Genomic DNA, 144,179 nt, shown 5'->3' on the forward strand with positions numbered 1-144,179 from the left:
AGGTCTTTCTCATGCACATCTGAGATGTTCATAGAAAGAAACCCTGCAATTCCGTTTTCTTGAGTAATCTTGCTGCTTGGCTTTACAGTGAGGATTCTGTTTTCTATTGGAATTGAATTCTTTTGGGATGATAACATTTCACTTGAAAGAACATCCTATTAAATAATTCTAACTGCCAACCTAAAAGTGATCTGCTAATTTAAATTCTGTATATACCTTTTGCTAATGGGCTAAAACAACACAAACGCCAAAGGTCATATATACTCCAAGCAATATGGTAGCAAAGCAAAGCAATGCCTGAGTCCAGCACTGGGGCTGGTTTTGCTGCTCTCTGGTCCCCCTTTTGGATTCATGGCAACCTTAGAATGGAATGCATATCACTAACAACTACTTTTTGAGAGAAATTAAAAAGACTCTTAACATTCTATTGTAACTCTATTCTGGCTCTTCATGCGGGGCATCCAAAAGGCAATTACAAAAGTTCATTCTGATTGGAAGTCAAAGGCACTGACCATTTATTTACCCATCCGCGCTCAAGGTAGTGTGACGAGACAAGTGTGAGAAAACAGATGAGTTAAATGCTCATATTCTTTATAATAGATCATGACACCCCGTTCGTGGAAATTCCATTTCCCGTTTGTCCTTTGAACATTTATAACCATGGGAAACCTCAGTCTGGACTCTGAGTAGACAGCCAAAGCAGGGTTGACCCAGGAAATGTCAAGTATTGAATATCTAGGACATAGAAGTTGATTGTATGCAGTGTTGGGGGAAGCGGGTGAGCATGCCTCTGCCTTTGTTTCTATCGTGTTCCTTGTTACAATGATGCTCTCTGCTGCCCCCACACCGCACCAGAACGGAATGAAGGCTACACTCTGATTCAAAACCAGAGCTGGGCTTGAGTCCGTTCTGCACACCACACCACGGGTTTCAGAAGGATGGAGCAGAGCACCTGAGCATCCTGCCTCATCCTGCTCTCTCTCTGCAGAATCGTTGCTGTTAGAATCACTTGAGGTTGTGATTGCTGCTTCTGGTTCCTATACACACCACACCATCTACTGCTCTCAGTTCACATCCTCGCAGAGCACACAAGTGCTGGCCACTGAGACATTTCCCAGACTTGGGATACAAGTTGTGAATACCTAAGGACATGCTTGAACCAAATAAGAAAAGTGAATGCGGAGTAAAACGCACTGTTAATGAATATTATCTAGCGCTGTGTTTCAATGTCAAGTTACTTGCTTGGCCGATTTTTCATCATAACTCCTTAACTCCTTAAAGCAGAGTCTAACCCGGGAAAGATAGCGGGTTTGACGAAAAGAATGCTAACTCATGTGTGAAATACAAGTTCATTACACTGTGTGTACCCATAAGTCCCAATCTGATCTGGTTTGCTCTGTGCATCTGTCAGCTTATTTACAATGTATGAGTGTGTCCAGTGCTATTTTGTGGCCTGACTGGTCCACACTGTCACGAATGAAGGATGACTTCGGTACGAGCTCATTTGTCACTCCACGTTCTGTGGCGAAAAGTGTTTTGTTGCTGTGATTGTTGGAAAAACATGACGGGACAAGTGTGCGGCTCAGATAATGTTCCCTGTAAGTTCCAGAACCATCTGCGATGTGTGTCATAGCCAAACTAGTCCTGGAGCGCATGGACAATTCTGTATCCCAATCCTTAAACAATAAAATGGTAGTTGTGACTCATTTGTGCTTCGGTGTGGTCTGTTCTTGAGCTCGGGCCGGTCGTCAACTCCCTCTCATCTGTAAGCTTCACCTTCTACTCAGTTTCTGAAATATAATAAGTGCACAACAAGCATCTATGCAAGTTGCTGGGAAAGGACTAGGGATACTTAAATCCTTATGATTCATCAAAGGGAAAATAGGCCATTTGGATTCTCTATAGCAAGGAATATTTTTACCTCGCACCGGGCTGAGTGCTTAATGGTACTCTTGTCATTTCTAATCGTTCTCTTTTGGGGGAAATCCTATTGGCAAAATAAAGGAACTACTTCAGGTCAAACTGTCACTGGTATTTTTTTTTTTTTTTTAATTTGGCCATTGGTCGGGGAAAGGGGACCAAATAATATATTGTCCAAGCCAGGACAACTTTGTCAGTGAGAAAGAGCACTTTGTGGTGTAAATAGATGTAAACCAGACTGGGCAAGTTGGGTTTGAGCGGCCACATATGACCTGGAATTCTGGTTACATGCAGATTCCTGAGCTCTGCCTCGGCTCTACTGATCCGATTCTCTGGGGTGGAGGCCTAGGCATCTGTATTTTAACAAATGCCTTAGGGGTTCCCACACACCCACCCCTGGGTGTCTTCTTAAAATTTGAGAGCCACATAACTATCTTGTGTATTTATCACTAAAAAATCCCCCAAAATTTGTGTGGCTGGTGTGGCTCAGTTGGTTGAGTGTTGACCCATGAACTGAAAGGTCCGAAGGTTCCATTCCCCGTCAGGGCACATGGCTGGCTTGTGAGCTCAGTCTCCAGTAGGGGGTCTGTAGGAGGCAGCCAATCAATGTGTCTCTCCCTCTCCCTCTCTCTGAAATCAATAAAAATTTTTAAATTTTTTTGAGCAAATTTGAGGCAAGAAATGGGTTTATATGGTTCTTGGGGGTGTGAATGTCAGGAAGTCAACATGTTTGCCTTGCTTCTGCTACCAGCTAGCTGTTAACTGTGCCTTAGTTTCTTCATCGATAAAATGAGGGAGTTGACCACGTGGTTTCAAGGTTCTTTCCAGATCTGATGTTCTTAAGGCACTTTCTCTCTGGAGTGTGCCTGCACCTTTCCATTCCCCTCGCCCTCCCCCCAGGCACAGTGCCTTTGCCTTTCTCTCTCCTAAACTCCAAGGGCCCTTCTTTTGCTTCTGGAATTTATTTACTGAGCCCACACAGCCCAGCTGGTTTACCTTTTCTACTTATATGACTTTCTAAAGAAACTCTCTTATAATTGAAAAAAATAAAACCTATAATGGAAAGCAACTACTAAACTGCTTTCATGTTGGGATATGAGAATACAAAACCAGTAACTCTGAAAAGTGAAACTGCTTTAGCCCTGGCCAGTGGTTAGTGGGTTGGCCCACATCCCAAAGGATCAGGGTTCAATTCCTGGTCAAGGGCACATACCTGGGTGGCTAGTTCAATCCCTGGTGCCGGTCGGGGTGTGTGGGGGAGACAACCAATATGTGTGTGTCTCATCCATGTTTCTCTCTCTCTCTCTCTCTCTCTCTCTCTCTCTCTCTCTCTCTCTCTCTCTCTCTCTCTCTCTCATTTTCTTCTCCCACCCCTTCCCACCTCTCTCTCTCTCACCCCCCCCCTTTCATTCTCTCCAACAATTAATGGGAAAAATGTCCTTGAGTGAGAATTAACTAAAAAAAAAGTGACACTGGTTTTAGTTAGAATTTTAAAATTATCCATCTGCAACCCAAAGTCAGTGCTGTGCTAAAAAAGCATTCACAACTGGGCAGCAGCGTTCTTGTAGCAGCTACTCCTGCCCTGTTTTGAAATTCATAAAGTACAGCTTAGAATCACAAACGGACCCTCCAACTCAAGAGCCTATGGTTCCTCGAAGCTGCCACAAAACATTGTACTTTAGTGGACATTTTTACTTCCACATCCTTCACTTCTAATTTTTTTTAAATATATATATATATATTTTATTGATTTTGTACAGAGAGGAAGGGAGAGAGTTAGAAACATCGATGAGAGAGAGTCACCGATCAGCTGCCCCTTGCACACCCCCTACTGGGGATGTGCCCGCAACCAAGGTACATGCCCTTGACCGGAATCGAACCCGGGTCCCTTCAGTCCCCAAGTCGCCGCTCTATCCATTGAGCCAAACCCGTCTCGGCCACTTCTAATTCTTGCCAATGTCTTAACAAAGGTGTGTCTACAAGTGATTATCTGATGACACTGTCAGCTGTCTGCCTCGTCATTCCACAAAGATGTGCTCTTTGATCGCAAGAGTGATCACGAGGCAGCTTGTAGGAGATGTTGCCCCTAGCAAGGGTTTCTATAGATCATTGTCCACCACTAGAACTCTGATGAAGAGGATGTTGTCTGTGCTACACAATATGGTCGTTACCAGCCACCTGAACAGTTAAAAATGTGGCTAGTTCAACTGAGGACCTGATTTTCAATTTAATGTGTTTTTAAATTTTTTAAAGAGATTTTCTAGAGGGAGAACATCAATGATGAGAGAGAACCATTGATCTCCTGCCTCCTACACACCCCACACCGGGGACTGAGCCCACAACCTGGTCATGTGCCTTAACCAGAAATTGAACCACAACCTCCTGGTTCATAGGTCGACACTCAACCACTGAATCACACTGACCGGGCAATTTAGTGTATTGATTTACATTTAAATAGCCACCTGTGGCTAACGGTTGCCATATTGGGGAGTGAGGCTATACACAGCTATTACATACTGTTGAAGCTTTTTACATTAACATTGGGCATCCATTTTCACCAGTCACAGCTGGGTACTTAACAGTACCCTTGTCATTTCTAGATTTTATTCTTCAGTGACTACGTTTGCCCTCTGCCCATTGATAACACATCAACAATAGTCTCTTTTGGAATAAAATAATGAAATTATATTTAGACCCTTTTCTGCCATCGCTGCAGGGCATATCAATTCTTACCTTTGCTGGAAAAGGCATTGATCATCAACCTTTTTTAATCCAGTTCTCTCAGAGGCACACTTTGTTCTGTGAGTTGAAATATTAACTACTGCCCAGAGGGTCTCAATCCAGCCACGCTGGAATCTCCCAGGCCAGGGCTCCATTTCAGATTCCTTCCATCAGACTGTCTCTGTGAAGCCTTTGAGAGTTCCCTAGCCAGTGTTGCTCAGTGGGTTGGCCCACATCCCAAAGGATCAGGGTTCAATTCCTGGTCAAGGGCACATACCTGGGTTGCTAGGAGCCATAACCGGTTTGGCTCAGTGGATAGCGCATCGGCCTGAGGACTCAAGGGTCCCAGGTTCGATTCTGGTCAAGGGCATGTACCTTGGTTGCGGGCACATCCTCAGTACGAGGTGTACTGGAGGCAGCTGATCGATGTTTCTAACTCCCTATCCTCTCTTCCTTTCTGTAAAAAGAATGAATTATATATATATATATATATATATATATATATATATATATATATATATATATATTTTTTTTTTTTTTTTTTTTTTTTAAGAGTTCCCTAGGAGCATCTAACGTGTGACAGGATTGAAAACCACTGATCAAGTCCAAACCTAGGAGCCAGCTGGAGAATAGCTAGAATGCTGGCAGCAGGAAACGCTGTAGTCTTGGCACAGAGCAGACCTGCGATCCCTGCCCCCTTATTGATGTTCTGTTTATCAGCTCATTGGAAAGCACTTAAAAGTGAGAAGAGGCCTTGTCGATGTGGATTTGGGACAACCAAGGAGTGCAAGAAACTCTAAGCTAAGCTGATGCTGCTTGTGTCGTTTGCTGGCATTTCCGCCCAAACAGAATCCGCTAGTCCTCAGACAAAATAAGCATGCTAATGCTCTCAGCAATGGTGATGGATACAGCTTTCCACAGCTCCTTGGTAACCACTAAATAGTGTAATTATTTCTATACTATTTGTTAAAGATGTTAAAGATGATTGTTGTCAGCTTAGCAATCATTGGAACAGAACTTCCTCTATGGAAACTGCTCTCTTCCTGGGCCTTCAATTGGTAACAAAACGGCAGTTAGTGCGGGCAAATACTGCCCCGTGATTCAGGTGGGAGAGGCCCTTCGGACCCCCTACAATCAAAGAACCTAGGATGAGACATGGAGTGACCATCTCGTCCATAAAACAGCTCTGTCCAAATGGGAGAGTTTCAGCTATTGCAGGCAAAGCCCCACACCCGTTTAGAAGGCCGTAAAGGAGAGTGTGTGCTGATGCCTCAGGACTTCCGTAGCTCCCCCAGGGCCTTATATATTCAGAGGCCTGGCTAAGGGGTGGCATTGTCAGTCCTCCAGTCAGCATTCTCAGTGAGTTGTTTCTAATAGAAAATCTACTTTTAAAAATATGCTTTTCTGCCCTACCTGGTTTGGCTCAGTGGATGGAGCATCAGCCTGCGGACTCAAGGGTCCCAGGTTTGATTCCAGGCAAGGGCATGTACCTTGGTTGGGGGCACATCCCCAGTAGATGGTGTGCAAGAGGCAACTGATTGATGTTTCTCTCTCATCGATGTTTCTAACTATCCCTCTCCCTTCCTCTCTGTAAAAAAGATCAATAAGATATACTTTACAAAAAAAAGACTCGAGAAACATTCGGGCAGATTCATCACAATGTAGGAACACTTCAATGGAAAACATGAATCTCTGTGTCTGTCAGGACCTGGGAAAAGGCTCAAGGGGTTATGACCAGTGTCTTCAGTCATCACATGGCACACAGAGAAATGCGCCCCCCCCCCCAAGATGTCCCTGTCCTAATCCTCACTCAGAACCTGGGGATGTGTTGTATTACATGGCAAGAAGGAATTAGTGTTGCTGATGAACTTAAAATAGGGATATGTACCTGAGTTATCCAGGTGGGCCCAATATAATCACAGGGGCCCTTTAAGGAGAGGAGAGAGGCAGAAGTGCCACAGTGATGTGAGGTGAGAAATACTGTTCTGGCCATTGCTGGTTCTGAAAATGGAAGGGGCCATGAGCCAAGAACTGCAGGCGGCTTCTAGAAGCTGGAAAATGCAAGAAAAAGAAGCTGGAAAACGCAAAAAAAAAAAAAAAAATCCCCTAGAGCTGTTGTCAGCAAACTGCAGCTCCCGAGCCACATGCGGCTCTTTGGCCCCTTGAGTGCGGCTCTTCCACAAAATACCACGGCCTGGGCGAGTCTATTTTGAAGAAGTGGTGTTAGAAGAAGTTTAAGTTTAGAAAATGTGGCTCTCAAAAGAAATTTCAATCGTTGTACTGTTGATATTTGGCTCTGGTGACTAATGAGTTTGCCGACCACTGGCCTGGAACCTTCACATAGGAATGCAGCCCTGCCAACACCTTCATTTTAGCCCAGTCAAGGGCCAATTTGGACTTCCGGCCTGCAGAACTTTGAAATAGTAAATCTGTATTGTTTAAGCCACTAAATTCATTACAGCAATAAGAAACTAATACACACCTATTGAACATCTGTCATCTATCCTTAATCCCTGCTAAAGAAACAAGTAGAAAAAGAAAAAAGAAAAAAACACACCTCAGTTGTGTTAATGTTGATTTGTGGTTAGGCTAGTACGTGATACGTGGTATCTTGCCAGCATCTGTCCAGTGGAACACAATTCCAGACAAGAAAGACTGGTTACATCCTCAAGTTACCGAATGAGTCAGGTCCTGCCACATGCACAGCAGATAGCAGGTTTTCTTTGAACGTGGAAATTTTACAGCGACAAGTTCATAACCAGTTAAAAGGGTCCCTGTGGAAAGGGTTAAGTAACCCTATTCTTTCAGGTATGGATTCATTCATTCTTTGAAAATGCAATGTTACCTATCAAATATTGTAGGTCTAAATTAGGGGTGTCGAACTCAATCAGAGAAGGGGCCAAAGTCTAAAATCCAGCCTAAATCGCGGGCCGAATGGTTTACTGAACAGTCATAAACTGTCATTGTGATGGAAACGCAGCGGAGTGCAGTGATGACAGCGCGGTGCGGGCCACATTGCAAGGCCTGGCGGGACGGATTTGGCCCGCGGGCCTTGTGTTTAACACATGTGGTCTAAATGGTGCTTTTCATAATAGGGTACAGCAATCGTGCCAACCAATTCCTTTCCCCACCGCCAAGGAAGATAATGAAGGTAAGGAGATTAAACATTGCTTGGAGGAAACAATACAAGCCAGCCCTCATTTGGTCCACGCGGCTGATAGTCAGCTAATGTGGTGGGTTTTCTAGAATATAAATGATGGCAGTTCACACGGGCCTAAAGTACAGATCCATTAGTGCCTACAGATATTGATGCCTTTAATAACATTTTTCAATTTTACTGGTCATTTCTTGGCTTTTACTTGATGGTTTCTTTTTTTAAATTTATTTTTTAATTTTTAAAAATATATTTTATTGATTTTTTTTTTTTTTTACAGAGATGAAGGTAGAGGGATAGAGAGTTAAACATCAATGAGAGAGAAACATCGATCAGCTGCCTCCTGCACACCCAGTACTGGGGATGTGCCCGCAACCAAGGTACATGCCCTTGGCCAGAATCGAACCTGCGACTCTTCAGTCCGCAGGCCTACACTCTATCCACTGAGCCAAGCCGGTTAGGGCTTGATGGTTTCTTAAAGAATTTGATCACAAGATATATATACTTTGTTGCTTATGAACTGTCACACTTGGTTTGAAAAGCATCTCAAAAGAGTTTTTTTTTTTTTTTTTTTAAATCAAATAGCTCCTGTTGAATATCTAGAGAAGTTTAAACATTCAACTTCAATAGCCAATGGGGACTCTGCGTGTAAACATTTCCGATAGTGTACCCTTTTATCTCGGGTGTTGTATTTATTAACAAAGGCTATTTCTCTTTGGGGCAAATGTCAGACTTCTCAAACCTGCGCTTTGTAATGCCTTACAATGGATTGTTTTGCCCTGAAAACATCTCTGAAGTATCATAAAAGTTAAGAACAAACCTGACTCTGTGACTCTAAATACAGCTTGTCAAGTATGTTTTTGATCTGTGCGGCAGAACCAAGTAATATGGTCTGTGAATAACAGGTGTCTTCTTAAATGGACTCCTTTGCTGACTACAGGCCTTATTGCTTCTAAAGCAGGGGTGGGGAACCTTTTCCCCCCCCCTCCTTTTTTCTGCCAAGGGCCATTGGGATATTTATAACATCATTCTCGGGCCATACAAAATTATCAACTTAAAAATGAGCCTGCTATATTCGATCAAACATGTCACTCATTAACTCACCCCTAATGCCTTGGCATGGCCAGACCAAACGATTTCGCGGGCCTTATACTGCCAGCGGGCCGGACGTTCCCCACCCCTGCCCCAGAGTCTGAGTTAACATTAGAACTGTTGTTACTCCAAAGAGCTAGACCTCAGCAGATGGAGTTAATTCAGCTAGTGGAAGGCCTGAGCGCAATTCTCAGAACATGGGCGGTGTGTGGGGGGTGATCTGCCTTAATTGTTGACATTTGGGATCCTGATTTAGTGCCTTCACCCCCCATCTTTCAGCTTCCAGCTGATCACATGAGCTTCCCCCCGCCCCCCCAGCTGGAAAAGTGGTTGAAATGGCCACGCCCCCACGTTTCCGGGCAGGTAAAAAGCAGTCATCCCATCAGGTGGAAGGAAGGTGGGTGGAGCCTGAGATTCTGGATCATGGGAGGCCTGAAACCGGATGTTAGCAGTTCGGAAGGCCTCAGGCAACCTCTCCAGCATCCGACTTTGCGACAGGTAAGCACCGTCTCGGGGTCACCCTGTGGCCCCCTCATAGCTGGAGAAGCCGCGGGCCAATGCAGGCTGCCTCCTCAACGTAGAGACCTTCTCAGGCAAAGGCGGCTTCAGAAACCACCCCCTCCAACTCCTCATCCTACAAAAGCGGGCACAGGTCAGAGGAGTGAAGTGGTTTGGCCAAGGTCACCAAGCAAGTTGGCAGGGGAGCCCCCAAGTCAAAGTCCCAACCTGGGGGCCCCCCATGACTGGCCTCCAGGGGGGTCGGTCCATAACTAGCGTTGAAGTCAGGTGCGGGCCCTCTGGCACCTCCCCCACTCTGCCCAGCGCGGAGGCCTGGCCTCCAGTGTGGGGACACAGCTGGGCAGAGCTGGGACAGCTGCGACGCCTGGATTTTTGTTTGAGAAACCAGCACAAAGGCAATTCCGTATCCCTTTATTTAGAAACAGGTGAGAAATGCTGTGTTCCGTCTGGGAGCGGGAGCGGGTTGGGAGCGGGAGCAAGAGGGGAGAGGGTTGGAGTGGGTTGAGGGCTGATTCCAGTGGTTTGCATGATTCAGCACCAGAGCAGATGCTTGGGCATAAGGTCGGCCTTGAACCCACGTAGTCATCGTCATCTTGTCTAATATATACATCGTCTCGGGTATGTATGCTCCTTATGGCTTTGTCCGGAATGCGTCGCAGTGACACAAACACAGATCTCGTCTCCAGAGGAGAACGTGCAAGTGCTTGATGAGCTTATGGCCAAGCGGGGGCCCCAGGCACAGGAGTGCCTCTGCTCTGTCGGGGCTCAGGCTGCCTCCCCATCTTGTGTCTTTCCCTGGGGTTCGGCTGGGTGTGGAAAGGAGGCCCGAAGATGGAGCAAAAGCAAATTCGAGCTCTTTCTGGCCCTCCCTGCAGGGCTGGGTGGGCTGCCAGGAACTACGGCCTAAGGCGTGAAGCGAGATTGCAAGCCTGCAGCTGGGTCTCTTGCCCACCCAGCAGGCCAGAAGGTAGCACTTCAGTCTGGGGGTCACTCCTCTTGAGGTTGATTCCCTTTCCCTTCGTAAGGCCCTGGGACCTGGGAGCTGGCTTTCCGCAAACGGCCGTTCGCTGTGACCCCCAACATGACAGGCCCCTGTGTGTTTAGCTGGTGGAAGGGTGGACGTCTGATTTCAGGGTTCCCAGCAAGAGGGGGTAATGGCTAATGGAGAAGTCCTGACATGGTGGGGCAAGGGGATTGGGGACCACACCCCCCATGGGTACCCGCTGACTTTGGGTGTCCATGAAAGAAAGCCTACTTTCTCCACCTGTTGGGGGGAGGGGCGTGTGTAACACTTGACAGTGAGTGGAGAGCAACGATTACTCTCTCATCCTTACCCCCTTCCTGGAACCTGGCCCCTCCCACAACCCCAAGTGGTGTCCTCAGTCTGCAGCATCCTTCCCTTTGCAGAGCAAAAGAATCCTTCCTTGCTTTTGGTCATTTGTGCTGACCTCCCCCAGCTTGCTTTGTGCCTCCCTCACTGCAGCCTCCGCTCAGCGTTGGCCATTGCTGGTGACTGGCTGGCCCTTCTCGTCCTGGGAAGTGGGGAGAGGCTGAGAGAAACTGATGGCCGCAAAGCATCAAATGTCAGATTTCCTAAGCCCCCATCCCCCCTCCCTTCTCAGTAGTCTTGTCACCTTTGGAGGTGGTGTTAGCGGTCAGGAGAGGGACAGTAGTTGAGATTTAGAACCCGTTTAGGGGTTTTGGCCCATCTCTGGAATATCTCCAGCATGGGGCATTTCCCGTCATTGGCAGCTAGGATGGCACTGAATCTGAGTCACATGAGTGGCACCTGTCAGTAGGGGATGTGAGGCCTGCAGACTTCAAATCGGCCTGATACATCAGCCCCACACTGTGCTCCAGAGCAGGATTCGGGTATAAAGTGGGTTTCTCTGCCCTGGGCTCTCTCCTGTCACCTCTTTCCCTTCCCTTGTTTCTCACCAGTTATCTCGCCTAGTTGGTCTTCTCTTCCCGGCTGAGTGTCGCCCAACTGCAGCAGTAGGCACACGTGCCCGGTTTGCCCTGAGTGCGTGGCTGAAGAGAGAGACCCACTGGATCTCCAGGCCTTGACTGCAAAATGGAAATGTCTTCCCCGGAGCCATGTTCCTGACAGCACTCTCTCTGTCCCACAGGCGTGCGAGACAGAGCTCTTGGGGGAAATGCTAAGAACAAGGAGGTTTCAAGCCAGCTTAGCTTCATGGCGAGCAGGGAGGTAGTTCAACCCCAATGGCAGAGATTCCCGCCTTCCTTCCCCGGTGGCCCCACTTGTCACCCCGAAGGCCAGTCCCCAGGGCCTCTGAAGAGGGGTGTTTCTGGCGCCACATGCTGGGCTCTGCCTGCAAGTTGCCGGTTCAGGCCTGTCTCTGGCTTTACTGGCACAGCCAGGCAATGCCTCTTCTGCCCCAGCATGCGCATCTACACCCAGACTCTGCCTGCTCACTTCCTCCCTGTGTGCGGGGACAGTGACTTCAAATAGCTCAGCAGGAATGCTTAGGGTGGCCATCCCGTTTGGCAAACCTAGGGCCAGGGGTAAGCGCGATACTCCCTAGACCACTGAGATACTCCCTAGACCACTGAGATGCTCCCTAGACCACTGAGATGCTGGGGTCAGAACTCAGGTTCCCACAATGCTCTGCGAAACTCCTGCAGAGCCTCCCTTCACTCCAAACTGTCTGATGGGAGGCCATGAGAACCACATACGAATTTCCTGGCTGGTCCCAGGCACGTCTACAGGAATCCAGGATGAACTTTTGCCAAAGCGGACCCACAGAGTCCTGGAGACCAAGGGTTTGTGAGAGGGAGAGCAGGAGAGGTGTCTTTTGCGGGTTGTATGTGGTCGGCACCCTGGATGGCATGTTAGAGAACAGACGCGTGCACGTAGCACCCCCTGTTGGTATCCTATGTAGTTTGGTTCATGGAACTGTTACTTGAGGTCTATGAAACTGGGAACTGGTCAGAACTGGGGGCAAGCCATTCCAGGAGAGTTACCATCTACTAACCCTGGGGCCAAGGTGGGGCGGCCCCACTGGCCAGGATGGTGTTCTTTATTGCGTTTCCCGCAGCTGAAGGGAATGGGGAAACACAATGAAGTCCAAGCAATGGTGGAAGAGCACCACCCGGAGCACAGGAGGCCTTCTATGGCGCTCTCCTTGTCAAGACAGTCCCTTGAATTAAGAAATCAAGGCTCACGGTATGTGGCCTTTTATAGATCTGGCCTAGAGCAAGCCTTGGGGCGTGCACTCCGTTTCTGGGCCTGGAAAGAACGGATGCATTGCAACGCTGGGCCTCAGTGGCTGCACTGAGAAGGCTGGCATTTGCCTTGGACACAACGGTCTGTACTGGGGACGGGTGAACTCTGGCAGAGCTTGGGTGGCAGGGGGCAACGTGCAGGGCCCTTAGGAACCGGAAGTAGCGGGTTGAGGGAACAGCCGCTTCCACACATGGTGTACTTGGTGGGGGTAGGCGTCAAGACCAAAGCAGGGCGCACCCTGCTGGGTGCGAGTCTCCCGGGGTGCTCTGCACCTTTCCCTTAGCAAGGTGAAAGGACAGTGATTCTACATGATGCTAATGAAGTTTATAGGTTGTCCAACTGGAAACCTCCATGCAGGAGGTTGGACTGAGTGGAGACTCAAGTCTCAACACCTCCCCGGGTCTCCCTGCTAAGCTGCAGCTCCTGAGCCTCTCACCCTTTAAACACTCACCACCCAGGCATCCCGTGTCCCTGCCCCCCTCCCCAGCCCGCGTGGTGTGGCTCCTCGTCTGCCAGCCGCCTTTACTTCTCATCCTCATCCCCCTCGCTCAGGCTGCTGATGGAGGCTGAGGCAGCTTTGGGTGAGGAGGGAGGTGAGGTTTTGACCGGGAGCCACGAGAAGGTGGGCGACGGGGAGCGGGATGGGGACCGGCTCCTGGTGGGGCTGTTCACGGGGCTCTGCTTTGGGGACAGGGCCTGCAGCATCCGGCTACTTCTCTCCTGGAACATCTGCTTCTGGAGAAGAACGAGAGAGAAAGCCGTCAGTTAGTCACCCGAGATCGCAGCGGAACTACAAGGAAAGGCAAGGAGAGCCCCCCCAACATCTGCACCCCCACATGGACTTGTACTCCAGCCCGTGTTGGCCAAGACACTCTCTGGGGAGGAGCTGCGTGAAATTCAAGGCCAGGGAGCTGCTGACACCTAAGGGCACCGTCACTGCTGGTCCCCGGCACTCTCTCCCGCGTGCCCTCTCCTCCATCTACAAAAGCTGAGTGAGTGTTATTCGCCAGGCGAACAGCAATGTCCTGGATCTCGGAAAGGTAGCAGGAAAGAAAACCAAAACCCCAGTCCTCGTGGCTATAAGGAGGCATCACGCACACAAAATCAACGTAAGATGAAGGATGTCAGATGGAATCATAGTGTGAGAAAAAGAAATGGACAAGGAAGGAAATAAAAAAAAAAAAAGGGATGTGAGCATTGGGACAAGGGGGGTGCAATTGCATATAGGGTGCTCAGGGAATGCCCCCCCTCCCCGGAGAAAGTGTTATTTGAGCAAAGACCTGAAAGAGATGAGGGAGGAGGCCACATTCAGGGAAATTAGAAGGAAGTGCAGTCCAGACAGAGAATCCGAGAAGGGAGGATATACACTGAGTGGCCAGATTATTGTAATCTCTGAACGCATAATAATCTGGCCATTCAATGTATATGATCCTATCTAATAAAAGAGAAACATACAAATGGACTATACCTTCACTATGCCCACAAGCCATGCCCACCAGCCAATCAGGAGCTAATATGCAAATTAACCCAACCAAGATTGTGGTTAATTTGCATATCCAGGCAGAGAGCGAAGACTAAAGACAGCATAGAAGGAAGCCAAGTGCTGCAGAAGGGATCAAAGCTGCAGAGAAGCAAGCAGGGCAGTGGAGACTGGAGGGAAGAAGATGGAGGCGGCAGAGAAGGGAGGGAAGCAGGCAGGGTGGCAGAGACCACCACAGGAAGCCCTATTGCAGGAATCTTCCTGCAACAGGCCTCTAGTATATAATAAAAGGCTAATATGCAAAATATCCCGTTGACCAGGAGTTCAACCAGCAGGCAGGCCGGCCAACCACCCATGTCCCCTCCCCATGGCCAGGCTGGCCGGACCCCACCCATGCACAAATTCGTGCACTGGGCCTCTAATATATACATACATGTACACACACACACACATACACACACACACTCTGAGTGGCCAGATTATTATGCATTCAAAGATCATAATAATCTGGCCACTCTGTGTAGTTCACCTTCAAAGGGGAACAAGGAGGCCATGGCGGCTGGAGTGCAGTCACGTGGCTGAGGAGGGGCATGGAAAGAAGGGCATGAGGGCGAGGTCACCAGAAAAGTCAAGGCAAACTATGCTATGCCGGGTCTTGGTGGCCATGTGAGAATTTCAGCCTTTACTCCGAGGAAAAGAGAAACCTCTGGAGAGTGCCTTTACCTCTAGAGTTCTGAGCAAAGGATTAACAAACTGCCCAGCCTGAATGCATGTGTGTGTGTGTGTGTGTGTGCGTGTGTGTGTTCATGACTAGAGCACCAAGAGGTGAATGGATTTCCCCTCCAGAAAAGCCCCCGGAAGGTTTTAATCCAGGGAGGGGTATGATAAGATTGGTGTTTTAGAAATATCTTTGGGTGTGAGCATAAAAGGAAGGAAAGAAACTATACAGGAAAGGAATTAATGTTTGGCTCTAGTAAACTTCAAAAAAGCCACCATGAAATAGATAAAAAGCAAAAGAAAAAACTGGAAAATGTTTGCACCATTTAACTACAAATTACAGATCTTAGTACATAAACAAAGCTTAAACATCAAAAAAGGAAAAGAAGGTAAAAACCTTCATAGAAAAACGAGCATACGGCATATATAGGCAATTCACAGAAGACTTAAAAATGTTCGGCATCACTAGTAAACAAGCAAATGCAAAATGACTGAAGCGAGATTTCTCTTTATATATCAGACTTAAAGATGTTTTAAACCTCCCAACTTCAGACAGTTGTTTCCCAGATATAGTTGACAGATGGCTTCAGGCTTCAGAAGCTTAAGGCATACAGTTCTATGTTGTGGCATGTTTGGAGTTAGCATGCTCTGACTTCTCATCATGTTCTTATGTGTATAATAGTTTCTACAAGTTTTTCTCTTGTATTTACCATGAGGCTTACATAGAATATCTTAACATTATAGCATCCTGTTTCGCACTGATGACTTAGTGAAATTCCTAAACTCTATGCTTTCACTTATCCCCCTCACATTTTAGGTTATTGATGTTACCGTTACCATATTTTTATTGTGTAAACAATAGCAGGTTATTGCATTTCTGGTTATTTTTACTACATTTGTTTTCTTTTAAATTCGAGTTGTGAGTGATGCATCATCACTATCATATTACAGAACCTAAATTTGATTAAATATTTATTGTAACCAGTGAGCTTTATTCTACTTTCTCTTGGTTGTTTTTTATTGGAGGAGGGGGGTTGAGGGGGGGTGAGAGAGATAGAGGGGAGGATTCAGGGTTGTAATTTAAAATTGTTTACATTTTGTTTTTATCTATGGAGATCTCAAAAACTGTGGCTGCTCAACCTGTGTGGCTCAGTGACTGAGCATCAACTTATGAACCAGTAGATCATAGTTCGATTCCCAGTCAGGACACATGCCTGGGTTGTGGGCTCCATCTCCAGTGAGGGGTGTGCAGGAGGCAGCTGATCAATGATTCTCTCTCATCATTGATGTTTCTATCTCTCTCTCCCTCCCTCTCTGAAGTTAATACACACACACACACACACACACACACACACACACACACACACACACTGAGTGGCCAGATTATGATGATATCTGAACTCATAATAATCTGGCCACTCAGTGTATATCCTATATCAGTGGTTGGCAAAATGCGGCTCGTGAGCCACATGCAGCTCTTTGGCCCCTTGAGTGTGGCTCTTCCACAAAATACCTCAGCCTGACCGAGTCTATTTTGAAGAAGTGGCATTAGAAGAAGTTTAAAAAATGTGGCTCTCAAAAGAAATTTCAATTGTTGTACTGTTGATATTTGGCTCTGTTGACTAGTGAGTTTGCCAACCACTGTCCTATATAATAAAAGGCTAATATGCAAATTGTTCCCTCGACCAGGAGTTTGACCAGCAGGCAGGCGGCCAATTGCCCATGTCCCCTCCCCCTGGCCAGTTGGCCGTACCCCACCCATGCACGAATTCATGCACTGGGCCTCTAATATATACTAGAGGCCTGGTGCATGAGAATTCATGCACTGAGGGAGGCGGTCCCTCAGCCTCGCCAGCCCCCTCTCATAGTCCAGGAGCCTTCAGGGGTGGGAGGTGACCCAGTGATCAGGGGAAGGTGACGCCCCCATCATAGCTCTGCTGCTGCCATGGCCCTGGATGTTGGCTGGCCCTGGTTAGCTGAGCTTAGGGTGGCCCTCAGCAGTTGGGCAGCCAACATCCAAGATTTGCCTGTGTCTCAGGCTGGCCCTGGGTGGCTGAGGGGCTGAGGGGACTGGGGACTCCAGAGGCAGGCACACGGAGTGGCTGGATCTGCTTGAGCGCCACCATCTTTGAGGACATGGCAGTCAATTAGCATATTCCCTCCTTATTGGCTGTCGGCACTGCCATCTTTTGTGAGGGTGTGGCAGTCAATTAGCATATTCCCTCTTTATTAGATAGGATATACACACTGAGTGGCCAGATTATTATGCGTTCAGAGGTCATAATAATCTGGACACTCAGTGTATATTTTAAAGACTGTGGCTGAGGTTTATAGCTTTAAGTTTGTCATCTGGGCTTATATGATATTTCCTAACTAATAGTCACTAGTGACACACCTGAGAAACTCAGGCCAAACAAAAACTAGCCTAGAGATTTGGATGACATTGCAGCCATCCAACTCATTGATAAATCCTTAAAGCTTTAACCCTTCCCTTTTCCACCCCCCCCCCCCCCCCCCCGTTTGCAATGCCCTCTTCTTAAGAGAAGGATGGTGGAATTACTTTGCCTTGGAGATAATGGTATAAAGATGTACCTTCTCATATGAGTAATGCTGATTTATCTCTATCCCTAGTCACTTGCTAGCAGTCTGCATCTCATTACTATTGCAGTAGTTCTGCCTCCCAAGAATAACCCTCTAAGGAGGAGGGTATGTATACCAGTGAATCTAATACCAGGCATTCATTCTTATTTTTATCATCATATAATAGTTAAGTCATCCTTGAGTGTACTGTATATACTCCCTCTTCCCCTCTGGCAACCATTAGCTTGTTCTTTTAATTTAATTTTAATTTTTTTTAATTGATTTCAGAGAAGAAGGGAGAGAAAGAAACATCAATGATGAGAGAGATTGGCTGCCTCCTGCATGCCCCCTACTGGGTATCATGCCCACAACCTGAGCATGTGCCCTGACCGGGAATTGAACTGTGACCTTCTGGTTCATAGGCTGACAACCACTGAGCGACACCAGCCGGGCAAGTTGTTCTTTATGGGTCGGTTTCTGTTTTATTGTTTTTAGATTCCACATATAAGTGAGATCATACAGTATTTCTCTCTCTCTCTAACTTATTTCACTTAGCAAATGTGGCAGCAGGACAGGCCCTAGGGCCTGCATGGTTTTTGTGTGGGAACCTGAATCAGGCAAGACTGCACTTAATTCCATGACTGGTTGGGGCCACTGGTTTTGTTGTGTAGAGAGGGAGGGACGTGGGCTGTACGCTCTGTTGAGGTGCCACTGTAGGCAGGGCTGCTGGATAGGCTATGCAGCTTCCTATGTGTCTCATTAGGTTCCCCGCTTGGGCAGGCTGAAGGCTGTGTTCAGAAATGGGCAGAACCAAAACCGGTTTGGCTCAGTGGATAGAGCGTCAGCCCGTGGACTGAAAGGTCCCAGGTTCGATTCCAGTCAAAGGCATGTACCTTGGATGCGGGCACAACCCCAGTAGGGGGTGTGCAAGAGGCAGCTGATCGATGAGTCTCTCATGGATGTTTCTAACTCTCTATCCCTCTCTCTTCCTCTCTGTAAAAAGTCAGTATATATTTTTTAAAAGAGTTATTCATAGTAGCAAAAATCCTGAAATAACTTAAATGACCCAACAACAAAAAAAGTGATAAAAAATCTTCAAAAGATTCATTTAAAAAAAAAAATGGGCATGCCCTGGCTGGTTTGGCTCCGTGGATAGAGCATCAGCCTGCGGACTGAAGGGTCCCAGGTTCGATTCTGGTCAAGGGCACCTGCCTGGGTTGCAGGCTTGCTCCCCATTGGGGAAAATGCAGGAGGCAGCCAATCAATGATTCTCTCATCATTGATGTTTCTATCTCTCTTTCCCTTTCCCTTCCTCTCTGAAATCAATAAAGATGTATTTTTTTTAAAAAATGGGCAGAACTCTGAGTCCGTTTCCCTGCCTGCGCACAGTGAGAGCCAGCTCCAAAGCCAGAACAGTTCTATCTGGTGGACTCTGGTCCAGGGTTGCTGGGCTACACAGCTTTCTAGGTGTTATGGCCCGACTCTGATCAGGCCGGGCCAGGGATGGACTCAGTTCTCTTGCCTGGAAGAGGCAGGCCGGGCTCCAGGGTCATAAAAACCTTTGAGTATCCAAATCGGAGCACCCTTCACCCTGCTGAGGTGCTGTTCACACTACACTCTGATTTGGCTCTGCAGATGAGCAAATACCCTGGCTTCGACTAGAACTTGGGTGCTATAGGCAGGACCTTGGTCTGCCAAGGTCAGAGTGCTGATTGTTTCAAACTCTCCCCCTTCTCTGTAAAATGAGATTCCCTGTGGGCAGAGCAACAGATCCCCCTGTGGGGTGAGACTGGAGTGGTGGCTCCCAAGGAGTGACTACAGCGATGGGGGAGCTAGATGTTCGCCCTGAGCTCTCTTTTCCCACTGAAGGAACCATAGGCTCTTGGTATGGTGCTGCGCCAGCCTGGGGGAGGGGCAATTGGTTAGCACACAGCCTCTCCTCCACTCCTTCTAATGTGATCTGTCTGGGTCTCTGGTACAGGGGATGCGTCAGCCAGACGCATGTGATCTAGGCTCCTGCCAGGGTGTCTTGCCCACAAATAGTTGTTAGTTCTTCTTGTTGGGGTGTGGGGAGCAAAATCAAGAACGACCTATGTTGTCATCTTGGCGATGTCACTGTCCTAAGATTTTTTTTTATTAATATATTTTATTGATTTTTTACAGGGGAAGGGAGATGGGACAGTTAGAAACATCAATGTAAGAGAAACATCGATCAGCTGCCTCCTGCACACTCCCCACTAGGGATGTGCCCGCAACCCAGGTACATGCCCTTGACCGGAATCGAACCTGGGACCCTTCAGTCCGCAGGCAGATGCTTTATCCACTGAGCCAAACCAGTTCTGGCTATCCTAAGATTTTTAAAAATTTGTAATGGCCAGTGTTGGTGAGAGTTTAGTAACCAGACTGCATTCACGTTACTGCTAGTGGAAGGGTAGAATAGAACCTTTGTGAGGGGTAATTTCGAAATAGGTGCAAATACTTTTTTCTTAAAGAGATCATCAGAGATGTAAGTAAAGTTTGTTGTATAGATGGATATTCAGAGCAGTGTCATAACAGACAAAACTGAAAACGCCCTAAATGGATGAGAGAAATCTTGCACAACTGAGAGGATATACTAAGCAGCTGATGCATATCAAGTCCTTAAAGAATATTTAATGACGTGAGAAAATGTTCATGAGCTGTTACAAAGTAAAATGGATTTTGCAACATGATCTGCATGATCCCAATTTTGTAAAAGGTTAGATATAGGGGGGGAGGAGGTGGCAAGAGTAAGTTTGTAGATGTTCATATGGAAAATCTTATATAATAAAAGGCTAATATGCAAATCGACCAAATAACAGAACGACTGGTTGCAATGATGCACACTGACCACCAGGGGGCAGACGCTCAATGCAGGAGTTGCCCCCAGGTGGTCAGTGTGCTCCCATGGGGGAAGTGCTGCTCAGAGAAGCTGGGCTCATGGCTGGTGAGCACAGCGGCAGTGGTGGGAGTCTCTCCCTCCTCTGTGGCAGCACTAGGGATGTCCAACTGCTGGCTTAGGCCCGCTCCGCATGGGAGCTGTCAGTTGGATCCCCTGAGGGCTCCCGGATTGTGAGAGGGTGCAGGTCCGGCTGAGGGACCCTCCCCCAGAGTGCACAAATTTCATGCACCAGGCGTCTAGTATAATATAATAATAATAATAATAATAATAATAATAATAATAATATATAATATAATATAATATAATAATAAATAGTAATATAAGAATAAACTATGCTTTCTATGCCCACAACTATAAACCTACTTTTGCATCTCATTACCATTAATATTTTTGTGCTCTTGCCCCAATATTTTCCCCATCTACATGCACTACACCCCATACATCTAATAGATTGGAAAAAGATTGGGGCAACACCCTGAAAATATTAATGGTAACAACTCTGGGGGGTGAGAGACTGCGGGTAACTTTCATCTCTTTTTTTAATTTATTCTCAATTGGTACATTTATTTAAAAAATATAGCCTAATGGTCCCGTTTTTAAATGTTGCTCCTAATCATAAGGAGCTCTTCAACAAATATTTCCAGACAGAAGCAAAAAGGTCACTAGAAATGGCCAACAGGACAGGACCACTGTAGACGAAATTCCCGTATAGATCATTAAAACTTGCTAGAAAAAGGAGTTTGACATTCTTTACAATTATACCAACATTCGTGGTGGCTGAATGTCATAGGCATTTCAGTCTCCTTTTATTATTTTCGAATAGTTCTGTAATGAACATATATTTTATCATCATAACAAAGCAATAACTGTATGCAGAGAGAGAGAGAAGACCGAGGCAAGATTAGGCTGAAGGGCATTGCTATCCTGACATAAGTGAGAAAATGTTAAGACCTCAGATACATCTTCAATTCCCCCATCACTGATTTCCCTTTTATAAGCTCTAGCCCATTACTTTTTATTTTTTATATATTTTTATTGATTTCAGAGAGGAAGGGAAAAGGAGAGATAGAAGCATTACTGATGAGAGTCATTAATTGGCTGCCTCCTGCACGCCCCCTACTGGGGATCAAGCCTACAACCCAGGCATGTGCCCTGATCAGAATCGAACCTGGGACCTTTCAGTCCACAGGCTGATGCTCTATCCACTGAGCCAAACCAGCTAGGGCTAGCCCATTACTTTTTACAATCTCAAATCTCCTCTAGCAGATAGAATAGAGATGCTTACTGATCGCTAAGATCCTTTCCAGATGTAAAATTCCACACTTCTACAAATACACCAATTATTCACCTTCCATTAAAGGTACTGCTAACTCTGCCGAAAGACCCAACTCCTCTCAAAATTAAACAAAACAAAACAAAAATGCTATAGATGTAGCCCATTTATAAGACAAAAATCAAATGCCAAAAGGAGAGGGTGGCTTATTATTAACAACATTTAAAAAAAAATCCTTGAACTTCTAGCATGCACTTTAAAATAGTATTTTTATTACTGTAATCTTTCTTGTATTTTTAGTGGCAGTCATTAGCCCTCCCGCTGTTGATGGACTATCAGCATTTCCATTAGAAGCCCACATTCTAAGGAATCTACGACTTGTCTATTACGGTTTGACTTACCGTATTTTTCGGACCATAAGACGCACTTTTTTCCCCCCAGAAGTGGGGGGAAAAAGTCCCTGCGTCTTATGGTCCAAATATAGCCTACACATATACTTTAAAAAAAAAAGTTTTTTTACTTGCCCGGCTCTGTGTGGTCTCTGTGTGCTTGCCCGGCTCTAAAATGGTTCTAAATGCTGCTGTTTACTTTACAGGGTTGATTACATGTGTTTATGACTGTGATGTTGGGTTTTAATGCACATAAAATATTTTAGGACACTATTTGTTTCAGAATCTTTTTTTCTTCATTTCCCTTCTCTAAAAACTGGTGCGTCTTATGGTCCGGTGCGTCTTATGGTCCGAAAAATACAGTAAGTTCATAACTGAGAATATTCTGCCTAAGGGGATGAAATCACTTGAATCCTTAATGATAAACAATGGCGTCGCACTTCATAAGATGTGATATCCTTGCAAAATAACTCTGGGTCTCCATTCGCAAGCTCTCTGATCTGTTACTGGTGCGTTTTGAAGGGCGGTTCCCTTACAAAGAAGCTGCATTGAATCAGATCAGGAGACAGTTTGTAATGAGCTTCCTGGGAAGAAAAGCACTTTAGAAATATAACCAATAATGAAGACCTGGCGTGGTATTTTCAAAGAGAAAGGGTGTTTTAATTCAGTCGTTTGCTGTATCAAGAGGTTTCCATTTATCAAGATTTCTCCCGAGAAAATAATCCCATTTATAGTCCTGTCCATATGAAAGTATTTCTCCCCTCCTACAAAGTGTTCCCTTTTAAGAAGTTCTTAACATCCACTGAGGCAGTAAATGTCATCACAAATGTCTTGAAAGACTTCAGTATTTCAGATAGAGTCCGACATAGGTGCCCAAAAAGAAACAAACAAAAAAATCCTAGTTTTCCTCTCTGGTTTGAACCTCTGAGAAACAACAGAACTCAAGGAGTTTCAGTTGTGGCCAAATCAATAAATGACTAAGGTTTATAGCACATGTGTCAAACACAAGGCCCGCGGGCCAAATCCGTCCCGCCAGGCCTTGCAATGTGGCCCGCACCGCGCTGTCATCACTGCACTCCGCTGCGTTTCCATCACAATGACAGTTTATGACTGTTCAGTAAACCATTCGGCCCGAGATTTAGGCTGGATTTTAGATTTTGGCCCCTTCTCTGATTGAGTTCGACACCCCTAGTTTATAGTGTCTGATACCTGCCTGCTAGGCACTATTAAAGGTATATATATATATATATATATATATATATATATATATACACACACACACACACACACACACACACACACACAAAGACACACACAGACACACACACACACACACACACACACACACACACACCGTATTTTTCGGCATATAAGACGACCCCCTAATTTTACAGTTAAAACATAGGTTTAGGCCTATATTTGCTGTATAAGACTACCCCCCACTTCAAAGAAAAGACTTACTTTGCCGTCAAGATCTGCAGGTAATTTTTGTGCAATTTTGGTCTTTGCCCCCGATTTTCGGTTGACTTTTTTTCGTTTCAAAAGTCATCTTATATGCCGGAAAATACGGTATATAAAAATTTATTTCTGCCCAGCCTGTGTTGCTCAGTGGTTGAGCATTGACTTGTGAACCAGGAAGTCATGGTTCGATTCCCAGTCAGGGCACATGCCCTGGTTTCCGGCTGGATCCCCCGTGTGGGGCGTGCAGGAGGCAGCCAATCAGCGATACTCTCTCATCATTGATGTTTCTCTCTACCTCTCTCTTCCTCTCTGAAATCAATAACAATATGTTTAGAAAATAATTTCATCCTCCCAACACCCCTGGTAGGTGACTGACAGGCAAAGGAACTTACCCAAGGCTACCCAGCCAAGAAGTGAGCCCCTTGTCATGATCAATGCTCTGTAGTTAGCCACTTAATAAGAAGCTTTCCATGATTATTCATGTTTTACTTAAGCATTTGTTGGAAGACAGTTTTTAAACCCCCTGCCAAAAAGACTCAAGTGGGATATCCAATTCAAATCCACAAACTAAATTTTCTATTTATTTTCTCAAGATAAAAACAGTCTTAAAAATTAGCAGTGCCACCTTAACTAGTTTGGCTCAGTGGATAGAGCGTTGGTCTGAGGACTGAAGGGTCCCAGGTTTGATTCCAGTCAAAGGCATGTACCTTGGTTGTGGGCACATCCCCAGTAGGAGGTGTGTAGGAGGCAGCTGATCAGTGTTTCTCTCTATCCCTTTCCCTTCCTCTCTGTAAAAAAAAAAAAAAAAAAAAAAAAAAAAAAAAAAAAAAAAAAAAAAAAAATCAATAAAATATACTTTAAAAAAATTAGCAGTGCCATTAAAATGCCTATTATAAAAATACTAGAGGCCTGGTGCACGAAATTAGTGCATGGAGGGTATCCCTCAACCCAGCCTGCACCCTCTCCAATCTGGGACCCCTCGAGGGATGTCCAACTGCCCATTTAGGCCCGATTCCGGTAGGATCGGGCCTAAACAGGCAGTCGGACATCCCTCTCACAATCCCGGACTGCTAGATCCCAACTGCTCACCTGCCTACCTTCCTTCCTGATTGCCCCTAACTGCTGCTGCCTGCCAGCCTGATCACCCCCTAACCACTCCCCTACCAGCCTGATTGATGCCTAACTGCTCCCCTGACAGCCTGATCACTCCTAACTGCCCTCCTCTGCTGGCTTGGTCACCCCTAACTGCCCTCTCCTGTAAGCTTGATCTCCCCCAATTGTCCTCCCTTGCAGACCTAGTCCCCCTACCAATTGCTCTCCCCTCCTGGCCTGATCACCCAAAACTGCCCTCCCTTGCAGGCCTGGTCCCTTCCAACTGCCCTCCCCTGCTGGCCTGATCGCCCACAACTGCCTCCCTTGCAGGCCTGGTCCCTCCCAACTGCCCTCCCCTGGTGGCCATCTCGTGGCAGCCATCTTGTGTGTTGGAGTGCTGGTCAATTTGCATATTACTCTTTTATTAGATAGGATTAAAAAACAAGTACTGCCGAAACCGGTTTGGCTCAGTGGTAGAGCATCGGTCTGCGGACTGAAAGGTCCCGGGTTTGATTCTGGTCAAGGGCATGTACCTTGGTTGCGGGCACATCCCCAGTAGGGGGTGTGCAGGAGGCAGCTGGTCGATGTTTCTCTCTCATCGACGTTTCTAGCTCTCTATCTCTCTCCCTTCCTCTCTGTAAAGAATCAATAAAATTATTTATTTTATTTTTTATTTTTTAAAAAAATATATTTTATTGATTTTGTACAGAGAGGAAGGGAGAGAGATAGTTAGAAACATCGATGAGAGAGAGTCATCGATCAGCTGCCTCTTGCACACCCCTTACTGGGGATATGCCCACAACCAAGGTACATGCCCTTGACCGGAATCGAACCTGGGACCCATCAGTCCCCAAGCCAACGCTCTATCCATTGAGCCAAACCGGTTCCAGCCAATAAAATATATTTTAAAACAAACAAACAAGTACTAGTGAAGGTACAGGGAAATTAGAACCCTGTGTATTATGGTGAGAATGTAAAATGTAGCCATCATGGAAACTAACATGGCAGTTCCTAAAAAACACACAAAACAAAACAAAAACAACACAAAAACCTAGAATTACCATATTGTATAGCAATTCCACTTTTGGGTACAAACCCAAAATAATTGAAAGCAGGGACTTAAGTAGATATTTGTATATCCATGTATATATCAGTACTATTCACAGTAACCCAAAGGTCTACCAATAAATGAAGGGATAAACAAAATGTGGTAGATACAAATAATATCTCATTATAGTAGTATATGTATAGACACACACATGATGGGATTTTTTGTTTGTTTGTTTTACTAGCATGGTATACTTTCATGATATAAGTTGAAAAGAAACACTTTGTTTATTACAAAGTATTATGGAAGGTATTCCTGACATGAAAAGTCTGAAATTTGATCATTCATTCTTTCAACAAATATTTCCTGATAGCACACTATGTATGGTTCAGGCATTAATCTAAGCCTTAAGGATACAGGAGTAAACAATAGAGAAAAAGGTCTATGTTCACATTTTTTTTTTAATTGAAAAATAATTGACATTTTAGTTTCGGGTGTATAACTTGATTCAATACTTGTATATATTGTGAAATGATCACCACAACAAGACTAGTTAACATCCATCACCACACATAGTTACACAATTTTGTGATGAGAACTTTTACCATCTACTCTCTTAGCAACTTTTAAGTATGAAATACAGTAATATATATAGTCACCATGCTGTACATTGCACCCCAAGGCTTATCTATACTAATAAAAGAGTAATATGCTAATTAGACCAGGAGACCTTCCAGACAAAGCCATGGTGGCAGGGCCAAGGCAGAGGTGGTTAGGGGTGATCATGGCAGCAGGGGAGAGCATTTGGGAGCAATCAGGTCATCAGGGGAGAGCAATTAGAGGGATCAGACTAGCAGGGTAGGGCAGCTGGGGGGCGATCAGGCTGGCAGGGAGGGGCAGTTGGGGGTGATCAGGTTGGCAGGGGAGGGCAGTTGGGGCAATCAGGCTGGCAGGTAAAGGCAGTTAGGGGCAGTCAGGCAGGCAGAGTGGCTAGGGGAAAGCAAGTAGGCAGACAAGCAGTTAGGAGCCAGTGACCCTGGATTGTGAGAGAGATGTTCAATTGTGGGAACAGGCCAAAACCAGCAACTGGATATCCCCCAAGGAGTCCCAGATTAGAGAGAATGCAGGCTGGACTGAGGACTCCCCTCACACATATACTGTGCATGAATTTTGTGCACTGGGCCTCTAGTTTATTTTATAAGTGGTAATTTGTGCCTTTTGATTCCCTTCACTCATTTTACCCACCCTTCCACTCCCTGAACCTAGCAACCACCAATGGACCTCCAGTAGATAAATCTGTATTTTTTCTAAAACACATCAGTCTTTTTTTTTTTTTTTTTTTTTTTTTTAAGGTAATCTCATATGTCAGATGGCAAAGACCTGTTTGGTTGGCCTACTGATTAAATTGGGGCAGAGGGAGTTTGTGGTCCAGAATGAACTAAAAATTAGCACTTAAGGTCATTGTCTCCTGGTGCTCCCAGGAAAGGGTCTACATTCACATGGTAAGATAGAATAGACCCACTTTCACTTCAAACCGGAAATGATTCTCTGTGTACAGTCAATGAAGGAATATACCCTGTTTCCCCGAAAAGAAGACAGTGTCTTATATTAATTTTTTCTCCCAAAGTTGCGCTAGGTCTTATTTTCAGGGGATGTCTTATCTTTCCATGTGTTAGGTCTTATTTTCGGAGGATGTCTTATTTTCGGGGAAACACGGTAGTGGCAGATCATTCCAAAAAGTACATGTGTTTAAAAAACAGCACATGTTGTTTAAGTAGAATGTGTCTGCTCTGGATTCAGATACTTCAAACAAAAAAAACTTTCACTAGGAAGGCCCTATCCCAAAACCTAACTGTGAAAGCTGATTCAGCCTACCTCAGTCCTGGCCCCTTGCCAGTTAGTACCTCGGAAGTGAATGGTGTCACCTCCCCCATGGCACAAAGCTTCAAAATTTAACTTCTTTAAAGCCCCTCCCTTGATAGTATCTTTCAAAGAGTCACCCCCTTCCAAGAGAGGTAATACCAAATCTCTGTTGGGAAGGCTTTGCTTTGGCACTCTGCTTGGGTTACAGGCTGTCTTTTGAGTATGTCAGGAGGTTACAAGAATCAAGCACATACAGTCATGTATCACTTAATGGCAAGGATGCATTCTGAGAAATGGCATAGGCAGTTTCATCATTGTGTAGGAGTCATAGAGTGCACTTACACCAACCTAGATGGTGTGGCCTACTACACCTAGGTCCTATGGGATAGCCCAGGGGTGGAGAACCTTTTTTCTGCCAAGGGCCATTTGGATATTTATAACATCATTTGTGGGCCATACAAATTATCAACTTAAAAATGAGCCTGCTCTATTTGGTCAAATTTTTCATTAACTCACCCCTCATGCCTTGGCAGGGCCAGGCCAAATGATTTCTCAAGCCTTATACAGCCCACGGGCTGGACATTCCCTACCCTGGTATAGCCTATTGCTCCTAGGCTACAGGCCTGTAGAGCACGTTATAAAGAAACACCAGAGTAAATTGAGTTCAAGAGGAAATAATGTAATCAAGAGACCCAGTAGATATGAGATGTATGAAGCTGCTGTTGACATAACACAGCATATGTCTATAGCAAATTTTATAAATAGAACAACTATCAACTACTGACAAAAGTATAGTATAACAAATATATAAACCAGTAACATAGTCCTCTATTACCATTGTCAAGTATGATGCACTGTACTTAATTGTATGTGCTATGCTTTTAAGGGACTGGTAGCATTATATTAATAGTTTGTTTATACTAACATTGCCACAAACTCATGAGTAATGTGTTATACTACAACTAGAGGCCTGGTGCACGAATTCATGTATGGGTAGGGTCCCTCAGCCTGGCCAGTGATGGGGCCATCTTGCCCAGTCCCAATGGGGGCCGATCAGGACCTGCCAGCCCGGGGGAGGGACTGTGAGAAGTTGGCTGGCCACGGGAGGTTGGCTGTGAGAGCACACAGACCACCAGGGGGACAGCCCCTGCATTGAGCGTCTGCCCCCTTGTGGTCAGTGCATGCCATAGTGACCAGTCATTCGGTCATCTGGTCACTTAGGCTTTTATATATATAGACTAGAGGCCTGGTGCACGAATTCGTGCATGGGTGGGATCCCTCAGCCTGGCTGGTGATAGGGCCCGATTGGGTCATCTTGCCTAGTCCTGATCGGGGCCATCAGGGCTGGCCAGCTGGGGGGAGGAACCCCAATCAGGGAGGGACTGCCAGAGGTTGGCTGTGGGAATGCACTGACCACCAGGAGGCAGCTCCTGTATTGAGCATCTGCCCCCTGGTGGTGAGTGCGTATCAGAGCAACCCATTAACCCTTGTTCAGTTGCTTAGACTTTTATATATATAGATGGCTATGACATTACTAGGTGATAGGAATTTTTCAGTTCCATTATAATCTTATCTATCATATATGTGGTCCATCTTTGACTGAAAAATCTTTATGTGGTGCATGACTATACTTAAATAAATAGGGTGGTAGGTGATGAGATTGAAGAATGATATCTTGGGCCGAAACCGATTTGGCTCAGTGGATAGAGCGTTGGCCTGTGGACTGAAAGGTCCCAGGTTCAATTCCGGTTAAGGGAATGTACCTGGTTGTGGGCATATCCCCAGTAGGGGGTGTGCAGGAGGCAGCTGATCGATGTTTCTCTCTCATTGATGTTTCTAACTCTCTATCTCTCTCCCCTCCTCTCTGTAAAAAATCAATAAAATAAATTTAAAATAGCCGAAACCGGTTAGGCTCAGTGGTAGAGTGTCGGTCTGCGGACTGAAAGGTCCCGGGTTCGATTCCGGTCAAGGGCATGTACATTAGTTGCGGGCACATCCCCAGTAGGGGGAGTGCAAGAGGCAGCTAGTCGATGTTTCTCTCTCATCGACGTTTCTAGCTCTCTATCTCTCTCCCTTTCTCTCTGTAAAAAATCAATAAAATATATATTTAAAAAAAATAAAATAAAATAAATTTAAAATAAAGAGGGGGGATTGATAAGATATGTACACATATAATACCTTAATTAAAAAAATGAAAAAAAAATGTTATCTTGAGCTCTGATAATCCACTAATGAGACTGAATAAATGGGAATAGTCTATTCTAGTGATTGAGAAACCGATTGCCTGTTCAAATCCTCAAATGCATCTGCCAAGATGGCCCCACCACCTCCTGGTGTATTCATATCCTTGTGTATTGTCCTCTCCAAATATACCAGGATTAGTCTGTGAGGGCCAATCAAACCAGGTCTGCCTGCAAAATTGATCCATCAAAGATCAAGTTGTAACCAAGCTTTGTATCCAGACCTATACCTATTTGTATATATTGATCATATAGATCAACATAGATCGATGTAGATATGCAAGATTGTAGCCATGGCATATCTTTTGCAAATGCCGGAAGGTTCTATGAATTTTGTAACTTAAATCCTTCTATTTTCTGCCTTTTCAAGTTTGGGTTATTTGTATCAGTACTGTATTTTCAGATAATGCAGGTCCTCTATTTTAAGAAATGAGTTCCAGTCCCAAATTCACAAATAAAGAATTATTATTGTAATAGCATATTCATGAAAAGCAAATTACTTATCTTGGCGTTTAACATCCTCGTAACTATTCCTGTACTTTTAATGTCAACAGAAAAAAAAGTAATGTCTAAGTCTGGCTGATACAGTAAATTAATGTTAATAACAGTTTTGACACTAATAGCAAGTTTCAAAAAGGAAAACCTCCAGTCTCTAAGCTGGGTTTCATTTCTTCAAAATCACCTCAGCTTGCTGTCACCTGACCCCCCCACCCCCACCCCAGAACAATTCCCGCTACTATTCACCTTCATGGGGAGCCTGAAACGACTAGAATCTACACAGTTTCTATGAAATGATATCCCTTCCCTGCCTTTGCTCACTCCACATGGAGAAAACACCCACCCCCTTGAGTTGCAACACCAGAGCTTCTCAGTAGACACATTTCTGAATCCCTATGAGCACAGGAATACCTACATGGTTTCATTTACCCACCACTAGCTATTTCTTCAGAATTTGAAGATTAGTTGTGAAAAAGTGAACCATTAAGTTACACACTAGGTACCGTGTTTCCCCGAAAATAAGACATCCTCCGAAAATAAGACCTACTTACAGGTTTCCTTCTGAGTGAAACATAAGGCATCCCCCGAAAATAAGGCCCCCTAGGCTCTGTCTCAGAATGAAAATTAATTTCACAAGAAATGCACCAGGAAGTTCAGGAATTGGATTGTTATGATGATGTTCCATAAGATGATGACATGATTGTCATTGAATAAATGAGTAAATTCTTGATACTGTAGGATTCACAGTTTGTCTGGTTTGTGTTGACAACTACCGTACTACCGTACCGTATACAGGTAATAAGTTTCCTTTATTTTCATTTAATAATAAATGTGTACCGTATTCTTCTTCATGGAAAAATAAGACATCCCCTGAAAATAAGACCTAGCGCATCTTTGGGAGCAAACATTAATATAAGACACTGTCTTATTTTCGGGGAAACAGGTAAATAGGGAACTTCAGACTTTAGCTTATGGAGACCATGGAACACCAGAGAACAGGGTCTGTACTATATCCTTAAGTTTTCCCCAGTACTGTGCACACACAAGGTCATTCATACTGTCCCACGAATTCAACTGACCTGAGCGCAAATGTTAGCGTGCCCAAGGGGGAAGGAACAGGAACCCAGCCCTTGGCTCCTCCACTCTTACCATCTCTTTCTGGAGGTCAACAAGGGTTAAAGCAGCCGCGTGCGGATTCAGCCAACAGGACGTGCTAACCTCCCTCTATCATCACTTAGAAACCACTAGGCTTTCAGCAAAGCGTCTCTTCCCATTTCTCACACGTTGTTCTTTTTCTATCACTAATTGAGTGTTTTACTTTTAGATAATCCTCTAATGAACCAGCTCAAATGAGCAGAGAGGCAGGAGTGACAAGCCATCAATAAAATAATTAAGCCGAAGTGGATTTTGTTAGAGACTTCTCATGTCATAATAGGAAATCTAGGCTACTTAAAATCAGGGAAATGAAATGGAATCATTTATTTTTGTTTTAAAAGGAAGCTAGCTGTGAAAGTATCTCTTTCATAGAACCCTCATTAACTCTGCTGACAGTGTTGGTTATTTACTTTGGAGGTGGACATACAATGGAAAATACTAAGGGAGTTCGAGGGGGTTTCCAGAATTTTCTTTTCCCTTCTCATATATTTCATTCTGAATTTTCTGTAGAGTTTAGGCAAGAGACCCTTGACATTTTCTCTCTGTTTTAAGATTCATATTCTGGCTGAAACTGGTTTGGCTCAGACGATAGAGGGTTGGCCTGCAGACTGAAAGGTCCCGGGTTCGATTCCGGTCAAGGGCATGTACCTTGGTTGCTGGCACATCCCCAGTGGGGGGTGTGCAGGAAGCAGCTGGTCCATATTTCTCTCTCATTGATATTTCTAGCTCTCTATCCCTCTCCCTTCCTCTCTGTAAAAAATCTATTAAAAAATATGTTTTAAAAAAGATTCAGATTGTGGCATCAGTCCCCAAAGACTTCTGTGCCAACATACACATGCCATGGAAAAAACAGGAGGGGGAAAAAGAAAAAAAACAAAAAGAACAACAACAGGGAAATCAGGGCATGATGGGTAGAGATGCCAGGCCAAATCCTACCTCTTCTCTCCCTTCCAACCAATTAAACAGGAGAGTTTCTGGTAACAAGAGCTGACCTAGGCAGCTGTTCGGTTTGTACCCTCCTCCCCTGGCTGATCCAGGAGCCGGTTAGCCTTGTCTTACAACACAAGCTCCATGATGCCACTGACTCAGTTTACCTTTATCATCAAGCTTTGTATCATCTCCCACTGGGAACCTGAGATGAGCTACAGAACCAACCTCTGCAGTAATTCCATTCGATGACCACCAAATGGCTTTAAGCTCTGGACAAGAGCTGGCTTTGGGTACTATTGGGTACTCTATTGAGGGGTAAAGCAGGAACTAAATAAGGAAGTGACATGAACTTGAAGTCACTCAGGCTGGTGGATGCCCCAAGTGGAGGCCACATATTGGGTTGAGATAAGGGACAACCTTGAGTAGTTTCGTGAGAAAAGATACACTGAAAACACCCGTCATCGCGGGGCCAAGTGAAATAATTACATACCCATGCTCCATCTGGCCCAAACAGTTCTAAGAAGTTGCCAATGAATTCCCTTGACTTCTCTTCCCACTTTTGAATAAGATCATGACTCTTTTCTTCCACTCTGTTAACAAACTCCTTCGATCTTTCCTCCACATTCTTAACTTTTTCTTTCATCTTGTCTACCTGGTTTTGAAAGCGGTATTTCTTCTCCTGGTCAAAAAGTAGAGGAGGGGAAAAATGGATTTATCGGAGAGGGCATGAGAGAGATCCATCATTCACATTAGTGGTTATATTTTATTTCAACTTGTGTTCCTGATCTGAAGAGTCAGGATGTTACTATAATATTTCCCAAGAGCTGGATTGGTGGGAAGGCACATCTCTGATTAGAAAAGTCACTTGTCACCCTGGCCAGTTTGGTTCAATGGATAGAGTGTCGGCCTGCAGACTGAAGGGTCCCAAGTTCGATTCCGGTCAAGGGATGTACCTCGGTTGCAGGCTCCCTCCCCGACCCAGGCCAGAGGCAACCAATCGATGTGTTTCTCTCATATGGATATTTCTCTCTGTCTTTCCCTGTCTCTAAAAATCAATGGAAAAATATCCTCAAGCGAGGACTGAAAAAAAGAAAAAGAAAAGGCACTTATCATTAGTCTTGTTGGATATGTACAGGTGAAGTACAACTTGTTTTAATGGTCTCTTTTTTGTAAATGTCTTGGTTGAATTCACTTATATAAGAGAAGAACAAAGATATATTTGCTCTTTATTATGGGTAGATATTGGGCAAATACCCCCCCCCCCCAATTCTGCTGGGACTTAGTCAAAGTATAAATGAACATAGAATGGCTCCTCAGAGGCTTTCTGAGATTTCTGCTTCCTGAGTCTTCTGTTTCACTGAGACATTTTGTTAAAACCAATATGGATTGAAAAAGCGAGTCATGCCCTAACAGGTTTGGCTCAGTGGATAGAGCATCGACCTGCGGACTGAAAGGTCCCAGGTTTGATTCCAGTCAATGGCATGTGCCTTGGTTTCGGGCACATCCCCAGTGGGAGGTGTGCAGGAGGCAGCTGGTTGATGTTTCTCTCTCATTGATGTTTCTCTCTACCCCTCTCCCTTCCTCTCTATAAAAAATCAGTAAAATATATTAAAGAAAAGAAAAAGTGGTTCATTTGCTGGGCCTTAGAATCCACGTGTTATGCTAAACTTTTCATTGTAGTGGTATTTTCCATTAAGCTGGCTGAACTGCATTGATTTCCTTGGTGGTGAAGAATTCTTTATCTGATAGCTTCTTTTGACTGGGACTTTGTCTTACAGCCTTTATGCAGCAGTGCTAATGTCTGTACGCCTGGAAGGCATTGTATGTTAAGCAAGTCACATGGCACATCTTAGCCTCAGTTTCCCCATCTGTGAAATGGGATCATTATCCCTCCATATAGGGGCACTGCAACAATTAGGTAAACTAATGCAAGAATGTGCTTTGGCACAGACTGGCATTGAGTCAAAGCTCAGTGTGTGTTGTCTGTTTCATCGCTATAAAGTGGCATAGGCATTTAATCCTGTTACTGGATGAGAATGGTATGAAAACCATAAAAATAACATGAAACAGAGGGTCTTCCCTTCCAGGAAATCATATGTTTTCTCCTACATAGGTAATAAGTTTTATCATTTTTCTTCACTACATGGGACTGCAGTTCATTTCAGATTTCAGATTTTCTTGAGGCACCTGGACGGTTGCAAACCTGGGTCATGATTCCCTGATTTAGACTTTCCAAACTTCACTGCAGCCTCAGGGTGCGGTGTGAGCTATATGTGCTGCCACTCAGCTTTTTATATGTATACTAGAGGCCTGGTGCATGAAATTCATGCACGGGGAGGGTCCCAAGGCCTGGCCAGCAATAAGGGCCCATCTGTGTGGCGACTAGTGGGGCAATTAGGGGCTCCTGCTGGCAGCCCCTTTGACCAGCCTGGTGCTGCCCCCTCACTGGCTGGCCCCTCCCCCGCCCCCTGATGCCACCTGCTTGCCAGGGTGATCAGGGAGCCCTCTGCTGGCACCCGCCTTGGCTGGCCTGGAGCCTGTGGGCTTGGGGCAGCTCCTGCATTGAGCGTCTGCCCCTGGTGGTCAGTGCACATCATAGTGACTGGTCGTTTCACTGGTCATTCCATCGTTCAGTAGATTTGCATATTAGGCTTTTTTTAAATATATATTTTTATTGATTTTCCACAGAGAGGAAGGAAGAGGGATAGAGAGTTAGAAATGTCAATGAGAGAGAAACATTGACCAGCTGCCTCCTGCACACCCCCTGCTGGGGATGTGCCCGCAACCAATGTACATGCCCTTGACCAGAATCGAACCTAGGACCTTTCAGTCTGCAGATGGACGCTCTTTCCACTGAGCCAAACCGGTTTTGGCCCATATTAGGCTTTTATTATATAGGATATTATTGATTTGAGGAAGAGAGGGACAGAAATATCAATGAGAGAGAACCATTGATCGGCTGCCTCCTGCACGCCCCACACTGGGGATCGAGCCCACAACCTGGGCATGTGCCCTGACCGGGAATCGAACTGTGACCTCCTGGTTCAACCACTGAGCCATGTCAGCTGGGCCACTCAGCAACGTTTACTCTATGGTTATTATAACGGCTCTCAGGGGCAGCACAGAGTAGTAGGATGAGCACTGGATCGGGAGTCACAAGGCTGGGAGGCTGCTGCAGCCTCCACCTCCACCTTGCTGAGGGGCCTTGGCCAGGCACCTTCTGAGCTAGCTTTCCTCATTCCTACATGGAGGGACTTGGCCAGGATGACTGACCCTCGGCAGGTTCCAGCCACCTCTCGGGTTCTGTGATTCATCTATACGCCCTTCCAACACATGTGACCCTCTCTCCAGGCTGCAGCCAAGTTTGTTGTCACAGAAAAGGCACGAGAGCATCCATGCTGATTGCACAGTTCCCTGAGCTCAGGGGCTTATTATCCAAAGGCTGCTTAAAGAGCGTGAGCACCAAAACCGGTTTGGCTCAGTATAGAGCGTCGACCTGTGGACTCAAAGGTCCCAGGTTCGATTCCAGTCAAGGGCATGTACCTTGGTTGAGGGCAATTCCCTTTGGGGGGTGTGCAGGAGGCAGCTGGTCGATGTTTCTAATTCTATCTCTCTCCCTTCCTCTCTGTAAAATAAATAAATAAATAAATATATATATATATATATATATATATATATATATATATATATATTTTTTTTTTTAATTTTTTTTTTAAAGAGCATGAGCAAGAACTTTTGGAAATGGCTCAACATGCTTGGATGGTTGACTAAATTCAGTTTAAAAATATATTTTATTATTTTACAGAGAGGAAGGGAGAGGGATGGAGAGCTAGAAACATCAATGAGAGAGAAACATTGATCAGCTGCCTCCTGCACACACCTCCTACTGGGGATGTGCCCGCAACCAAGGTACATGCCTTTGACCAGAATTAACCTGGGACCCTTCATTCTGCAGGCCGACGCTCTATCCACTGAGCCACACCGGTTAGGGTGACTGAATTCAGTTGAAAAGATCAGTTTAATTTCTTGAAATACCCGGGGCTTCCCTCCCTATAAGACACCAAATGATCTCGGTGACTGAGTTCTTCTCAGCCACTTAGTCTGGTGCCATTTGAAGCTGATGTTCTCCACTTTGTTGCCCGGCTTGCATGAAGCCACAGAGCCTGGGCCACCAACCCTGTCACCCTCACCCCCCATCTTTCAGGGACAACTAATAACCCCGATTTGCAGTGAATGAGCCCCTCCTCGTTGTGAAGGTACCAGTGACCAGTCTGTGTAAGCTGCTGGGTAATTATGGCGGCGTGTGAGTCTAAGCATCTAGTTTTATAGAAAAATCCCTCTTTGAAAATGCAGTACCGTATCTATTTTGGGGGGTTGAAATTCTGGATGGATGGAGAGTTCTTGTTTTGATCAACTGCCTGGGCTTCTTGGAGTCTAGGCAAACACAGTTGTCCAGACTCGCTACCATCACCTCCAGCAAGTGGGCTGCCCTCTCTGCTTTTTAACGGTCTGTTTTGCTTGTTTTAAAGATTGTTTTAACAGCTACTTTATTATTAAGCTCACAGCAGCTCTGTGCGAACAATATGGCAGAAATACCCAAGGAAGCCAAAGACTTGAGGCTTTATTTAAGCAGCTGTAATTTCTCTGGACAAGAAAAAACTGTTTTAAGGTGTCTAGCAAGCATCGTTGAAGCTTTAATAAGATGAAAATTAAAAAAATGTTAGAACAAGAAAGCATTTTAGCTTTCCATCCCCTCTGCCCTCCTTCCCTCCCTTTGAGCAGAAGAGAACTATTTTTGTTGTTGTTGTTAATCTTTACCCAAGGATATTTTTCCATTAGTTTTTAGAGAGAGTGAAGAGCGGGGGAGAGACAGAGAGAGAAACATCGATGTGAGAGAGACACTTCAATCAATTGCCTTCTGCCTGGCCCCTGACTGGGGCTGGGGATTGAGTCTGCAATCAAAGTACATGCCCATGACCAGAATCGAACCTGGGACACTTCAGTCCAAGGGCCAACCCTCTACCCATTAAAGCAAACCAGCTAGGATCAGAAGAAAACTCTTGCTTTTCATGAGAGCGGATCTCCCAGAAACCATTGGCCCAGGTCTGAGAACTCTAAAGGGGAGGGGAGGGGACGGGGAGGAGGTGAGGGGAGAGGAGGGGAGAGGAGGGGAAGAGAGGGAAGCAGTTCCTTTATAAAATGTGGAGCTCACTACCTGTGTGCCTTGGTTGACTTATGTTACCCCTTTGAACACTGGTTTCTCCATCTGTAAAACGGGATGGTAATACATCATTGGGTTGCTATGTGGATTGAATGAGACCATAAATGGAAAACACCAAGAACACTGCGTGGCATATAGTAAGTGCTCAATAAACGGCGACCGCGGTGTGATTTGGTGGCCTTAAGAGGGTATGAAGTGGCACACTTACGTTTATGAAACTGACATTCAGTTCCTTTGCTGTGTACCCTCTCTGGAGGTTGCGGCGGGCATACACATCATAGTCGCGGACAATTCTGGTGATGATATCTGATGTTGAGATACCTTCCGTTCTCTGAGTCGGAACGAACATCCCTGTTCAGATAGGAAAGGGGAGATGAGAAGAAAAAAGGAAGAGGGATTCGGTTGACCCATCTTCTTTCCCCCTCCCTTGCAGGGCTGCAGCTTCTGCTGTGCCAAGGAGGTTTTCACATCTGGCCTGCAGGAGGCTGTTTCTCAATTTTCCGTGTCCATCACGGAAAAGGAAACAGGTTCCTGAGTGGAGGAGCTGGGGATTAAGAAAGAAAGAGACTAGAGGCAGAAATAGATTCATCAAGCTGGGCGCTAGGTGGGTGCCACCTATCTAATAGAGAGGCAGCAAGTGACCTCCCAAGCCACGCAGCAGGTTTATTTATAGGGTCAAAGGAGCTTATTTGCATTCTTAACTAGGCTCTAGCATTCCTGGATTTACATATCTAGACCCGCCCCTGCTGACACCTGGACAAAGGTACTCTGCCAGTGCCTCGGGCTCAGCTTACAATTTAAAGAATGTCCATGTGCCTTCTCAGGCGGCTCTCTACATTTGCCCAGCTGAATCTTCCAGGCTCAGTTCTGAATGCCCCTGTTCTACCCCGAATATTCATCATCCTAGACCTGGACGCACCACGCACTCCCCCAGCTCCTAGCATTTTGCTCATGCCCAGCCCTTCCTTTCTGCCTTGACTCCTTCCCCGCTCACATCAGCCATATCATTCCTCATCCTGCACCATCCAGCTTCAAGGTCATGCCTCTGGGAAGTCTTGACAACACTGGGCAGAATCCTCAACATCTGAGACAGGCAATGAGTATGGTGTGCCCTGCAACTGCATAGCGCACCTCCCACTAACGGAAGTGTTTCCAATGTCTGTCTCCTTGTGGAAAGAGAACATTCTGGAAGCACAGGTTATACCTTCACTGTCTTTGCATCCCCAGCACCAAGGTCAGTGCCCCTGGGTCTGGCCCATGGAAGGTTGCCAAGAAATGCAAATTAAATGAGCAAATGAAGAGAGAATAAAATGGAGTCCATGAATTGGTCAGATCATGGCAACTCCCCTTCTTTCCCAAGGAAGTCTGGGTCATGTGATACTGAAGGAAAAGAAGAAAAAGTGTTCTATTTTTGTTTTCTCTGACCTAAAGGCGTGTTTCTGGGGTGCTAGATGATTTTATCTCCCCAAGACTGTTCTACTCTGGATGGTGATATCCCCACTCAAAGGCCCTTCCATTTAGAATACGTGGGACTGAGAAGAAAAAAAAGTAGACAATGCCAAATCGCAATAGAACTTGCTTAAAGTCCTCAGATATATATGGGTATGCCAATACAGGGCTAAGAAGTGGTCACAAATGTTATCAAAGACAAGAATCTGGTTTGTGCTTACAGGTGTCAACTGAAATGCCGTGTGGGCAATTGAGATCCTTCTACCCAGTATGATTATGGCTACTCAGTCAGAGACGCCAGGCATGGCATAGCATGGCATGATGGACAGAGCCTAGAGACCATGATACTGGCTTCTTGGTTTGTAGACTTGGGCAAGTTTCTTAAGCCTCAGAAGGCAAGTTACTTAACCTCAGTCTCCAAAGCTGAGAAATGACTAGATAGATAAGATGACCTTGTGGCTAAATAAAGTGACCTTGGGCTCATCCATGCTACTTCCCTCTCGTCACTCCTTATCCCCAATTTCCTTCCAATCACCAATCTACGTTGTAAAGGTCTCCCCAACTGATGTAATTGTCTCCATTCTTCAATTCTAAACCAATCTAATGCCATCCTTTGCCAAAATTACAGCAGGAGCCTCAATACCACTCTCCAGCGATGCCATGTCTTTGGTCCCCTCAGTTAGCTTTCCCCAGAGCGAGAGCTCAGAGCAGTCTTTCAAAATGCAAGTCATATGCCTATCCAACATGCTTCATTGGCTTTCTACTGTTCTTTGTATTTAATATGTTTTTATTGACTTCAGAGAGAGGAAGGGAGAGGGAGAGATAGAAACATTAATGATGAGAGGGAATCATTGATCGACTGCCTTCTGTATGCCCCATACTAGGGATCAAGCCTGCAACCTGGGCATATGCCCTGACCGGGAATCGAACCGTGACTTTCTGGTTCAACCACTGAGCCATGCTGGCCAGGCTACTGTCCTCTGAATTTAGATTCAAATCCTTAACCTGGCCCTGCATCAGCTTGCATTATCTCTTCGCTGTGCTTTTCTCCAGTCTCACCTCAGATGCTCTCCACCTCCTTCGCTCGCTAAGCAAGTCCCTGTGCTACACAGGGGCAGGGGGCACCATTCTCATTGTAGTCCATGGCACTGGGCAACAGTCTGGCCCTACCTTGTCCAGCCACACTGAACTTCAGTGTCCTGAAAGGGCTGGCCCCTCTCTTTACTCTGCCACAAACCACTCCACCTGGTTAATTCTTGGTTTCACCGTTAGCGTCACTTCCTCAAGGAAACCTCTCAACCCCTGACTGGGTCTTCCTGTTCGTTATTTCCCTACCAAGGCAACTGCCTGCTCTTGTCCTTCAGATACTCCAAGGTCTTTATAAAATAGCTCGTTCAATTACTGCCTCCTGGCGTGGCTATAAGCTACACGAGGAAAGGCACTGCTCGTATCTCATTCTCTTCTCTAGTCTCAGCACCAGGTGACAATTGGGCACTTGTAGGGACATTTGGTGAGTGAGTGACTAGATGAATATTTATCTCTAAATGCCCTTCCAAATCCAGTGTTCTCTGAATCTATCAAGGGGGGGGGGGAGGTAAATTTCTAGTCTTCTGGCCCCTCCCAGGGAGTCCCTTTTTTGTTTGTTTTGTTTTGTTTTGTTTTGTTTTGTTAGGGTTAGAGTTAGGGTTAGGGTTAGGGTTTGGGTTAGGGTTAGGGTTTGGGTTAGGGTTAGGGTTAGGGTTAGGGTTAGGGTTAGGGTTTGGGTTAGGGTTAGGGTTTGGGTTAGGGTTTGGGTTTGGGTTAGGGTTAGGGTTAGGGTTTGGGTTAGGGTTAGGGTTAGGGTTTGGGTTAGGGTTAGAGTTAGGGTTCGGGTTCGGGTTCGGGTTAGGGTTCAGGATGTCCCTTTGGAGCTTGCTTTGGAGATCATCTGCATGTTCACAGTCTCAACAGCAGGGTGGCACTGCTGATGTTAAGACAACGCATCCAGTTTCTAATATTCTGTGACTCAGAGGACAGAGTTGGGGTTCCAACTAGACCCAAAAGGTCCTTTATCACCTTCTAAAAAGGGGGACTCCAGAAAACCAATTGGAAGGCGGAGGATGCAAACATCTAAATGTGTGGATATAAACAACACTCAAGTGACCCAGCTGTGCGGGGTGCTTCGGCGGGTGGGGAAGTCTGAGTTGTCCCAAAAGCAGGAAGAGGGGACCTGAAATGACACCTCGCTGAGAACAGCAGGGAGCCTTCTGGTGAGAAGAATGTGCCATCTTGCGGCAGACAGCTATTTCACTCTGCCCCCGCCTGCTGAGACGTGAAGAAGATTCTCTAGCTATTCCTGGACTTGAACACTTCCCTGAGACACTGGTGCCACGAGCTCACCCTTTCTTTGAAGCCACAGGGTGAGGTCTCTGTGGCTGAGGAACTAAAAGTTCGCTTTGGGGAGAGATTTGCTTTGGCTGCTCCGGAGGTAGATCTCTGAAAGAAGCCAAGCCCTCTGCTGATATAATGAGGCACCCGGCTTCCTCCACATCCTAATTATTGCTCTGCTAAAAATATTCAGTAATGAGTATGATCAGAGAACCTTTTTTATCATGCTTTTCAGAATCGCAGCGTTTGGTTATGGAGCTATTTTAAGAAGCAGCAGAGCACATGTTAATGAAGGAAACTTTCAACAGTAGTAGGCGATATTAGAACGAGGATGATGTGGACCTTACGGTCTACTTCATTTAAGCCTCATCTTTTCATCCAGCTTTGCGGCAGGATTTTGACACCTAGCTCTGATAAGCAGGGTACTGTAAACTTTCATTCACGCCCGTTATTCCTCCGGCTTCATTTAACGTGATTTCTGTCATTGAACGTATACCTCAAGTATAAAAGCCAAATGTGGGGGCTGAGGTCATTTCTGAGCATCTTTCTCCCACAGGGAATACGCTGGCCTCCTCTACCTGGACCCTAAACGGATCTCTGCTGTGGGTCTCCATGGGTGAGGACTCAACAGAGCAGATCAATGGACCGCCAGAATGGGTCCCTGTGCATATGAAAAGTCACCATAGGCTTATGCCTGTGCTCCCAGGGCAAGTACAGTACCATCTGACTATTCAATGTGGAGATGAGAATTGTGGTGAATTAAACAGGAGCACAGTTCCCATCCCCTGAAATCTGGGCTGTCCTTAAGAGACTTGCTTAGGACAAATGGACTGTGGTATAAATCAGAGATCCGTGGAGTTGGATGCAACAATGTTCCAGTAGGAAGAGAGAAGTTGATGAAGGAATTAACTCCAGGGATTCTGCAGTAGAAGGAAACCCATCTCTCCATCCCCCCAATAACACCCTTGAGTTGATCAGAGTCTCTGACCTTGACAGAAAGGCTCAGTGACAAATAGGACAACTTCCAAAGCTCAGGCACTGTGTCTGCCCTCCATAACACTTGACAGTTTTGGTTAGAAAATATAGGGTGTCCCCACTTTAACAGCTGCTAGCTCCATTTTAAAAAATGAAATGTATTTAATAAGCACTGCTTTTATCGTTATTCAAAGTGTGTGTATACAACTTTTTGGAGATGTCCTATATTTTGCCGGAATCTACAAAACTTATCCGTGCTTTCTGTCCTCTGCATGCAGTACTCTGAGGATGTTATTGTCACGTGACAAGATGATACACGGCAGGACTGACTTTGCAGACAAGGAGTCCAGATGGTTCATTAGCCAGTTATCTGCCATCTTTTGGAAGGAACTTTCTTGGGAGGATAAAATAATTTCGTTGTGAGGACTTCGTTGTGATGAGGAAAATGATTGCCCTTTAAACCAGCGGATCCTGAGTTTAGTCTGATGGGGCCTTAAACCGGAAGTTGAAAACTTTGGGGTTCAGGTTAATTCCTATCTAAATACCTAATTTGTGTCTGCACCATTTAGCACATGTGAACAGAGGCTTGTAAAGTAAGGTGACCAGATGTCCCGCTTTTGGCGGGACAGTCCCGCTTTTTAACAATTTATCCCACGACCTGCAGCGTTTTAAAAAAGTTTAAAAGATTTTTTAAAATTTAAGAGATTCTTTCCAAAAACCGGGACTTTTTTGAAATGCCGCAGGACACAGGATAAATTGTTAAAAATCGGGACTGTCCCGCCAAAAGCGGGATGTCTGGTCACCTTGTTGTAAAGGCTACTAGGACGACCTCTGAAATGCCAACTTGTATGTCTATACTGGAGACCAATGCCTATGACACACTAAACCTGATTCTGGTGCCACAGTAGACAGGGGAGCCCAGAACCCCTCACCTGCTTCCTTTATGTGCTTGTAAACATCATCTGAGCCAGCAGATGAGTACGGAATGTCATCGTGGGCCACGAAGTCAATCTGTTAGAGAGAGAAGAGTGACGTCACCACGGGGGTGGATGTGCATGTCCACAATTTGAAAAGGCCTTTTTGAAATAAAGCAGCTGTTACAAAGCAGTAGAAATAAGCAGTTGATAATGTGGCTTGGCATCCTTGACTGAAGGGTACTGCCAGCCGTCCCCATGTCTGTGAGATAATGGGGACTGGACTGGTTTCTCTCCTTCACTACTTCCCCTTGCTCCTACCTCTGACAGTAGGTTTTCTGGGCCTCCTGTTTTTCTGCCTCTAAACTGTGTCCTTCAGAGAACTCATTCATTCTTCACATTTGAGTCTCCGCTGCTATGATGAGGAACCCAAGTCTCCATTTCCTGTCCCATTGACGGCAATAGGCACTCACACTGTGCCATCTTACACAGGGCTATGGAAATGAATTTAGTCTGATGAATGGATTTATAGTCTCTTTTCTCATTTGATTTTTCATAACCACACTGTGAGGTAAGTAGGGCGCATATAATTATTTCAGTTGGGACATAAGGCTGCTGGATCTGGAAAACTTACCCGATTTGCCCTAAGTCACACTTTCCTCTTTTACTACCCATCGCTGTCTCTTTAAAATCCATCTATCTGGAATTTCATTCATCCTGAAAACTGGTGCCTCATTCCAATGGCACCTCCACTTTCCCAGTTCACCTAGGCCCCAAACACCTTGGAAGTGGCCTCACTTCCTCTCTGTTGCTACTACACCAATCCAGGGTCTGATCACCTGATTATTGATATCCATTTGTACCTCACCTTCCTCACTACAGGCTCCTGTCCAAGTCATTCCTCTGTCACATGAGGGATCTTCCTTAAACAGAATTTTCTCTTTGTCATCCTTGTGCCTGCTGACTTGACTAGTTCTATTTCCTCCTTCATCAAGTAAAACCTCCTTACCTACCTTTCAGAGCCCTTTATAACATACGTACACTCCACCTTGAGAGGTAGTTTGGAATAGCAGTTTCATTTGCATGGATATGATTCTTGCCCCACCACTCACTAGCTACATAACTCACAAATTGGTGGGAAAGATTAAATCCGGATTTCTCAACCTCATACCGGTGACATTTGGACCTAATCCTTCTTTTGATGGGGTGTCTGTCCCGTGCCCTGTAGGGTGCTTCGTAGCACCCCCAGCATTTACCCACTAGATGCCAGTAGCAACCTTCTGGTTGGGATGGCCAAACATGTTTCCCTGCATTGCCAAATGTCCCTTGGGGGCCAACTCGCTCCCATTTGGGAATCACTGAATGAAATTATATAATTATGTTTAAGCGTTTAAAAATAAGAACTGGCACACAGTACTCAATGTTAGTTATTATCATTCTATTCTTAGTACTCAAACTTAGTTCCTCCACCTGTCTAATATATAACAATAACAACTTCTCAGGGTAGCCATGACACTGAATACCATTTGTATAAGAGCAAAGCACTCAGCACAGGCTGGGCACATAAAGAATACTCAAGAGTGGCAGTCATCATCATCATCACGAGTACTTCCCTAATGCCCAGCACAAGTTGAATATACAATAGATGCTTAGTAAAAATGTGTCAGTGATTGCTGGAAGTAAATTATATTGTAGTTCTTCCTCTTTTTTTCTTTTTATTCTTGCTGGGAAATTGTCTCCTCTGCTATTACCGATGCACATTTATCAGTGTTCTCTATTCTCTTCTGCATGGTGAATTTAAAAATAGACAAGAAAACTCTTAGAACTGCTTAATCTTATTTTTTTTGTGTGCCGCGTATAAAAGGGAAGAATAGCTCCTAATGTGGGTCTGGTAGGGAGATACAAAGCACATAATTTGATGCAAATCAAACGAATTTTTCATGTTTTCCACTAATACAAATCTTATATCAGTAGGAGTCTCGGGGTCACAAAATCATAGCTATAAAGTTCTTCCCTTAAAGGCTGACCCCTGCCTTTCTGGATAAGATGTGTGTTCATTTGTCCCATGAAAAACGCTGCCTGTGAATCTATAAGCACAAGTAATGACAGTGGTGATGGCAGTAATAATGACACTTCTGGAGCTCTTGCTATGAGCCAGCCACTGTTGCAAGGTTTTCACTTAGATGAGCTCATTAGATCCTCCAAACAGCCCAGGGAGGAAAGCACTAATAGCGCCCCCTTTTACAGTTGAGGTGAGTTCAATATTTGCATTCAAGGTTAGGAAGGGATGGAGGCTATAGTTGGACCTGTTGGGGTCTAGCTCCAGACCCCACACTGAAGAAGTGAGAGGGTGTCAGTCCCCAGGATCGGGCAGGAGAGAGGGGCTACATCGAGGGACACCCCATGGCCGTTCCTGAAGTTACCTCTTTTAGGAATCAGTAGTCTTTGGGCATTCTGGGTATTGGCTGCAGAGCCAGACCTTATTTCTGCTACTTAGAGAACAGGGAAGAGTAAGTACCTTGTGTTTCTCCAAAAACTCTGGTGTGAGCGTCCATGGAGCATCACGGATGACTTCGTCTACGTAGCGACAATGTCTGAGAGCTTCGTAGCGCTCTGCTTCATTCATCACGGTAAAACCTTTGAATTTGTGGGTAAGGTCGTCACTGCAAACTGAAACAAGCAAGGGCATCAAATGCCGTTAGCTGGCCAGGCCCCCAGCACAGCCTTTAGGTACCCCAAAGCTTCTTTAGCAAGACAAAAGGCGCTCCGGCTTGCTATTTGCTTTGTATAATCGAACTCTGTTTTCTACCGGAACAAAGGCTCAGGAAAGGGAAGCGAGCTGAAATCCAGCAGCAATCAGAATTTCATTTCAGTGCTAATTACAACCGCATTCTCCGAGGTGGCTTTTATTAAAATTACTCTCCACACTACTAATGTGACTTTCATTGGCTTTGTATTTCCCTAGCCCATCCTTCAGGGAAAATTGCTATTTAGATATAAAATGATCAAGTACAGAGACAGAGAAGGGAGAGAAAGGAGAGGAATCAAGAGGCCTGGAGGTTTGAATAATCAGTTCCAATTCCTTTATTAGATCACTGTACATAGTAACCAAGTGTGACTCACATGCGTAGGCACGTGCACAGGATACTTCTGTTTCCTGGATTGAGGACCAGCCCTGACACATCCAGCCACACAATCTAGAGGAGGTCATGAAATACAAAGTCTGGCCCTAACTGGTTTGCTCAGTGGATAGAGCATCGGCCTGTGGACTGGAGGGTCCCAGGTTCGATTCCGGTCAAGGGCATGTACCTTGGTTGTGGGCACATCCCCAGTGGGGGTGTGCAGGAGGCAACTGATAGATGTTTCTAACTCTATCCTTCTCCCTTCCTCTCTGTTAAAAAAATCAATAAAATATATTAAAATAAAAAGAAATACCAAGTCTGCTCTAGCAGAGTTCATTCTTCCCACAACTCTTATCTTCTCTAGAGCTCAGGTTCGTTCTGAACCCTCACATGGGGCTAGTCATAACCTCCACGATCAGCCTTAGAATGGAGTTTTTGAGGATTTACATAAAAGTGCTCTGAAACAAAGGGCACAATAAATACTATTCCTTATCCTATGCAGAATATCTTGTTTGTTGGCAAAGGCAGCTTTCCGGAGCTTTACTACATGTCAGGGGAAAATGTCATTGTGGGTACAGTCCGTATGTACCAGTATACCGTAGTAAGAGTCTTGCTGCAGTGGTCAGATTACCCCGACTGCTGTTGCTTAAAAAAATAAAATAAATAAAATAAAAATTATTATATATATATATTATATATATATATTATTGATTTTTTTACAGAGAGGAAGAGAGAGGGATAGAGAGATAGAAACATCGATGGGAGAGAACCGTCGATCAGTTGCCTCTTGCACACCCCCTACTGGGGATGTGCCCGCAACCAAGACATGACCTTGACCGGAATCAAACCTGGGACCTTTCAGTCCGCAGGCCGATGCTCTATCCACTGAGCCAAACCGGTTTCGGCTTAAAAAATATATATATTTTTTATTGATTTCAGAGAGGGAGGGAGGGAGGGAGGGAGGGAGGGAGGGAGGGAGGGAGGGAGGGAGGGAGGAGAGAGAGAGAGAGAGAGAGAGAGAGAGAGAGAGAGAGAGAGAAACATCCATGATGAGAGAGAATCATTATCAGCTGCCTCCTGCATGCCCCCTAACTGGGACTCAAGTCCACAATCCAGGCATGTGCGTTTGGCCGGAATCGAACCTGGGACCCTTTAGGCGGCAGGCCAACACTCTATCCATTGAGCCAAAACCAGTTAGGGTTGCATCTTTTATTTTATCCCAGCCCCTGGCTTCCTTGCTGTTTCCTGAAGCCACTGGAATACTCCTCTGGAGGACAGGGCTCACATTTCCCGTTCCCCAAACCTGGACAGCTCTGTTCCAGTTATCCAGAGGGCTCCCTCCCTGCCTCCCTCAGTCTTCCCCAACCACCCTCTTCTAAACTGTGACCCCACCACTGCCACTGGCAGTCCCAATCCCCTCCCCAGTTTACTTCTTGCCATGCACTTGTCATCATATATTGTAATTGTCTTATTTAATTTTGTTTATGGTTGATGTTCTTCTACTAAAATATAAGTTCCCTGAAAACAGGGACTTTTTGTCTCTTTCATTTTCTGACAGCCCATAGTAGGCTCATAACAAATATTTGTTGAATGAATTAACAGTGCCTGGTATACGTATATAGACTAGAGGCCCGGTGCACGAGATTTGTGCACTGGGGGTGGGTCCCTGAGCCTGGCCTGTGCCCTCTCGCAATCCGGGACCCATCAGGGAATGTCCATCTGCCGGCTTAGGCCCAACCCACAGGCAGTCAGACATCCCCTCTCGCAATCCAGGGCTCTCAAAGTCTGGGACCCCTCGCTCCTTACTGCCCGCCTGCAGCAGAGGTGGGAGAGGCTCCCACCACTGCCGCTGTGCTCACCAGCCATGAGCCCGGCTTCTGGCTGAACAGTATTCCCCCTGTGGGAGCGCACTGACCACCAGCGGGCATCTCCTGCATCGAGCGTATGCCCCCTGGTGGTCAGTGTGCATCATAGCAACTGGTCATTCCACCGTTTGGTCAATTTGCATATTAGGGTTTTATTATATAGGCTGCTCAATAAATGTTTACTATGATTTAAAATAATAGATGTCTATTTATCTGCAGGCACATTTCAACACCATACATGCAAATAAGAGGTCAGTGGGTCTCTAGATACACACGCATATGCCTATATATCTCTTCTACATATTTCTTTAGATACTATATAGACATATATAGAATACAATAGAGAAAGAAGTATAGTGGTGGTTATATTATTATAACACCATCAGCCACATGAAAACCTTGATGAGTAGCAGAACTATCTAAGGACATGGTTAAATATAAAGATGAGTGGGCCCCATACCCCATGATTTTGACTCAGTGGGTGCTATGGTCTGAATGTGTCCTCCCCAAATTTATATGTTGAAACCTTAACTCTCAAAGGTAATGATATGTGAGGTGGGCCCTTCAAGGGTACAAAGGTCATGAGGGTGGATTAGTACCTTATAAAAGAGGCTCCAGTGAGCTCCCTAGAACCTTCTACCATGTAAGAAAACAAGGTGCCAGCTATGAATCAGGAAGAGGCCCCTCACCAGGAGACCATGTCAGCACCTTGATCTTGGGCTCCTCACACTCCAGAACCATGAGACATAAACTTCGGTTGTTGTTAAGCTACCGAGTCTGTGGTATCTTGTTGTAGTAGCCGGAACAAACTAAGACACTGGGTCTGGAAGGGGGCCCAGGCAGCTCCATTTTTCACAAGTTTCAGGGAAAATTCTGAAGCATAAAACATATGAAAGCCCCTGAAGTATATTATGAACATCTTGAGTAAAGAGCCCAGCCGGTTTTTGAATCACCCATCATGCCCAACTGTCAGGGGGGTGGTGTGCGGGGCAGGGAGTAGGGCCATCATGACGGTGTTATGCGTATTGATTCACTGACTGTGTTAGCTTTTGAGTCCCTAAATAGGAATCATTTATGAGCCAAGCTATACAATTTAAACATTGATCTAAGACTTTAAATGTTCTTTTAGGTCTTTACTAAAATACTACCTCAAGATTCACATTGAGCAGAAATGGATTTCAGATCCATTAATTTTCTATTTTAAAGAACACAAAACTAAAAAAAAAAAAAAAAAAAAAAAAAAAAAAAAAAAAAAAAAAGAACACAAAACTAGCCCTAGCCAGTTTGGCTCAGTGGATAAAGCATTGGCCTGCAGACTGAAGGGTCCCAGTGTTCGATTCCCATCAAGGGCACCTACCTCAATTGCAGGCTCCATCCCAGCCCTGGTCGGGGAGCCTGCTGGAGGTAACCAATCGATGTGTCTCTCTCATACAGATGTTTCTGTCTCCCCCTTCCCCTTTTCACTCTCTAAATATCAATGGGAAATATCCTCGGGTGAGGATTAACAACAGCAAAAAAGAACTTAACACTAGGCTGGGTTACATCCCACCCCCCCTTTTGAACCTACACCCGAGCAATTTGGTATAACTTCTAGATGGCCGAGATAATGGCCTCCTGACCAAGCACAGAGAAAACAAACATCCTGTTTATGCCAACAGAGGGTCCTATTTTCATACCCCAGAAGTGACCTCAAGAAGCAGCTGAACATGCTGACCAGTTATTGTCTAAACATTAATTACACCCAGAGCAGCACTGTTGTTCTTGAGTCTTGGCAAATGCATTCTGACAACCAGATGGAGACCTTGGCGGCATGGTGTTCCATGGATGAATTCACTGAGCTATCTGGGAGCTCACGGTGCAGCTAACCGATCCTGGCAGCTCACTGTACTCCAGATATTACCAGTACCCCTACACTTACTGGGTTATCACTTCATAAGATACACTGAGTGGCCAGATTATTATGCTCTGTGAATGCCTAATAATCTGGCCACTCAGTGTGTGTGTGTGTGTGTGTGTGTGTGCGCGTATGAGGCCCGGTGCATGAATTCATGCATGGGTGGGGTCCAGCCAGCCTGACCAGGGGGAGGGGACATGGGTGATTGGCCGGGCCAGCCTGTCTGCTGGTTGAACTCCTTGTCGAGGGGCCAATTTGCATATTAACCTTTTATTATGTAGAATATACACTGGCCAGATTATTATACGTTCAGAGATCATAATAATCTGGTCACTCAGTGTATATTACTGTGTAATCACTAACTGAAGTATAATTGAAAAATATTTATTTTTTTAAGTTTTAAATTATAAAAAATATTGCCGGTACCTCTCAGGAGAAAAAATATAACATAGGGATTGGACTTTGGATTTGCTTTGGGTTCTAATGCCGGCTCTGTTGTTCCTGGGAAAGTTACTCAAACTCTCTAAGCCTCAGTTGTCTGTCTTTAAAACATGGCAAAGTTTTGAGAATTAAATTCGATCATCTGTATGAGCTCAGTAACGTTTGCCATTTATTTATTTATTTTTAAATATATTTGTATTGATTTCAGAGAAGAAAGAAGAGGGAGAGAAAGAGGGAATCATTGATCGGCTGCCTCCTGCACACCCAACACTGGGGATCGAGCCCACAACCTGGGCATGTGCCTTTGACCAGGAATCAAACCGTGATCTCCTGGTCCATAGGTCGACGCTCAACCACTGAGCCATGCCGGCTGGGCTTTCATTTATTAATAGTAGTAGAACTATAGGACCACTGGTGGCAATATTCCTTTGTGTTTTGGGCTCTGTCTTTTCCCCGCCCCCACTCCAAGCAGGTCTCCAGCCTCTCGGTAACACCCTTCTCCCCACAAAAGTTGTGAAGTTCATGTTGCTGGCAGATAGCATGCCCTTCTGGCTACTGTTCCCTACAGCCAGAGATCCTGGGTGGGTTTCTGTGAGGAAGACACAGAGAGAAGATTCCTCCAAATGAGGGATTCCTCCAGCGGGCTGAGGAGCCCAAGGCAGCAGGTGCCAGCGGCAGGGCCTCTGGGAATGAGGGCCATGCTGCCCTGAGCACTGGGTTCTGCCTGGGCACCGACCACAGATGCCTCACCTCGCCCAGGGGACCTGCTCCCTTCTAACCATTTTCAGGGCTGAAGAGGGGAAGCCCCTCTCTTGTTTCTGTAAATATTTTGAAATTTTGTTTGATTCTTGGGGAGCCGAAGAGAGCCCAACAAGGACCGGACTGAATTTCCTACCTGTTAGGCAAAATGCAGTCTCAGAGGAATATTTCATTTCAATTAAAATACCATAGAGCCCTAACCGGTTTGCTCAGCGGATAGAGTGTCGGTCTGCGGACTCAAGGGTCCCAGGTTCAATTCCGGTCAAGGGCATGTGCCTTGGTTGTGGGCACATCCCCAGTGGGGAGTGTGTAAGGGGCAGCTGAATCGATGTTTCTCTCTCATCGATGTTTCTAAGTCTCTATCCCTCTCCTTTCCTCTCTGTAAAAAAACAATAAAATATAAAAAATAAAATAAAATACCATAGAGCACAAACCCACATTTATGGGCAATGTTGATGTCTGCTGTAGTCCGAGTAGCATAGGTTTATTATTGTCTCTTATTTCCCTCCTATGAGCCAATTAAAACAAACCAACAAGCTCTCCAATATAAATTTTAATTCTTTGACTTGTTTTTAAATGACTGAAGTTTTAAATTAAAATGGAGAAAACAGCCCTGACTGGTTTGGCTCGGTGGATAGAGTGTCAGCCTGCAGACTGAAGGGTCCCAGGTTTGATTCCGGTCAAAGGCACATAACTTGGTTGTGGGCACATCTCCAGGAGGGGTGTGCAGGAGGCAGCTGATCGATGTTTCTCTCTCATTGATATTTCTAACTCTCTCTCTTCCTTCCTTTCTGTGAAAAATCAATAATATATATATTTTTTAATGGAGAAAACAGCTTTACAAAGGGATAGTTTTCATTCGCTAAAATAACAGCAGCAAGATAAGCTTGCAGAAAACCATTTTCAAATTGGGTCTGTTTCTATGCAGTAGGTAGCTCTGCTATCTCTCCCAGTATTGGCAGGATGGCCTTATGTGGCAGGTGTCCTGTGAGACTGAGTGGTGCGGGCTCCTTGATCCTCTAGCTGGGTGCTCCAGGAATGTCCCTTGTGTAGGTTATGAGGTTAGTAAGTCTTGATTCCTATTGGCCCGTTCATGTGTGGGACAGACCCTCAGGCTGGCTGGCTGGGTCTGGTGCTTGCCAAGATCTCCCTAGGGATATGCTGTGTGTGAAGCTTATTGGATCCTGCTCTGATGGTGTCTGAAGCTGGCCACTGGCTAGGTTGGTTTCTGGGGCCTCTTGGGAGGGACTCTGGTGCAGGCCAACGCAAGACGCTGCCTGGGACTGGTCCTGGGCAACCTGTTTGGAGCTACAAGTGATCCCCCGTTTGTGGCTGCCTCTGCGTGGCCTGGGGGCATGGAGGAAGGACCGAGGTGCACACTGCCGCTGGCTTTTGCCAGCATGGGGCCCAGGGGCGGGTCAGCAAAGGTCCCAAGGCACCCCATTATCCACCTCCACCTGTCCAGCTCAGGCATTGAAAGAGCCTCGGGCTGTTTTCCTCAGCAGGGCATAAGCTCCATGGGGTGAGTAAATTGCTTTCAAGTAAGAGAGTAAGGGTTCTAATTAAGAGTCATTTGGTAAGTCTTGGTAAAGCCCTTTTCTTATGCTTCTGAGAAAGAGAGAAAGCAAATAATTCTAATAGCTTGGTAATAAATCTGTTTGTAGGTCAGGTCATTTCATATCCATTGCTTCCAAGAAAATTGAAAGGAGATATCAATACATTGTCACTGGATAGACCATTACAATTATTACTTATGACAATAGAAATAAATTATTTTTGTGACATTTGGAAAATAACTCATGAATTCAATAATTGAGTGGCATCATCATAACAAACTTCTTTCATCCCCATCTAAATATTTTTGTGAACAAAATACACCAGCACTTACATCTATAACAGAAAATTCTATATAATAAAAGGGTAATATACAAATCAACCAAACAGAAGAACGACTGGTATCTATAAAACACACTGACCACCAGGGGGTATACGCTCAATGCAGGAGCTGCCCCCTGGTGGTCAGTGCACTCCCATAGGGGGAGTGCTGCCCTGCCAGAAGCCAGACTCAGGGCTGGGGAGCACAGCGGCCAGCTATGGAGGGGGAGGGGGAGGGGGCTCTCCAGCCTCAGCGGCAGCACTAAGGATGTCCCACTGCGGCTTAGGTGGGAAGCAGGCCTAAGCCGTCAGTCGGACATCCTCCAAGGGCTCCCGGATTGCGAAAGGGCACAGGCCGGGCTGAGGGACCCCCTCCCCCTCCAGTGCATGAATGTCATGTACCAGGCCTCAAGTATAGGAATAAAACCAATGTTAAACTATGTCTCATTCTAGCAATAATAAATTCACCCAAATTAACACCAAACAGGTTAAATGTTAAAGAGAACATTTGAAAAGACACCAGAAGGGAGGGAAAAACACCTTACTAATTAGAAGTACAAGGTTAAAAATTACATTGAGCTGAAACCGGTTTGGCTCAGTGGATAGAGCGTCGGCCTGCGGACTGAAAGGTCCCGGGTTCGATTCCGGTCAAGGGCATGTACCTTGGTTGCAGGCACATTCCCAGTAGGGGTGTGCAAGAGGCAGCTAATCAATGTCTCTCTCTCATCGATGTTTCTAACTATCTCTCTCCCTTCCTCTCTGTACAAAAATCAATAAAATATATTTTTTAAAAATTACATTGAACTTCTCCACAGAAATAATGCAAGCAAGAAGAGAATAGGGAAATATTTACAGGGTTGAGAGAAAACAACCTACCTACCCACCTAGAATTCTGTACCCTGCAAAATTATCCTTTAAAAGGAAAGGAGAAATAAAGACTTCCTTAGACAAACAAAAATTGAGGAAATTCGTTTCCAGTAGACCTGCTTTGCAAAAAGTGTTTTAAAAAGGTCTTCAGAGGGGGGAAAAGTTCTTCAGAGAGAAGGAAAATTATGTCAGAAATTTCAATCTACACAAAGGAAGAACATTAGAGAATGAACAAGTTAAGATAATTTTTATTTGTCTTATTCTTAATTCCTCTAACAGATAACACTTTGTTCTAAATAATAACAGCAAGAATGTAGTCAATTATGCATGACACATATATGCTTACATATAAGTGAAATGAATAACAGCAATAATTCAAAGGATAGGAGGGAGGAATTAGAAATATTTTGTTATTATAAGGAACTTGAACTACTGGTATAGTGTTATTTGAAAGTGGACTTGGCTTAGTTAGAATGTATATTGCAAATTCTAGGTCAACCACTAAAAAAGTGAAAAAAGAAGTATAATTGATATGTTAAGAAAGGAGAGAAAATAGAAGAATGCCTGGCACATAGTAGCATCTCAATAAATAGTTAACTAGTTCTTTAACACACTGTATATAAATTCAACTAATTGAATATAGGCCACTGATGTTAGTACATCATTCTCAGTGCTATGTCACACAAATAGACAATGACCTTGTTTAACCTTTATCATTCTGAACCCCTTTCAGCTCTCCAAGATTTGATATCCAAATAATATTGCTTTTCTCCTAACCCTCTCGAAAGTTGTAGGAACATAAATTGGATCAAGTCTCAAACACAAGAAGAAAAGCATTAATGGAAAACAGGAAGAGTCCCAGCTGGTTTGGCTCAGTGGATAGAGGGTCGGCCTGCGGACTGAAGGGTCCTGGGTTCGATTCTGGTCAAGAGCAGTTATTTCCGTTGCAGGCTCGATCCCCAGACCTGGTTGGGGTGTGTGCAGGGTGGGGGTGGAGGGGAGCAACCAATCGATGCATCTCTCTCACATAATGTTTCTCTCTCTGTCTCTCCCCCTCCCTTCCACTCTCTCTAAAAATCAATGGAAAAATATCTTCCGGTGAGGATTAATGGAAAAAGGAAGGAAGGAAGGAAGGAAGGAAGGAAGGAAGGAAGGAAGGAAGGAAGGAAGGAAGGAAGGAAAGAAGGATAAAGCAGTTACTCTGTCTCTCTCTGGGGATTAGTGATGTATAAATCACATGATATAATTCTGCTTCAGTTTTTGAAACCTCATTTTAAATTTCAGGCAGCAAACTTGTGAGCCAATATGGGCTAACCTGGGAGCGTTAACAATGTGAAATTTTTAAAATATATATATTTATTGATTTTTTTACAGAGAGAAAGGGGAAGTTTGAAACATCAGTGAGAGAGAAACATCGACCAGCTGCCTCCTGCACACCCCCCACTGGGGATGTGCCCGCAACCAAGGTACATGCCCTTGACCGGAATCGAACCTGGGACCCTTCAGTCCACAGGCCGATGCTCTATCCACTGAGCCAAACCAGTTAGGGCACAATGTGAAATTTTAATAAAACTCTGAAAGGGGTCCTGTAGAGAAAGCACATTATTAAGGAGTTTTCTAGACAAAGAGAACATGCATTTCTTACCTCCTACCAGTAAGTAGCTGTTTGGAAACAGTGTTTTTGCTTGCATAAGTGCCCGTGCGTGGCCCGAGTGAAAGAGGTCAAATATCCCATCGGCATACACCCTGACGGGTCTGTCAACTGTGGGAGAAAGAAAGCATCATCAACAGAGCTGCAGACTAGGACATCCGGGTTACCTGATTCTCCCATCAGTATGGCGCTGCGGGAAGGTTTACCTGGATAAAACACAAGGTCTCCGTACCATCCATTTCCTAGGAATGCAGGAAGTTAATTTTACAAGGAGATTCTTCTGCAGACATCGGAGCAGAGTGGAAGCATAGCAAAATTAAGACTGACCCGGAACATACATTTTGAGGCAGCAAGGAAGACCCACACAGGGCGCTGGGACTTCTCTTGACCCACAGCGGAGTCTCGGGAGCCTGAGGCAGCACATTCAGACAGACCAGGAATAAGCATAGGGTTGGCAGGGTCAGCTCGGTAACCAAGGCAGGGGTAACCAAGGAGCTCAAGGAAAAGAACAAATGACTTCATCCTTGAGTCTGGCAGTTTGAATGAAGATGCTGTGTTCTGTGTCCCAGAGACAGTGCTGTGCAGGAGTAGCCATGCACCTTTAGAGAGGCAGTTATGTGCTTTAAAAAAAAAAATTATATATATATATATATATATATATATATATATATATATATATATATATATATATAAAATTGATTTTTCACAGAGAGGAAGAGAGAGGGACAGATAGAAACATCGATGAGAGAGAAACATCGACTCAGCTGCCTCCTGCACACCCCTTACTGGGGATGTGCCCGCAACCCATGTACATGCCCTTGACCGGAATCGAACCTGGGACCTTTCAGTCCGCAGGCCAACGCTCTATCCACAGAGCCAAACCGGTTAGGGCAGTTGTGCACCTTTATTCCAAACTCCAAGTCACACTGGCAGCCTGAAGTCTCAGTAGGAATATTTATGCCACAGAAATTAGCAAGTGCCTATGTCCCCTGGAGGGCCAATTGTTAAGCACTTACCAGCATACTACTGCACAAGGGTCACTCCCTAACCTCTTTGGGATCCATGAGCGATGTGGGAGGGGGATACACGTGCCCCAAAGAGAGGAGAATCGGGGTAGAAAGGTCACGTGTGGGGGTGGGCCTCAGGTTTGGAGGTGAGTGACCAACACTAGGGTTCTAAGGACAAGAGTGAAGAGGCCACAGCAGACACCCTCACAAAGGCATACAGAGCTCCCAGAAGTGTCTGCCATGGGGAAGAGGGACTCACTTCACCACAGCCCTCTGGAAGCTTGATAGGATACTGGAAATGCAGGCTAGAAAATGCAGGATGACCTAAACCCTCAAATAAGAGGGCTATATTAGCCGAAACCGGTTTGGCTCAGTGGATAGAGCATCGGCCTATGGACTGAAAGGTCCCAGGTTTGATTCCAGTCAAGGGCATGTACCTTGGTTGCAACACATCCCCACTGGGGGGTGTGCAAGAGGTAGTTGATCGATATCTCTCTCTCATCAATGTTTCTTACTCTCTATCCCTCTCTCTTCCTCTCTGTGAAAAATCAATAAAATACATTTTAAAAGAAAGAGGGCTATATTTCTTTTAAAAATATATTTTAAAAGAAAGAGGGTACCAACTTTTACACCATTCTGGATTTTCAACAAAGGAACTACAAAGTGAAAATATGGCAAATTACAAGATAAATATGGCAAATTGAACACACACCACCACCACCACCACCACCACCGTCACCACCACTTCCCCCGAAACACAAGAATTACAGAGAAAAAAAAGGAAAAGGTAGAATACCCCAAGGCAGAGGGAGTAAAGAAGGCAATGACAGTGAATGAGAGAGGTCCCTAACATTTTGGAAAGTTAACTTTCAAGTGCAGAGTGCCCACAGGTAGCCAGACTCCAGGGTGGGGCATGTAGGCAAAGGTACTGCTGGTTTGTGTTTTTTGTAAGCCTAAGGCAGTGGTGGGCAAACTCATTAGTCAACAGAGCCGCAGTTTGCCGACCACTGGCCCATGAGTCTTAGCGACTTTTTCAACTACATGCGTGAATTATGTTAATGCTATAAAAATACAGTTTAAAAAAGAATGCAGACTTTGGTTAAGTGCTCTTGAAGACAGATTTAAAGTTGTGATTATTTCTTGATGTGGTACAACCTCATTAATTTGGAACATACATTAAAAGAAATGTTACATTACTAGATTCAGATGGTAAAATATTTCTCATAAATTTAATTTCTCTAATAAAAAAATCTTGGGGCTTTATGTCAGACAGGGTATTGCAATTATTTCCAATTATATAGCATTTTGAACAAACAGAACTGCCTTCACAGGATTATCCTGTATCCTAAATAAGGCACAGTAAATAGAAAACGCTCTGAAATAACAAACTGCCTAATGAGGGATCCTTGGTTTCAATGCTCTTATTCAATTTGAATTCAATTGAGGAAAATTTGTTTTAAAGTTTTAAACCCCAGAGGAAAGCAGATGGCAATTTTGCAGAACTTTTCCTTATTGATTCAGAGGTGATCGAGATAAATGGATTCAGGAAGCAGGGAGGAAAGAAAAGTAAAGAAAGATGATATAATTACCGAGAAAAAAAGGCCATTTAGGAAATCTTTGAACGGTATTTGTGCAGTTGATTTTGCAATAAGCTCACTTTTACAACTGTAATGTGTCAGCAGTTCCCAGATTGGGAAACTCTACAGGACCAAAAGTAAAAAACAACAACAACAATAACAAAAAAAACACAAAAAAAGGAATCCTGCCTCTTAACAAATAAACTTCAAGAGAAAAAAAATGAGAGAGAAATAGGAGGACCTGCAGATTAGAATAAATTTAAAAGACACATCAATGTATTGTAATGTATAGACATTATTTGGATCTGGGTTCAAACAAACTATATATAAATGATGACACAAGACAATTGGGAATGGTAACACTGAATATTTGATGATATTAAAGCATTACTGGTAATTTTTCAGGCGAGATAATGGTACAGTGCTAATGCTTTAAAGAGTTAGTTGTTTTATATACTAGTATATACTCACAACTATTTATAAATGAGATGAGTGATAGGAAGCCCTATCATTCAAAGAATTCCAGAGGAAAGAATAGACGGGGGCATGCATGGGGCAGACTCGGGTAGTTTCATCATATCATTTTGTTTTTGTGTCTGTTTGAAATGCTCCCTAGTAAAAACGTCAATAGAATGTGGCTTTTTAAAGTTAGCTCGTATATTTAGTTGCTTTCATCCTTTGTGTGAGGTTCTCTGGACATCCTTTAGGTATCTGGGGACTCTGCAGAGCATCTGTGTTGGGAAATATTGGCGTGTGAAGCTGAGGGATTGGCAATTATCGCAAAGCAGAGCACAGCGATTCCAGGGCCGTGCTTTGGAGACCTTAAGGCGTCTCCCAATGCCTCCCGCCTGCTGGTGTTTGCATGTGTGTGTGACCGCCCTCCGTCTGGGGCGTGAGTGGGATCTGTGACTTGCTTCTGATGAGTACAATCTGGCCCAGATGAGAGATGGCACTCTCATGATGATGTGACAGTACATAGCTTGGTGGTTGTGCAGAAGCAAGCTGCCAGAATGGGGCAAGATGGATGTGGCCTAACAGGAGACTGTGGACCCTTGTTCCCAGCCACCGGCTGGATTTACAGCTAAAACACTGTGCAGTCAGCTGAAACCAGTTTGGCTCAGTGGATAGAGCATCGGCCTGCGGACTGAAAGGTCCCAGGTTCGATTCCAGTCAAGGGCATGTACCTTGGTTGCGGGCACATCCCCAGTAGGGTGTGTGCAAGAGGCAGCTGATCGATGATTCTCTCTCATCAATGTTTCTAACTCTCTATCCCTCTCTCTTCCTCTCTGTAAAAAATCAATAAAAAATATAAAATACTGTGCAGTCAGCTTGAAAAAAACAACAAGAGAAGTGCAGCTGATTGGGCTGATTGGGCATATTGTATCTGAGGAGCACTGGGGAAACCATGTAGAGAATGGGAAGAGAAGGGGAGTCCCTGGGAAAGGAGGAGCCCTCCCGCCCGGAGCTGGTGCTCATCTGAGAGGCTGATATTGGCTGCAGAGCTCCCGCTTGCCCCTGCTTGGGAGCGTGGGCTCACAATCCCACACAGGGATCTCAAACTTGGAGCAGCAGAGACAGGAAAGAGAGCGCATATGGCAGCGGGCAGAGGAAAGCAGGGAAACTGTCTGCCTAGGCCAGTGGTCAGCAAACACATTAGTCACCAGAGCCAAATAGCAACAGTACAACGATTGACATTTCTTTGGAGAGCCAAATGTTTTAAACTTAAACTTCTCCTAACGCCACTTCTTCAAAATAGACTTGCCCAGGCTGTGGTATTTTGTGGAAGAGCCGCACTCAAGGGGCCAAAGAGCCACATGTGGCTCTCGAGCTGCAGTTTGCTGACCACGGGGCTAGGAGGTTGGGACTTTCCCTTCGCAGTGAGAGAGCACACCTATTGCTAGCAGCCTTGGCCAGAGAGGGTCACCCCGGGCTTGGACTGCTGGAAAGAGTGTGCTGCAGTGTTTGACTCCAAAAATAAGGGGTTATACCCAGCAGTGACTTTGACAGACCCTCTGCTTTCCTGGAAGGCACTGTGCAGAGCCCTAGCCAGTGACTCCACTGTGTGGCGTGGGGAACGGGGAGAGGAATCTCTCACCTCAGGTGCAGGGTTGCACAGACTGCCCATCCTGTGGAGCTGGTGGCAGGGCAGATTGGGGATTTTTGACCCTCGCCGTGGAGAGGTGGGAGCACAAGTGGAGCTGGGATTCTCGACCCCCCACTTGACTGAGACCAGCTGTGCAGAGATCTGGGTCCTGTGCGGGGCTGACTTTGTAACCCCTTCTGCTTGGACCTGTGGCATGAGGGCACCAGGTCCTCACAGAGCAGGGGTATTTGAACAGGATCCCCTGGGAAGGCTTCTATTGGGGAGACCGGTGAGCAAGAGCTGGGCTTTGTGACTGCATCGTGGGGAGGCTGAGCTGAGCTCCCTGCCCTGCCAGGCTTGGGAAGGAGAGGCAGAGCAACGCATCCCCCTCCTGCAGGCTTAGAACATAACCCCCAACAGGAGATGGTTTGGATCAGCTCTGATGCCCCAGATAGCCCCACTGGTGCAGCTCAGTGGCGGGGGGGGGGGGGGTCAGGAGAACAGCTCAGAGCAGAGCATCCCAAGAGTGAGACCTTCAGAGGCTATTGTCTGGGGCCAGGAGAAAATGCTTAGCCCTGTCTGGTTTGGCTCACTGGATGGAGTGTCGGCCTGCAGACTGAAGGGTCCCAGGTTTGATTCCGGTCAAGGGCATGTACCTTGGTTGCAAGCACATCTCCAGTAGGGGGTGTGGAAGAGGCAGCTGATCAATGATCCTCTCTCATCGATGTTTCTGACTCTCTATCCCTCTCCCTTCCTCTCTGTAGAAAACCAATAAGATATATTTTTTTAAAATGTTTAAACCCCTCCTGCGGGCTATGCTGGCAACATTGTCAACTAGAGACTGTTTTGATCAATCCCACTAAGCCTAGGGCAGCTGAAACCGCGAATGCTGAAAAGGGTGCAGACTGTACCCAACCTGACCCTGCACCAGGCCACCGTAGGGGGAACAGAGTTGGAGTCTCCGGCAGACATTGAGGTGTTTGGATTTGAAGCAGAGACTCATTTCCCCTCAGAGTGCCTGACGGTGTCATCTCTAAGCAGAGGGCCCCAGCTAGGCTAGCCTGGCTCCACTGGAAGACTCTCTTTGGAAGACCGGGCAACCTCAGGGGACAGGTGGAGTAGTGACATGTGGAGGAGGACCTCAGAGAGCTACAGACTGGCCACAGCTATAACAGGAAATCAGGAGCCAGACTTGGACAGCTCCTGACATTGGCTGACACAAAAGTCCCTCCTAGGAGGCCTGAAAGCAGCAGACAGAACAATCAGCCTCAGACAACATAATCTGCCTAGAGTGGTCGGCAAACTCATTAGTCAACAGAGCCAACTATCGACAGCACAACGATTGAAATTTCTTTTTAAAGCTGAATTTTTTAAACTTAAACTTCTTCTAACGCCACTTCTTCAAAATAGACTCGCCCAGGCCGTGGTATTTTGGGGAAGAGCCACACTCAAGGGGCCAAAGAGCTGCATGTGGCTCGCGAGCTGCAGTTTGCCGACCACAGGCCAAGATAAACTTCACTTGCTGGCTTCTTTTTTCTTTTTTCTTGCTTTGGTATTTACTGTTGTTATTAAGGTTTTTTTCTCTTTTCTCTTGTTTCTTTCATATCTCTTACTAGTCTCCTTCCTTTTCTTATATTTTCTTTCTTTCTCATTCTTTTGCTTTACTTTTCTCTCCTTTTGACCTTTGCATAACTTTTTTCTTTCTCTATCTTCTTGTCTTTTTTCTACTGTTTTCCTTTTCCTACTTTACTCTTATTTTTTGCTCTCCATTCTTTCCTTTCAGAATCTTTTTTCTGTCCCTTTTCTCTTCCAGTATTCTTTTTATTTTCTGTCTCTTATTATTAGTAACATTATCTTTTTCTCTCTTTTTTATTATTCTTGTTCTCTTTTATCTTTCCTAATTCTCTTCTCTTTTGTGGTTGTTTTTGCTGTTTGTTGGGATATTTTATACTAGTGGCCCAGTGCACACTAAAAGAGAATTCATGCACATTAAAAGAGAATTAATTAAAGAAATATTTTAATATTGCTATTTGCCCTTTCTCTATGATAGAAGTGTCAGAGATGAAAAAAACAAAAACTACTAAAATGTATATGAAAATCTTTCTCCTGTCAGCGTCTGGGGCATGCCTCGGGATCCAGAGCCAGGTACCCACCCACCTGCGCATGCCTCGAAATCACATGAGACCCAAACTCAGCCATCCCCACCCCCATTGGGTGAGATCCAGATCTGGCGAGCCCCACCTCCATCAAGCCTCAGGTCCCCCGGCCTGGAGCTGGGCAGGGGGCACAGCCTCAGGTCCCTCATCAAGCTCCACCAGGTGGGAGGTGCAGCCTCAGTTTCCCCTGGCACACCTTCAGGTCCCCCAGCCGGGTGCTAGGGTGGGGAATACGGCTTCAGGTCCCCTGGCCCGGGGCGAAGGGCAGGGCCTGAGGTCCCTTGGCCTGGTACTGGGGCAGGGAGTGCACCTTGAAGTACCCTGTCAAGCCCCGCCAGGCAGGGGGCGTGGCCTGAGGTCCACAAGCCTAGTGCCAGGGTGGGGGGCACGGCCTGAGGTCCCCAGACAAGCCCCACTGGGTGGGGGGAGCAGCCTTAGGTCCCCTGCCCCGGCCCAGTGCCATGCAGCCTCAGGTAACTGCTAAACGCTCATTATGGGAACCCCGCCTCCGTGGTGGGCGCAGCCATCTTGTGATGGCATGATGGCATGAGGGTTAATTTGCATATTACCTCTTTATTATATAAGATGTCTTTGGTTTGGTTTGGTTTGGTTTTGCCCTGTCAGCGCCTGTAAAACCATTCATATGACCTGGTTGTGGTTGAGCCATACAGTTAGCCAGCCCGAGAAGAGAGTCCATGCATGAACAGGACAATAACAAGACCCAATTACAACAGGAGAGCCCAAATAACCCACAAAAGGGTCACTCCTATAATATCAAGTTTAGTAGTACAAGAAGACTGCACCACTTGGCCCACAAGACATTTACTGCAAAAGTCCACCCTATTAAGACCGGGAGTCATAGCAAGTATATCTAATACAGATACAAACACAAAGAGACAACTAAAATGGGGAGATAAAGAAACAATACCCAAATTAAAGAAAAGGAGGAATCGCCAGAAAAGGACCTAAATGAGATGGAAATAAGCATGTTATCGGACATAGAATTCATAGTAATGGTTATAAAGTTGCTCAAGGAACTTAGTAATAACTATAAGGAACTTAATGGGAACTACATCAGCATGATAAATGAGATAGAAACTATGTGTAAGAAACAGGCAAAAATAAAGAATACTGTAGCTGAGATCAAGTATATGCTGGAGGAATTAAAAGCAGATTTGATGAAGCAGAGAATCAAATAAGCGGATTAGAAAACAAGGTATAAAAAACAGCAGTAAAAAAAAAAAAAGATACTTTCAAAGCATGAGGACAGTTTAAGGGAATTTGGGGACAACATGAAATGTATCATAGGGTACCAGGGGGAAAAGAAAGTCAGCAAGGAATAGAGAACCTATTTGGAGAAATGATGACAGAAAACTTCCCTAAGCTTGTGAAAGAAAAAGTCACGCAAGTTCAGAAGGCAAAGAAAGTCCCAAGTGCCCATCAGTGGATGCATGGATAAAAAAAAAAAAAAAAAAAAAAAAAAGCTGTGGTACATTTACACAATGGAATACTATGCAGCTGTAAAAAAGAAGAATCTCTTCCCCTTTGAGACAGCATGGAGGGACCTGGAGAATATTATGCTAAGAAATAAGCCAGTCAGAGAAAGACAAGTATCACATGATCTTACTGGTATGTGGAATCTAATGAACAAAATAAACTGATAAACAAAATAGGTCCAGAGGCATAGAAGCATGGCACAGACTGATAGATCTCAGAGGAAAGGGGTGGGATGGGAAGAGATTAACCACAGAACTTATATACATACTAGAAGCCCAGTGCATGATTCAAAATCGTGCAGTGCTGTCCACCCTTGAGTGGTCTGGCCCTGACTCCTTCCCTGGCCCCGAAGCAGCTGTGGTCACTGCTGGTCTGGCCCTGCTGCTTTCCCGGGCCCTGCAGCAGCCATAGCTGCTGCCGGTCCAGCCCTCCCTCTTCAGCCCTTGAAGCAGCCTCAGCCGCTGCTGATCAGGCCCTCCCCCAGCGCAGGCGCGGAGGCCCCTAATGCCCCACCCCCAATGCTGTGCACACAACCTCCTTCTGTTCGATTGACCCATTACAGGAGTCAATAGTGGAGCCCCTCCACTATTATTTATACACACACACACACACACACACACACACACACACACACCGTATTTTTCGGACCATAAGACGCACCGGACCATAAGACGCTAAGACGCACCAGTTTTTAGAGAAGGGAAATGAAGAAAAAAAGATTCTGAAACAAATAGTGTCCTAAAATATTTTATGTGCATTAAAACCCAACATCACAGTCATAAACACATGTAATCAACCCTGTAAAGTAAACAGCAGCATTTAGAACCATTTTAGAGCCGGGCAAGCACACAGAGACCACACAGAGCCGGGCAAGTAAAAAAACTTTTTTTTTTTAAGTATATGTGTAGGCTATATTTGGACCATAAGATGCAGGGACTTTTTCCCCCCACTTCTGGGGGGGAAAAAAGGCGTCTTATGGTCCGAAAAATACGGTGTGTGTGTGTGTGTGTGTGTGTGTGTGTGTGTATGTATATATATATATATATATATATATATATATATATATATATATATATATATGTAATAGTGGAGGGGCTATCCCTCAGCCCAGCCTGCACCCTCTCTAGTCTGGGACATCCCTCTCACAATCTGGGACTACTGGCTCCTAACTGCTTGCCTGCCTGCCTGTCTGATTGCCCCTAACAGCTTCTGCTTCCAGCCTGATTGCCCCTAACTGCTCCCCTGCCAGCCTCATTGATGTCTAACTGCTTCCCTACTGGTCTGATCACCCCCAACTGCCCTCTCCTGCTGGCCCGATGGCCCCTAATTGCCCTCCCCTGCTGATCCGATCATCCGCAACTGCCCTCCCCTGCCAACCTGATGGCCCCCAGTGCCCTTTCCTGCTGGCCTGGTCACCCCTAACTGCCCTCCCCTGCAGGCTTGGTTACCGTCAACTGCCCTCCCCTGCTGACCTGATCTTGCGCCCAACTGCACTCCCCTGCCAGCCTGGTTGCCCCCAAATATGCTCCGTTGCAGGCCCGCTCACCCCCAACTGCCCTCCCCTGCAGGCCCAGTTGCCCCAAACTGCGCTCTCCTGTAGGCTTCATCACCCCCAACTGCCCTTCCCTGCCAGCCATCTTGTGGCAGCCATCTTGTGACAACATTGCGTGATGCCACCTAGGCTTTTATTATATAGGATATGCATAGCCCAAGGACACAGATAATAGGTGGTGGAGGCCTGGGGTGGGGCAGGAACCAGTGAAGAAGAGGAAGAGGAGGTGGGGGACTTCTCTAATACTCTCAACAACAATTTTTTTTTTAAAGCAAGCTATCATGTTGTGAAAGGGCCTGTAGAGAGGGCCACATGGCAAGGATCTGCAGGTGACCTCTAGGAGCTGAGGGTGACCTCCCCCTGACAACCAGCAAGAAGCTAGATCCTTGGTCTCTCATTTTCAAGGAAATAAAATCTGCCAACAACCTGAGTGAGCTCAAAAGTAGACCTATGATCAGCTAAGCCTCCAGATAAGTGACACTTTGAATGCAGCCTTGTGAGATCCTGGACAGAGGCCTCAGCTTAGCCAGGCTCGGACTTCTGAACAAAGGAAATCATGACCTAGCAAATACGTATTGTTTTACTTTTTATTTTTTAACCAAGAAAAAAAATATTAACAAGAACTAAGACTGGCAAAAAAAAAAAAAAAAAAAAAAAAAAAAAATGAGTTCTTAACATTTGCAACAACATGGATGGAGCTGGAGAGCATTTTGCTAAGTGAAATAAGCCAGGCAGAGAAAGATAAATATCATAGGATCTCACTCATTTGTGGAATATACTGAACAACATAAACTGATGAGCAAAAACAGATCCAGACAGAGAAACATCGATCAGAACATCAAACCTAAGGGAAGGTAGGGGAGTGCGGGTAAGGGGGAGAGATCAACCAAAGGATTTGCATGCATGCGTATAAGCCTAACCAATGGACACAGACAACAGAGGGTGAGGGCATGAATGGGGAGGGCTGGAGGGGGTGGTAATGGGGGAATAAGGATACATGTAATACCTTAATCAATAAAGAAAGTTTAAAAAAAGAATTAAGACTGGAGAAAGGGGGGCTTAGCATACACAGGCCCAGTACACAGTAGACATGTCCTTTTCAGACTAGTCCAGCCCCTTGGCTGTTTTGCACACCTCATTGGCTGCAGCTGCCATAGGAGTTGGATGATTGACAGCACTGCCCAGAGCAATGGCTAAGCGAAGATCCTTTTGAATGTATTTCAGGTAGACATCAGGCTCAACGTTTCCTTGCAGAATATGTTGGAACTTCTTATTCAGGTAGCTGCTGGCCAGTTGTCCGTCATTGAGGATGTCCAAGAATGTCTTCTGGGACTGGCCTGTCTCTTGGGCCAGGGTCAGCCCCTCAGCGATGGTGGCCACGAAGCTCCCCAGGACCATGTTCACGATCAGCATCATCTTGGCTGCATTGCCAACCTTGCCGAGAAAGAAGGCGGTCTTCCCCATCGCCTAGAAGCAACTGCTGCAGTCCTCATCTAAGTCTCTGTCTCCGGCTGCCAAGATCACTAGCATCCCATCATGAGACTGGTTCCCGGAGACGGGGGCTTCCAGAAAGCAGCCCCCCGGACACAACCAACTGTGCCAGCTCCGTGACGGCGTCAGCATCCATTGTTGACAAGTCCACACAGCATTTCCCAGGCTGGATCCCTTGCAGCACGCCGCTGAGGCCCAGCACCAGATCCTCGGCTCTCTTTGGATCTGGCACACAGGCAAAGGTGATGTCACAAGCAGAAATGACTTCAGCAGGGGTTCTTCCAGAGTCAGTCACCACATGACCCGCGTTTAGCAAGTTGGAGATGATGTCACTTCCCATGAGGCCTAGGCCCAAAAAGCCTATCTTTTTGGCTGTGGGTGTGATGCCGCCATTCATGGCCGTGCTGTCTGCTGCCTGGATGGAGTTGGACCCAGTATCCTCTTCACATATTTTCATCATCTTTCTGATTGCCTGGTAATGGTTATCTGGCTTCCCAGTTTGGCTGAGCAGGAAGTGGTGGAAATGAAGGTCTATGTCTTTAAGGAGCCCGCTTGCACTCGGCTGCCACTCAATTGCCATCATCCCATTCATAGGGGTAGACTCAGAATCTTACTCGTCCTGTGGGGACAGACCCCGCTTCTGGACACTCTGCTCTTGGGATCTTTTCAGGAGGGACTTAGAGCTTCTCTCTGAAGAGCCTGATGACACCCTCTTATTTCTTTCTCTGAGTTTTTCCCTTGGCTTCCCTTCAAATAGGCGAAGCGTGCGCTTCCCGCCACTTGAGTTCAGCCTACCTTTCTCCTCACCGGAATCTTGCTGATCCCCATCTTTGGTAGAACTGTGGGATGTCTGGTCTTTTTCTCTGTCAGCCCCGGGGAATTCTTCCACGGCCTCCACCGCTCGCTGGAATAGCTTTCCCTTGGTCTTCTGCATCATTTCTTCCTTATGTGCCTGGTACGGCTTCAGCTGTTCCAGTTCAATCCAGGCATGGTCCTCCATGCCAAAGAACTTCACAAAGCACCATTTCTTCCCGTGGGGTCTCTCCAGCTCCTCGGGTGGATTAATAATCTTCCCCTGCCAAGGAGGATATGGGCCAAGTTGCCCCCACACCAAATCGCCCAGCTGTAGGCTGATAGGCCGCATCTCACCGATCCAGATGCACTGGCCGCTGCAGGGAAAACCTTACGGCCGCATGGTGGCGCTGCAGCCGGAGTGTGCGGATCCAGATGCACTGGCCACGGTGTCAGGGAAGCTTACATCGCGTGGCGTGGCGGTGCTCCACGCTGGAGTGTGCCCGATCACGTGACCGGCCTGGCTGAACCTTAGCTCACCCTGGAGCTGCTCGTTGGAATCCACCTGACCACATAACGGTGCGGCTCAACTGTGCATTGTTTTAAGCTGCCAGATCGGTGGCAATATGTTATGGGGCAACAGGAAGTGACTACAATGGCATTATACTCTTTCTGCCCACCCACAGACTATAACATTTCTAAAGCATTTCAAGTAAATTCCTGTTTATCCTGAATGGTTAAACTTACTAAGCGTATTATATAAATGTGATGTTCAGGTAAAATGAAAGCCTGTATGCCACACACCGATAAGCATGTTTAAAATAAACATAACAAACTATGCATAACACCAAAATGATACTAAATAGCTGCTTGATGCTGAAACCGGTTTTGCTCAGTGGATAGAGCTTCAGCCTGCGACTGAAGGGCCCCGGTTCGATTCTGGTTAAGTAGGGGTGTCGAACTCAATCAGAGAAGGGGCCAAACTCTAAAATCCAGCCTAAATCGCGGGCCGAATGGTTTACTGAACAGTCATAAACTGTCATTGTGATGGAAACGCAGCAGAGTACAGTGATGACAGCGCGGTGCGGGCCACATTGCAAGGCCTGGCGGGACGGATTTGGCCCGCGGGCCTTGTGTTTGACACATGTGGGTTAAGGCATGTACCTTGGTTGCGGGCACATCCCCAGTGGGGGGTGTGCAGGAGGCAGCTGGTCGATGTTTCTCTCTCATCGATGATTCTAACTCTCTATCCCTCTCTCTTCTTCTCTGTAAAAAAAAAAATCAATGAAATATATATATATTTAAAGATAAAAATAAATATCTGCTTGAGGATAATGAATACAAATAATGAACATGGTACAGTATTGTGAGGAAAATGTGATTGTCTCAACTTTCTAGAGTCTTACATTCCAAGTTTTTATAAGTTATTCAGTACTTTGAAATAAATGAAATGACGAAGGGGGCTATACTTAGCTCACATCTCACACCATATATAAAAATTAACTCAAAATGGATCATAGACCTAAATATAAGAGCTATAACTAAAAACTTCTTTAAAAAGGATGAAAATTTCAATGAGTTTGGCAAACATTTCTTAAATAGGACCCCAAATGTGTACACTATAAAGCAAAAACAAATAAATAAATTGGACCTTGTTTAAAACTTATGCTCTTCAAAACATATTTTTTTAAAAATGAAAAGACAAGTCATAGAGAGAAAATGTTTGCAAAAAAATAACATATAGCCCTAACCGGTTTGGGTCAGTGGGTAGAGCATCGGCCTGCTGACTCAAAGGTCCTAGGTGGGTTCGATTCCAGTCAAAGGCATATGCCCTGGGTTGCAGGCTCGATCCCCAGTAGGGGGTGTGCAGGAGGCAGCTGAATTGATGTTTCTCTCTCATTAATGTTTCTAACTCTCTATTCCTCTCCCTCTCCCTTCCTCTCTGTAAAAAATCAATAAAATATATATTTTTTTAAAAAATTACATATATATATATACATACATATACATATATATATGTATACACACACACATATATATATGTATATATCAGATATAGGACTTGTATTTCGCCAAAGAAAATAAATATATGGATAGCAAATAAGCTCATAAAACGATGCTTAATATCATTTTTAAAAAACTTGACCATACCTACCAAGTATTAGTGAATATATAGAGCAACTGGAACTCTTATACATTGCTGGTGAAAATGTAAAATGGTACAATTGTTTTTGGAAAGCCGTTTGACAGTTGGTTAAAAAATTAAGCATTTACCTACCATATGGCCAGACAGAAGGCAATCACCAACTGCATTACCATATCTAAATTCACCATTCTGAGGGGTGTGCTATGATGTTTCTTGGTATTACTTCAGATTCAGGCAACAACAAAAGTGTGATGATTCCTTTTTTTATAATGACTATTAGCAACCTACATTTAAATAATGCGTTAAAAGTATGTATGATTTGCAAAGCCCATATATTTCGCTTGATCTTCACATCAACTCTGAGAGAGAGGTGAGGAAGGGTGGGTTTACTATCCTCACTTCATAAGAGGGTGTCATCAGGCTCTTCAGAGGCTCTAAGTCCCTTCTGAAAAGAACCCCAAAGCAGAGTGCCCAGAGGCGGAGTCCACACCCACAGGACAAAGAAGGGTTCTGAGTCTACCCCTATGAATGGGATGATGGCCGGATCCATGGCGGCAGTTGAGTGGCAGCCGAGTGCGAGCGGGCTCCTTAAAGACATAGACCCTCATTTCCACCACTTCCTGCTCAGCCAAACTGGGAAGCCAGATAACCATTACCAGACAATTATAAAGTTACTTCTCAAATGCATGTGTAAGTCTCAGACCTCACGGTGATAACCATTGCTTTATTAGAGCAGTGATCCTCACATTTCAATGCGCCGAACCCCCTGAAAAGCTTGTTAAGCGTCTGCTGGGGTCCACCTTCACAGTTTATGATGAGGTAGGTCTGGGGTGAGGAGCAAGCATTTGCATTCCTAACAAGTTTCCAACTGATGCTGCTGCTTTCTGTCCTGGGACCACATGACAAGGGCCTCTGCTTTAGAATAACTGTTGATAGTGGCTGGAGGGAGTGACAGGGAGAGCATCCTAAATATGTCACTACAAAAGCTCAGCTTTTTTTTTTTTTTTTTTTTTTTTTTCAAATCTTGCTGTTGGACTACTTTTTTTGTAAGCAATTACCCTTTGTGGTACTTTCTTGAGCAGTCCATCAAAAAGACAAAACGTGCCCTAACCCCGTGGTCGGCAAACTGCGGCTGGCAAGCCACATGCGGCTCTCTGGCCCCTTGAGTGTGGCTCTTCCACAAAATGCCACGGCCTGGGTGAGTCTCTTTTGAAGAAGTGGCATTAGAAGAAGTTTAAGTTTAAAAAAGTTGGCTCTCAAAAGAAATTTCAATCGTTGTATTGTTGATATTTGACTCTGTTGACTAATGAGTTTGGGATTTATATTATTCTGTTTCCACAGTGTGTAGAGTTTCCAAATTCTTTCCTCAAAATCCACCTTCATGAATTTTGCTTCATTTGTGTGCCTCTGGCACTACAATTTATTTAACTTTTCTTTAATGGACTCTTTTAAAAACTTTAATGTATTTTAAAAGCTAACATCCATCATTATCATTTATTAAAAATAATATTGCCGGCTATAAGTAGAGGGCAATTATAAAGTTTATAAATTATATAACTTGGCCTGCTCTCCTCCTCACTTCACTCTCTCCAAGCTACAGTAAGACCTCACTTATCATCAATAGGTTCTGCAACTTTAAGTGCAACGACGCACAATGAAACCGATTTTACCATAGGCTAATGGATATAAACAAGAGTTAGGTTCCTGTGGCACCTCATCAATGCTATAACAAAACAACATGGAGCAAAGCAACGTTATCTGAGAACCTGCTGAGGCAGATTGGCATGGCTGAGAGATCAAGCTGGAACACAAAAAGGTTTCAGATCAAATCCCAACATCACTATTTACCAACCTGTGGTCCCTCAGCATCAGATCACCTGGGAACTTGTTAACCAGGCAAGTTCTTAGGCCACACCCCAGTTGGACTGAATCAGAAACGCGGGGGGTAAAGCCCAGATATCTGTGTTCTAACAAGCCCTCCAGGTGATGCTGATGCAAGTTCAAGTGTGAGAAGCACTGCCACTTGACTTCCTGAATAACCCTGTGCAGATTCACAGCTTTCTAAAACCATCATTTCCTCATCTGTGAAATACCGAGAGTACTAACCATGTCAAGTTGTGACAATGACATGACACAATACATATAAAGAACTTAGTAAACAATAAACATCTATTGTTATTATGATGAAGAAAACTGTCCTTTATCCCATGGATTCTATTCAACTCGGGATGTTTGTTTCTGCGCTATCGTACAATGCTCAAAGCTTAACTGGTAACTAGTCTGATTTCCGCTCCATCCCAACCAAATGGAATGCCATTCATTTCCTGCTACACGGCTCTCTACCTCCGTATCTTCACTGTTCCTGTTCCACTGTCCCAGAATGCCCTTCCATTCCCTGCCCACATTGTCCAAATCTTAACTTTCCCCCAAAAGATCAGCTGAGGTGGGTTCCTAACTGCTCCAGGTCAAATGAATCTGCCTTTCATATATATATTGATTTCAGAGAGGAAGGGAGAGAGGAATAGAAATATCAATGATGAGAGAGACTCATTGATGGGCTGCCTCCTACATGCCCTCTACTGGAGATTGAGCTAAAAACCCGGGAATGTACCCTGACCAGGAATCAACCATGACCTCCTGGTTCATAGATTGACACCCAACCACTGAGCCACACTAGCCGGGCTAATCTGCCTTTCTTAAAACTGTCCATTTTCATCTGTGTTGCAGGTTTTAAGCTCTAAGCAATCAATTTTCAACCTTTTTCATCTCATGGCACACAGAAACTAATTATTGTAATTCTGCGGCATACCAAAAAATATATTGTTTGCCAATCTGACAAAAAAATAGGTATAGCTGAAACCGGGTTGGCTCAGTGGATAGAGCATCGGCCTGCGGACTGAAAGGTCCCAGGTTCGATTCCGGTCAAGGGCATGTACCTTGGTTGCAGGTACATCCCCAGTAGTGGGTGTACAAGAGGCAGCTGATCGATGATTCTCTCTCATTGATGTTTCTAACTCTCTATCCCTCTCTATTCCTCTCTATAAAAAAATCAATAAAATATATATATTTAAAATAGGTATAATTTTGATTCATTTACACTGGATAGTTATTGTTTTGTTGCCTGTTGTCATTTTTTAATTTGACAATCTAAGGGACAAGAGGTCAGTGCCCCTGTCTCAATAGTCAAGTACTACACGTATTTAAAAATTTATAGCACACCAGTGCGCCATGACATGCTGCTTGAAAATTCCTACCCTAAACACATGCATACATGCTACTGGTGGGTTTTATTTCTGATTGTCTTATCCCTTTATAATGAAGCACCTAGGCCCTAGCTAGTTTGGCTCAGTGGGTCCTGGGTTCGATTCTGGTCAAGGGCACATACCTTGGTTGCAGGCTCCTTCCTGGCCCAGACCCTGATTGGGGCTTGTGGGGGGGGGGTAACCAATCGATGTGTTTCTCTCTCTTTCCCCTCTCTTCCTCAATCTCCCTAAAAAAATCAATGGAAAAATATCCTCGGGTGAGGATTAACTCAAATATCTATATATATAAAGCCTAAACGACCTTACGACTGATCGACCGAAAAAGTGGTTGCTATGATGTGCACTGACCACCAGGGGGCAGATGCTCAATGCAGGAGCTGTCCCCTGGTGGTCAGTGCGCTTCCACAGCCAACCTCCCATGGCTGTCCAGCCTCCTGCAATCCCTCCCCCCGGCTGGGTGGCCCTGATTGGGAATGGGCAAGATGGCCCCGGTCGGCCCCAATTGCTGGCCAGGCCGAGCAACCCCACACATGAATCCGTGCACCCAGGCCTCTAGTATACTGTATAATAAGGTTCTTAGGAAATAGAGACAGTACCTTAGAGTGCTTTTTCAACCTTTTCCCTATCCAGCTCTGATATATACTAAAGGAGTGAACAAAGTCCTTGAGCAGTTTAAGGCATAGGCTCTCTCGTTTAAGGCACACTTGGAGAAACTTCTTTAAAATGCGGACTTCTTTAAAAAATGGTAATAGCTGAAACCGGTTTGGCTCAGTGGTAGAGCATTGGTCTGCGGACTGAAAGGTCCCAGGTTTGATTCCGGTCAAGGGCATGTACCTTGGTTGCAGGCACATTCCCAGTAGGGGGTGTGCAGGAGGCAGCTGATGGATGTTTCTCTCTCATCTACGTTTCTGACTATCTTTCTCCTTTCCTCTCTGTAAAAAAATCAGTAAAATATATATAATAATTACAGTAGCTTAGGTTTGTTTAAACTTCACAGTGTAAAACATGCATTGGGGTTTTTATTTTTATTTTTCTAATTCCTTTATTGAGTAAGGTATTACATATTTGTCCTCCCCCTATTTGCTTTGGTATTTTTAACCGAGCCTCGTTGTCACAAAAACCTTGGGAAGTGGGTATCCTTGACCCTGCTCTCCATGAGGAAACCATTCTGATCATTCCCGGGACTAGCCCAGGCTGGAGGACCAACAGACGGTAGAGCTGAGGCTCGCACCGCATCTCACTGTCTTCCCCCCCCTCCCCCTGGCTACTCTGATTGGTTGAGTTTGTCACTGGTGCTGTGATCCCTGTGCTGCGCCACCGTCTCTGAGTTCAACTCTGAAAGCGAGTGCCGCTCACATCATGGCGGGCCTTCCTGCTCCTTTGGATGGCCAGACAGACCCACGGGGAGAAGCAACACAGCCTCACCTGGTGTCCCGAGGCGGGCCTGGGCAATGGTCAGTTTCTCATGGGGTGCTTGGCACTGGCAGCTGACTTCGTCTGCAAACGGGGCAGGAGCGGTCAGAGTCTAAAAGGGAAAGAGAGAAAGGGAAGACAGTCTAATAAACTTTCTTTGGGCACTCACTTCAGCGGAAGTCTTCTATTTATGTTGGCTATCCAGGTATGACCAAGAGGTAGAATACATCAGCGGAGTCTTTCCGAGAAATACGGTACCGTTAGAAATAAATGCAGGGACACTGTCGCTGCCTCAGAAATAATAACTCTCCAGTGTGTGCCATATGCCAGGTAGCAGATGAGGTGCTCTGCATATGCTAATTCTTCAGGCCTCGCAACAAACAGCCTGCGGTGGCTAGATCCTTCTATCCTTCTACAGCAAAGGAAAACACCATCTCCATTTCCCAGAAAAGGAAACTGAGGCTCAGCAGCATTGAGAAATATGCTAAGTCATGCCCCGGGAAAGTCCCAGTGCTCGGCTCTGATCATTGCACAACCAGCATTCAGACTTACCCACACCCTGGGGTACTCAGCTGGGAGGAATGCCATACTCAGGAGTGTGGCTGACATCTGTGTTTCGCACACACCAGCCTGGCCAATCACGAACTCTGGCGTCGCCTCCCTTCAAAGGCCAAAGACGTTATCTGTTCCCTGGGAGGGCCTGAAAGCACAGCATTTCTGGCGGGCTGCAGATAAATTGCTCCTCTGGTGGCTCCAACGGCCACCAACGGCTGGAGGCCCCGCCCCAGGCAGCTGGGGCGAAGGCTCTGGGGAGCGCTGTGAGAGAGATGTAGTCACTTGGACGCCTGCCCAGGAAGTGGCTCTGCATTTTTTAGTCAGCTCCTTAAAATGAAAACCTCACTCTCTCCAGACAGAGGGAGACAAAGCGAGGGGTGTTTTGGTAAACAGGGCGAATGCCATCCAGGGCCGTCTATTTGCAGTCTCCGAACCGTGTCATTATCATGGTCCTCGCTACACCTGCTCTGCTATTTTTAAAGCCGGAGTCACTGTACATATTACCCGTGTTGTTGCATAGAATGTTTCTTAGACATAGGCACAGGTGCTCCTCGCCCTGATAAGGCTCTACTGAATCACAAGCCGTGCATCGGAAGAGGGACTGTGACCCATTTCTGCCATTCATTGCTTCATGCACCCGTTCATTCATTTATTCGCATGCTCATTCAAAGATATGCCGAGCGCGGTCTTAGAACTGGGGATACAAACAGGGTTGAAACCAGTCCCCTTCCTGGAGGAGTCCCTGTTCTCTGTACTGCCAAGAACCCATCCTGCCCGGTTCCCATCCCTCCTCCCCATTGTAGCACCTTCCGCCCTGGCAACTGGAGTCTTGCCCCGGAGTTGCTCGGAGACCTCCCAATTGCCTGAGACTCTTAACCCCCACCCTCCCGTTCAGGGCTCTGAAAGCAGACCGAGATTTGGGACATGGACTCAGGAAACCTTAGTTTGTTCTTTTTCAGATACATGAAGGCGAACACGTGGGCCGTGGTGGGTCAGAGCATTTGTAACATGCCAAAGAGGTACAGTGACCAGAGCAGGGGTTCCATAGCCACAAAGCTGGGGTTGAAATCCCCTTTCTGGCACTTACAGGCTGTGTATTCTAATCTGGCTCTCCTAGTTGAAAGAAACGGACACCCACTGAAGTTAGCACAAGAGATGAAGGACTCTTGAAAGGCTACCCTGGCATAGAAACGATGCAGCGAGGGTAGGGGCAGCACCTGGTCCCAGAGAGCTGTGCGCCGACCTGGCACGTGATTCTTTCCCTCATCCATTCGCCCTATATCCTCCCATTATGTTCAAGTCTCTGCTTGCCATCTACTCCCATATAAACTTCGCTTTAAATGAGGCCCATCATGGCCCCTCAACCTTCCTTCCCAACACTCATTTGGCAGCTTCTGATTGACCCTTTCCGCCCCAGCTCCTGCTCTTACCAACGTACTGCTTCTTTCCTTGTTTCCCAATTCGCATTCCTAAGGGAGAATCAGACTGGCCAAGTTCATGAATTCAGAACAGGCCACAACCAGAACTAGCCTGCATTGAATCAGGTGCCTACCATCTGTGGCTGGTGAGGGGAGGAGGAGTGGTGAGGGAGGTCATGGGCTGCCTGCCATTGCCCCTTTAGCAGGCGCTGTTGTTGGGGCCAGAAATGTACTTGACCTTGTGTGGTTAGTTGAATCTCAGTTTCATCTATAAAATGGACACCAATTTTGCAGGTTGATGCAGAAAATAGAGATAAATTATGTCAAGTACCTGGTACTCAAGAAATTGTGGCAATTATTATTACTGCTATTAGTACTCATTCTTATACATACCTAGAGGCCCAGTGCATGAAAACCCATGCACTAGAGGGGAGTCCCTCAGCCCGGCCTGTCCCCTCTCCCTCAGGGGTGGGAGGCGACCCGGTGATCAGGGAAAGGTGACACCCCCATCACACCTCTGCTGCTGCCACTGCCGGCAGCGCAAGCCTTGACGGGCCCTGGTTACCTGAGCCTTGGGTGGCCCTGGGCAGCTGGGAAGTTGCTATCCGAGGCTTGCCTGTACCTCAGGCCAGCTCTGGGTGGCTGAGGGGCTGAGAATGGGTGCACCTTCACCATGCACCTGCCACCCTCCCCCACCCCTTCCCCATGGGGTTGAAAGGACTGAGGGACTCTGGCAGGGCTAAGGGGCATGGGTGCCACCATCTTTGTGACAGTGTGATGGTCAAATTTGCAATATTCCTCTTTAATTGATAGGATAATTTATAATACTTTATATTATGACATAATAATAGATAAGGTGGTTCCCAATAAAAACAAGCAAATTGACTATGAACTTCTAGGACACAGCCCAAATAGGTAAATGGGTTAGCAAATGGGGTTCTTACATTAATGATTTATTAGCCTTTAATGTATGTGGACAGTGAATTGTTTCCACATGGACTAAAATAAATTATTATTTGGGGATATTTTGTGTGCTAGTCTCAAAGCTCATTAAATAGATAAGGTGTTGTCATTTTCCAAGAAAGGTGTATTCCAGTGGGTGTGAAATGTGGTAATTTAAGCAGAGCTAAAGAAAGTTGTAAAGCAACAATAGTACTCAAAGATGAAGAAAAGGTTTATATGCACTGTGCATTCTGTTCTTAATTATTGTGGCCTCAAAGTAGGAAAAAGGGAGAAGAAAAGAGATGGAAGGCAGAGTTCATAAGAGTGTGCTTGTATGTGAATGTGTGCACATGTACATGTGTGCTTTTAAATATTTTTCATTATTTTTTTACAGAGAGGAAGGTAGAATGATAGAAACATCGATGAGAGAGAAATATTGATCAGCTGCCTTCTGCACACTCCCCACTGGGGATGTACCCACAACCAAGGTACATGCCCCTAACCAGAATCGAACCTGGGACCCTTTAGTCTGCAGGCCGATGCTCTATCCACTGAGCCAAACCAGTTAGGGCAGCACCTGAGCATCTTTAGCAGCAGTTGACATGAAGGAGTGTTTCTTGTTATGTTCAAGGCACTGTACTTGGAATGGGGAGAATGCAAAAATAAATGAGCCACAGCCTTACTCTCCATAACAAGACCCGCTACCATCAAGCAGCCCTGTGAGCTGATGCAGTATATTTTTAGTCTGAACACCCTAGAACTACTCCTTCTCTGAGCCAGAACAAATCACTTACAAGGAATTCTATACGGCTCAGGTTCTGTCTCCGCCTACAAGGGGCAGACCTACCTCGGGACAGTGGGATTAGGACAGCCAGAGGCTTCAGAAAGGTCCATCCGGGCCTCCAGGCGCTACACCAGCCAGCAGGGCCCTCAGGCCCCCATCTAGTCCTCACCATTTGCCAGAGCTGGGATGGTTTCAGAGATCCTCTGGGGTAGGCAGAAAACTGGGGCCCGATAACATAGCAGCTAAACCTGTGAGTGCCTGCTTAGCGTCACGCCTGTCCTTTTCTATGCTAAGCACTTTAACTAGATTAGCTGATTTCCTTTGTACCACAGCAGGCTCTGTTTTCACAGAACAGTACGGGACCCGTCTTCCAAAGTGACACCAGTGGCAGCAACGGGATTTGCAGATGCCTCAGTGTCAGCTATCTTTTTGGCCCCCTTTGAACTGAGGACACTTTCAGAGTTCTTAGACAATTAGGATGGAGGGGCCTCGAAAAGGAGATACTGGACTTCCTGATAATTCGAGAAGAGGGGGCAAAAATTAATTGAAAAAAGAAAAGTGTGTGACCATATTTTTACCAATACTTAGTGAAGTCAGTTAGTTGGCTTACATATAGTTACTGGCAAGCATCAGCTCAGAGTTCAAATCACCAGATCATATTGTCAAGTGTTGACTAGCATATTCTCTGTGTTTCAGATGATCTCTCAGTGGTTGGCACACTGCGGCTTCGCAAACTGCGGTTTGCTGCTCTGTTGACTAATGAGTTGTAAGGCATTACCCTTACCCAGAAGTTTTGACTTCAGGTTAAAGACTTTAATACATTTTTAAGAGTTTTTCCCTAAGGCAGTGGTTGGCAAACTCATTAGTCAACAGAGTAACAAACCGTGAGCCACAGTTTGCCGACCACTGAGATTGTTCAGAGGGTGAGTAAACAGAGGAGGTAAGTCAGAAAGGAAGGAACAGAATTGGCTTTGGGGCAGTACCCTCAAAGGTGAAGGATGGCCGCTTTAGAATGGGAGAAGGGATTCGTTTGAAAAAGCAAATTTAATTTAATTAATTAATTTATTTTAAAACATATTTTATTGATCTTTCACAGAGAGGAAGAGAGAGGGATAGAGAGTTAGAAACATCGATGAGAGAGAATCATCGATCAGCTACCTCTTGCACACCCCCTACTGGGGATGTGCCCGCAACCAAGGTACATGCCCTTGACCGGAATCGAACCCGGGACCTTTTAGTCCGCAGGCCGACGCTCTATCCACTGAGCCAAACCGGTCCCGGCTAATTTAATTTAATTTAATTTAATTTAATTTAATTTATGTAAAATTATTATTTGGGAAAGAAACTCTACCCTATTTAACATATAAGTCAAAGAAATTAAGCCTCTGGGCAGGTAGAGATCATCATAGGACAAACTATGGGCCACTAGGAAGCCATATTCCAAATTCAGGGCTGGGGAGGCACATGACATTTTTAAAAAAATATATTTTATTGACTTCTTACAGAGAGGAAGAGAGAGGGATAGAGAGTTAGAAACATCGATCAGCTGCCTCTTGCACACCCCCTATGGGGATATGACGCGACCAAGGTACATGCCCTTGACCGGAATCGAACCTGGGACCTTTCCATCCTCAGACTGACGCTCTATCCACTGAGCCAAACTGGTATCAGCCACATGACATTTTTATGTTTGGCAGAAGAGAGCAAGGATTTTAAAGGGTTAAGGAGCCCTGGCCCAGCGCCCTGGATCTCACATGTGCAGGGGCCTTGCCAGACCACAGATTTGGAGCTAGACTGTAATATAACTGCTCTCTACCTAATTTAAGATGCCCTGTCATTGCATGTGAATATGGTACCTAATGTCCTGCAAGGTTTGGTTATGTAACGGCACCACAGTAACATACCAAAGCCATATTGCCATCAAGCTTTTTAAAGGGGAAGACATTAGATATTTGGCATTTCAGTGGCAGACTGTGTTTAACTGGACGTTGTCAAATATTAAAACAAAAGCTTTAGGCACTATATAAAATGTACAATGCAAACATTACCTGAGTACAAAAAAAGTGGTCAGTAGAACCTGCACTTATGCAATGTGCAACACTGACTGACAACTGGACCAATCAGACAGCAAGCTAATCATCCAATCAGAACTTAGCAGATGGTGAGTGGCCAATCACAGAATTGCTTGTTTAAACTAAGCTATTCTTAACTGCAGCGAGGCAATCCAGTCAGATAGTCCTGAGTTCAAATCCTAGCTTCATTATTTAATATCCATTTGATTTTTGATTTTTAAATATATTTCATTGATTTTTTTTACAGAGAGGAAAGGAGAAGGATAGAGAGTTAGAAACATTGATGAGAGAGAAACATCTATCGGCTGCCTCCTGCACACCTCGTACTGGGGATGTGCCTGCAACCAAGGTATATGCCCTTGACCGGAATTGAACCTGGGACCTTTCAGTCCACAGGCCTATGCTCTATCCACTGAGCCAAACTGGCCAGGGCTCCATTTGATTTTTAAAATTGGATTTAAGAAAAGTGTTGGTTCTTAACCCCTGAAATCTGTAATCTCTAGTATCCTCATCTATAAAAGGGGAAGGGTAGGTAATAAAATGGTCTGCCTCATAAAGCTGTTGTGAGGAGTAAATAAAATGATGTCTGTGTGTGTAATTAATATCTTCCTTTGCCTCTCTAGAATCCATTCTCTTCCCACCCTTCTCTACTCTTCTCTGGATGGCTTCCTGTGAGGGCTGCACCAATGGAGTCTGTGCCTTTCTACTTCCAGTTGGGTCAGGTCCATGGAAAGCATGCAAACTGCTGGAGGGCAGGACAAGAGTGAGCTCAGGGTATTTGTCTCCCTGGCTTCCTACCTGCTAGGACGCTGTGTGTTGGTTTTCTGTTCTGTTACTGAAATTCACGGCTTTCATCAGGGGGCCCTCTTTCCAGAACACTCTACAAAGTTCTGGTAATCAAAATCTCCCCTTTGCCCCTTCACACCCTCTGAGGTTCCCTGAAACCCTGCCCATGCCTTTGAAATAGTCCCTTTACGAGATTTTCTTCAAATTTCCTCTTTAGAGTGAGCCCTCTGTCTTGACAGGGCCTTGACCGATACACTGTAATAACAGTATGATGCCAAGCTCAGTAAACGTTCACTAGCAAATGTTGAAAAGACATATTCGAAGTGCAGAGATCAAGTGAATTACCTATAGTTAATAATCATAACTATCTCAATAATGCCTTCCAGTATTTAATCAGGAGATGCAGAAGAGACACAAGCAGGGCCTCAGAAAGACTCTACCTCCCCAGGTAGACCTTCTGCCTCAGGACTCACCAGAAATTACAAAGACATTACAAAATCTCATCCTCCGTCTCCTGCTGTTAGGATTGCATTTACCCATCTCCGAACATCATTTCTAAAGCCTGACTTTATTTGGGATCAAAATATTTCCGTCTTTTGAAGAGAGATGGAGAAAAATCAGATCTTATACTTGGCCATAGACTAACAATGAACAACTGGATTCTTAGATATTGTAATATTTATAGCCAGTTTCCCCCAATGACTATAGAAACACCGAGAAAACAGGGACTTGGTCTATCCTATTCATTGCTATATCCATACTTCCCAGGGCAGTACCTGGCATTCAGAAGGTCCTCAATAAACATTTGTTCAATGGGGAGAATTTAAAGTCACTGGAGAGAGAATTATTATTGACAAAGAAAGGAACTGGAGAGAGAATGATAACTGATAAGGATTATGCTCAAATAAATACACTTATCAATTTTTCTTTTCATCATCATAACTATATATATAAAACCCTAATATGCAAAGAGACCAGATGTGGAACAACCGAACAATCAAACAACCAGTCACTATGATGGGCACTAATCACTAGGGGGGGACACGTGGAATGTGGTGGGCATCGGCAGCAGGCAGCAGAGCACGGAACATGGCAGGCATTGGCCATAGCAGGATGGTGGAGCAGGTGAGCGGGGGCGCCAGACCAAGGTAGGCACGGGTCAATATCATTGGGGCAAGCCTCTGGTGGTTACTGAAAATTTTTTTGCTCCTATGTGTCATGGTCCTGCTTGGCACTCGCACCTGCTGCCAGCGCCGGCCCCACTCACACCTGATGCCGGTGCCAGAACCACCGCTTGCACCTGCTGCCAGCGCCCGGCTCCAGCCCCGATTGCTCAAGCTGTCAGCAGGTGCAAGAGGTGGCTGCCAGCCCAGATCGCCCCTCAGGGCTTCTCCACCTCCCCCTGTTCCTGAGGGGTTATTGGGGCAGCAGCCGCCTCTCGCACCCAATGACAGTGCTGGTCCCACTCGCACCCGCTGCTGGTGCCAGCCCCAATAGCTCTGTGCTGTCAGTGGGTGTGAGTGGGGCTGGTGCCATCAGCACATGGGAACAGCAGTGGCAGGAGTGGGGCTGCCAGCACACAGGGAATTAGGGCCCATGGCAGGAGGGGCTGGGCGGGGGCAGGGAGGGTGGGCCGAGACCCATCCCTGTGCCCACCACAGCCTTGCGGCCCACAGTTCCTTTCAAAGTGCACGAATTCGTGCTCTGGGCCCCTTGTAAATTATAAAAACTAAAGAAAATAAAGAGAAGATAGCAAAATTCAACAGAATGCCCCTTCCTAAATAAAGCCATTGTTAATACTTTTTCTATTTCTTTTCAGGCTTCTTGATATGTTATCTATACATATTAACAACATTGAAAACTTACTACTGCATAGAGTAGGGGTGTCAAACTCAATCAGAGAAGGGGCCAAAATCTAAAATCCAGCCTAAATCGCGGGCCGAATGGTTTACTGAACAGTCATAAACTGTCATTGTGATGGAAACGCAGCGGAGTGCAGTGATGACAGTGCAGTGCGGGCCACATTGCAAGGCCTGGCGGGACGGATTTGGCCCGCGGGCCTTGTGTTTGACACATGTGGCATAGAGAGTTGTTTTCACTCAATATATCATGATTACTTTATCATGTCATTTAGATATTCTTCAGCCTTACCATTTTTGCTACTGAACAGACCGTTTTGTTTTTTGGTTTTTTAAAAAATATATATTTTATTGGTTTTTCACAGAGAGGGATAGAGCGTCAGAAACATCGATGAGAGAGAAACATGGATCAGCTGCCTCTGGCACACCCCCTAATGTGGATGTGCCCGCAACCAAGGTACATGCCCTTGACCGGAATCGAACCTGGGACCTTTTAGTCTGCAGGCCGACGCTCTATCCACTGAGCCAAACCGGTTTTGGCATGAACAGACCGTTTTTTGGAGCAGATTCAGGTTCATAGCAAAATGAGCAGAAGGTACAGATATTTCCCTATAACTCTCACTAATTTTGGTAGCTGTACAAATAGTCCACTGAATAGAAAAGCCAGAATTGATTTAAATGTTTATTTGTTGTTTGATATTAAGTTGTTTATGTTTTACCAATATAAATAACATTCTAAACATAATGCTAAACCTCTGACAACGACTTCCTTAGGATGGATGCCTAAGAGCTGAATTACTTAGATCAGGGGTGTGAACATTTTAAAGATAAATATTTGAAGAACATTTTAAGATATATTGATAAATTACCTTCTACAAAAGCTGCATCATTTATAGTCACATTACAATGTATAAAAGGACCTTTCTTGCTGCCATCTCAGTGGCTTTGAGTATTGTTGTTGTCAATTTTATAGACCAAAAAATGGTATCCTGCTGGTTCAATATGCATTATTTTGATTACCAGAAAGATTGAACGTTTTCCCAATGTTTATGAGTCATTTGTGTTTTCTTCTGAGACTAAGCTGTCCTTTGCTCATTTTTCTATTGTTGAGAACAAGTGTTTTGAAGATTGTTAAAAGCAAAACAATAGCACAGTTAAAAAATTATCTTAAATAGCTTTTTTAAAGTGCATTTGCCAACTTTACCTCGAGTCCCTTCATAAGAGATTCATTTTTTTTAAACCAATGTGTGAACAGCTGCATCTATGTCAGGGGAGCAGTTACTGCCCTTCAGGGATCAGAATTTGTATTAGGTCCTAGGGATACAGGCCTTCTTAAAACACTGACCACCCAGCAGAAACTGGTTTGGCTCAGTGGATAGAGTGTCAGCCTGTGGACTGGAAGGTCCCAGCTTCGATTCCAATCAAGGACATGTACGTTGGTTGCGGGCACATCCCGCAAGAGGCAGCGGACTGATGATTCTCTCTCATTGATGTTTCTAACTCTCTATCCCTCTCTCTTCCTCTCTGTAAAAAAATATATTTAAAAAAACAAACACTGACCACCCATAAGCCCTAACCCCCTCTTCCCAATGTGGCCGCCTTTCAAAGGATTTCAAATAGCTGGAAGAGTCTCAGGACCATAAATAACACCCCAGTTCACTGATTCTAAAAGCTACATTTCCCCCCACACTTTAGCATCTCTGAGACCTGGGGGAGGGGGAGGGAGCCTTACAAGAAATGCCGTCTTAAAATCAGTGCTGGCAATTTTCTGACATTTAACACCACTACAATGGAAGTTCGTCTTATAACTAATGGCATCTTAGGTTCATGAAGTGCATCCATGCTATTAACAATAGAAAATGGGGGACCCTTCTCCCCCTCCCCCTGTGGGAGTGTTCTGTGGGACTCTCCCTCTCCCTACGTGCGAGTCTGTACTTGTTCTTCAATAAATCTCAACCTTTGCTATATAAAAAAAAAATACACACACACAATAGAAAATGATCATCCTTACCTAGAAATAAAAAGTTCCAGACCCTGCCAAAACCGGTTTGGCTCAATGGATAGAGCGTCGGCTTGGGGACTGAAGGGTCCCGGGTTCGATTCCGGTCAAGGGCATGTACCTTGGTTGCGGGCATATCCTCAGTAGGGGGTGTGCAAGAGGCAGCTGATCGATGACTCTCTCTCATCGATGTTTCTAACTCTCTATCTCTCCCTTCCTATCTGTACAAAATCAATAAAATATATTTAAAAAAAAAAAGTTCCAGACCCTAAATCAAGTTTTCCTTCAACAAAAGGAGCTTGTTTATAATGAACATCAGTAACAACCTTCTATCTTATTCATATCCCATCTCCTTCCCCAAAGTACTTGAGATGACTTTTAAAAAAATAAAATTGGAAAACTTAAAATAATAGTCGAAAGATATGGGGGTCAGGGGTGAAATGAGCACAAAGAACGGCCTCTCACAGTCTTCTCCATTTTGGAAAGGTTGGCTGTGGGCTCCCAGCAGTCAAAGCAAAGAGTAAGACAAAGTTAATATTGTCCTTAAGCGAAAAAACAAAGCAGCTATTAAGGAGAAGCACAGAATCTCCTGATGCGAATTGTATAGAAATTCCTCCCATGGTGCCTCCATCAGGGGCAGGCGGAGTGATGTGCAGTGATGTGCGGTGATACTCAACAACAAATCAAACAACGCCCTCCGCATCAGCCCCGCATAAAGACAATCCCGCTTGTCATGTTTAGCTCGGTCGTGCTCTCCACGCAAGGCTGAGCCCCAGAACCAAAAGGCAGTTCGGCAAAGCATTTCCACCAGGAGCCAAACATGCAGTTGGAAAATGCAGTTCTCTCCCTCACAGCGAGATCCAAGGGCAAGATTTAGAATACCAAGACCAGGGTTTTCTAATGTGGGATAGGCAGATAATCCCTTAGAGAGCAACACTTAGGTTTCTTTGTCATGTTAAAAAAAAACAACAACAAAAAAAAACAAGAAAGAAGCATTACTACCACCTAATCCTAACATACAGATTCACACTGGCATAAAGTCTACGAGGTGTCCTCAAGGAAGAAGGCAAGAGGTAAGATGGAGAAGGAGGGCCTGGGTCCTCTGGCATTTTCATTTCGTTTCATTCAGCTTATTGCCATAGAATGCAGTTCGTCTGGGTCTGAATAACTACGTTTGGAGATGTCTATCTACTTGTATTATCTACTAAAACAGTTCTCACAAGATCAGCAGGCGGCTTAAAACAGTTCCCACAAGGAACTAGGAAAGCAAAGATAACCCAGGAACAGGCGAGCACCAGGAAGATGACAGAGATGACCATCCTGCATGAGTTCTGCCACAGTACCAGGTGTGAAAAATGACCACCTAATCAGAGCTGACAAGAAACCCTGGCCCGGTGGCTCAATTGGTTAGAATGTTGTTCTGATAGGCCAAGGTGCGAGTTCAATCCCCATATAAGAACCAACCAATGAATGCATATGTAAGTAGAACAGATCCATGTTTTCTCTCTCTCCCTGTGTGTGCGTGTGTGTGTGTGTGTGTGTGTGTGTCCCTCTGTCTCTCTCTCAAATCAATAAATTAATAAACTTTTAAAAAGACAGCTGAATTGAAAATTACTACAAAGAAGACTATATTCTAAATATTTGCTACCATTAGCATTAAACCTCATCTGGAGCATATATTGGACCTTGAGATATTAGCCAATCATGGCATGAAACTATTGTAATGACTGTGATGCTTAAAAAGAAAGCACCCCAAACATGAAGACAAGCCTCTATGGTTTTCTCAGCAAGGTTTCAAGACATGTGCTACTCAGTCCCATAGTTCTCAAAATGCATTCCTTTGTCAGCAACTATATTTAGAAGACATACACTGAGTGGCCAGATTATTATGATCTCTGAACGCATAATAATCTGGCCACTCAACATATATCCTATATAATAAAAGGCTAATAAGCAAATTGTCCCCTCAACCAGGAGTTCGACCAGCAGGTAGGCCAGCCAACTGCCCATGTCCCCTACCCCTGGCCAGGCTGGCCAGACACCACCCATGCACGGATTCATGCACCAGGCCTCTAAAATATATATATTATGTGATCTCTGAACACATAATAATCTAGCCACTCAGTGTATAGAAAACATTGCTGAAGATGAAAAGAAACAAGCATTAGGATAAATTACGCAGTGTGTGAGGTTTGCTATACAGTTGGATGGAAGCACAGATATTTCTAACACGTCTCAGCTTGAGGTATTTGCTAGATGCTATTTCAATAATAAAACCTTCTTTTCTGAGCCACCAAAGAAAAGATATTCCAAAGAAGAAATATTTTCCAAAGAAAGATGGTCCAAAGAAGATGGGCTCTGCAAAATAGTTTTTTTTAAATAAAAACTACTTTATAGAAATATTGTACATCTAACTACTAGTAAGGTGATTACTTTGCTCTTGGACCTGGATCTCCTACCTACTTGAGAAATACCTGTCTCCATGACCCTTCTGCTATCGGCTCTCTAAGTGCCACTGCTAGGGGTTCCATCCTGGAAGATTGTAGATTAATTTAACCAGATCTCATAAAGAGATAGGCAAGGTTCTAATAAATAACTTTAACTACAGCCCTTCTATTTTTTCTTCCCTTTAAGAACCTGATAGGATATCTTGGGACAAGCTATTTTCTAGAATTTGCCCTATAGCGGGATTATCCTGGTCCACTCTTGCTAGCTAACCAATTCCATCCACTTCCTTCTGAGTCTAGAGCAGTGGTTCCCAACCTTTTTTGGGCCATGCCCCACCTAAGCATCTCTAAAATACTGATGCCTCCCCCGCAACCTTGACATATAATCCTTATTATTTAAAAAGTAAATTCTCTATTCACGTGGAGGAAGCCTAAAAAGCTGTTAACTTGGTCTAAACAAGCTTCCACAGAACATGGCGTCCATGAAAGAGAAAAATAAAAGAACGAAAGGACAGTTGAAGTAATGAGGAAGAGATCACTAAGAAATTGTTAAAATAATAATATCCTATCTAATAAAGAGGGAATATGCCAATTGACCTTCACGCCATCACAAAGCTGGCAGCACCCACAGCCAATAATGTGGGATATGCTAATTGACTATCACACCCTCAAAGATGGTGGCGCCCACAGCCACAAGATGGCAGCGCCCAGTCCCCTCAGCCCTGCCGGGCTGCAGGTATGCAGCAAAGCTGGGCCCACCCCCAGGCAGGCCTGGCCACTCTGCATGCCTGCTTCTGGAGTCCCCCAGTCCTCTCAGCCCCCCAGCTGCCCAGGGCTGGCCTGAGGTGCAGGCAAGCCTTGGATGGAAGCTGTGCAGCCACCCAGGGCCACCCAAGGCTCAGGTAACCAGGAACGGTTGAGCTTGTGCTGCCGGCAGTGGCAGCAGCAGTGGTGTGATGGGGCATCACCTTCCCCTGATCACTGGGTCGCCTCCCTCCCCGAGGGCTCCCAGACTGTGGGAGGGCGTAGGCTGGGCTGAAGGACCCCCCCTCCAGTGCATGAATTTTCATGCACTAGGCCTCTAGTGAAGTGATATGAAAAAATAGCAAATAAAGTTTCAAAGCATATAATAGAGAAATTAAATACATAAATATGTCATAATACATATATATTGTATATAAGTATGTATTATGACATATTTATGTATCATGATTCACAAATTACCTGATTAGGGCTTGACTGGTCCTAGAAATAAGGCAAGTTTAGTTCAGGGGCTCACATAAGCTCTCGTTGGGGCTGGATATTTTTAAAAATATACATTTTATTGATATTTTATAGAGAGGAAGAGAGAAGGACAGAAAGCCAGAAACATCAATGAGAGAGAAACACCAATCAGCTGCCTCCTGCACACCCCCTACTGGGAATGTGCCCGCAACCAACGTACATGCCCTTGACCGGAATCAAACCTGGGACCCTTCAGTCTGCAGGCCGATGCTTTATCCACTGAGCCAAACCGGTTTCGGTGGGGCTGGATGTATTGACCCCTGGAAGGACTGATCACATTAAGCTCTGTTAGTGGCCAAGAGCTATAATTTTAGGTAGGATCTGACACCATTTCTTAGTGTTACCTATCAGCTCACCAGAAATGTTTAGAAATTGGAAATCTGCTGTAGAGTGTGCTCTCTCTCAGTTATCGTCAGAAACTTTGTACTAGAGCTGTGGCCAGCAAACTGCAGCTCAAGAGCCATACGCGGCTCTTTGGCCCCTTGAGTGTGGCTCTTCCACAGAATATCATGGCCTGGGCGAATCTATTTGGAAGAAGTGGCATTAGAAGAAGTTTAAGTTTAAAAAATGTGGCTCTCAAAAGAAATTTCAGTCATTGTACTGTTGATATTTGGCTCTGTTGACTAATGAGTTCGCTGACCACTGCACTAGAGCATATCATATAGAAACCTGCACATATCCTAAGTGTGTGGCTCACTGAACTTTCACAGGCTAAACACATGCAGCAGCCAGATCAAGTAACCAACCAGTGCCAGCCTCCATCTTATGCTCCTTCCCCTACCAGGACTCCTAACATCATAGATTAGCTTTGCCTACTTTAAAATATTATATAGACATGGGACCGTGTGGTATGTATTCTTTCGTATCTGGCTTACTTCATTCAATATTATGGAGGGGAGGGTGATCCATACTTTTTGCACGTGGTTGCAGATTCTTCATTCTCGCTGCTGGGTAGCATTACGTGGGGTGAATATACCACAATTTATCCATTCTACTTCGGCTAGGCATTTGGATAGGTTCCAGTTTGGGGTTATGACTAATGTTGCTAAGCACATCCTAATATTGATTCCTGTTGGCCATATGTACAAATTTCCTAGGAGTAGAAGCGCTGGGTCAAAAATATTTACCTTGCATTTCGAAAGTCACTACAAAAAGCCTGGCCAGCTGACTTGTTTATACTCCTGGTCCTGAAAGCAGAAAGTGTGACATGGGAGAGCTGAATGCAGTGTTTCTCCGAGTGCATCCAAGCACGTCTGGCTCCGGAGCCACCTGGGACTTGAGCAGGTGACTCTGCTCACTGATGTCGGGGGGGGGGGGGGGGGGGAACTGTGTGTAGGGGAAGCGGGGGGCTGTGGAAGTCAGACAAACCTAATTTCAAAGCCTAGCTTTATCAGTTTGTATTCAATCTTGGTGCAATTACTGAATTATTGGCTTCCTTGCTCATAACATGAGGAATAGTAATTCCTATTTCACAGGTCTGCAGCCCAGGGTAATGAAATAATACCCATAAGGTATTCAGCACTGCCTCCAACGCAGTTTGACTATAAATAGTTGTTCCAGCCCGGCTGGCATGACTCAGTGGTTGAGCATCGACCTATGAACCAAGAGGTGATGGTTTAATTCCCAGTCAGGGCACATGCCCGGGTTGTGGGCTCCATGCCCTGTGGTGGTGGGGGGGGGGGCGTGCAGCCGATCAATGATTCTCTCTCATCACTGATGTTTCTATCTCTCTCTCTATCCCCCTCTCCCTTCCTCTGTGAAATCAACAATAAAAGTATCTTCAAAAAGTATGCCGAGCCAAAACCGGTTTGGCTCAGTGGATAGACCGTTGGCCTGCAGACTCAAGGGTCCCAGGTTTGATTCCGGTCAAGGGCGTGTACCTTGGTTTCGGGCACATCCCCAGTAGGGGGTGTGCAGGAGGCAGTTGATCGATGCTTCTCTCTTATCAATGTTTCTAACTATCCCTCTCCCTTCCTCTCTGTAAAAAAATCAATAAAATATATATTTTAAAAATAAAACTTTAAATAAATAAAGTTCCATTCTTCCGTTTGCCCACAGAGGGGGGGGGGGGGGAAGTGAGACCTCTAGCCTTGAACCCAGAGTAGAACAATTAACCTTATAAGGAAACAATATGGACGCAAAATAGATGTTAGTATCATATGACTGTGCCTCCAGCCAATACTAGAAATGAAGCACAGAAGCCTCTGTGTACCAGGAACAGGCTTCCAACATCCTTTGGTTGGCAATAGGCTGTATACATCGTTCACGATGCTTCCATTACCCTATTATTATTGTTGTTGTTACTTTTCTAAAATGCCAGTTTGAATAACCCTCAGCATTCTTTTACATCCATGTCAGGTTTAATTGGCACGGATTACTGAGAGGAAAACAAAAAACGCCAAGTCAAAGACTTGGGCGGGAGGGAGGAGGTTGGATGAAAATGTATCCCTCTCTACGGGCTGGCCCCGTGTGGCCCTGCACATTATTACACAGGCTCTCGCTACTGGGGCTCGCTGCTTTATTTTCTAATCACTGTGTTTTCGAGTGCGCCTTCAAGATTGTTGAGAGCCAAACTGTCTCTTTATCCCCAAGCAGGGTCAGCTTCCCCAGCCTCGCATACAACCTGGTTCACGCTGGGATAAAGAGGAAGGTAGGAATGTTAAAACAATAATGCTATGGTCCAAGGCCAGCAACGGGTAATCAGATCCTAGCAAGGTAGAGGCTGTTACCTGGGAGATTATTGGAAGAAAATAGGCCTGGCTTGCAAGGACTTAGTTTGTTCCTACCTTCCTTGCTTTCTCCTTTTCATCCTGTCCCGGGTGATCAGACAAAATAAATCTTTTGTTCTGTATTTATTTCACTAAGAAGCATCAAGAAGCGATGTATACAGCCAATGAAATATGCCACTTGCAGGACTATGGCCTGACTCACTGCTGCACTTTAACCTCAAGCTTAGATGGATAGCATCAGTTAGAGAAGGCCCCTGAAGTTCAATGCCATACTGCCATGCCTCAAAGAAAATCCAATCCAGACATACCTCACTTTACTGCACTTCGCTTTATTGTGTTCCACAGATTTTTGGTTTGGTTGTTTGTTTTCAAATTGAAGGCAAGACCCTCCACCAGCCAAAAGATTATAATTCACTTTATTGTGATACTGGCTTTATTGCAGTGATCTAGAACCAAATCTGCCATCTCTCCAAGGTATTTTGTTTTTTTGGTTAAAAAAATATATATTTTATTGATTTCTTACAGAGAGGAAGGGAGAGGGATAGAGAGCTAGAAACATCGACCAGCTGCCTCCTCCACACCCCCCACCGGGCATGTGCCCACAACTAATGTACATGCCCTTGACCAGAATCGAACCGGGGACCCTTCAGTCCGCAGACCAACACTCTATCCACTGAGCCAAACCGGTTTTGGCTCCAAAGCATTTTGAACTTCAGTATTATGAAACAGATAAATTAGAAGGCTAATGCTCATATGAAAAAGAGATTCGACCTAGGTTTCTGGGGACGGTAACTAAAACATTCAACGTCTGATTCAGCATACACCCAAGCTTTCTGAAGAAGCATCTGAAGAATAAAGCAGAAGACACCAGGACTGATTTATACAACAGGGTTGTCAAGTTCCAAAGTATTTTGTCATCATTTGTTATCCATATCTAGCCACTGCATCTTACCATAAGATCATTCAACCTGTTTTACCCCAAATGGATAAAGGCAATAGGAGGTAAGGAGTGGGTAGCTCTGCATTTTGACAGGAGCATCAGGTGAGACAGAATACACTATGGTAGGCCGGGACCGGTTTAGCTCAATGGATAGAGCGTCGGCTTGGGGACTGAAGGGACCCGGGTTCGATTCCGGTCAAGGGCATGTACCTTGGTTGCGGGCATATCCCCAGTAGGGGGTGTGCAAGAGGCAACTGATTAATGACTCTCTCTCTCACTGATGTTTCTAACTCTCTATCTCTCTCCCTTCCTCTCTGTACAAAATCAATAAAATATATTAAAAAAAAAAAAGAATACACTATGGTAGACAATGTCCTATGTCTACGGAAGCTACATTCACAGTCTTGGAACTTGGAAAGATCATCTATTCAACCCATTGTGGGTGACAGACTTGGGGCTCAGAAAGAAGTGATTTGCTTAAGCCCACACGATAATTCAATGGCAACACTGAGGTTGAAATGAGACTGCAAGCTCCAGCAAGCAGAGTCCAGGCTGCCGTGTGGCTGTCTTGTCAGGTCCCAACCCTTTTGCTGTGGGCCAGTCCAGTTCTCCCTGGACCTCCAGATCTGAATTTGCCTTGACCTTGAGGTTTGGTGTGGAGTCCCAGATGCCATAAAGGGACCGGATCCATTTCATCTCATTACTAACATGTCTCATCAGAAACCACTCAGCCTTTCCACCTTTCCCTACCTCCCCCTGGCCCAGAGGCCCCTACACCTGCCAAAAGCAAACCACCGTGACTTTCCCTCCACCTTCACAGAGAAAACAGATACTATCAGATAAGAGAGCCTTTCAACTTTCAGTAGCCTTCTATTTATAAATTATTTCTTACCCAAAACATCCTTGCCAGCTTCCTCGTCACCACAGCGGGAGAGCTGTCTCTTTTCCTACCTGACGCCAATTCTTCCCTTGTGCCCTGGAGCTCAACCTCTCTACCTCTTAGGGTTACTCCTTTCAACAATCTTCCCCTTCATTTTCACCCTCTCCCACTGGCCCACTCCCTTTTATACTTATGTGCAAGTTGCTACCATCTTAGGAAGAATGAGCCAACCAAAAGTTTTGTAATATCGAATGAATGGAAGGAAAGAAGGATGGAACAAAAGAGGTTAGAAAGGCCAAAATCAGTTTGGCTCCGTGGATAGAGTGTCACCCTGCGGACTGAAAGGTCCCAGGTTCGATTCTGGTCAAGGGCATGTACCTTGGTTGCGGGCACATCCCCAGTAGGGGGTGTGCAGAAGGCAGCTGATTGATGTTTCTCTCTCATTGATGTTTCTAACTCTCTATCCCTCTCTCTTCCTCTCTGTAAAAAATCAATAAAAATAAAATAAAATAAAATAAAATAGGTTAGAAAGGAGAAAAGCTAGCCTCTTTCAACCCTAAGCCCTGATTTAGCCACCTTCGGGGTCCTATACATTTTATATGTTTCCCCCCTCAGTTGACTTCTATTTCCCAGCCTCATAAAGGCTCCTCAACCTACTGACATCTGGTGTCTGCTCCCACCACTTCATTGAAACATCACTACTGACTTCTTTTCTAAATCCAAAGGATACTTTTTCTTATGATCTCATTTGCTCTGTCTGCTGCATTTGGTTCTTTTTTTAAACAATTTTATTGAATTTATTGAGGAGACATTGATTAATAGAATGATACAGTTTCAAGTGTCCAATTCTATAATACGTCATCTGTATACTGTACTGTGTGTTTACCACCCCAAGTCAAGTCTCCTTCTGTCACTATTTATTCCCCTTTTAACCTCTTCTACCACCCTCATCCCCCTTTCCCTCTGGTAATCACCATACTGTTGTCTGTGTCTATGCGTTTTTCTTTGCTTAATCTCTTCACCTTTTTTACCCAACCTTCCAATACCCCTCCACTCTGACAGCTGTCAGTCAGTTCTCTGAATCTTTTCTATCTTTTTAAAAAAATATATTTTATTGATATTTTACAGAGAGGAAGGGAGAGGGATAAAGAGCTAGAAACATCGATAAGAGAGAAACATCGATCAGCTGCCTCCTGCACACCCCCTACCGGTGATGTGACCGCAACCCAAGTACATGCCCTTGACCGGAAGTACCTTTCAATCTGCAGACCGATGCTCTAGCCATTTTCTATCTTGTTTTTTACTTTATTTTATTCATTAGATTTGATTGGACATTCCCTTCATGGAACGTACCCTGCCCTTTGCCCCTCAATCTCTCAAACATTTTAGAAATATCTCTCTGTCTTCTTTTCACAATCCTTTCTCTATTGACCATTTATTTATATACCGTATTTTTCGGACCATAAGACGCTCCGGACCATAAGACGCACCAGTTTTTAGAGAAGGGAAATGAAGAAAAAAAGATTCTGAAACAAATAGTGTCCTAAAATATTTTATGTGCATTAAAACCCAACATCACAGTCATAAACACATGTAATCAACCCTGTAAAGTAAACAGCAGCATTTAGAACCATTTTAGAGCCGGGCAAGCACACAGAGACCACACAGAGCCGGGCAAGTAAAAAAACTTTTTTTTTAAAGTATATGTGTAGGCTATATTTGGACCATAAGACGCAGGGACTTTTTCCCCCCACTTCTGGGGGGGAAAAAGTGCGTCTTATGGTCCAAAAAATACGGTATATATTTTATTGATTTTTTTACAGAGAGGAAGGAAGAGAGATAGAGAGTTGGAAACATAGATCAGCCGCCTCCTGCCCACCCCCCACTGGGGATGTGCCCGCAATCAAAGTACGTGCCCTTGACCGGAATCGAACCTGGGACCTTTCAGTCCACAGGCCGACGCTCTATCCACTGAGCCAAACCGGTTTCAGCTCTATTGACCCCTTAAATGGTGTTCCTCAAGGTTCCATCCTAGAAAGCTTCTGGGATAAAGTAGATTAATTTAACCAGATATCATGTAGATACAGGCATATATAAGGAGCCTTCTAATAGCTTTAATTACAGCTCTTCTCTGTTCCCCCTGATAGGATGGCTCAGGGTCAGTTATTTTCCAGAATTACTCTGTAGTAGGATGATCCTGAGGCTCTCTTGCTAACCATTTCTTTTCTTTTTTTTAATATATTTTATTGATTTTTTACAGAGAGGAAGGGAGAGGGATAAAGAGCTAGAAACATTGATGAGAGAGAAACATCGATCAGCTGCCTCCTACACACTCCCTACTGGGGATGTGCCCACAGCCAATGTTCATGCCCTTGACTGGAATCGAACATGGGACCCTTCAGTCCGCAAACCGATGCTCTATCTACTGAGCCAAACCGGTTTTGGCTCTTGCTAACCATTTCTATTCCGTTGCTCTAAGTCCAAAAACTCACTCTTTCTCTCTCTCTCTCTCTCTCTCTCTCTCTCTCTCTCTCTCTCTCTTTCTCTCTCTTTTTTTAATTTACAATTTTATTTATTTTTTTCTCTCTTTTGAAAATTTCTTTATTGATTAAGGTATCACATATTTGTCCTCATCCCCCCATTCCAATCCCAAACCCCTCCCCATGCATGTCCCCACCCCCCTGTTGTCCATGACCACTGGTTAGGCTCATACGCATGTACACAAGTCCTTTGGTTGATCTCTCCCCCTTACCCCACCCTCCTCTACCTTCTCTCTGAGGTTTGACAGTCTGATTGATGCTTCCCTGTCTCGGGGTCTGTTTTTATTCATCAGTTTATGTTGATCATTATTTCCCCTAGATGAGTGAGATCATGTGATACAAGAAATACACTTATAAGAATTAAAAACGAGACACGCCATAATGGTTATGCGGAGAGGCAAATGAATCAGTCGGTAGTGAGTTTCTTTCTGGGCCAACAGTTCTTTTGAGTCCCAATTTCTATGTCAAAGAGTTCCTTGTGTGTACATGTCAGCAATGAAACTGTCTTGACTCAATTTTGCTCCCATCAGTTTCACTACCTCAATTTTCCTACCCTGTCCTCCATACTGGTGCCTCCCAGATCTACATGTCTAGCTCAGAACTCTCTCTTGGAGTTCCAAAACCAAACATTTACTAGACATCTCCAAAGGGAAGTCCCCACGGTATGTCCAACAGAACTCTCACAGACTGCTGTCACCGGATGCTCCCATTCCAGTGATGGCACCCACTCACTGGATCCAGAAAACTGAATCTTCCTTGATACTGTCACCCCTCAGACAGCTATCAAATCCTGGAGCATTTACCTCCTAATGTCTCCCCTATCCATCCAGCTCTCTCCTCTCTACTGTCACATCCATAACTTCAAACATTATCATTTAGATTCCTGCAACAGCCTCCTAGCCAAAACAGAATAGGATAGCACAGAAAATATGAGTGTGCCCAGCCGGTGTGGCTCAGTGGTTGAGTATCAACCTATGAACTAGGAGGTAGGTCATGGGTTCAATTCCTGGTCAAGAAATAAACCTGGGTTGCAGGCACTGTCCCAGTAGGGGGCATGCAGGAGGCAGCCGATCAATGTTTCTCATCATTGTAGTTTCTATCTCTCCCTCCCTCTTCCTTCCTGTCTGAAATCAATAAAAATTTTAAATATATATATATATTATTGATTTTTTACAGAGAGGAAGAAAGAGGAATAGAGAGTTAGAAACATCGATGAGAGAGAATCATCCATCAGCTGTCTCCTGCACACCCACTACTGGGGATGTGCCCACAACCAAGGTACATGCCCCTGACCAGAATCGAACCTGGGACCTTTCAGTCTGCAGGCTGACACTCTATCCACTGAGCCAAACCGGTTTTGGCAATAAAATTAAAAAAAGAAAAGAAAATATGAATACAAGATAATAAAGTAAAGGAAAACGGGTTTTTTTTTGTTTTGTTTTTTTTTTAGTTGTGAGTGAATATATGTATGTGCTATGCAACATATGTATATCACTGTGGCTTCTCAGAGTTCATCCTCCACAGGCCTGGGCAGCTGTCTGAGCTCCGTCTGAGGCCCCATGTGGCTGCTGCACACTTAAAATTGGCTAGCCTAAATTGAGATGTGTTGCAGATTTCAGACTTAGTATGGAGAAAAGAATATAAAATACCTTTCTATTAAATAACAAACACTAATCCTCTTATATCGATGACATGTTGAAATACTAATATTTTGGATACATCCGGTTAAAGAAGTCAAACGCACACAAAGCTCTCAAGGGATTTCAGCATCCTGGCACGCTTCCACAGCCCGAACTACTGCCTTCTGTCCAATGGAAATGATGTTCAAGGGCAGGGGCTGTGGGTTACTTCTTTCGCTTCCCTCCACAGCACCTGACGCATTGCTGTACATGGAAGCTGATAGCCAATGGGCTCCCAGGGGATCCTGCTGGTGGGGGACTGAGTTTTCTCTCAGTTACCGTCCAAAGCTCTGCATCACTGAGTACATCCATTCCCCACCCCCTGCCTGAATGAGGACACACGCACCGTTCATTTCCACATGCTCAGGCACCAAAATAAAACCAAGAACCTATACCTATCTTCTTACATTTGACTTAGACTCATGTGTTCCATAAGGAGTTCAGCACTCAGCAAAGGGTGGGTTGGAGGGGTAGTGAAAGAACACATTTAAAATGGAAGCAACGAATTCATTGATTCCATGCTCGGTATGCCCGGCTATGATCAATCTGCAAGAAAGGAATGTTGCATTGGAACTGAGAGCAGCAGGCAAAGGTCCAATAATAACCTCGGGCAGCCTTCCAGTAGACCACAGCAAATGCCCAAGGAAGCCCATGTCTGTTTACTTTCGCTAACACAGCCCATGAAGTGTCTTGCTTTGAAAATGCATGCTGCTCTCAGTGGCCACATAGATGGTGATACCCAGGAAAGGAAGCCCCGGATGTCTCTGGGAATCCAGCGTCTTTTGGAGCGCCAGCCGGTGAGCATCCTACCTCTCAGCTGACATAATGCACCTTCCGCAAGACAGCAGTCTCTTGGCTTTGCTCCCTTTGGAAGGAAAACCTGAAATGAACTCCTGCTAAAGTGGCAGATTGAACCAGCCCCGTTTTATTTCCAAGGCCTGCTCGGTTGATGCGTGGCACATCCATCTTCACGGATGTGCCCACTGCAGGCTAGAATTACAGCTTCCTTCTGATAGCAGAATGTACTCCGAGAAGAACTTGACCAAGATTGTTAACTAAATCCTTCAGCAGACAGCATTCAGGGTGGCTGGGCCTTGTTACAGAGGGTTAGTGGAACACCTGCTGGGCGCACAGGATTTCTCTAGGCAACATCTGAGGGTTAGAGAGATAAGAGGACACAGTCCTTGCCCGCGGGGAGTCCTCATCCCTCAGGAGTTGGGTCTACAAGGAAGGCTGTTACATCATATCGCCCCAGGCAACTCAGTGTCTCTTCTCGACAGTCAAGCTTAAGAGTCACCTTGCATCATGTTCAAGCAAGAAAATAACACATAACAGGAATCAAATCAAAGATCAAGAATAAACACGGTAGTAACGGAAAAAAGAAACATCTCAAATCCATGCAGCATAGTAGAGTAGCCAGTGCAATAAGATTACATTCCTAAAATACACTGAGTGGCCGGATTATTATGATCTCTGAACATGAATTCGTGCCCAGTGCATGAATTCGTGCATGGGTGGGGTCCAGGCAGCCTGGCCAGGGCGAGGGGACATGGGCAGTTGGCTGGCCTGCCTGCTGTTCGAACTCCTGGTTGAGGGGACAATTTGCATATTAGCCTTTTATTATATAGGATATATACTGAGTGGCCAGATTATTATGTGTTCAGAGATCAGTGTATAAGCTCTATCTTAAAACCTAGGTCATGTTCTGTTCTTTCTTAATTTCTTGTTAATATTTTTTAAAATATATTTTTATTGATTTTGTACAGAGAGGAAAGGAGAGAGACAGTTAGAAACATCGATGAGAGAGAGTCATCGATCAGCTGCCTCTTGCACACCCCCTACTGGGGATGTGCCTGCAACCAAGGAACATGCCCTTGACCGGAATCGAACCTGGGACTTTCAGTCCCCAAGCCAACGCTCTATCCATTGAGCCAAACCGGTTTCGGCATTCTTGTTAATATTTTTAAAATATTATTTTTTCTTGATTCTTTTTGTTGACACTATTACAGATGTCCCCATCCCCCCTTTGCCTGCCTCTACCCTGCCCCCTTCCTTCCTTCTGGCCATCGCCACACTGTTGTCTGTGCCTAATTTCTTTATCAGTGTTATTTAATTCTCCTTACTCCTCTCCTTTCTCATACTTTCTTCCAACGAAAAATAAGGCAGGGTGGAAAGACTACAGGTATACCTTTCAGAAAACAATTTCCCCTTGAACACGATTCCACCGTATCCTCGATGTCCCTATCAATTTGCTCCTTACAAGGATCTAAAATAGAGATTGCTTTAAATTCCTCTCTATTTAGGTATGTCAACTTCCCGCTTCATTTCCTTAAAGAACTACGCCAGGCTGTGTATTCAAGACCAGAGATACCATGATGACAAGATGGGGTTCTAGTCGACATCCCTGTGGCAAACTTGCTCTCAGGGAGTTCACTACTCTCCTTTCTGTCCCCACTGCACCCGGTAACACAACTCTTAGCACGCTGTCCCCTTATCAACCTGTATGGAAACTATCTGTCTATGTTTCAGTCTCTTCTCGACTCTCTAGATCACAGAGTACTTGAGGGCTCAGGCGTCTTCAAACTACGGCCCGCGGGCCACATGCGGCCCGCAGAGGAGTCTGATCCGGCCCGCCAGGTTTTTTGGGCAGTGAGTGCAGCCGAAGTGTTACAGTAGGAATTAGTAGTTCATATAGTCCGGCCCTCCAGCTCTCTGAGGGACCGTGATCTGGCCCCCACTTTAAAAAGTTTGAGGACCCCGGCTCAGAGCTTAGCACGTACTGGGTACTCAATCAACGAGGGCTGAGTTCAATTGGATCACAAAAGATAACCTTCACCATAAATCATATAGAGACAAACACATGTAGACACGAACACTGCACACACCTTCTCTGGTGCTATGCTAAATAGAGAGCCCAATTCATGACCCAAAAAAAGGCATTTTACACAATTGCTGAGATTTCAATAAAATCTGCATTTACAGACAATAACGTTTGGTGACAGAAGTTCACATTCTAGAACTTGTAGTAAAGCAGTATGGCCTTTATATACTCAGAAATTTCCTTTTTCATGATTGCCAGGTAAAATTAGAGTTTGGGGAGCTTGTGTGTGCATCAGCTAATACAATGACAACCACTCCACCCTAGCCAGTATGGCTCAGTGAATAGAGAATCGGCCGGAGGATTGAAAGGTCCCGGGTTTGATTCTGGTCAAAGACACGTGCCTCGGTTGCAGGCTCCATGCAGGAGGCAACCAATCAATGTGCCTCTCTCACATCAATGTTTCTCTGTGTGTGTGTCTCCCCCTCCCTTCCACTCTCTCTAAAAATCAATGGAAAATATCTTCGGGTGAAGATTAACTGAAAAAACGTGCTCCTGGCTGCTGGGAAAACCCCAGAATGTATATAATTTTGAAATGAGAAGATATCAGCAAAGCTAAATATCAACAGAAACTATTGTACTAACACCTTCCAAAGAGATGCGAATTCAGCATTTTCACTTGCCGTTCATTCTCTTCACGAACAAACTTTGTTATTAAGTAGCGCACACGTGCCTGTATCGTTAAAGTAAGATTCTTAGCAGAGGAAAGCTGGGCTCTGAAGTATAATTCAAAATTTAGATATACCCCTACAGTGATCAAAGTTTTCTGATCAGAGAAAAGGCGCTTCGAAGAATTGAGTGCAGTGGTTTACAAATCAGTTGTGGTCCCTATTTAAACAGAGCCCGTTTTCAGCAGATCATGATAATGATGGACATAGAACATTTTTATCAAAAGTAAAACAAAGCAGCCCTAGCAGGTTTGGCTCAGTGGATAGAGCCTCAGCCTGCAGACCAAAGGGTCCCTGGTTCAAATCCAGTCAAGGGCGCATACCTCAGTTGCAGGCTCCTCCCCAGCCAGGGCCCTGGTCAGGGGTCGTGCAAGAGGCAACCAATCGATGTGTTTCTCTCACATCAATATTTCTCTCTGTCTTCCCCTCTCTCTCCCATTCTCTCTAAAAATCAATGGAAAAACATACTCAGGTGAGGATTTTAAAAAATAGAACAAAGCAGTCACTTTAACAGTGGAACTGTTGTATGTCCTTCATACTACACAACACACACACACACACACACACACACACACACACACACACACTTTAAGCCAGAACTGCCAAAAAGATGGGAAGGGCGTGTTTCTCACCTAAGAGTGTATTGCAGGGAAAAAAATCTTCCACTTTGTAGAGCTCTGGGTTCAAATCCTAGATCTACCCCTTGGAAGCAATGTGACTTTGGGGAAGTCACTTACCCTCTCTGAACCTCAGTTTCCTCATTTCTAAAGCAGCGGGGAGACGGAAGTATAACATTGCCAGCTTTGCATGGTTCTTGGGAGTTACCTCCAGGCTGAGCTGTCACGAGTGAAAGTGAAAAGTACTTGAACTTGCTTCCTTCCCTTGGTTTCCTCTGCCCACCCTCTCAGGCAGAAGCAAGCAAGGGGAAGGATAGCTAAGAGGCAAACAGAGAAGGAAAAGAAGTTGCCACAAGAGACAGAACCGATGCACACACTGGAACTGGCTGCTGCCTTTCTCTCCCCTACCCTTTACCTACCTGACAGCGAGTCTGATGTCAATTGGAACACTGGCTTTAACTTTTAAAAATAATTTGGGTGATATGTTTTTAGTGGTTGGTTTTTTCTATGCCAAAACATGAGATATTTAGTAGCTCAAAGGAATCCCTCATTGGGATGGTTTGTAGCTTTGGAGAATATAGATAAAACGTTTATGTATGACATTCAGTAAGTGGGCTTAAAGTGCCGAGGAGCAGTTAATATCAAATTGTCTTAACAAAATATTAGAACAACAACAACACAGAAGCACAGTGAGCAAAAGCCCACCAGGCTCCAATATAACTTGCTTTGTTTTCATGTATTAGGAAGTTGTCCGAAGCCTGCCTTTGAACCCTTATGAAGAAATAACAGTTTTATTATAGGCTGGCTTTGGAATGTGTAAGCCCTCATTGGGGCAGTTCACAGAAAATACATCACAAAATCCTTTTTAAATTTTTTTAAAAAACCCTCTTCCCAGGGTCAAACCTCCCAGACAAGCAAAACATTGCACCCATGAACTTGAGGGAAATGCTAGCGAGAAAATATAGCTCTAAACAGTGTATGGCTTGGATCTGAGGGTGCAGAGAGAGGTCTCCCCAAGTTCCACGAGACTTCAGGCCACCAAAAACCCCGCTCCCCATCTGCTGTTTTGGATTCAGTGAATGGGAAGGAAGGAGGCTGCAAGCGCCCCATTTGCACTTATGAAAGCACGCAGCCCCTTGCTAAGTAAACGTAGGTTCCCAGGTTCCCATACCTGACAGCAGACCCGGAAATGCTTGCCATTCATTTCAGACGCACATTATTTCTAAATCCATCACGAGGGACTCTTCTGCTTAGTTATTTTGACACGTTCAAGCGAATGGGGAAGTTTGCTTCCATGTCGTTCTCATTTTCCCCAAACTGGCCTTAGGCACCAACATTAGTTGAAGACCGAATCATTCCTTCCCTAGCATCGACAACTTAACGGACTCGTCCCAAGCTTTGCGGAAAGAATACCATTTTGTCAATTGCACGGTGGCTTTTTTTTTTTTTTTAATCTTAAGACGAGCGCACACTTAAAAGGAAAAAAAAAGGCCATTCCCTCTTCCCAAGCACAAAAACACAGCAAAGCGCAAGCAGCCTGTTCGCCTACCCCGCCGGTACAATAATGCTTTGTAAGCGGAGAGCAGCGCCGGGCAGAGAAGCTAAATATAAACAGCTGAGAAGGATTAGGCGGCTGCTCCGTTCTCATTTACATGAAAATCCTCAGCATCTTTTTTTTCCTCGCTGGCAGCGGGCGCAGAAGGAATTCTTTTGTGCCCTAGCCACGCATACATTTGCATCCTTTTGTCTTTACTTACCAGTCGAGGCTGTGGGCATGTGTGCTCTATTTCCTCCATGGTTTCTGAGGGAGGCTCATTGGAAAGGGATTTTGGGATACCTGTTTCTGACTCAGCATCAGTGGTAAGTACTGGCATGGCCAGCGAATGCTCCCTCCAAGCTCTTACACCCCGTCAGTCTCCTCCCAGGCAGAGAATGTTGTCTTTCTCAGGTATTTTGCTCTTCCTTACCCATCCCCCTTCTTCATCACTTCTTTCTGTCTATCCCGGGGGAAGTGAGGAGGTGACCCCCCACCCCCTCCCCTTTCGTTCTGGGAGAAGCCGAGAGGCAAGGCCTCAGTTTATCACTAGAACGAGCAGATGGCACCGGGGCTGCGGTGCGGGATACAGTACCTCATTTGCATGGAGCGCGCTGATTGGCTACTGTCATCATAGTACCACTCCGCTAGGGAGCGGCCGCGCCCATTGGCGGCCGGACGCGCTCGGGCCGAACTTGCCGCTTTTGTTTCTTTTCTTTAATTCAGTTGCAAAGGTCTCCGTCCACTGCCCACTCGGGGCGAGGGAGCGGGCTGCAGTGCCCAGATAAGATAAGAAACGCTTCCGGAGGCGGGGACAGGACGCCCCGAGAAAGAACTCTGTAGACCTTTGCTAAAAAAAGGAGCGAGCACGTCCCTGGCGCTTTTGATGTCCAGCCAGAAATTTGCTAAACAGGAGTCACTTGGAAGACGAAGCCACTTTGGAGCCCAAACCCACTGTGCCCGCAGTTGTCCGCTAACCCCAGAGGGCTTCTCAGGGCATTTCTTGTGAGGACCTTGAGTGTTCACCCCTTGACTGCAACAAGACCAGGACAGATCCCCTGAGGCCTGGCTTCGCCCCTAGGAGCCTAGTGGGGGGGTGGGGGGGATGACTTTGAAGGAGGTAAATTGTTTCCTTTGATAACTTGCCTCTTACCCCTGACTGCTCTCTCCAATTGCTTCCTCCCTCAGCCATACTTCCCCTGGTCCCCTAGTCTGTTTCCTCTGGAAAGTTGCTGTTGTTTGCCCTTCCATACATTGTTCCACATGCTGGTTTTCTCTGTCCACCTCCTAAGCACTCAGCTCTCAGCAAATGCTCATGCCAATTACACACACATCCCACATGGGGTGTTAAAGAGGAAGTGACAATGGCTGAATCAGTCAGGAATACTCCCGTATTTTAAGAGAGAGGTATACGCTAAAGAACTTAGGAAGGTATTCATTCTAGTGAAATATCGAACTTTTAATAATATCAATAAAAGTCATGGTGATTGCTAGCACTTATTAAGCACAGGCACAGTGCTAAGTACTTGACCTAGATCTTGTTTAATCTTCCTGAGAACCCAAAGAGGTTGATCCTATTTGCCCCCATTTTCCAGGTGAAGAAATGGCAGTTTAGAGCAATTGCTCAGGGTCCCAAACTCATAAGCAATAGAACTGGAATTGAAAGGATGGGGTATGGGCCGAAACTGGTTTGACTCAGTGGATAGAGTGTTGGTCTGCGGACTGAAAGGTCCCAGGTTCGATTCCGGTCAGGGGCATGTACCTTGGTTGCGGACATATCCCCAGTAGGAGGTGTGCAAGAGGCAACTGATCGATGATTTTCTCTCATTGGTGTTTCTAACTCTCTATCCCTCTCTCTTCTTCTCTGTAAAAAATCAATAAAATATATTTTAAAAAAGAAAGAAAGAAAGGAAGGCAGGAAGGAAGGAAGGCAGGCAGGCAGGCAGGAAGGAAGGAAGGAAGGAAGGAAGGATGGGGTGTGGTCCAGGGATGCAGCAGGTGTACAAAAAGCACCTAGATAGGAGTCCTCTTAAGATAAGTCCCTGGGCTTCTAGATCTTTCATTTTAATCTATAGCGGTGGTTTTCATCCAAGTGTGGTCCAGGACGGGCAGCACCAACATCAGCATCACTTGGAAACTTGTTAAAAATGCAAATGATTGCACCCCCCCCCCAAGATTTGACTCAGTAGGTCTGAGGATGGGCCAGGATTCACAGTCTCACAGTTCCCAGGTGACACTAACGCTGCAGGTCCTGGGACCGTACTTGGAGGACCAGGAGTCCAAAGGATGGGATAAAAATACCTGCTCTGCCCATCAGCAGATGAGTGGATTCAAAACATTGGCACATCTGCACAATGGAATACTACGCTGCAGTAAAAAGGAAGAAACTTCTACCATTTGCAACAGCATGAATGGAGCTGGAGAGCATGATGCTAAGTGAAATAAGTCAGTCAGAGAAAGATAAGTATCACATGATCTAACTGATTTGTGGATTATAATGAACAACGTAAACTGATGAACAAAAACAGATGGAGAGACAGAGAAGCATCGATCAGATGCTCAAACCTTAGAGGGAAGGCAGGGAAGGGTAGGGTTAACCTGTTAACCGAGCGGGACCTATAAATACGTCAAATGTAAACAATATTGGGAACGGGTAGGACGCATGAATACATCCTTGAAATATATGTTGCGCCCTGAGAGGGACGGTATATATTTTTTGTAATCTTTAGAATTGTTTGTAAAATGTATCATTTCTTAATGCGATGTTTCCATTTTTTTTTGTTGGTATTCTTTTCTATTTGTTTGTAATTTTGTATTTTCCTTTGTGCTTTATAGATAAATAAACGAAAAAAAATATTTCATTTATTTTAATTAAGTACAAATAAATAAAAAATAATAATATGAAATTACATCCACTGGGCGTGACGTACTGACACGTCCTAGTGAAAGAGTATGCGCCCGTTATACGTTGCATAATTAAAAAGGGAACTCCCCGGTTAACAGGTTTTAAGGGGGAGAGATCAACCAAAGGACTTGTATGCATGCATATAAGCATAACCAATGGATACAGACACCAGGGGATAGGGTAAGGTGACCAGATTTTAACATTGGTAAAGCAGGACAACACTGACGGGGGGGGGGGGGTGGTGGTGGTGGTTCTTAATTAATATAAATAATACAAGTACTGTCTGCTAAATTCAAGAAAATTTATGTATTTATGAAATAAATAAATAAATTACTTACCTAAATTACCTGAATAGCTGATTTGTATTGACATCACTTGTTTAACTAGCTTACTAGCACGCAGTATGATGTATATCGTCTGAGAGACAGTTACAAAATGTTTTCATGGTTGCCAATCCCAAAAAATGCCATTGTTCATTAAGTCCAAACAATGGTGGTTGAATTCTAACAACTGATCAATAGTGCAAACTTTGATAAGCAGTTCTCGATAATCAGTTCTCAACAATTGTTTGTTATTATTAAAGTTTAACATTAGAAAATTAACAAAAATAATATAAAGCTCATATCTGGCAAATAGCCACATGGCCGCCAAAAACCGTATATTCCCTTCCCGTTCTCCCGCCGTTCCCTAGCTTGCCGTGCATTCTTTCCAAAAATCGAGACTTTTTTAAAATGCCGAGGGACGTGGGACAAATTGTGAAAAATCTGGACTGTCCCGCCAAAAGCAGGATGTCTGGTCACCTTAGGATACGGGGACAATGGGAGGATAAGGAAGCATTTGTAATACCTTAATCAATAAAGGGAAAAAATACCTGCTCTGCCTCCCTCACAGAATTTGGGAGATCAAATAAGATATCATGTGAAAGCATCCTGTAAATTAGAATGCGCTATACTAATGTAAGGAATCATTACTTGTTAGTACTCTTCAAATAAGCAGAGAGTTACCTTAAAAGGAGAAAATGTCTGCAGCAGAGATTGACAGTTATAGAACCTACCACTTTAAATCAGAATGACATCACTTGATATCTCAGTTATTACCAACTAGAGGCCCTGTGCATGAATTCGTGCATGGGTGGGATCTGGCTGGCCCAGCCCCAATTGGGGCAAATTGGGACAGATCAGGGCTGGGCCTGTCAGGAGGAGGAGATGGCAGGAAGTTGGCCAGCCAACCTGCCCCAATCAGGGCCAGGTTGGCTGGGGGGAAGGGAAGGGTCGAGGGTGATTGGCCGGCAGGCCCTGTCCCCAATTGGGGTTGGGGGGCCGATTGGGGGCAGGCTCAGCCATAGGGAGGGGCTGTGGGTGGTTGGCCGGCTGGCCTTGCCCCCTATTAGGGTGGGGGGCAATCAGAGGTGGGGCTGGTAAGGGGGAGGGGCTTCCAAGAGGTTGGCCGGCTGGCCCCGCCCCCTATTGGGGGGGGGGCAATCAGAGGCAGGGGCCAGCCAGGTTGGTCTCACCCCCTGATCAGCCGGTTTGCTGGCCACAGTGGGAATTATAGCAACCAGTCGTTATGGCGTTACAGTCTCTGGCTTTTTATATATAGAGATGCTTGAGAGAACTCCAATGACACAAGAATTCCAATGACACTTGGGTCATCTGAAAAGAGGTCTTTCCGCCCACTTCCTCCCTCCTCATCCTCCCCGTTTTCATCAAACCAAGACTGTCTCTACCTAGGATGAGTATCTTCATTGTGTCACCCAAGTCAGACCCTTACCTGTCAGTGCCACTATGGTAAATACAAGTCTCACTTGACACATATTCAGCCTAAGACCTTGAACCTCAAAATTTAGACTTCTGTCTTCGGTCTTCTGTCTTGAGGATCAACTCTGTAACTACTACCAATTCCATTCCTATTCCATCCAGCCTTGTCTTAGCTTCCTCTCATCCCTCACCCCACAGACCAGAGGTTGAATCTCTGGCTGGCCCCGCCCCCTATTGGGGGGAAATCAGGGGCGGGGCCAGCCAGGGGGAGGGGCTTCAGGAGGTTGGCCAGCTGGCCCCACCCCCTGTTGGGGGGGGGAATCAGGGGCGGGGCCAGCCAGGGGGAGGGGCTTCAGGAGGTTGGCCAGCTGGCCCCACCCCCTAGGACTGTATGGCTCACAGTCATAATGTGTAGAAACAGACACCTTCAGGCACTTCTCAGAGGGTTCCTTACCACATCCACTTACTCCAGGGACAGAGATGTGACTACTATTGCTACCCTAAACTTTGTTGTGTGTGTGTGTGTGTGCCCTTGACCAGAATTGAACCTGGGACCCTTCAGTCCGCAGGCCAATGCTCTATCCACTGACCCAAACGAACTAGGGCTAAATATCTTAATAATACCTAAATGGGTTATTTTAACTTGAGGACTTCATAGTGCTATCAAGATAATTAGTTGAGAATGGTCAGTTAATTTCACAGAATGGAACTAAGTATTCGATAACCTAGGGGTTATGTGGGGGGAAGGGATTGTTCAAATCCTGATGATGGTAACAGTTACACAAATCTATACAGGTATTAACATTGCTAAAAACTCCATAGATTTGTCTATACATACTAACAGACTTTAATATGTTTTTATTGATTTCAGAGAGGGAGGGAGGGAGGGAGAGATAGGAACATCAATAATGAGGGAGAATCATTGATTTGATGCCTCACGCACGTCCTCCACTGGGGACTGAGCCCACAAGCCCAGCATGTGTCCTTGACCAGACTCAAACCTGGGTTGCAGGCTGGATCCCTAGTAGGGGGCATGCAGAAGGCACCCGACGAATGATTCTCTCTCATCATTGATCTTTCTGTCTCTCCTTCTCCCTTTCTTTCTGAAATCAATAAAAATACGTTTTTAAAAAAGTCGAAAATACAATATCATTTCCAAAGATCGGCAGGGAAGAGCTAAGAGAATCTCTTCGGCCCTAGCTGGTTTGGCTCAGTGCATAGAGTAGGGGTGTCGAACTCAATCAGAGAAGGGGCCAAAATCTAAAATCCAGCCTAAATCTCGGGCCGAATGGTTTACTGAACAGTCATAAACTGTCATTGTGATGGAAACGCAGCGGAGTGCAGTGATGACAGTGCGGTGCGGGCCACATTGCAAGGCCTGGTGGGACGGATTTGGCCCGCGGGCCTTGTGTTTGACACATGTGGCATAGAGCGTCAGCCTGCAGACTCAAGGGTTCCGGGTTTGATTCCAGTCGAGGGCACATGTCTGGGTTGTGGGCTCCATCCCCAGTGTGGGGCATGCAGGAAGCAGCCAGTCAATGATTCTCTCTGAGCATTGATGTTTCTATCTCCCTCTCCCTCTCTCTTCCTCTCTGAAATCAATAAAAATGTATTTTTTAAAAAAATCTCTTTGGAGCAGAGGCTGTCTGAGCCCTAACCCCATGGTCAGCAAACTACGGCTCTTCCACAAAATTCCACGGCCTGAGTGAGTCTATTTTGAAGAAGTGGCGTTAGAAGAAGTTTAAGTTTAAAAAATGTGGCTCTCAAAAGAAATTTCAATTATTGTACTGTTGATATTTGGCTCTATTGACTAATGAGTTTGCTGACCACTGGCCTAACCCATCCCCTTGGGCCTTATCATTGTGGTGAACTGACCCACTGCCAACTGTCATCACTGCATCTCTCTGCCTGAGGTCTTTCTCTCGCCATGGGAATCACCTGTCCCCTTCACCCACACCTCCATTGAGGCAGGACCTACCCTCTCCCCCCCCCCACTCCCCCACTCCCCCCCTCCCACCCACAAGAGCTCTAAACCAATGGCTTACAGGAGTGAATGTACAAAAAGCTAGTTCCTCTAAACGATTCCAGAGTCCCCCAGTGGCATTAATCTTCACTCACCATGATGGTAGCCGGCTTGATGAGCTCACTCATCCACCCTCCTGAGGGTGTTTCCTGGGCTCACTTCCTAAATCAACTACTTGAACTTGACTCCTTGTCTCATCATCTGCTGCTAGGGGATCTCCAAATAGGGCCCTATTTCAGCATCTCATCACAAAGTTTGAATATGATCTGTTTCTTATGGTGAAATACCTTCATATCATTACATGTGGGTGAAAATGAGTCAAAACCTGGTATATAAAAGTCTATTTTAAGTAGGCATTACACGGAAAGCTTTTCTTCTTTAAAAATACCCTTCCCTTATATTTTTCAATTTTTAATCTAGTCATGCTGCTAGAAATTGTATAACCATTGGATAAACATATTAGACCAGGTATACTGAACATTTTAAGTGATTTAGCTACAGTTTGTATGCCCCTACACACATTACACAGCTCTTAATCTTATCAAAGCCACAATTAAAACCTCCTTTCTCCCAACTCCTCCCCCCTTACCGTTACTCTAGGCATCGCTCTTTCCTTCATGTCTCCTTTCTCTTCTTTACTCATTTTTCCTCTGCCCCAAGTTCACCATAGAAGGACTTGATCAAAAAGAAAGAGGCTGGGGAAAAGAAAGGGGAAGTTGACCAAAGAATTCCGGAAACCATTATTACCTGCTATGGAATTTTGTTACTTTCAAGGTTCTAATTGGAGCCACTCCCCCAGTTTTCCATATGTGGCTGTAGTTTGGGCCTAAAACCTGACATAAGCAAAAAAAAAAAATAATAAAATAAAAACCCACAAAAATTCCACTATATTAAGTAATGAACCCCCTGTATAAGTCATTTTCACCCGCACCTGAAAAATTATGGTAATAATTTTTTTTTATGATAAAGCATTTCACTCCTCACTTGGTGCTTTCATACATTGAATTACATCATAATAGCACTCTGAAATTGACAACTATTAATCATGAAAAATTTCAAATGAGTAAATAGATTTAGAGAGGTTAAGTGACATGAGCAGGGTCATATAGTAAGTGGCAGAAGTATCATTTGAATCCAGGTTCCTTGAATCAATGTTTATTTTCCACCACACACCTCACTCTTTTTACAAAATATATATATATTTTTTATTGATTTCACAGAGCGGAAGGGAGAAGGATAGAGAATTAGAAACATCAATGAGAGATAAACATCTATCAGCTGCCTCCTGCACACCCCCTAGTGGGGATGTGCCCACAACCAAGGCACATGCCCTTGATCAGAATTGAACCTGGGACCCTTCAGTCCGCAGGCCAACGCTCTATTCACTGAACCAAACCAGTTAGGGCTCACTCTTTTTTTTAAATTGACTTCTTTATAGAGAGATAAAGGGGGGAGAGAGAGAGAGAGAGAGAGAGAGAGAGAGAGAGAGAGAGAGAGAGAGAGGAGAGGACAAGAAAAGAGAAGAGAGGAGAGGAGAGGAAAGGAGAGGAGAGGAGAGGAGAGGAGAGGAGAGGAGAGGAGAGGAGAGGAGAGGAGAGGAGAGGAGAGGAGAGGAGAATTGGGGATTGAACCCACAACCTAGGCAAGTGCCCTGATTGGGAATTGAACCTACAATCCTTCGGTGCACAGGGTGGTGTTCCAACCACCTGACCACACCAGCCAGGGCCTGCCTCACTCTTTGATATGGTTGAGTTTGCTCTGTTAACAAGGTTGCTAACGCATGCACATCTCATCATTGAAAATAACCCCTTCACTCCTCTTCTACTGAATTCATGGAACATGAAGTACTCTTCACTTGTATTTGTTCGCTTCATTTCCTATCTCTGAAACCAGGGACCTGCACTCATTGTTGGTGCTTGAGTTTACTTATGACAGAAAAATAAACACAGATGCTTTGCCAGATTCACTGGTAGGTCAAGAGCCAAGCTGATACAAGTCTACAACCTCTAAGGGCCATCGGGTGGGGTTGGGGGGGAAATGGTCAGACATAAAAAAGTAGTCAGAGCTTCAAAACTTATTTTTTTGAAAAACAAACTCAAGAAGATAAAAGGAAAGCACTTTATTCCTCATATGGATTTTCTTTTTTTCTCCCCCCCCCCAACTTCCATAATAATAAAAGAGTTAACTTTTATTCATTCACTTGACCAACATTTATTGAGTTTAAGGATAGTTGTATAAGGTGCTGGGACATGACCAACCTACTGCATGAGTGCAAATGGCACACATGAAATGTCACCTTACACTTACATTTATTTATTTTTTAATATATATATAGGACTCTCTTTCACGGCCCGCGTAGAAAGAGTTCCAATTCAGGGTTCGGGTTCTGGAGAAGGGCCGCACACAAATGAAAAGAGACTTGAAGAAATTCAATTTGGCGATATGGGGGGCCAGGCGATAGTCCAACTCTAGTGGGAGAACTACTCACTGCTCTGGCCCTGCCATCCCTTTTATTGAGGCTTTGGGGAAAACATCTTAGGCAACATAAACAGAAATTTACATGTAGCCCTCAGGCAGAAAATAACAGAAACTTTCACGGGACAAACAAGGTAGATTCTGCTTCAGCTAACAATATCTCAACTAAAGGTTAGAGCAATTAAGGTTGTTGACCAGCCTTCCTGGCTTCCTGTCAACATCTCTTTTTTTAGTGAAACTGATTTGTTTTCCAGCAAATATATTTTATTGTTTTTTTACAGAGTGGAAGAGAGAGTAATAGGGAGTTAGAAACATCGATGAGAGAGAAAAATTGATCAGCTGCCTCTTGCACACCCCCTACAGGGGTTATGCCCACAACCAAGGTACATGCCCTTGACCGGAATCAAACCTGGGACCTTTCAGTCCGCAGGCCGATGCTCTATCCATTGAGCCAAACTGGTTTCGGCAACATCTTATATTTAAAGGAAATGAATATTTGACTGAGTTAGAGAGATGATCATTAAAGGGCTCCAGTTCTTAGCACTCAAAGACACCATGCCATAATGGTTGTGCCTGTGTTTGAGAAGGTCCTCAAAGAGATGAGCTGTTTTCATCAAAATAAGATGTATTTAGAGGTGATAAAATCTGTATGATGTATTTTGTTTTGCTGTAGCAAAACAGACATCTTAACAGCTTTTTATTTTGCATAAATTAAGGTTGCCCTTAGCTGCAATAAATAATTCTTATTGACATTACAGCTGTGTAGTCAGTAAAGAATTATTGTTGCTATTCACTGGTGGTATTTATAAACACTTTTATTTTCTAAGTGCTTTACAATCACTTATTGTCTAATTAATATCTAATCTGTTTACAAGTAATAATCACACATGTAGTGCAGTATAATCAAAACTCCAAATGCAGCCACCATCATACTCAAGAATGTTATGTAAATTCTGGTTCCTCCTTGATGGGGTTTGGGTCCAGACATATGGCTGAAACATAATACAAGAGGGAAAAAATAAATAAAGATTCCTCACTTGGATGGGAGCATAATTTGGATGCACAACTTTTGCGTGCCAAATATATTATCTGAATGTCAGTGGATAAGTAAGAACATAGGTAATTTTCAACACTTAATGGCTCAATTACACAGACATGTAATATTTTTAATTTATTTAAGCCACAAAATTGGATAATAGTTTATAATAAATGTTCAAGGGCAGGCACCAACTTAACATTGGAACTCTCAGTCACAATCACCATTTCAGTGATTTTCATGAAAAAGATCAAATGTAGCAAAGGTGATGCAGGGACTTTTGAGGTTAATCTAACCAGGTTCAAGTCTAGACCAAGCTATGGCCAGTACAAATACCTGCCAGTCTTAATTATCCAATGTGAGTGGATGTACTGCTCTTGCTCTTTGGTCTCCCCAAGTGTTATTCCATACACAATTATGGGGACCACAAAAGGGTTTTTTAAGCAGGTGACCAATGTGCATACTAATCCAGATTTCCCCCTCTAGAATTAATTTTCCTACACGTAGAATTGCTGAGTCAGAGTACTTTCATTTTTCAGGTTTTATATGCGTGTTTTCTGCTACTACTATCTACTTGTCCTCTAGAATAGTTGACCAAATTTACATGTCTGGTATTCCTAAAGAGTCCTTCCTGGTTATTGATGTGCCATAACCAGTTCTCTTCTTTGCTGCTCTCCCACCAGGCAGTTTCCCGGCACTGCAGCAAATACTGCAGTCTCGAGGAGCGTGCCTGAGACCTCAATATGATACAAATGTGCTTGACAGTCCTAGCTTGTTTGGCTCGGTGGCTAGAGCGTCAGCCTGCGGACTGAAGGGTCCCAAGTTCCATTCTGGTCATAGAGCACATGCCTGGTTGTGGGCTTGATCCCCAGTAGGGGGCGTGCGGGAGGCAGCGGATCAATGATTCTCACCGTTGATATTTCCACCTCTCCCTCTCTAAAATCAATGAAAAACATGTTTTAAAGCAAACAAAAACAAATATGCTTGACTGGCAAGTTTGTAATCAAGACCTTGATGTTAGGATGGATAAGTTTATTACTACGTAAACTATTATAACAATCCTTGGATGTTATACTACTCTATCATGAATGTCATGGAGTCTAAAGTGAAGTCTTCATCTTGCAAAATCTGTACTCAGAATCTTTAGATTCTCAAAGAGAGGTTTAGTTTAAATCTTCTGTATTAGTTTCCTATTGCTATTGTAACAATTTACCACAGAAGTAGTGGTTTAAAACAACACATGTTACCCTGACCGGTTTGGCTCAGTGGATAGAGCGTCGGCCTGTGGACTGAAGGGTCCCAGGTTCGATTCCGACCAAGGGCATGTACCTTGGTTGCGGGCACATCCCCAGTAGGGGGTGTGCAGGAGGCAGCTGGTCGATGTCTCTCTCCCATCAATGTTTCTAACTATCTTCCTCCCTTCCTCTCTGTAAAAAATCAATAAAATATATTTAATTATTATCTTGAAGTGCTTGGGGTCAGAAGTCTGCCATGTTCCCCCCACCCCGAGCATGTCCGGTTTATCACCTAGCCCAGGCCCGAAGAAACACGAGTGGAACCGCATTTCGGGAGTTGTTTATGGCATTATTTATACACAGAGAGGTAGCTTGGGACCATTGGGAGGAACTGAGTGAGGGCCAAACCCTACCTGTTGGCAGGGGCCTCTTTCTGCTCTTTACCAGCACAGTGATGCAGGGAGTTATCTTACTTTCCTTGAGCCTCAGTTTCTTCATCTGTAAAATGGATCTAGTAGTACCAATCTTAGAGATATGGGATGAGACGTGGGCTAAAATCAAGGTATCAGCAAGGTTGCGTTTCTTCAGGAGGTTCTAGGGGGAAATCTGTTTCCTTGCCTTTTCCAGCTAGAGCTGCCTGCATGACTTGGCTCATGGCCCTCTCCCTTTCATCTTTAACGGCAGCAACTGTCTCATTCCAGCCTCTGTCTGCGTCAGTAGTCACATCTTCTCTAACTCTCCTGCCTGCCTCTTTCACTTGAAAGGACCCCTGTGATCACATTGGGCCCCCTGGATAATCTAGGACCGTGGTCCGCAAACTGTGGCTCACAAGCCACATGTGGCTCTTTGGCCCCTTGAGTGCGGCTCTTCCACAAAATACCACGGCCTGGGAGAGTCTATTTTGAAGAAGTGGCATTAGAAGAAGTTTAAGTGGAAAAAATGTGGCTCTCAAAAGAAATTTCAATCATTGTACTGTTGATATTTGGCTCTGTTGACTAATGTGTTTGCCTACCGGTAGGATAATCTCTCTCATCTTAAATTTTATTTATTTATTTTTTATTGTTTAAAGTATTACCTATATTAGTACATATAGCTCCTTTTTCCCCCCACTGACCTTCCCCCAGCCTTCTCTACCCCCTGTCACATGCCCTCATCCCAACCCCCCAGTATCTTGTGTCCATTAGTTGCGCTTATATGCATGCATACAAGTCCTTCGGTTGATCTATTTCCCTCCCTCCCCAATACTCCACAGCCTTCCTGCTGTAATTTGACAGTCTGTTCAGTGCTTTACTGCCTCTGTATCTATCTTTTTATTATTTTAAAATTTTAAATTACATCTGTAAAATCCCTTTTGCCATGTAAAGTCACATATACCCAGGTTATGGAATTAGAATGTAGACATCTTTGGGGGAACCATTATTCTCCCTATACCATCTTCCTTAGCATGAGCTGGACCTGGTATCTCATCTCAGATATTCAAACAATACATCGCCTGTAATTTTCTTTTTTAAATGTTTTTTTAAATTGATTTCAGAGAGGGAGAGGGAGAGAGAGATAGAAACATCGATGATGATAGAGAACCATTGATTAGCTGCCTCCTGCACGCCCCCTACAGGGATCAAGCCTACAAGCCCAGCGTGTGCTCTTGACTAGAATCAAATTCCGGACCCTTCAGTCCGCAGGCTGATAGTCTATCCACTGAGCCACACCATCTAGGGCTATAATTTTAATAGTAATTTATGAAACCCTCCTCTATGTCAGGCACAGGCACTGTGCCAGGTTTTCAGATAAGAATCAATGCTTAGAGAGGTTAAGGAATTTGCCGAAGGTCAGTTTCAAACTCAGGCCTGTTGAACTTCAAAGCTCCTGCTCCGGCTCCTGCTCATTGTATTCTGTCCCTGAAACTCGCCATTTCCCATGCTCTGTTCAGTTTATTCTCTTTGGATAGCCTTCATGTTGAAAGCTTTTCATTTGGTTTGACGTTTAATGATACAAAACCTTCTATTAAGGCCCTATAAATCCCATATTTGACTCACTCATAGGTGCCAGGAGACAATATCATCATGAAACACTCATTCAAGATAATGCCTCCACATCCTCTAATAAATTTTCCAAAGAGTAACATTTAATGGGTTCTTCCTCCATAACACGAGCAGAAGTGGATTCACTAGGTTTTGTTCTGTGTGAGTGAAATCTCTAATCAGTGTTTCCCAAAGTGTGGTACGCGTACCCCCAAGGGTATGGGAAGAGTTTGGTGGGGATATGCACTGCACCGTGCTTAGCTGCGCCTAATTCTACATTCTCATGAGTATGAGGGGTACTCGGTGTTACGAAAATTATAGAAGGGGTACACATATGTCAAAAGTTTGGGAAACACTGCGAGTCTAAATGATACCAGGTGGTGCCAGTGAGAAATGATCATTCCAAAGGCCCACAAGTCTATCAGATATCTTATTCTTGAAAAAATAGAGCCTAACACTTCAGGGGTCAAAGTCCATGCCTTAAAGTCTCTCATCATCTCTGCTTCACTTCACAAGTTTCTCAACCTTGGCTGCACATTAGAATCACCAGGGGAACTTTCAAAACTCCTGAGGCCTGGTTCCCACTTCCTAAAGATTCTGGCTTCATTAGCCTGGGCACAGTACTAGGACTTTATGCTGAACAACCAAACCAAAACAAAATAAAACAAAAAACAGCTGAAAACCACTATGGCAAAGCAGAGATGACAAGAGACTTTATTAAGATATTAGAGGCCTGATGCATGAAATTTTTGCACTGGAGGGGGAAGGTCCCTCAGCTCAGCCTGCACACTCTCCAATCTGGAACCCCTCAGGGGATGTCCAACTGCGGGTTTAGGCCAAATCCCCGGGGCTTAAACCGGAAGTTGGACATACAACCCTCTCACAATCCTGGACAGCTGGCTTCTAATTGCTCACCTGTCTGCCTGCCTGATTGCCCCTAATTTCCCCTCCCTGCCAGCCTGATCACCCCTAACCACCTCTACCTGCCGGCCTCATTGCCCCCAACTTCCACCCCCTGCCAGCTCAGTCACCTCTAACTGCCCCCCTTGCTGGCCTGGTTACCCCTAACTGGCCCCCAACTGCCCCCTCCCAGCCATCTTGGTTGCCCCACACAGGCTGCTGTTCAGTCATTTGGTTGTCCCTCACTAACTCCCCTGTTGGCCTGGTCGCCCCATGCAGCCTTCTGCTCAGTTGTCTGGTCGCCCCCCACTAATCCTCCTGATGGCCTAGTCACCCCTCGCAGCCCGCTGCCCAGTCGTTTGGTCGTCCCTCACTAACCCCCCTGCCGGCCTGGTTGCCCTATGCAGCCTGTTCAATTGTCTGTTTGGTTGTTTCGATTGCAACAGTCACTTAGGCTTTTATATATATACTAGGGGCTTAGTGCATGAAATTTGTGTACTAGAGAGGTGTCCCTCAGCCCAGCCTGTCCCCTCTCACATACTGGGAGCCCTCAGGGGATGTCCTACTGATGGCTTAGGCCCGCTCCCCATTGGGAGAGGACCTAAGCCTCAATCTGGCCTCCCTTTTTGGGAGGTGACCAGGCTGATCAGGGAAAGATCCCAGCCCCATGACCCTGCTGCTGCAGCCACTGCCAGTCACTGCAGCAGCCAAGGTATTTTCATCAACACAGTCTCCAGTCCCTTCACCATGATAAAAATGACAACTTTCTTTAAGCATTTTTAAGATATGTCTTTCATAGGATATGACATTTCTTTATTTTTCTTTTTATCCTCACCTGAAGATATGTTCCATTGATTTTTTCCCCCCTTCTCTCCAATCACAGGCTTGTCCCTTTCCCAAGCCTAAAGCCTCCACCCCAGGCTTTAGGCTTGGGAAGCCCCCCCTCTTGCCCCTCTGATGGCTGGCTGGGAGTGACCTGGGTGCCAAGGAGGTTCCTGGGACCCATGTATGTATGCGAATTAACCACCATCTTTGTTGGGTTGATTTGCATAATCACTCTGATTGGCTGTGGGCATAGTGGAGGTATGGTCAATTACATGTTTCACTATTATTAGGTAAGACAGATGCACTTTGACCCCCAAACTATTATACTCTCTTTTTTTCCCAAAGATTTCTATTTGTTTGCATTGAAAGAAATAAACCCTTTAAGTGTGTATGTTCCGTGAAGCTGGCTATGTAAAAACCTTCAATATGTCCAAAAGCAATCACTTTAAGCATCTAGTCTACTTTAGTGCCAGGTCAGGGGCTATGTCAAATGACTTACTAATGGTACTTGAGAGTAACTATATATAGTCAATGTGCTCTTACATAAGCACATCCTTGCTACAAGAAGTTCTCTTGAATAAGCAAGTAAACAAGCCTAAGAAAGCACACTTTGAAATAAAATAATTCTTTATTTCTGCAAAATAGTCTGGATAAGATTCAAATGTAGGAACTCAAAGGAACAAAACCACTAGCATTAAACCATGGCAATCCCTAGCACATATAACACCACTATTGCTCAAAACATTTTGGCATACTCCTATTGACTTTTTCATTGTGGCAAGTTTATAGGGCCCCTTATAAAATCAGTTATTACATAATCAACTATGAATTTTAGGATCCAAAGAGGTATTAACCATATTTATCATTCACCTACTAGAGGCCCAGTGCACAAATTCATGCACAGGTGGGGTCCAGGCAGCCTGAACCCAATCGGGGCGGATCGGGGCTGGGCCTTTCAGGAGGAGAAGAGAGTGAGAGGTTGGACAGTTGGCTCTGCTCCTATTGGGGTAGGGGGGTGAGCAGGGGTGGACTGGCCAGAAGGGAAGGGACTGCAGGCCAATTGGGGTGGTGGGAGCCCTTCAGGGGCAGGGCCAGCCGAGGGGAAGGGCTGAAGAAGGTTGGCTGCTGGCCCCATCCCTGATTGGGCCAGATCGCTGGCCACAGTGGGCATCATAGTGTTCTGGTCGTTATGGCATTATAGTCACTGGCTTTTTATATATATATAGACTAGTGCCCCAGTGCATGAAATTTGTGCACGGCGGGGGCGGGGGGGGGTCCCTCAGCCCAGCCTACACCCTCTCCAATTGGGGACCCCACAGGGATTGGGCCTAAACCAGCAATTGGATATCCCTCTTGCAATCTGGAACCACTGGCTCCTAACTATTCACCTGCCTGCCTGCATGATCACCCCTAACTGCCTCTGCCTGCCTGATCACCCCTAACTGCCCTCCCCTGCAGGCCTGATCTTGCCCCCAACAGCCCTCCTTTGCCGGCCAATTTGGTTCTGATTGGTCGGTTTCTATGCCAGTCAGCATCAAAAGCTCTACCTCGTAGGCAGCCATTGGCTCCTCTGGGAAATCCAGAATGGCCCCTCTACAGCTGCCTCTCTCTCTGGGCCTGATCCGCAGCCTCTGCTGCTGCTGTGGATCAGGCCCTGCCTCTCTCTCTGGGCCTGATCCACAGCTGCTGTGACAGCAGCGAGGTTGTTATGCCTCTTTTATAAAAATATATTTTTATTGATTTCAGAGAGGAAGGGAGGGGGATAGAGAAATAGAAACATCAATGATGAGAAAGACCCTTTGATTGGCTGCCTCCTGCATGCCCCCAACTGGGGACCGAACCCGCAACCCAGGCATGTGCCCTTGACCAGATCGAACCTGGGATTCTTCTGTCCGCAAGCTGATGCTCTATCCACTGAGCCAAACCAGCCAGAGCTCGTTACACCTCTTGCCTGGCTGTGGTGCAGAGGCCAGGCTTCTCAAATGTAGCCCTGCTCCCAGGCCAGAGGTGTAATGACCTCACCACGCTCACTTCGCTGTGCTCACCCACCTGCCGCCCTGCCCGCCTGCAGGCTGCCAGCCTTGCTGTGATTGGAGCCTGTGGGCCACAGGGGAGGAACCAAGAGGTGCACTTCCTGGTGACCGTTTGTTTGGTTGTTTTGGTCGTTATGGCCATTGGCCTTTCATTATTTAGGACTAGAGGCTCTGTGCATGGATTTCTGCTGGGAGGGTGGAGGAAGGTGAGGGGGGTCCCTCAGCCTGGTCTGTGCTCTCTCACAATCCAAGACTCCTTGGGGATGTCCCACTGCTGGTTTAGGCCCAATCCCCTAATTCAGCAGTGGGACATCCCCCGAGGGATGTAGCAGTGCACCAAGTGGCAGGCAGCCAGGGAAGAGGGTCAGGCGCTGAACCACTCATGCTTAACTCAGCCTGCTGTGCCTGCCGCCACCACTTACCTGCCACCGCCGCTCATTAGCACTGCACAGAGTTGGGAAAGGCTCCTGCCACTGCAGCTGAACTCGCCAGCTGGTGAGCCAGTCTTCTGGTTGAGCGGCACTCCCCCGCTGTGGGAGCACACCGACCATCAGGGGAAAGCTCCTGCCTTGAGTGCCCCTATGGTCAGTGCGTATCATAGTGACTGGTTGACTGGTCGTTCTGGTTGTAATGGTCACATAGGCTTATATACACACACACACACACACACACACACACGTGTGTGTGTGTGTGTATATGTATATATGTATGTATATGTATGTGTATATATATGTGTATATGTATGTGTATATATATATGTGTATATGTGTGTGTATAGATAGATTATCTTTGCTTTACCCCTGTCCAGTGTGTGCAGTGGTTAGAGCATCAGCCCTCTTACTAAAGCACATGTGTCAAACACAAGGCCCGCGGGCCAAATCCATCCCGCCAGGCCTTGCAATGTGGCCCGCACCGCGCTGTCATCACTGCACTCCGCTGCATTTCCATCACAATGACAGTTTATGACTGTTCAGTAAACCATTTGGCCCGCGATTTAGGCTGGATTTTAGATTTTGGCCCCTTCTCTGATTGAGTTCGACACCCCTACTATAGAATAAAGAGGTAATATGCAAATTGACCCTCACACCCTCATGCCACAAGATGGCTGCCTACACGTTGTCACAAGATGGCTGGCAGGAGAGGGCAGTTGTGGGAGACCAGGGCTGCAGGAGAGGGCAGTTGTGGGGGACCAGGTCTGCAGGGGAGGGCAGTTGGGGGGGACTGGGCCTACAGAGGAGGGCAGTTGTGGGTGACCACGCCTGTAGGGGAGGGCAGTTGGGAGTGATCCGGCCAGCAAGGGAGCAGTTAGGTGTCAATCAGGTTGGCAGGGGAGTGGTTAGGAGGCTATCAGGCTGGCAGGCAGAGTGGTTCAGGGCAATGTCACCCAGGCAGGCAACTGGTTAGGAGCCAGCAGTTCCAGATTGTGAGAGGGATGTCCAACAGCTGATTTAGGCTCAATTCCGCTGGCAGTTGACATCCCCAGAGGGCTCCCAGATTGGAGAGGTTGCAGGCTGGGCTGAGGGATACCCCCCAGTGCACAAATTTCGTTCACTGGGCCTCTATTCTTACTATATCACAGGATTGCTCCCCACAATGAAGAACTATCTGGCCCCAAATATCAATAGTACCAAGGCTGAGAAACCCTGAGCTAATGTAACCAAAACTCCTTGATGAGGCTTTTCCTAAGTAATTAACTTTGCCTCTTTTTTTGTTCTTCTTACCTAACACATACAGGTTATTAAAGGCATGCTCAGGAGAAATCATTCAAAATGTGATTACTGTAGCTCTTTGGCCCTATTTTGTCATTCATTTCTTTATGAGGAAAAAAAAATCTGTGTAGTGTTCTGATTTCATTGCCTTTGAGTTTCAAATAGCAAACTCAACACATGTACGGATTACCTTCTTAATTAATGGATGGTGAAGGGTGGCTTTATTAACTTGTGGGAAGGACGTATCATCTTCCAACATCTCAGTCATCTTTATTCCCAACTGTTACACCAATGGAGGAGGACTGGAATGAAGGGAATTCAGACTCTAACATTTCTCTTGTTAATATAGCCCATCTCAGTTTAGATGGCACTTGCCTGCCATGTCATTATTAAATAGAAAATATTATGAGTAATTTACCCATCCCACTCCCTTTCTAAAGTCAGGATAGTTGAAGTCAAGACCACAGTGCCATAGGCACTGAAGAAGAGTGAAGTAAATATGGTGGTAGCTGTATATTCACTGGAAAACAATAGGAATGCCATTTCTGTGATATGTGGTGTGTGTTTTGGAGGGCAGTGAGGTAAAAAAGGGTGAGAGGATAAAAAGATGGTGGAATGGCTTAAGGATCTATGATGTGGTCCTATTTCTTTTTTTTATCATATATTTTATTGATTTTTTACAGAGAGGAAGGGAGAGAGATAGAGAGCTAGAAACATCGATGAAAGAGAGACATCGACCAGCTGCCTCCTGCACACCCCCTACCGGGGATGTGCCTGCAACCAATGTACATGTCCTTGACTGGAATCCAACCTGGGACCTTTCAGTCCGCAGGCCAATGCTCTATCCACTGAGCCAAACCGGTTTCGGCTGTGTTCCTATTTCTTTATTTCTCCCTTCACCCATGTCAACCCTTCCATGAAAACTGCCCCACCCAACAGCCAGGAATTGAGTTGGGACAGTTAAGAGAGCCACACCAGGGTCTCTTCAGTGGTTTCTCAGATCCTCAGATTCCCTCCATGAGGAATTAGAACTAAGAGATGGAGGCTGAATGAGTTGGGACCTGAGCTGTGAGCAGAGCATTAGAGTACATGTGTCCAAAAGGGCTCTTTCCGCCGGGACCGGTTTGGCTCAATGGATAGAGCGTCGGCTTGGGGACTGAAGGGACCCGGGTTCGATTCCGGTCAAGGGCATGTACCTTGGTTGCGGGCATATCCCCAGTAGGGGGTGTGCAAGAGGCAGCTGATCGATGACTCTCTCTCATCGATGTTTCTAACTCTCTATCTCCCTCCCTTCCTCTCTGTATAAAATCAATAAAAAATATATTTAAAAAAATAATAATAAAAAAACAAAAGGGCTCTTTCCAAGGGCTTCTCAAGCTGCTTTGGGTCCTGTTCTTCCTGAAGCCCATTTTTCAGCTTTCTGTGGATTCTAATAGTCAGCCTTTGCATTCCTCCCTAATGAAAAAGTTAACTTAGTGGGTCCTATTCCTTGCAGCCCAACAATCCATCTCTGACACAGATATGTACTCATCCACACCTAGAGATGAGACCAACCTGAGAAATAAAACCAAGAGTGCTTCCTACCAGGAAAGGCAACAGCACTTAACATTCACTTGTGCTTCATGCCTAGGAGGCCAAGGGATGACTCTCTGCCCCAGAGAACCAGCTCATAGTAAATTCCCCTTCTCAGAAACCTTGTTGTTCTAGATATACTATGCCGCACTTTTGATACTTTTATATATAGTCTTACAACTCCTTTCGTATTATTATATTAAACTAGAGGCCTGTTGCATGAAATTTGTGCAGGGGGGGAGGGCGGTCCCCTCAGCCCAGCCTGGACCCTCTCCAATCTGGAACCACTTGGGGGATGTCCAACTGCCAGTTTTGGCCCGATCTCAGGGATCAGGCTGAACTGGCAGTCAGACATCCCTCTCACAATCCAGGACTGCTGGCTAACTGCTCACCTGCCTACCTGCCTGATAGCTCCTAACTGACTCATCCTGCCAGCATGATCACCCCTAACCACCTCTGCCTGTCAGCCTGATGGCCCCTAACTGCCCCCTCCCGCTGGCCTGGTCACCCCTTAGTGCACTTCTGCCAGCCTGGTTGCCCCTAACTGCCCCCCCCCCCTTGCTGGCCTGGTCATCCCTCAGTTCCCCCCCTGCTGGCCTGGTTGCCCCATGCAGCCTGCTGGTCAGTCGTTTGGTTGTCCTTCACTAAGCCCCTTGCTGGCCTTGTCACCTTATGCAGCCTGCTATTCGGTTGTTTCTGTGAGGGCGTTGTGACCAATTTGCATATTACCCTTTCATTAGTATAGATTACTGTTTATCTCTCATAATGTTCCCTACATCTCATTTGTAACATTGATATTAATCTCTTATAAAATATATATTTGGGAGATTAGTTCCTATCCCCACGTCCATCCACTTTCTTGTCTCATCGTCAACCCACTCAGATAAATTTGTCTTCAACATTCCACTAAAACTGGGTTATGCTTCCATGTATTTCTTAGCTGCATAGGAGAATATTTTAGAGCACTGGCTGTTGACTAGGGGAGATTTTATACTCCCTCTCAAGGGTGAGTTTTTAGTGCCTAGACAGTTTTGATTGTCACAAGTGGGGGAGGGTCTAGCACCTATTGTAGATAGAGACCAGGGATGCTGCCAAACATCCTATGATACACAGGAAAATCCCTCACAGCAAAGAATGATCTGGCCCCTAATGTCAAAACACCAAGGTTGAGAAACCCTACTTTAGGGCAGAGATAGGTCTTTGAGACAAATAACATAATTTAAAATGGGACAGAGTACTGCCATCAGAGGAATGGCAGGGTGTAAGATCCCTCTCCTCCTGAAATTTCAACAAGTTAACCAACTATAATTCAACAAAGAATTCCCTGTTCAATTCAGAGGCACACCTGCAAGACCTGTGCACTGAAACATCTACAGGTGGGCAACCGGAAAGATAAGGGGAGAATAGAAGGGAGGAAAGCTCAGATGGCCTTCAGACTCAGCCCTGCAGCCCAGAGCTCAGAGCTCGCGGTGCACTCAGCCTGGAAAGGGGAGGAGGCGGGTGGTAGCAGCGCTATCTTTGAGCAGGAGGAACAGAGGGCTGCTGGAGGGCAGTCCAGCAGGGCAAGTGGAGTAGAGCAAACAGTGACTAAGCCAGCAGACTCCTGACAGAGCAGGGGTTCTTCAGTACAGCTCTCCGCTGTTGGGCTGGGCGGTGATGTTTCAGATATAAAACGGAAACTCATAGACACAGTTAACAGTATGATTGATACCAGAGGGAAGGGGGTTGGGAAGTATAAAGGGAAAGGGGGCCAGATATATGGGGACAGAAGATGGTTTGACTTTGGGTGGTGAGCACACAATACAATATACAGATCATGTATCATGGAAATGTACACTTGAAACCTATATAATTTTTTTTAAAATATATATATTTTTTATTGATTTTGTACAGAGAGGAAGGGAAAGAGATAGAGAGTTAGAAACATCGATGAGAGAGAGTCATCGATCAGCTGCCTCTTGCACACCCCCTACTGGGGATATGCCTGCAACCAAGGTACATGCTCTTGACCGGAATCGAACCCAGGACCCTTTGGTCCCCAAGCCGACGCTCTATCCATTGAGCCAAACCGGTCTCGGCGAAACCTATATAATTTTAAAAACCAATGTCACCCCAATAAATTTAACTTAAAAAAAATTAAATGGCCCTAGCCAGTTTGGCTCAGTAGATAAAATGTTGGCCTATGGACTGAAGGGTCTGGGGTTTGATTCTGGTCAAGGGCATGTACCTTGGTTCCGGGCACATCCCCAGTAGGGGGTGTGCAGGAGGCAGCTGATTGATGTTTCTCTCTCATCGATGTTTCTAATTCTCTATCCCTCTCTCTTCCTCTCTGTAAAAATCAATTAAGTATATTTTTTAAAAATAGAGTTAATCTTTGACCTAGCAACTCCACTCCTAGGTATATACAAAAGAGACTTGAAAACATATGTCCACAAAAAATCTTTGTAGACGAATGTCATATCAACATTATTCACAATAACTAAGAAGTAAAAACAACCAAATATCCATTGACTGATGAATGGAGAAACAAATTGTGGTATATCTATACGGTGGAATATCATTTGGCCATTAAAAGGAATGAAGTACTGATACATGCCACAACATTAATGAACTTTGAAAACATATGCTAAGTGAAAGAAGCTAGACATAAAAGATCACATATTATAGATTCTGCTATATGAAATGTCCAGAATAGGCAAATTCATAGAGACAGAAATGTAGGAGTGTTGAGGGGGAATGAAAGCCCTTATCTCACCATGAAGATTTTTCAGCAAAGACTGGTAAAGAGGAAAGAAGAAATGGGAGACAGTTTTCATTTTGATTCATGAATTAACTATAGAAAATTGGAGTCCACTCCAATAAATGGCATCTTGGAAGAACAATCTCTGTCTTTCTTTTCTTTTTAAAAAAAATATATATTTTATTGATTTTTTACAGAGAGGAAGAGAGAGGGATAGAGAGTTAGAAACATCGACGAGAGAGAATCATCGATCAGCTGCCTCCTGCACACCCCCCGCCCGGGATGTGCCCGCAACCAAGGCACATGCCCTTGACCGGAATCGAACCTGGGACCCTTCAGTCCGCAGGCCGATGCTCTATCCACTGAGCCAAACTGGTTTCGGCAACTATCTCTGTCTTTCAATCAGTAGTTAACTATCAACCCCCTACTATGTGCCTCGCTGTTTGGGGGGGTCCACAGAAGCGCTCCTCTCAGAGAATCCTGGGAGATAGTAGAAGAAGCAAGAGTTTTGGAATTAGATCTTGAGCTAGTAAAAATTTCAGCATAAAAATATTTTATGTTACAAATTTACAATCCAAAGGAACAGAGGAAGGTAAATCAGTAGTAGAAAATAATTCTACATAGAATTAAACATATCAGAAGGGTTGCTAGGAAGAACTAGGCTAACCACATTATTTCCTACCAGGGCACCTTAGGGGATCCCTGTTTTAATGAATAAATAAAAATGATGTGTAATTATCATATCAATTGCTTGCATCTAAGTGAGTGCTTCTGAAATTATTTGATGGTGCTTCAAAAGCTTTGGTCTCTGAAGTGCGTTTAGTGTCTCCTTGACTCTTATCTATATTATTAATTTGCAGATCAAAGTTAACTTGGTGCTATGCAAATGAGACTTCAAATAAATGAGATTTTACTGTAAAATTTTAAATCCATATTACTTATTACAGAACTGCGATATATTTTGAGAACGTGTTAACATATCTAAGAGAGACATTACAGCTTAAAGCTGTGTTACCCACTAGACATTTCTGTCATGATGGAATAGTCTATATCTGCACTATCTAACTGTCCAAATAAGGTAACCACGTGGCTACTAAGCACTTGAGATGTGGCTAGTGTAACTGAGGAACTAAATGTTAAATTTTATTTAATGAATTTAAACTTAAATAGCCAAAAGAGAGAAAGAAAGCTATCTTATTTGACAGTGTAAGTTGAAAGAAAAAGTGAAATTGGAATCCAAGAAACTGAGTTACAGCCCTACCCTTCCTACCTAGGACAGTTGACTTAATTAACCTCTGAGAACTTCATTTTTCTTACTTGAAAAGGAGAGTAACTTATTTTCCTCATCAGGACTGGGGCAAGATGAATTAAGATATGTTCAGGCATTCTCCTATTTCCAAATAAGTGCCAATCAAGTACCAAAGTTAAATATGTGGAAAGTAAATAATCAACTCTCATTTAAAGGGAATTTGTATTCCTTGAGAGATTAAAACTATTATTAAATTCATAATTATCTTCAGCATTCAGATACAATATTTAAAAACAATGCTTGTAACTATCAGCTGGTAAAGAGCACCATTAGCAATAGTCAGAAATGGTCATGTGATGCCGAGGCCGGTTTGGCTCAGTGGATAGAGCGTCAGCCTGCGGACTGAAGGGTCCCAGGTTCGATTCTGGTCAAGGGCATGTACCTTGGATGCGGGCACATCCCCGGTGGGGGTGTGCAGGAGGTAGCTGATCGATGTTTCTAACTCTCTACCCCTCTCCCTTCCTCTCTGTGAAAAATCAGTAAAATATTTTTAAAAAAGAAAGAAAGAAATGGTCATGTGTCAGCGTGGGAGTACCAACGTATAATGCACATAAGGGCTGGCAGTCAGAAAGTTCAGTTTATAAAAGTCGAGGTCAGTCTGTATGAAACGGATATTGAGAGCTGAAAATCATGATTAAAATGTTAACACAATCACTTCTTTATTATTGTTACAGTTAATAATGTAATTCATCTTGATTGCCCAAGGAGGTTGAATGAATCCGTTCCATTGAACTAGAGAAAACTGAGACACCGATTAGCAAAATAGGCTAGTTATTAGGAGCTTGAGCACTTTCGTTGAATGTAATCCCACAAAATAAGGCATGTCAGGTACTTAGCCCAGGGCATGCCACCTACTAAGGGCTAAAAATGGCAGCTGTTATTACGATAATAAGTGACAAAAGATGGTATTGATAGATTCATGAGATTAGAATCCATTGGCTATCTTTTTATTTGACAACAGGTGTAAGAGTATAGAATGAGGTTTGCACAGATTTATTTTACATGACTGCACCTGGAAAGATAATTTCAGTTGTACACATCTGCACCAGTCAGAAGCTGAGTCGAATTATTGTGATATCACTTAAAATCTGTTTTTAGAATGATAATGAATGAATGAATGAATAAAATGCCTCCTGATTCCCCCCTTAACTCAATAAAATGAGCTGGAAAAACTCATGAGTCTTCAACACACAAATGTAAATCTGAGATGATTTGGAGGCAAATGGGAAAGAGACCGAGTGTGTTCTACCAATCATAGATCAAGTGCTTGTGGATTTGGGCCTATGCTACTTTCTGGGACATAGGGTGCTTTAACCAGCCATCCACAACCACTCCAAGGGGCATGTGAAGGTTCTGAACCAGTGCTGGGCCAGAAAAGGGCAGGGCCTGTGTCCTGAGGCCTGAGAAGCCACTCTCAAGGAAGTGACATGAAACCAGCTTTACCATGAAGCAGAGAAATGAAACATTGCTAGGCAGCTTTCCCTGGCCCTAACCTCTTCTTCACATAACTTGGTGAAGACCTGGGGTTGTGGGAACAGGGTGGAGGGGAAAATATGGGGACCCCTGGAATACTCTCAACAACAAATATTTTAAAAAATGTTTCCTTGATTTTTTACAGAGAGGAAGTGAGAGGGATAGAGAGCTAGAAACATCGATGAGAGAGAAGCATCCATCAGCTGCCTCCTGCACACCCCCTATTGGGGATGTGTCCGCAACCAAGGTATGTGCCCTTGACCGGAATTGAACCTGGGACCCTTCAGTCTGGAGGCTGACGCTCTATCCACTGAGCCAAACCAGCTTCGGCAACAATAAATATTTTTAAACAAACAAACAAACAAAACAAGGCTCCACTAAAATGCACATTCCACTAAGCACCTCCCCCCCCCCCAATAAATAAAAGATCACGCGAGATGATCCTACTTATGTGCTAGTTGCATTGCAAAGAATCCAGAAGTGGGTGTTGGAATCAGGATTTTGTAACCTTTCTACTAGGAGAATTTCCAATTGTATAGATAAAGAATATTTTGCTAAAACATTCTCCATCTTGCCCAGCTGGTGTGGCTCAGTGGTTAGGTATCAGCCTATGAACCAGGAGGTCACGGTTTAATTCTCGGTCAGGGCATATGCTCAGATTGCGGGGCTTAATCCCCAGTGTGGGGCATGCAGTGTTTCTTATCTCGCCCTCCCTTTCCCTTCCTCTCTGAAATCAATAAAAAATACAATATATTAAAAAAAAATAAAACATTCTCCATCACCTCCAGGCCCCCACAACATCATTCTTCCCCTTAAACTACCTACATTTCCTTGTCCTGATTGGACCTTTTTTTTTCTTTTAGAAAGAGAATGCATTCCTATCATCTAACTCTATGGGGAGCTTGCATACTCTATAAGGGAAATAAATAAATATTAGCCATATTTTTTTTCTTTTGTATCACCTTAAAACGGAGAGGGTAATATTTCCATTCTGAGTGTGACTCTATTCATTAGTACGGGTCCGTTACACTTGCAGATACATAGGCCTTGACCTTTTTAAAAAATATATTTTATTGATTTTTTACAGACAGGAAGAGAGAGGAACAAAAAGCCAGAAACATCGATGAGAGAGAAACATCCATCAGCTGCCTCCTGCACACCCCCTACTGTGGACGTGCCCGCAACCAAGGTACATGCCCTTGACCGGAATCGAACCTGGGACCTTTCAGTCCGCAGGCCGACGCTCTATCCACTGAGCCAAACCGGTTTGGGCTAGGCCTTGAATTTTTGAAGCTACTTGGATATTCAAAGGGGCAAAAATCAACACACAAGCATGTACAGTACCTTGCGCCAGAACTTGGCAGTGCCACTGTTCCTGCTGTCCTCTTCCATGGTACATTTCTGGCAGCCCACCATGTCTGCTCCTGTCCTTCTTCCCGTTTTTCCTAGTGTCCTTTCTTTGGAGTTCTTTGGAGTCACGGGTGAAATGTTCCTTTCTCTGGGCTTATTGGAGCACTTGACCAAAAGTTAAGCTCAAAGACGAGCTCAGAGGACTAGCTGTGTCCCAGTGACTGAAGAAGTAGAGATCCAAGTTGCTGGGGGTTCTTGCTTTATTTCCTGCAAGCTTCCTCTTGTCTCCAATCGCCACGCCCTGCGCTGGCGCTCGGATGCCCTGTTGTGCGAGGGCGGGCAGGTTGTGATGAAAGCTGAACTTGTGAAAAAGGCCATTGTTTAATGTACTCTGTGCCTGGCTGGAGCGATGGCAGCGAATGCCATTGGTGAATTAACTATGGCATTGTGTGCTGCCTCAACTGATTATGCTCCTGGAATGACAAACATTTTCTCTCTTGGTGTTTTTTTTTTCCCCCAAGATAAAAAGTGGTCAAGACCTTGAAGCATTAATATACAACAAAGCGCTTTATTTAAATGGCAGAATCAAGAGAGAGAAAAGAAATCTCTCCCATGTACTTAGATCTAATAGGTATTTTCTCTTCGAAGGAGCTATTCTAAGCACCTTTGATAAGAAATGTGTACATTTTTTTCAATATATTTATTGATTTTTCACAGAGAGGAAGGGAGAGGGATAGAGAGTTAGAAACATTGATGAGAGAGAAATATCGATCAGCTGCCTCCTGCACACCCCCCCACTGGGTATGTGCCCGCAACCAAGGTACATGCCCCTGACCAGAATTGAACCTGGGACCCCTCAATCAGCAAGCCGGCGCTCTATCCACTGAGCCAAACCGGCTAGGGCGAAATGTGTACATTTTTAACCATGTAGGATCTTCACAATTTGTATTGAGGTAATTTCTCCTCAGATAACCCCGTGTGGTAAAAGAACTCAACCGAGGATTAACAAAATCAAATTTCCCATTCATTTTTAGAGACAGAGGAAGGGAGGGGGAGAGAGAGAGAGAAACATCAATGTGAGAGAGACACATCAATTGGTTGCCTCCTGCACAGGTCTGAACCAGGTCAGGGGATAGATCCTGCAACTGAGATATGTGCCCTTAGTCGAAATCAAACCCGGACTCTTCATTCCCCGGGCCAATGCTCTATCCACTGAGCCAAACCAGCTAGGGCAGAACTCTTTAAATATGCATGTGTTTGGTCCTTTCCGAGGAAAAAAGATTCTTTTAAAATCTGGGTGCAGCCAAGTACTATGAGAGCACTGGCTGCTGGTGTACGCATCATACTTCAGTTCAGAATGAAGACAGCTGTCCATCTGAATTCACCTTAGCCATGTAAAGATTGTTTTGTCCCATCACTTTCTCACATGTTGTAATCACCAGGATGGTCAAACTTGCTCTCTGATCAACGGAAGGATCCTTTCAACCTTCCTGTCCATCCGGCATCCATCCTGCGCTCTCTCCGTATGGATGCTGGCCCAGTGGCTGCGGGCGCTCTGTCAGTGAATTCACTGCCAGTTTCCTAGCGTGGCAGTGAGTCGTGTGCCAACATGGTGAGCTGGAACCACATTTCCAAGGATCCCCTTCCCTTAGGGCTCTGGGCAAGAGTTGGCCAAAGGAGGAATTTTCCAAAGGCTGTCATAGTTGAGTGTGGTGACGAACGGAGGTCCCAGCTGGTCCTCGTGTTCCTTCATTCTGTGTCCCCTCACTCTGTGTCCAGATCTTCTTCCCAAATGTTGACCCTGTTGACCAACAAGAGCCCCAGGCCCACCATTGGACATTTGTGCAACCCCACAGAGGTAGGGGCAGCTTCCTGTGTGCTTCCACCTTGGGAGCTGGATATATTATACCGGGCTTCTGACTGCCACGTGGGTGGTTTTTCCCCTCCTCCCACTCTCCTCTAGATCTCTGCTCCCCCCAGTCCCTCACACAACCCGCCAGGTCTCCTATAAAGAATCCCTTCCTTCACAGCTCAAAGTGGTTCTGCTTCCCTCACTGAACTGATACACCTGTTTTTCGAAACCATACAAGGACTATTAGGAGAGAATCCTCAACATGGGAGGAGTTGAGGGGACAATCGGGAGGAAACCCTGTGCAACGTGTGTTTAGAAGTGACTGAGGCCTGGCCACAATGGCTCATTGGTTGAACATCGACCTATGAACCAGGTGGTCATGATTCGATTCCTGGCCAGGGCACATGGCGGAGTTGTGGGCTTGATCCCCAGTATGGGGTGTGCAGGAAGCAGCTGATCAATGATTCTTTCTCATCGTTGATGTTTCTATCTCTCTCTCCTTCTCCCCTTCTTTCTGAAATCAATAAAAATATATATTTTTTTAAAAAAAGAAGTGACGCCCAAACCGGTTTGGCTCAGTGGATAGAGCATTGGCCTGCAGACTGAAGGGTCCCAGGTTTGATTCCGGTCAGAGGCATGTAACTTGGTTGCGGGCACATCCTCAGTAGAGGGTGTGCAGGAAGCAGCTGATTGATGTTTCTCTCTCATGGATGTTTCTAACTCTCTATCCCTATCCCTTCCTCTCTGTAAAAAATCAATAAAATATATATTAAAAAAATAATCGACTGAGAAACCCAAGAAAATAGATGCTATATTTGTATAGGACTTCACCCCACAGATCATTATAGCCTCACTCTGCAATGCTTTTCATTTCCAAGCATTTTTGCAGGTACCTCTTCCTTCCTCATTCCTATGCTTTCCCCTCATCTTCATTCTAATCCCCATGGATCATCCCCACAAAGAGACTGGGATGGACCATCAGAGGTATGCCCCACCATATGGGTAGGTTCTAGATAGAAGACTAAATGAGAAAAACAAAAACCAAAAAAAAACCCCCAAAAGTTCTGGACACATTATTGCTTCCATTATTGATTTACTGGATCCATTGAAATGATGTCCCAACTTGACACAGCACAGAAACTTCGAACGGGAGGTTTCTCTGACACTAAGCTGAGCTTGGTTCAGCTGCAAGGAAGACTTCATCCGCCTCTATTTGCATTGGTTTGCTCTTCTCAGTAATGGAAAACCACTCTTGTGTCACCAAGGCCCAATGGTTCACAAAAGGCCTGTTTTGAAATTGCCTCTTGTTGTCATCTTTTAGAATAACAGTGCATTTGGTTATATTTCCAAGCTTCTATCTGACATCCAAAAGAAGAATCATTGCCAATCTATTTGCTAAATTAATTCATGCTTAGAGTCAGTAGACAATCATTTGTCAGGAGCATGAGAAACATGAGAGGGGAGGTTTTGATTAATTCTGACTATAAAGTAAATAGAATCAAGACAACACTACTAATACAATTACATACTGTATTCTTAGCACAGACTTAGGTCAACAAATTAAGCCACCTACCTTTGGATTACGAAGGTGTCTATTTTTAAAAATATATATTTTATTGATTTTTTTACAGAGAGGAAGGGAGAGGGAAAGAGAGTTAGAAACATCAATGAGAGAGGATCATTGATCAGCTGCCTCTTCCACACCCTCTACTGGGGATGTGCCCGCAACCAAGGTACATGCCTTTGACCGGAATCGAACCTGGGACCCTTCAGTCTGCAGGCCAACACTCTATCCACTGAGCCAAACCGGTTTCAGCTGAAGGTGTCTATTATTTGAACACTTAATGGTGGTTTTCAGGGATCTTCTCTTCTTTTGAGAATCTCATGAGTGAAAATGGTCTGAACAATTCCCCGTGGTCTACCACAAGGGGCGCTCCGGAGCTCTGAGAGTGGTCAATGCATGGAGCCTAGTCATGCAGGCCCACAGAGTTACAACCAGGTCAGCAGCAGATCTCAGCTACCCTACATAGAACCTTGCGTGAACTTGAAAAAGGTGCCCCTCTGGCTCCAAGCAGCCTCACTTGGTGAACAGAGGGAGGGGTGGATTTCAGGTCCTATTCTCCAACTCTGTGGCCAGCCCTTGCAGCCCCCTGGCCCTCAGAGAATAAAAAGCATTGTCGGGGAACCAACCTGTGTCAGCCCCATCACAGGAATTCAGTGGATGAGTATCCTCATGGCCCAAGAGGTGTGGATAATCAACTAGGCCTCAGCTCCAGAGCTGGTAAAACCACTCTTCTTTTTAAAAAATATATTTTATTGATTTTTTACAGGGAGGAAGGGAAAGGTATAGAGAGGTAAAAACATCAATGAGAGAGAAACATCGATCAGCTGCCTCCTGCACACCTCCTACTAGGGATGTGCCTGCAATCAAGGTACATGCCCTTGACCAGAATCGAACTCTTGTGTCCACAGGCTGATGCTCTATCCACTGAGCCAAACCAGTCAGGGCCCATCCTTCTTTTGCATGATTTCTTCAGCAGTATTCTGTTGACCTTACTAGACCTCACTAGTGGGCAGGGATCATTGCCTTGGCTGCCATGTTTAAAGAGGACTGATATACTTGTTTTTCCAAACCTTATGAGGGCTGTTAGGAGAAAAATCCTCAATATGGGAGGGTTTTAGAGGGCAATAGGGAGACAACCCTATGGAACTTGGGTCTAGAAGCAACTGAGAAACCCCAAAAAATAGATACTATTTTTTGTATCGGACCTCTTCCCACAGTTCCTTATAGCCCTCACCCTACAAAGCTTCTTTTCAGATCCAAGCATTTTTGCAGGTACCTCTTCCTCTGAGGAGTCCATGTGGCCATGGGACCCCCTCTCCCCCATACGCAGTCCTGGATATCCTCACCCCCCTCTTCTAGAACACTTCAGAGTTTTCTTCCCAAATGACCTCAGCCTGCTTCCAGAGCTTTTGTGGCCTCTTCCTTAGGGCGAATCTGCACAGTTGCATATCCCTAGGTAGAAGGGGTGGTCAAGCATGGGCTTTTAGCAGGAAAATGTGAACAGAATCTGGATATCTGGGTTGGCACATCTTGTGGTGTGGCACAGCGGAGGGACTCTGGATGTGGCATATATTTATATATACTAGAGGCCTGGTGCATGAAATTCATGCATGGGGTGGGATGTGTGTGTGTGTCCCGCAGCCCAGTCTTCACCCTCTCCAATCTGGGACATCCCTCTCGCAATCCAGGACTGCTGGCTCCAACAGTTTGCCTGCCTACCTGCCTGCCAGCCTGATCACCCCCTAACCACTCCCCTGCCAGCCTGATTGATGCCTAACTGCTCCTCTGCTGGTCTGATTGCCCCTAACTCCCTTCCCCTGCTGGCTGGTCACCCCTAACTGCTCTCCCCTGCAGGCCTGGTTGCCCCCAACTGTCCTCCCCTGCAGGCCTGGTTGCCCCCAACTGTCCTCCCCTGCAGGCCTGGTTGCCCCCAACTGTCCTCCCCTGCTGGCCTGATCACCCACAACTTCCCTCCCCTGCTGGCCATGTAGTGTCCACATGGGGGCAGCTATCTTGTGTGATGGAGTGATGGTCAATTTGCACATTACTTCTTTATTATATAGGATATGGTTTGGCCCCCCCTCCCCGCCCCCCGTGAAGACTCTGAAGCTCCATTAGGTACAACAAACATGGATATGATGCTAAGCAACTCTAGTCCTTTCCAGAAAATGAATACGATTTTAAGTTTGACAGCATAGTAAACCTTAAAGCAGCTATTCTCAAATTTCAATACAGCCCCGTATATTGTTAAATAAACAAGGCTAGATTGAGTTATAGAGTTTTTGTGTTTAATAATACTAGTATATTGAGTGAGATAGCAATGACATGAACAAAGGAGCATTGGTAAAATATTGATGCCATCACCAACTCATATGGCCCACTGCTTCACTAAAGATGACGACTAGATTCTCTGGAGGATGAAAGGTGACTTTTCCTACAGATGTCAGAAGCAGGCCCAGGTAGAAATATTTTAAGTCACTATAGAAATGAATGGTGTAATTAGCATTTTGTTATTTTAATTACAGTTAATTATAGGTAGTTTGTCGTCAAAAGTCTGAGAATGGAGTTTGGATCTGAAGAATACCTAATGTCAAAAAAAAATTGATGCACAGAGAAACTGTAGGGAGCAAGGAACTTGGGAATTTATAAGCTTTCTTTTTAGGCATACAGGAGTTTCTTTAAAAATATATTTTACTGATTTTTTTACAGAGAAGAAAGGAGAGGGATAGTTAGAAACATCAATAGGTGCCTCCTGCATAACCCCTTACTGAGGATGTGCCTGCAACCAAGGTACATGCCCTTGACAGGAATCAAACCTGGGACCCCTCAGCCACACAGGAGTTTTAATTTGCAGAAACTTGCTGAAAGAACTAAGCTCCACACCAAGACACACATTTATCCATCCTTCGGGCCATTAACAAAACTTCTCTAAGATGTCAGAGTGACAAGCCAAGTAATAGAAATTGTTTTCTTGCCGAAACCAGTTTTGCTCAGTGGATAGCGCACCAGCCTGCAAACTTGAAGGTCCCGGGTTCGATTTCGGTCAAGAGCATGTACCTTGGGCACGTTGGTCAGGGAGGCAGCTGATCGATGTTTCTCTCTCATCGATGTTTCTAACTCTCTATCCCTCTCCCTTTCTCTCTGTAAAAAATCAATAAAATATATTTATATTAAAAAAAGAAAATGTTTTCTTCTCCTCACTTCATAACAATTAGTTTAATGGATTGCTGGGGTTTTGGAGACCTTTCCCCCGCTAACAGAAAAACTGACGTTGCATGTGTAACTGACTTGGAGGAAAACTGAACATGATACATTTTGTAATTTTCACTACATCTTTCCCAGGGTTTTTGCTGTTTCCCAGAAGCCCTTTCATGCCCAAATCTCTGTCCTTGACCAGATAACCCAGCTTGTTCTTTCTCCTCCCTGTCCTCTCTCCCATTCTCTCACCAACCAAGGCGAAAGGAGTCCTTATCTTCAACTGTGACCCTTCAAGAAGTTATTTTGTGGGTGAGGCCACAAGTTAAAGGATTTCTAAGAGCTTCTCCACCTCCAAATTCCTGACCGTGGATAAAGCATCTGCCTAAATGGGTGATTGCAAGAGAAACACACTAACATGTCTTGTGAAAAGCTACGGAGGAAAAGAACAACCTATGATGTTTCCAAACTTCTTAAAAAAAAAAAAAAAATATATATATATATATATATATATATATATATATATATATATATATATAATTGATTTTTTACAGAGAGGAAGGGAGAGGGATAGAGAGTTAGAAACATCGATGAGAGAGAAACATCCATCAGCTGCCTCCTGCACACCCCCTACTGGGGATGCACCCGCAACCAAGGCACATGCCCTTGACTCGAATGGAGCCTGGGACCCTTCAGTCTGCAGACCGATGCTCTATCCACTGAGCCAAACTGGTTTCAGCTGATGTTTCCAAACTTCTGATTTGAGGAAATGGACTTTAATGTCATGAAATAAAAGTAGGCAGTTAAGGCACTTTGTGCCAGGGTCTTGAAATTAAAAGCAGGGTGCCAATTTAAAAATGTGTTTGCTCCCCAGCTCTATGCCAGGCTCCAAAGGAAAACAAAATGTTGGGTGGCTCATTAGTAATGTTCCACACTCTTCTCTGCATAAGGGACAATTCAGCAAAAATGCCAAAGAAATAAAATTATATCCCCACAGTTGTGCCACCTGCCCTAGTTGAGTGAAGAGAAAGTTAGTTATCTGTTTTGTTCTGCCATTAAAATCTTAGATGTCGCTGAAACCGGTTTGGCTCAGTGGATAGAGCATGGGCCTGCGGACTGAAAGGTCCCGGGTTCGATTCCGGTCAGGGGCATGTACCTTGGTTGTGGGCACATCCCCAATGGGGGGGGGTGTACAGGAGGCAGCTGATCGATGATTCTCTCTCATCTATGTTTCTGGCTATCTCTCTGTAAAAAATCAATTATATCTATCTATCTATCTATCTATCTATCTATCTATCTATCTATCTATCTTAGATGGCAACAAACAACTGGAAATGAAAATTTAAAAAACAATACCAATTCAAAGCAGCATCAAAATATGAACGACTTAAGGATAAATTTAATGAAACATGTGGAAGTTGTGTCCACTGAAAACTTAAAAGACTGCCAAGAAAAAGGAAAGAACATGTGCAAAAAGGGAGACATATACTGTGTTCATGGGTTGGGAGACTCAAAATCATTAAAAAATATCAATTTTCTTCAATTTAATCTTAGATTCAATACAAACCCAGTCCAAACACCGGCAAACTTTTTGGTAGAAATTGACTACCTCATACTAAAAATGATATGAAAATATGAAAGACAGATTATCCAAAATAACTTTGAAAAAAATAAAAGTACATGCTGGAAACTCAGCCTCTCTGATTTGAAGACACTGTAAAGCTACATTAGTCAAGACATATTAGCATAGACATATAAATGGGACAAAATAGAAAAATCCAGAAATAGACTCACATATATATGATAGATTGATTTTTGATAAAAGTGCCAAGACAATTCAGTGGTAAAATGTTTTGCCTTTAAAAAGAACATGCTGCCCAGCCAGCAGGGCTCAATGGTTGAGCATCGACCTATGAACCAGGAGGTCACAGTTTTCTTTTTAAAGTATTTGCCAGATGATCATAGCTATTTTATTTTTTAAAAAATATTTTATTGATTTTTTACAGAGAGTAAGGGAGAGGGATAGAGAGCTAGAAACATTGATCAGCTGCCTTCTGCACACTCCCCACCAGGTATGTGCCCACAACCAAGATACATACCCTTGACCGGAATCGAACCTAGGACCCTTGAGTCTGTAGACCACATGTGTCAAACACAAGGCCCGCGGGCCAAATCTGTCCCGCCAGGCCTTGCAATGTGGCCCGCACCGCGCTGTCATCACTGCACTCCGCTGCGTTTCCATCACAATGACAGTTTATGACTGTTCAGTAAACCATTTGGCCCGCGATTTAGGCTGGATTTTAGATTTTGGCCCCTTCTCTGATTGAGTTCGACACCCCTACTGTAGACTGATGCTCTATCCACTGAGCAAAACTGGCTAGGGTGAGATCACAGTTTTGATTCCCAGTCAGGGCACATGTGACCCAACTGGGGGTTGTGCAGGAGGCAGCTGATCAATGATTCTCTCTCATCATTGATGTTTCTATCTCTCTCTCCCCCTCCCTTCCTCTCTGAAATCAATAAAAAATATATTTTTTAAAAGAACATGCCATTCATACCAGTATTATTCACAATAGCCAAAAGCTGGAAGCAAGCAGTGTGCCTTTCCCCCACTTTTGAACACCTTTTGTTTTGAGGATGATCTTTTGGAGTAGTTCTGGCCTTACATAAGAGTCTTTTAGGTAACCCAGATATCATTTGATTCATAGGAAGCTACAATACTAAATGCTGTAAGATACTGAAGAGTGAAGGTCTTTAGGACAGATGGGAGATGAGCCCTCACTCCTCATAGAAAAAGGTGTATCCAGGTATAAATGACCACATATTGTTCAACCTGATATTTATGTCCAGGGTAGCCATCCTGCAGATGACTAACAGGTAAGGCAATTACTTGTCTAGATCCCTTGGTCTTGACATTGGCTGCACATTGGAACCCCATCCTAAGAAATTATGATTTAATAGCTGCGGGTGGGGAAAAGTGGGCACTTAAACAAATTACTCATGTGATTCTAATTTGCAGCCAATATTGAGAACTACAGCCCTAAACTTTATTGCCGTATGTACATTAAGAAGCCTTCATGCTGCCATCCTTGGCTATAATCCACTATTGACTGACTATATGATTAGTGTTCTAACTCATAATTCTTTTTAAAATATATATATTTTATTGATTTTTTTTTACAGAGAGAAATGGAGAGGGATAGAGAGTTAGAAACATCAATGAGAGAGAAGCATCCATCAGCTGCCTCCTGCACACCCCTTACTGGGGATGTGCCCGCAACCAAGGTACATGCCCTTGACCGGAATCCAACCTGGGACCTTTCAGTCTGCAGGCCGATGCTCTATCCACTGAGCCAAACCGGTTAGGTCATATATGTATATTTTTTTAATGACAGACTTTTCTTTTAAATAGAGGTGTTTTATTTTTGTTGTTAATCCTCACTCGAGGATATTTTTCCACTGATATTTTTTAGAGAAAGTGGAAAGGAGGAAGAGAGACAGAGAGTGAGAGGAAGAAACATCGATGTAAGAGAGGCTCACACCCATTGGTTGCCCTTATCAGAGGACCGGGGATGGGGCCTTCAACCAAGCTATGTGCCCTTGACTGGAATTGAACCCGGGACCCTTTGGTCTGTGAGCCGATGCTCTATCCATTAAGCCAAACTGCCTAGTCCCTAGGCCTCATAATTCTTTCTTAACTTTGCTTCAATACTTTTAATAATTCACAGGTGGATTCTGGTTTTCTATTTCCAAGTGTGACTTCTCGTTGCTGGTTTAGAAGGTCCCAAAGCGTTAGTATAGAGCTGTTGGTCTTTGGGACAGGTTTTATTCACGATAAATTGCATATTTATATTATGATCCAGGGCTCAGTCATCACAAAAGATTTGCCCATTGGTCAATAATTCATGTTGAATTACTTGAGGGCATGGATCTAACATTGCTCTCTAGGGGGACGGTGCCAAGAACATTATGCACTGATGAGTTTGAGAAGAAGCCTTGATGGCTAAAATTACTTCCACATAAAATGATACTCAAATATGGTTAATTCTCATTCTCAGTTCTTGGCTTAATTAGTGTTCTCTTGTTAAGATATACATGCAGATGTTTCTGTCCTTATTGTTTGTTAAACAATAAAGGAGATACATACATTGCATGCTTCGTACCACACACAAGAATCTAAAGCCCTTTTTGTTTTTCATAGCATTGACATTCTGCTGGAGTCCAGGCCAGATGTCTTTTGCCCTATGCTTTGAATAGATCTGATGATTTCTTCATGATTCCATTCAGGTTAAACATTGTTTTGCAAGAAGACTACTGTTATATAGGCGATGCTCCTTATATAGGTGATGCTCCTTTTTCCAAGTGCATCACATTAGGAGGCATATGATTATTTCTTTTAAATATATTTTATTGATTTTTTACAGAGGAAGAGAGAGGGCTAGAGAGCTAGAAACGTCGATGAGAGAGAATCATTGATCAGCTGCCTCTTGCACACCTCCCACTGGGGATGTGCCCCAACCAAGGAACAGACCAGAATCAAACCCGGGACTTTTCAATCCGCAGGCCGAGCTCTATCCACTGAGCCAAATCGGCATGATTATTTCTTATTGGTGATGCTACTTTTGGTCGTTTGGCTAAGATAGTGCACATACCTTTACGTGGCTATATGTGTATGTGTTGTGTGTGTGTGTGGGCGTGCGTGTGTCTCACTGCGACTGTGTTCACACTCGGAGAAGCTAAGTATCAGGCCAGACTCTGAGTCCACAGCAGGAGGCAGTCGCTTTCCCAGGCTTTCCCAGCCACGCCCATCGTACTGCCCGCCCGCGTTTCTTTTCCGCGAAAATCACCTCTCAGAACCACAAAGCCCCTGCTCCAAAGCGCCCGTATCTTTTCCCACCCGGATGGGTGCGCCTGCGCAGTGCGTCTCAGGCGGCTCTTCCTGCGCCCGACCGCACTTTTTCCCAGCTCTCCTCCCCTCCGGGTCCGCGGGAGCGGTTTCCCCGCCTCGGCGGTCAACCGCGGGTCTCCCTCCGCGCGCTCGCGGGAAGACAGGGGGCGGGGCCTGGCGTGGCGCGGTGCGTCAGGGGCCTTCCGGGCGGAAGTCCGCGGCCTTCTGAGCCGCTGATTGGCTTGCAGGCTGGCGCCCGTCTCTGCCCTCCTTCCAGTTTCAGGCCGGTTGGCGCGGAATCCGGAGACTCCCGGACCATGGCACCCGTGCACGGCGACGACTGTGAGCTGGGGCCACGCGGGGTCCCGGGTTGGGAGCGCGGGGACCGTGGCGTGATTGCGGGTGGTGGAGGCTAGAGGGTGGGTTTCTTTGAATTTTTCCCGAAGGAGGCGTGCGCCCCGGTCGTCAGGCGGGTCTGTTTGGGCGCGGGGCGCGGACCTTGGTCGCCCGAGGCTGGAACTTGGCTGGTGTAGGACTGGGCTCGCCTGCTGGGCCCTTTGCTCTTGGCAGCCCCCGCCTGCAGGGCTTTTTGTTTGGGAGGCGGCGTCCCCTCGCACTAGCCTGCCTTTTTGCTTTGTTTGGTGTTTTTTTCTTTTGGTGAGTCGTGTGCTGAAAGTATTTCACTACTGCCATCCCAACTATGCACTTGAGGGCTACGATGTATGTTATCCCCTTCAGAGAAACTCCCAGGGAATTGTCCTACTTTGTAAAGAAAACTTTTAAGTGCTGTCGCCAGAACATACAGGTGCATTTTGTCTTTCTAGCTGCTGGGTTTCTACTTTAGGCATTCACAGTTTTCCTTTTAAATCCTCTGGAAGTTCAAGTATTGCATTGAAATAGTGTTCATGATCTAGTCTTCGCTGATGAAGTTTTAAAAAAAAGTATGCGTTCAGCAGCATTTCAGATAGCCTAGACCACTCGGTTTTCAGTGGTAATCTCTTATTTCAAAAAATAGAGTACAAAAATGCAAATGGGTTCGTCTGATTTCTGATTTTTTGAGCAGTGCTCAACTACAGTGTGACTTACGTGAACTTCTAACTGACAATCAGACGCTTCCCTTTCTTAGCTGAGGCGCCACGCGTCTCCTGTCACTCAAACGCGTCACTATTAATGAGAACTTGCTTTCAAATCAACTTCCTTTGCATTCACCTCGATGCGAATCAGATTTCCATGTATTCTTCTAGCCTTTTGTCTTTTAGGGCAATTTCTTTCAGGCAGTTGACTAGCCTGCATTGCAAATGGGATGCAGGACGTGAGCACATGCACAGTCTTTGCAGCCCTACATGAGTGATTTGCCACGACGCCGTTTCGTCACCCTAAAAACTGGGCAGCATCTGTGCACATCAAGAAATCACTCTCCGGAGGGCACTGTGCAATCTTGAGACCCCTCTTAAGTCGTGGTGTTGATTAAGTGTTGCTGGAGACTTGTGACTGGATTTTTTCCTCTAGAGCAGACTGAAAGATTATCTGAAAGGCCATTATTTGTCTGCTATTGAGGAGGACGGGGGTACTTCAGATGGTAATTTTGATCACATATTACATTTTTGTAACTAGATTTTTTTTTTTTAACGCTTATTCTTTTTTGCTAACTTACTATGTGAAACATTGGAGACATTCCAGAACTGGAAATCTAGGCCTTTTCCCCTCAAGTATTAGGTGGGGCACCTTGACAATGGCAGTGAAAAGTGAAAGGTCTATAACTAGCTTTATGTATGAGAAAGGATCAGGGAGAATTGAATGATTAAATACAGCATGTGCAGTGAGTGGTTCATTTTTTCATTCAGCAAATATGTATTATGTACCTACGATGCAAAGGCATTCTGCCAGGCTTTGATGTTAACAGTGGCAGGTAAGCTGGACATGCTTTTTGTTTTCATGGAGTTGAGATTGTAAGTGCCTAATTTTAAAAAATATATGTTTATTTCAGAGAGGAAGGGAGAGGTAGGGCTAGGAACATCAGTGATGAGAGA

At 45.0% G+C, this 144,179-nt stretch overlaps 3 protein-coding genes and 1 pseudogene across 7 annotated transcripts in view; 1 reads left to right on the plus strand and 3 right to left on the minus strand.

Annotated features, from left to right (window-relative positions):
* LOC118720161 overlaps positions 1–527 on the minus strand; it is a 5,998-nt pseudogene extending 5,471 nt beyond the window's left edge.
* A 12,431-nt stretch (positions 528–12,958) lies between these two features.
* Positions 12,959–103,866, minus strand: PCYT1B (phosphate cytidylyltransferase 1B, choline). Of its 4 annotated transcripts, none has more exons than XM_036439666.2 (8): positions 103,511–103,864; positions 74,689–74,788; positions 55,694–55,810; positions 45,744–45,895; positions 43,244–43,322; positions 37,729–37,871; positions 32,790–32,978; positions 12,959–13,388 (listed from the first exon to the last, which is right to left on the minus strand). In XM_036439666.2, the coding sequence occupies exons 1-8, from the start codon at positions 103,625–103,627 to the stop codon at positions 13,176–13,178; spliced, it is 1,110 nt and encodes a 369-aa protein (XP_036295559.1). In that variant the 5' UTR covers positions 103,628–103,864; the 3' UTR covers positions 12,959–13,175. The 4 variants fall into 4 exon arrangements, with proteins under 4 accessions (XP_036295559.1, XP_036295560.1, XP_036295561.1 ...); XM_036439667.2 differs by lacking the exon at positions 103,511–103,864 and adding an exon at positions 75,229–75,523; XM_036439668.2 differs by lacking the exon at positions 32,790–32,978 and having other exon boundaries at positions 103,511–103,866.
* Positions 66,548–68,722, minus strand: LOC118719836 (putative oxidoreductase GLYR1). The gene is given in 2 exon segments (XM_036439663.2): positions 66,548–67,153; positions 67,155–68,722. Coding segments are annotated over 2 exon segments (1,530 nt in total). The 5' UTR covers positions 68,207–68,722; the 3' UTR covers positions 66,548–66,675.
* A 38,475-nt stretch (positions 103,867–142,341) lies between the features above and the next one.
* POLA1 (DNA polymerase alpha 1, catalytic subunit) overlaps positions 142,342–144,179 on the plus strand; it is a 310,112-nt gene continuing 308,274 nt past the window's right edge. For both annotated transcript variants that reach the window (XM_036439656.2, XM_036439660.2), the window contains exon 1: positions 142,342–142,491. In XM_036439656.2, coding sequence (XP_036295549.1) covers positions 142,467–142,491 — 25 coding nt within the window. In that variant the 5' untranslated portion in view covers positions 142,342–142,466. The remainder of the gene's footprint in view (positions 142,492–144,179) is intronic.

This window comes from Pipistrellus kuhlii, unplaced genomic scaffold (assembly GCF_014108245.1).
Source record: "Pipistrellus kuhlii isolate mPipKuh1 unplaced genomic scaffold, mPipKuh1.p scaffold_m20_p_16, whole genome shotgun sequence".
In the NCBI taxonomy this organism is placed as follows: domain Eukaryota; kingdom Metazoa; phylum Chordata; class Mammalia; order Chiroptera; family Vespertilionidae; genus Pipistrellus; species Pipistrellus kuhlii.

Excerpts from the sequence above, each read along its gene's own strand:
- PCYT1B (XM_036439666.2), bottom strand. The coding sequence starts at position 103,627 with ATGCCAGTACTTACCACTGATGCTGAGTCAGAAACAGGTATCCCAAAA. Across the intron at positions 45,896-55,693 it reads CAGCTACTTACTGGTAGGAG|TTTGCAGTGACGACCTTACC; the intron begins GTAAGAAATGCA and ends TGCTTGTTTCAG. Across the intron at positions 32,979-37,728 it reads TGAATGTCAGTTTCATAAAC|GAGAAGAAATACCGCTTTCA; the intron begins GTAAGTGTGCCA and ends CTTTTTGACCAG.